This window comes from Populus alba, chromosome 16 (genome assembly GCF_005239225.2).
Source record: "Populus alba chromosome 16, ASM523922v2, whole genome shotgun sequence".
Lineage (NCBI taxonomy): Eukaryota > Viridiplantae > Streptophyta > Magnoliopsida > Malpighiales > Salicaceae > Populus > Populus alba.
This window is the reverse complement of record NC_133299.1, coordinates 12,519,281-12,649,258: the sequence shown is the minus strand read 5'-3', so window position 1 is coordinate 12,649,258 and position 129,978 is coordinate 12,519,281. Positions and strand designations below refer to the sequence as shown.

The 129,978-nt window shown below is 32.8% G+C and overlaps 6 protein-coding genes across 7 annotated transcripts; 3 read left to right on the top strand and 3 right to left on the bottom strand.

Moving 5' to 3' along the window:
• Window positions 1-19,836: 19,836 nt before the first annotated feature.
• On the bottom strand, window positions 19,837-22,324 carry LOC118037570 (protein OCTOPUS). Its single transcript, XM_035043572.2, has one exon. The coding sequence runs from the start codon at window positions 22,126-22,128 to the stop codon at window positions 20,047-20,049; it is 2,082 nt and encodes a 693-aa protein (XP_034899463.1). The 5' UTR covers window positions 22,129-22,324; the 3' UTR covers window positions 19,837-20,046.
• Window positions 22,325-55,021: 32,697 nt separating this feature from the next.
• LOC118037569 (probable anion transporter 3, chloroplastic) lies at window positions 55,022-59,213 on the top strand. The gene is made up of 7 exons (XM_035043571.2): window positions 55,022-55,543; window positions 57,327-57,553; window positions 57,639-57,987; window positions 58,077-58,121; window positions 58,265-58,549; window positions 58,645-58,678; window positions 58,781-59,213. The coding sequence occupies exons 1-7, from the start codon at window positions 55,112-55,114 to the stop codon at window positions 58,948-58,950; spliced, it is 1,542 nt and encodes a 513-aa protein (XP_034899462.1). The 5' UTR covers window positions 55,022-55,111; the 3' UTR covers window positions 58,951-59,213.
• Window positions 59,214-60,984: 1,771 nt separating this feature from the next.
• LOC118037568 (uncharacterized) lies at window positions 60,985-64,763 on the top strand. Its single transcript, XM_035043570.2, has 2 exons — window positions 60,985-61,347; window positions 63,936-64,763. Exon 2 carries the CDS (start codon window positions 64,218-64,220, stop codon window positions 64,560-64,562), a length of 345 nt encoding a protein of 114 aa, XP_034899461.1. The 5' UTR covers window positions 60,985-61,347; window positions 63,936-64,217; the 3' UTR covers window positions 64,563-64,763.
• A 3,087-nt stretch (window positions 64,764-67,850) lies between these two features.
• Window positions 67,851-75,390, bottom strand: LOC118037567 (protein DEFECTIVE IN EXINE FORMATION 1). Of its 2 annotated transcripts, none has more exons than XM_035043568.2 (13): window positions 75,000-75,390; window positions 74,781-74,891; window positions 74,621-74,703; window positions 74,430-74,547; window positions 74,158-74,318; window positions 72,311-72,891; window positions 72,120-72,190; window positions 71,688-71,944; window positions 71,130-71,311; window positions 69,098-69,381; window positions 68,891-69,008; window positions 68,623-68,805; window positions 67,851-68,532 (listed from the first exon to the last, which is right to left on the bottom strand). In XM_035043568.2, exons 1-13 carry the CDS (start codon window positions 75,131-75,133, stop codon window positions 68,215-68,217), a joined length of 2,601 nt encoding a protein of 866 aa, XP_034899459.1. In that variant the 5' UTR covers window positions 75,134-75,390; the 3' UTR covers window positions 67,851-68,214. The 2 variants fall into 2 exon arrangements, with proteins under 2 accessions (XP_034899459.1, XP_034899460.1); XM_035043569.2 differs by having other exon boundaries at window positions 72,311-72,828.
• Window positions 75,391-93,816: 18,426 nt separating this feature from the next.
• Window positions 93,817-94,371, top strand: LOC140954698 (uncharacterized). The gene has a single exon (XM_073405195.1). It carries the CDS (start codon window positions 93,817-93,819, stop codon window positions 94,369-94,371), a length of 555 nt encoding a protein of 184 aa, XP_073261296.1.
• Window positions 94,372-98,362: 3,991 nt separating this feature from the next.
• On the bottom strand, window positions 98,363-116,259 carry LOC118037563 (uncharacterized). Its single transcript, XM_073405194.1, has 19 exons — window positions 116,190-116,259; window positions 114,804-114,872; window positions 110,884-111,059; window positions 109,232-109,370; window positions 107,752-107,885; window positions 107,323-107,406; window positions 107,168-107,230; window positions 106,535-106,666; window positions 106,238-106,444; window positions 104,917-105,036; window positions 104,475-104,524; window positions 103,754-103,934; window positions 103,498-103,635; window positions 102,128-102,250; window positions 101,913-102,011; window positions 101,564-101,653; window positions 101,338-101,422; window positions 100,755-100,885; window positions 98,363-98,776 (listed from the first exon to the last, which is right to left on the bottom strand). Exons 1-19 carry the CDS (start codon window positions 116,257-116,259, stop codon window positions 98,654-98,656), a joined length of 2,214 nt encoding a protein of 737 aa, XP_073261295.1. The 3' UTR covers window positions 98,363-98,653.
• Window positions 116,260-129,978: the final 13,719 nt, after the last annotated feature.

The window sequence follows — 129,978 nt, the reverse complement described above, 5'->3', positions numbered from 1 at the left end:
GATTAATATATAAAAATATTGCTTTTATTGTTTAAATCTTGTTTAGAGCTGTTGTTGATGTTACCAAGTGTTAAGATAACATGTTTGTGACTAAGTTTGATAAAATATAGGAGTTTTGGATTCTGCCAAAAGGTGGTAGTGGATGTTTGATGCCTTTCTTATTTTTGTTAGTTTATGTTCTTAGTAAAACCCTAAGAATCACGCTCATATATATATATATAATCATTATAATGAGTATAATAATATGTAATTAAATAAAAAAGAAGGAGAGAGTCAGCAACCCACAAAAAAAAAAGGATTTGGGATCTAAAATGGAAGAAAGAAAGAGAGAAGGACCAGACTTAAAAGGTATGAATAAATGAGGGATAGACATAAAAAAAAAAAAAAAAGGTGGAGAGAGAGAGAGAAGAAAATCATCATCCCTTGAAAAAAGAGAGCTAATGGCAAAAAATAAAGAAAAAAGGAGAAAAGAAGTCACTCACTACTCTTTATTTTCTCTCAAGAACAAACAAGGAGAACCACATGCAATCCACCATATCAGAGGAAACTAAAAGGGTGAGGGAAAATTTAGACATCAAAAAACAAGGCAATAGAAGAAGAAAGCCAAGAAGAAGCTGGCGACAATAAGAGAAGAGAAGAAGAACAGTCGAAACATTTATGGGGGAAAGGGTTCCAAGGAGTAGAAAACACAACTAGGACAAACCTAAGACCTTCCAAGAGCAATTTCAAACATTCTAGGTAAGTTTCATGCAAGAAAACAGCAGCCCTAAGTTAAGTTTTTGAAAACATTTCTAGGTAAGTTAAGGTAAGGATGAGTGTGGGGGAGAGGTAAAGAAAGGCTAAGTGATATTCTTGACCCAACTAGAGGATAAAGAAACTAGGGGAAGGTCTTTAAACCTTCAGCCAAATATAACAAAGACGGAGAAGAAATTTATTGATGCTAAATAAGAATGCATATTGAGAGACAATGTTGAATTTCACAAAATTATGATATGCTGATATTTAAAAACATATGAACAACTTTGTTATGCATATTCTTGTTAAACCTAATCCCTAAATGAACTATGTCCTTATGTGTGATTGTTAACGTGAGAAAATGATGAAATTCTGTGAGTAATAGTGCATGAAAAAAGGGAAAAAATGCATGAAAAATGATGGTTTGTGTGCTAAACACCTAAACCAAGAGAAAATCCTAGTTGTTATGTTAATTAAATTGCACCCAGAAATTGACATAGATAGAAGGCATAATCTAGCATATCGCCCTTCATAGAAGTTGTAGTATGAGATGTTAGCTTTCCGACGAGTTTGGCCTCACTTAATTTGGATCCCTAAAGCCCCAAATATAGGTAAATATCTTAGGGGAGGTTAAGTTATCACCCTTACAAGCAGATTCAACCAAGTTTACAAAATGGTGAAATATAGCCATGTTAAGAATAGAATTTGTTTTCCTCCCTTTATAAAATGTGTATCATCATGTCCTAACTTTCAAAAAAGGAAGAAACCATATTTGAAATTGAATTAGTGATTTTTGTTATAACTGTTAATGAACCGAAATCCTAAAGGATAATAATGGGACGGTAAATGAAAAAATAATGGTAAAAAAGAAACAAATGTTGTCACCATTTATATTACTATGTTGCAAAAGGTGATTGAGAATGGAATAATGATGGGTACTTATGGATTCAGGAGGAATTGCATGAGGAGTAAACAACAAAAGGCGATGCAAGTCGAGCTTTTGTAGCAGATAGTTATTCTACACCTATATCTTCATTACTTAATACAATTTTAGTTATTTGTTTGGATTATAAAAATTTTGCATATGAATGAGATTGAAAAGAGAAAAGATGAAATGACATGAATGAGAATCGGAAAACCAGATTTGATTTATGAGTTCCTTTAGAGAGAATGGATGAAAATAATAAGTTTTCATGGATAATCATCCCTTGGATTTGATTAGCCAGTCCTAAATATGGGAGGCTAATGATGTTAGCCAGGTTGACTAACATTGACGTAACCAATACGAGGAAGGAGAAACATTGGACTTGATTAATTATTCGAGTTATGAATATTTAATGATATTGTCGGTATCGATAAACTCATGGAACTTGATTAGCTTTCCTGAGGTGAAAGCTAATGATGTCAATAATTCTTGACATCGCATACCCAAGGATATTCCAAAGTAATATGAAACATTGATTAACTATTTTGGTTTGAAAATAGTTAATGGCATGAATGAGTTACGTTGGTGTCGACATTCTCACAAAATTGACTAGTCGATTCCAGAATGGGTGACTAAAGATACTAATGTGAGTCATTAGTATTTGCAATGATCTTTCCGGAATAGGAAAAAATGGCACGATGATGTGCTCCTGATTAAATTTGGGATGTTTATGAAATGAAAAATAATGGGTGATCCTTAGAAGAATAAATAAGGACATAATCATAGAAGGCAAATTAATAATTTAAGAGCCATTGATCTGCATGGATTAGTATATGTGCGTGCGTGCGTGCGTGCGTGTGTGTGTATTATGTAAATTTACCTTTTATTTTATTGTATGCTTATTTTATTTATTCTGAAAATTATAAATTGAAGATCCTTCCCACTCATATCAGGAGTAGTATTTAGGTCCCCTAGTTTTCTTTTGCATGAATTAAGAATGTAAGAATTACTTATGTATTTTTGTTTTTAAGTGACCATGTAACTCGGAACGTAATAGCATCAGCCTTGAACTTTGTGTTTGGAATACTGGATTGTATTATTTTGAATTTGGAATTCAAATATTTGTATGCTTCTCTTATTTGTTAAATTATGTATGATAAATATGAAAGAAATTGAGTAGATAAAATGTCATATCTATGTTTTTGAATAAATTATTTAGTTGAACTTTGTTGTGGTTATGATATGAATGAGATGTGAATATAAAATATGTATGGGATGACAGTCGATAACTTGGGACCTATCGGTATAAGGGAGACTTTGCCGAGATTTCAGTGGAAATTTCGGTAAACCTTAAATAATGAAAAAACATTACTCACAAATTCAGTAGTATAATTGTGTTGTTTGATCCCGGAAATGGGAATGTTACAGTTCCTGAACATGGTTTGGGTTCCAAGTGTTCAAAAAGTCAGTTTTGAAAAATTAATGCTTTGATTGGTTGTCACTAGTGTTGCAGTTATGAAGTTGGAAATTAATGCGTGTCTATAATGCTTTGATGTTTTTTATTTGTTCTTTATATTCAACTATGCTTGGTATTGGTAATGTGGTTTCTGATGACATAAAAAAGTGTGTGTTTAAAGACCTCTAGGTTATGGCATTAGTTCTTCAATTTCTGAAAATTTCCCAAATTCTAAGTTCATGTTCTTCTCATGAACTTCGCCTTAGCCTTTTGTTTTAAAGTTGTTTTGGTTTAATTATTGGCACATACATGTTAGCTTGTCATCTTTAGCAAATATTCTAAGGTTGAAACACATCAATAACACGTATTCATACATTTAGATTCTAGGGTTATTTCAACTTTCCAAATACATTGATCAAATCATGGCTTTTAAGTATTAATCGAAGAAAATTTATGCTTGATTCTTGATTTACACATAATTACAAACAAAATCTTGCCCTTGATTACATGAAAACTTGTCTGGTTTGTTATTTGTGTTTTCTAGGTTTTGGTTTCCATATTCATCATGTTCTTCATGTTTGATCTATTTTTATTAGAAAATTTTATGTTTTTATATCTTTTTTAGTTTTGATCTATTTTTTGTTTAATTGTTTATTTTGCTTTAGTTTGGGTCAAACCATTATTTTTAGTTTAGTTCAGGGTTGAACCAGTAGTTTTGAGTCAACCCGATTGGTTTTACTTTAGGTCAGGTACTAAGCTTTTTTTTGTTGGTTACTTTTTTTGTTGAAGAACTTTTGGCTTAAGGTGTGGTTTGGAAAACACACCTTTAGACCTATCTTTACATTTTTTCTTTAAATAAAACATAGTTTTTTTTTTTGCCAAATAAGCCCCTAATAAAAAAAAATTTCAAAGGACTAATTTAAAATTATTTATAAGTCCTTCACATGTTTTCTCAATAATTTTATTTAATATCGAGGTTGTAGACTTATACTATAAGATGCTAACATGATATTAAAATATCCGTTTTTAGTTGGAATCTAAAACTTTTCCAAAATTTCTAAAAAACTTCTTTTAAAAAAATACAAAAAAAGTGTTTTATTTAATGTGCATACGGTCAAATCTCCCAAAAATATAAAACATATTTTGGCTTTAAAAAATACATGGTATGATTTAACATTTTTATTTTATATACATAAAAATTCAAAAAATATCTTTGCATGCTATTTTTTTTAATTTAATAACTAGTTTATTGAATCTATGAGAACTTGGTCGATATTTCAAAAACTCTAATTTTTTTTCCAGAGCATTAATGGTCAATAGTCTAATATGAATACTAGACCTACAAGTAGGCTGATATTTAAATATCAGAAATTGATTATAAAATTCTTAGAATATTTTTGGATATTCACCAATTTTAATTGAGATTATTTTTCACTATGAATTATAAAAAACCCTTTTGTCTTTTAAGATAGGTGAACCCTGTTTGGCACCTACATGAAAGTTTTTCCACAAGAATTTATTTGGGTATATGAGCCCATAATAAATTCAAAATGTTAGATTTATTAATGAGCATAAATCTTTATTTTAAGTTATAAACGGACCATCGGTTAGAAATCCATCAATACCTTTAAACTATATCTAGACCATACATTTCAGCTTATCTCAAGTAAGGTATGCTAGGGGTGTTAATACCGTTCCTAGCTACAACCAATTTCTTACCCAATAATTTCATATAAGATCAGTCCACATGTGTCTCCTAGTGACTATATAACTACCAAAAAGAGTTCAACTAAGCTCTTCACCTTTACTTAAGGGAAAGAGAAAGTGTCAAAACATATATAAAGAGATTTAATAAAGAGATGATCAAAGTAGAAGTCTTGTTTGAACATGTGGCTACAAAAGCCTTGATTAATGGAGTGTATAACTACTCCTTATGGAAAAGAATGTTTGCACTCCCAGACATAACTTTTCTCAAAGTCATGTAGGTTATATTGAATCATACAGGGGTAAAGAATATATATATATGTGTGTGTGTGTGTTGCAATATGCAATATGCAATTGAAAATAATATTTTATAATCTAATTGGACAATGTTTCATTTCAAAGCTTGAAAGTTATCTCATGGATAATCTTATTTTTAAAATCAAGAAAAATACACGCACATGAAGATTAAGATTTTATTAAAGATGGGTTGCTCATGTCCACTTATGCATGGTGTGATTAATTTTATCTTTTGAATATAATTTTCTTTTTTAATATATAAATTTTTATTTAACGATAAGAGATATATTTATTTTAATTTACATGTTAATCAAGACTAAATCCTCTTTTTAGATTAAATTTTAAAGTATATCCAAGAAGAATTTAATAAAATAAATTCTACCACAAGATATGTTTTTTTTTTTAATTTAGAAAAACTAGTTAATATTAATACTATTAAACTTAGTCTAGCCTAACAAGTTAAATTGGTTACCTATCTATTAAGAAGTTAAATCTTTTTTTCTAGAAGATACAATATATAAGGATCTTGAAGAACTTAATATACAGTTTCCAGAATTCTTGTGGACAAGAATACATTCAAGGAAGAAGTATTGTTACAACCTCCATTAGCAGTTCAAGAAAGCTGATTGTTGCTTTTAAAGATGTAACTTAAGAAACACCATGTCACCAACGTTAAATAAAGTGTCACACCTATTATGATCTGTTGTTTACTTCATTCGATTAATGGATGTTTCTATGCTGGTTTTGAGTGTTGGAAATGATAGCGAAAATAGAGAAGAAATAAGAAGGATAAATGGTAGAGCTGTAGCTCAATACCAGAGGTGATCTTATTATTCCTTTGTTCTGGTTTTTGATACTTAATACACAGAAGAGAAAATGATTACATAACAAGGGCTAAATTAATGAAGTCTAGGAACACTTAGACTTCCACAATCTAAGGAAAACCAAAAGAACAAAAGCTAAAAAAGCTAAAAAATAAAATACATTGAGAATTATAAATTACATTTAATATTGAGAAAGTGAAGTAACTCGCCCCTGGAAATAAAGCTTTAATCTACTGCTTCTACTCGTGAAAGTCCACCATGATAAATTGGAATTGTTGGTGGGAAACAACTATATAACACTTGAAAAAGAGTCATCTCGGTGGACACATGATAGGTAGTATTGTACCGTAGTTCAACTAAAAAAAGATAGACACTACACTTGTAAGGCCACTGATGCACTAGACAACAAAGGTATTGTTCCACACAGCGGTTGACCATTTTGGGTCGTCCATCAGTTTGTGGATGGTATGCAAAGCTGAGTTGCAATTTAGTGTCTAACATCTTTAAAAGCTCTTGCCAAAATTTGCTTATGAAGATGGGGCCCTTGTCACTGATGATAGACCTTGGCAATCCATATAATTTGATGATTCCTTCAAAGAATTTCTCAACCATAATTTTAGCAGTATATGGTTGAGATAAAGCTTTGAAATTGGCAAACTTACTCAACTTGTCGACAACCATCAGATTTGTGTCCTTGCTATGGGAAACTGGTAGGCCTTCAATGAAGTCTCGATTGATATCATCCCACACTTGACTATCAGCAAGAGATAACATTTTAGATTTCATTATTTGACATACCTCACATCTTTTAACATATTCCTGTGCTGCTTGATAGATTCTTGGCCAATAGAACTGTTTTTACAGCCGCTTAAATGTCCTCCAATTGATGTGTCATGAATTTTATGCAATATTTTTTCCAATAAGGTTGCTAGAGAAGGAACAACCACCCTTCCTTTATAGAATAGAAGTCCATTGCGCTATGCATATGACCTTTTTGGATGAGTCTTGGCCATGTCGCTCATTGACCAAATATATGAATTTGTTTTTGAAGCTTTTCTAATTTCATCCTATAAGGATAAATTTGGTACATATGTGTAGATGATGGAGAATAAAATTGTCAGGCTTGCGAGAGAGGGCATCTGCAACTAAATTCTCTTTCCCTGGCCAATAGATGATCTCATAATCATATCCTAAAAGCTTTGTCACCTGTTTCTATTGCTCCGAAGTAACTACACGTTGCTCCATGAAATATTTCAAGTTACGTTGATCTATTTGGATGAAGAATTTCCTTCCCAGCAAGCAAGGGCGAAGCCAGAAATTTTTTCTGCCATGGGCTACAAAGCAAATACATATAAATTGTTTTTCAAGATCAATCATTAACTCACATATAAATTTGTCAAGTTAATAATAAAGTTTCAATCCAAATACATAACACAAAATATAAAAAAAAAAAATTTAAAGTACATAAAAATCAAAAATCAAAATAAAGTACACTATCGAAGTTGCACCCTTCAATTTTTTATGGAATAGAATTCATCTATGATCGAATCTGAATCAATATTTTCAGCAAGCTCTCATTCAATGTAAATCATCAAAGAATATGGTAAGAACTCCTCTTTTATTTTACTACGAAGCACAATTTTAACATGTTTCATAACTGAAAATGTCTGCTCTATAGTGGCAGTAGAAATAGGTAAAGTCAAAACAAGACGAATCAACTTGTCAATCAAATGATAGTGTTGTGACTTATTAGTTTTAGCTAATCCTCGATATAATTTAGAAATGGTAGACATATTCTGAAAGCTCTTATGATGAATCACATCAACCTAATAATGCTCTAACTGAGATCTCAAAAAATACATCTCTTGTTCATTGAAATCTTTAGGATAAAATTTCTCAGCAAGCTTGTAAATAACATCAACTTTAAATGATTTTAAGTTATCTTTAGGTTCTAAAACAGAGCTAAGTACAAGGAGTTCCATTGTCCCATCACTGAATCTATAATTTAATTCTTCCAACTGAAAATCTATCGTTAAGTTAAATATATCATAATAATAATGTTGGTAAACTGTCAATGATCCTTGTTGCGGACATGAACAACCTATAGCCTTTTTATACAAAGCATTCATATGTGATATGTCAATCGCATATTGTGTGCAAACAGATTGCACATATGCAAAGAGAGGATCAAATATGGCATCTCTTAAAGTTCAAAGCAATGTTTTAGTAGCTGATACAAGATCCATTACATTTAAGATGTCAAGAGATTTTTATTCTAAAGCTCAACAAAGTAAATCAATAATCCCCATTATTTTATGCATCAAATATAAGATGAATATAAATTCAAAAGATCCCATCACAATCAAACAACCAACAATTTCTCTACGTGTAGAGTTAGAAGATCTTTCTTAAACCATACTTTCAAGCACAATAATAATAGCACCATACATATCTATTAAGCTACAAATATAATCAAAATAAAAGCTCCATCGAGTAGTTCCACTTCAATGTAAATTACCAATTTGATTAACCCCTCTACCAGTTTCACATTCTCCAGTAACTACCATACGTGCAATTTTTATAGCTTGAGCAAAATGTAACTCAGTATGATGTTTGAGAGAAGCACAAATGAAATTGATAATGGTTGTTGAGTTTGAGAAAAATAACCAAATAGAAATCTCATTTCCAGCTGCTCCAACTAATGCTAGTTGTAGTCAATGAGCAAAGCAATGTACATAATATGCATAAGAGAAATCTTTAAAAAAAATAGAGCTTGTAGTTCGTTCCATGCACCACGTATATTGCTAGCACCATCATACCCTTGACCTTGCATATTGAGAATATGCAAGTTATATCAATCAAGCACTCTAACTTAGGTTGACATAGACCCATTTTGATATAAGCTCTTCTAATTTCATATTGTTGATTAATAAGATGTTGCCAAAATGAAATTTGTATCCCAGGATCTCATTCAAGAGTATTAACATCAATTTCAACTCTTTGAGATTTGAAAGGGAGTTTGTCATTACGATTTAAGACATCAATATTGGATGGAGAATGCCCTTTACTGGTTGATGTTTGTTCACTTGGTTTAAAGAATGACAACATAGTTTTTCCTCTCTTGCTTCCTTAATTTTCCATTATAATTTATAACTTATTCAAATACATGGGATTAGGTAAGTCAGGTGCAAGATGAAGAAATACTAATGCCACAGTAAGATATTCATGAAATTTGTATATACATGGACTAATTCATTGGATCAAATCAAATTTGATAATTATGTTTTTATGTGGTATTAAATTTAAATGTAGCTTCCAACTTTTTGACCTTCAAATAACTTTCTAAAGTCAAAATAGCTTCTAAAATCTTGCCAGATTCTTTATTTTTCTTGGCTCTAGAAACAAGAGCCCCGAAAGCTAAACAAAAGCTCAAAGTTACCAAATGGACTTTAAGTCAATTTCCTCAATTTGATCGATAAATTAACAAACTATTCATATTGAGATTATTTTAAGAAACCTATTTTCATAACCACACCTTGTGTAAGATCTCACATCAAAAGCGAGCGTCCAGAGCTAGAGCCTTATAAGTGCATGCTCACCTTGACTAGTAAGACGCGTTTTGAGGTCATGCGTGGCTGCCAAGAACAAATCCGTGAGGGGGACCTAGGTGGAAGCCCTGGATTTGGGTGGACTGGGAGGCCCAAAACGGACAATATCTTGCTAGTGAGGTGGGGTGTTACACTTTAAAATTAAATATAGTACTTAATGAATGAGGAATATACTTGTTTGTCAACAAAAACCAACCTCTAGACATGTGGATGCCTATAAATGTATTGATAGGAATGCATTTAGGGAATTAAATTGAGACCCATTAGAGCACTGAAAAAATTAAACTTATACAAACTATTAATTGCTACATTGAAAAAAATATGAAACATTGAATTCAAAATGAAAAGTTAAAGCTTGAAAATTCTTACCTGATGATTTTGCACTCTTGTAACTCTATCATATGTTGTTGAGAAGAAGAAAGCTAAAACCCTAAGTTATGCCTTGAGTCTGATTGTCTCACAATGAATTAATTATTTGTGTTTAGGTTTTCTGTGGTTTTCAGTAAAGGACAAATAGAAAGTTTTTTAATGGGTTTTGGGTTATTGAAAAGTTTTTGTAAAGACTATAATTGTCTCATTTAATTGTCTTAGGACCAATTACTAAAAGTCAAGGTGACTTATTGGGTATTTTATAATTTATTTTTTTTCACCTGGGCTATAGCCCACCTTAGCCTCCTCAACCCCTCTACCCTTGCTAGCAAGTATGGTCTCCATATGCAAATGACCTCTACAATGGCTAGCATTTCTTTGGCATAAATTGACCAAGATTATTTTGTAACTCCCAATGTTCTACTTATGAATGCAATAGGCTTGCCTTGTTGAGATAAAACCGCCCCAATTCCATCTCCTAACGCATTCGTTTCAATAATTAAGGAGTCATTAAAATTAGGCATTGGTAATATAGGAGTTGTTGCCCTCGCTTGTTTGAGAGCCAAAAAAGTAGATTCAGGCTCATCATGCTATCCAAACTTTCCCTTTTTGAGGAGGTTGGTAAGTGATTGCACTATAATGTTATAGTTTCAAACAAACTTCCTATAATATCTTGTTAGGCCTAAAAACCATACAATTCAAAAATGTTAGTTAGAGTTGGCCATGCTACCATGGCTGCAATTTTATTGTCATCAACCTTCACTCCTTGATGAGTGATAATGTTCCTTAAATACTCCAATTTCTGTTGGCCAAACATACATTTGTTTGCTTTGGCAAAGAATTTGTGCTACCTCAACGTTTCTAGGGTCTCTTTAACATGCATTACATGATCATCCCAGGTGGGAATGCATTACATGCTCATTTTAGGCGGGACTATATACTAAGATATCATAAAAAAAAAAAAAAACAAATAAACTTTTGAAGGTAAGGCTGAAATATAGAGTTCATGGGGGCTTGGAATGTTGAAGGCGCATTCCATATGCCAAAAGGCAGGACTAAATACTTGTAATGGCCATTATGAGTATGGAAAAAAAGTTTTAGAAATATCAAGAGGGCTTACACTTACTTAATGATAACTAGCTCTTAAGCATGGTAAAGCATGAGGCTCCATACAATTTTTCCAACTTGTCATCCAATCCACCATAGGAATAAGGAAACGACCCTTGACAGTAGCTGCATTGAGTGCTCGGTAGTCCGTAAAAAATCACCAACTTCCATCCTTTTTCTTTAATAGAAGTATTGGTGAAGAGAATGGACTGGTGCTAGGATGTATGAGCCCGGAATTCATCATCTCCTGAACTTGCTTCTCAATCTCTACTTTCTAAAATGAGCGTATCTCTATGGATGTACATTGATTGGCTTAGTCCCTTCTGTCATTGTAATGCAATGATCTATCTCTCACGTAAGTGCCAAGCCTGAATGTTCTTGGAACACATCTTAATATTCTTTTAACATTACTGGCATGCTTGGTTGTAACTCCTATGACGCCTCCTCCAATGATGTAATTGTCACGGTCAGTTATGGACATACAACAAACAATGCATACCTCTAGATGTAATTGTCCCAAATAAAGTCTATGGTTAGAAGCTTCAAATTACATACCATTGATCCTAACATCTCCAGCCATTGGATGCCTAGCACAAGATCTAGTCCTGATAAGGGTAAAGAGAAAAGTTTGAGATAAAATTTGGTGCCTTGCAAGTCTACCAATACTTTATTAAAACTCCTTTGACATGTTTTCTTTCCATTAGCCACTCGTACAATGAATCTTTCTACAGACACCACTAGCATCCTGAGCATACTTGCCAAACACTCACTGGTAAAGTTATGAGTTAAACCACTATCAATTAACACTATTGCTTCAAGATGTCCTATTTTTGCTATCATTCTCATAACTTTTGGGGTGGACCAACCTGTCAGTGCTTGCAATGTGATTTCAGGTTCAATTGCAGGTTCTTGGGTCTCCACTACATCTATATCTTGGTTAACTTCTGAAGCTTGTTGAACACTAGTGTCCTTACATTCTACAACATCCTTCTGACCCTTTAAGAGTAACAATTGAGGTTTCTTGCATCTATACCCTGTTGTGAAACGATCATTGCAATGGAAACAAAGGCCTTGTGCTCTTCTCGTTTGCATTTCTTCTCTTGATATTCACTTGATTGGAGTAGCAGGTGTCAAGGTGTCATAACGAGCTATTGGAGGAAAAGCCAAAGGAGCTCGTGCAGGTATAGGTAGTTGTGTCAACTTCTGTTGTCATATGAGTCGATCATCCCTCATCCTTGCTAACCTAATAGCATCCTTCAATGTCTTTGGTTTAAACATCCGAATCCCATTAGTTATTTCAGCCTTTAAACCTCCCATGAATGTTCTTATTAAAGCTTTCTGAGTCCATCCTCGAACTCTACTACCAAGCTTCTCAAATTCTTTCTAGTAGTCACTCGAAGTCCTTGCCCGCTTGACATGTGAAAGAGCTTAATCAAAGTCTTCACAATCTGATGGTCCAAATCTAGCCCACAACTCTTCTTCAAACTATCAATAGTGTCTGGGTAGATCAAAGATAATTTGTTTATATCAATTCATTGTGTTCTCTCTTTGTTGCATAGAACTTGTATATATACATGTGTAATAAATACTTTTTAAGGATGGAAAACTAAGAATAGAAATATATCAAAATCTTTCCTAAACTTGTTCCTAATTTCTAGTTTTCCTGATTTGTAATATTTCTTAAACCAATAATTAATCCTTGTCAACACAAACTTCTCCCATGTAATAATTTACCCTTCTTCATGAAATGTTCCTGTGGATCCATTGCCACTATTGGTTTGCCTCCCCTTCTAGATGGTAAGCTGCTATGGCCACATTTTAAAACTCTGCTGTGCCTTGGTATTCGAAATATTGGTTCGCACGATTGAACCATTATGTCGGGTCATTTCCGAAGAATTGTGGAAATTCTAATTTTGTTGTTTTAGAGGATACAATCTGTCTTCAGCCCTCATTACCATCACGAGAGTAATTGTCATGGTTTTAGGAATTGTGTAGAGTTTGTTAGGTATTATTTGTGGTTTTCCTTTTTCTGTTTTTGGTTTTCAATTTTAAAAAAAAATAATAAAGGAAAAAACTTGTTTATTTTGGGTTTTTATGGAGGAAAAAAACGAAATAACCATGGCTTTTTAAAACCATATTACTTGGGTTTGAAGAATTTTGATAATCGGTTTCTAGTTTTTCAAGTCTTTCAAAATAAATAAAAATTGATACCAAACAATTTTGTTGTTTGCATAGTGAACCCTCCGGAATTCTTGTGAAACTAAACTATATAAGGTGATTCTAGTAGCTTTGCCTAAAAATTAAATACGAGGGCCTACTTTTCCCTCCCCTACATTCTCTTGAAAAACAAAACAATAACATAACTTATTTTTTTCAATTTATTTTAAATTTTATTCATATATGTTAATCTATCCATGTGTCTCAATTTCAATAGTGGTACCAAATGGCTGATACGCTTGACATACTAATGTTTTTACACTAATGTGTAATCAAGTTGCTCTATAATTACATTTTTCTCCTCAATCAACTCTATAAGATTTCAATTTTAGAATCATCTAACCATATTTAGGAATTTTAATGGAGGAGACTTAATTTATGCATTAATCACAGAAGAAAGTAGAGTTGAGACTTAATTTATGCTCCATTACTTCATCATGATTAGAGCGAATTCTTGCAATCTCACTTGCATGGCGCAAGTAGTCAGTTCTGGAGTAATCTTGCCTCCACTAAACACATAAGAAAATGTTGTTAAACGTTTTCACTTACTCTTTTATGCAGAGAAAGTGAAGATCTCAGTTGTTTTCAAGAAGTGATAAATTGGCAACTGCTTTTGGCTTGGCTTCGAAGAGATTAAGGAACAAAGCTGTTAAACAATTGGATATTGGCCACTCATACTCTCCCAGTTCCATTGATTCTTGCAGTTCCCTTAACCCAACAGAGTGTCTTAGTGTGCAAACTGTCCAAAACTCATGTAGTCCCGATCAATAGCATCGAGAAAAACATTGAAACAATGCATTTATGCTCCATTTTCAACAATATGAATGAAGCCAAAAAAACTTTGATGTATACAACAAGCAAGCAAATTTCTTCCCTGGTTAATGCGAATGAATCGATCAACGGTTCATTTTTGGATTCAAGATGGTTGGTGATATCTGAGGAAGCATCCTCGAGGAATTCTAATAATGAATTGATTCTAGGTTTCAAGTCATTGAGCACAGAGGAAACATACCGACAGGAGACCACGCTTCTGAATTGTATTAATCGATCAAGACCAATTACACCCGTTGGTCTTGGCTTTCAAGCTAAAATTCCATGAACTTTATCTTGTATGAACTAGATAGCACCTTTACATTTCTATTTCTTTTTCTTCTTCTTCTTCTTTTATATTTGTTTAATGAATATTTTTTTTAATGTTGAAATAATAAAAGCAAATTGTCGCTCGAGAAATAGTGTATTACCAATAAATTCTTATATTTATTTAGATTATCCACGAAAACTAGTATCTTAACTAGCTATTTGAGTGTTTTACCACGAGTTGGATAATTTTTATTAATAAAAAAATTAATATACAAGTTTTTTCAACATGTTTTTTGATATAAAAAAATCCAATCATAAACTAAAATGCTTATACACACATTTAATTAAATAAATTGATATTTTATTAAGAGATAACTAAAATTAAGATGTTTGATTTCGTAATACATGTCATGTATTGGGTTCCTGAATATCATACACGCAGCAGAAACAATAAAATAAAATTATTTTGGGGTCTCTAGGATCTCATTAGATAGATTTATAGTTGATTTAGGGATTTTTACATGAATATCTGATCTTCTTCGACTTTAAATAATTTTTTAAAGGTTGGATTGTAGCAAACCACAAGTCGTCCAATTGTCCAGCCTCCAATAATAATCTACACAAACCACCAACGAAAAATCTCTTAAATTTCTATTTAGGAGAGAGGGGTTACTATGCATAAAGTGCTAGCTCTTTTTTTTGTGACTTACATATGTAGTTTTTTTGTCAAACAGATAATCACGCAAAAATAAAAGGCATGACATACTATTTATTGAAAATTTTAAAAAACCTTATAAATTAGCAAAATATCAATTTGCCCCTTGAATAATACCCATATATTAATTCAGAATAATTTTGTAAATTAAATCAATCAATTCCTTACTTGGTTTTTCTATATCTAGAAATATAATCATGTATTAATAATATTCTAGTCCTTAATTTATAAAATATATTTTAATCAAGTCATGCTCAATTAAATTATCCAAGTTTAATTTTTGACTCATAGTTCTTAATGTGTATAACTCATTAGGTTCTAACATGTTGGTCCAAATTCTAATTCTAATTCTAATTAAATAAATCAAATAATTTAATTTCTTATCAATTCAACAATTTGTTAATGTATATTTAAACATCAAGTGCATCGTCTAGCAACGTATCATGATTTTAATTATAAAAAAAAACAAGAGATATTAAAGACCTAAAAAAGGAGTAAAATTGAATGATTGTAGTCATAAGGCCTGAGACGACAAAAGGCAACCCAAAAAAAATGAAGCAAAATTCTCAATAAAAAAAATGCTTAGCAATCAAACAAAAAAAATAGTAAATTAAAAAAAAAATTCAACAAAAAACAAATATAAGCCAACCTAGGATTGGGATAACCCTACATAAAGGAAAGTGAAAAAAACAAAAAGCATGAAAACCAATTAAACAAAAAAGGTTGAAAGATAAAATTAAAAAAAAATCAATTTTATTGAAATATCTAGGAAAACCAAAGTCAACTTATATTAACCTTCAAAACTCATTACCTTGGCCATGAGGCCGAGACTAACCTCATAGAAGAATAAAACAATGCATAAAAATCCTCAATAAAAAAAAAATGTCAAGTGATTAAATTGGAAAAAAGAATGAAACAAAAAAAAAAGTTCATTCAAAACAAAATAAACAACAATAAAAAGAATGGGGACCAAATTCAACATAAAAATAAATTAAAATCAAATGCTTAGGGATAAAAATGAAAAAAAATTGGTGAAAGGAAAAAAATATCAAAAGAATAAGGATCATATTTGACATAAGAATCAAATTAAACTAAATGACTAGGATAAAATTGAAGAAAAAAAATCAAAATAAGATTAAAACAAATAAAACATATAGTAATAAAAAAAAATAAAGATAAAATCGGATATAAAAAAAATAGTAGAACAAACCAATACTTTGGCAATGAGAAAAAAGAGAAAAGATGGAGGAGGAAAATAGTTCATCGGAGCTCCGCTGCACCACCGCGTAGAGGATGTTGGTGAGCTTTCAATGCAAACTTTGAATAAAGTGTTTGACCGCAGGATGCCATCGCAAGGGCCCTAGAAAGGAGCAGGCAGCATCCGCTAACATTTGCTAGCAACTCTTTTCTTTTTATTAATATTTTATATTTACTAGAAGACCAAAGTTCTCTCTAGCCCTCCAAAGAATAACAAACACAACCAAGATGAAAATATGAAAAAGTCCCTACAATGAAGCTTTGATTTTATTTTTTTTAATCCTGAAGGTAGTTAAGTAATTTTACTGTGCATTAAAAATTTTCAATAAAGCTCCTCCACCAACCTATTATTACAAAAAAAAAAAAAAAAAAAAAAAAAAAAAAAACCATTATAAAAATACTAAAACACCCCTGACCATGAGTGAACAAGACTTAACTTTTTAAAAATAATGTAGACATTTTAACTATGTATATGAAAACAGAAAAAAGAAATTGTCCCCTAGCACCATTTTTAAAAAATTTGATTCCAAGAGTAATGAAGTCATTTCACTATACATAACACACATAAAAAGACCAATCTATCTGTTAAATATAACAATGATGGGATCGTGTGAAATGATAAAAATACTCTTAAAAGCTATTTAATTAGAATCTTTTGAGATGAGCAAAATGGGAAAACACTATGAATCATCCTTAGTGTTTTTCTCACTATTTTTAGACTTACTTATAGTGGTTTCATACAAGGGACTTTGCAAGGTCATTTGTATAGGTTTTAGTTGTAGTTTTATTTTAAATGAATTATGTTTTAGGTTTGTGAGTGTGTAGTAGAATTTTTGGATAAATTGGGCAATTAGCATAGTAAATATAAAAAATTGATGGAATAACATTGTTTGAAAAAGAGTTAGCGAAATAGGACACTTTCACCTTGACGCACTTCAAAAGCATAGTATCTACTAAATATTGCTATTCCTATGCTTGACAAAATAATTTACATGCTTTAGAATAGTAATATTTAGTAAGTGTCGTGTTTTTAAAGCGTGATAAGGTGAAAATGTGATATCATTTAAATTAACCAGTCGATCAATTTGTAATGATTAGTGGAACCGGTCGACCATTTCTAAAAATAATAAGGAAAATCTAAAACTGTCAAATTCATGGGGGGTCTCGGTGAGATTTTTTATATCTAAAGATTTGATGGTTCACATAACAACACAATAGCTTCTATAGGGAAAATAGCCTTTGAAAACTCTTGTAAGAAGTTGAATGCGGTTCAACAATCAAATCAAAAGTAATGGCTTTTTTAATATGCTATTCTAATCTGGCGCGACCAGACCTTCTTTTGGGATTAGATCTACCCACTAGTTTATAAATGCATTTACTAGATCATCCATGTAATCTATTTGGGGCATATCCTCATATAGTTATGACAGACTTATACTTCACTCTTATTTTTTTATTGTTTTACTCATCCCTATTGAAAATTATTTATATTAGTAAAATTATCTCATGGTAAATTTTCTGGTGGCTAGTCTTACTCTTTCAAATTAGGTATTGGATAGAGGGCCCAATAAAATATCACATTTTATACAATTTCTAATGAAATTTTAATTTTCTGTAGAGGTCTCTTTAGGAAGCCCAAAGCTTCAAATGGCGTTGCGTTGGATTTGTGCATGAGCATAGGACACTGAAAAAGGGGTTTTGTTCCAGTTGCAAATTCCAGTGGAAGACAAACATAACAAGAAAACAAAAATAAACTGCAAGCCTGTCTTAAAATTATACAAGGCTGTCTAAAACCGTTGACCAATGAGCTACCGATTACCTTGAACAACTTATTGCTACCCTATATATGTTTTTTTAATAAAAAAAAAAAAAAATGAAGATAAGTACTGCTGCCCACTTCACAGTTCACACTGAGTCTAAAATGGTATTTGGTACTATAATAGCGGAACATTAAAGGAAAAAAATCCAAATTTTCTTTAAAACACAGTATTACAGTAAAAACAAACACAGTTTCGAGGGGTAAACAAGACAATCATTGGGTTCCGAGCCCCCTCTCTTTCCTTTTTCTCTTTTTCTTTCCCTCTTTCTTTCTTTATATCCTCTACGAAGGAGAACATGTTGGGATGTTTTCTTAGTCACCTTTTGACTTTAGAGGCAAATTTGTTGATCATATGGAGCCTTTTCAGATATGGAGAAAAAGCAGAAAGCATGATCTCAAGCTCATTTGATTGAAAGTGTTGATTAGCTAGATCCCTTTGATGTCCAAATAAGAGAACAAAAATCTAATATCATATGAAATAATCATTGCTTAGCTTGATTTCTGTTCTGGTAATGGGATTGGAGCCCTACTGATGTTCATGGAGCATTTTGAGTCGCCTCCTGCTGGTCAATCAAACATCATGGCTGGATTTGGCAACACTTCACCGAGCCTTAAAGCTGTGTGTCCTTGTATTGATTTTGCATGTTTAGGCTTTGGCTTGACAGTTTAACTCCACCAGAAAATAATGAGATGAACACTGAGCAGTATAATTTGATGAACTCCAACGCTTGTGCAATTTATACTGTCTGGAATTTATCCAGCGTGGAAGGGCAGCAAACACCACAAGCTCCGCCATGAGTAAAGCACTAAGTGATAAAAACACTGTAATGACTTCAGAATCACAACTCCATGACAGACAACAAAAGAGAAGAACAAAACTAGCTACATGCAGACTGGAGACAAGAATCTGGATATTGCATCAATCAACTCAGCTACCACTGTTTTCAATGAGGTACCAGAAGTGCATGTTATTCCTGCACGCATGGAGTGGAGATCTTGCAAGGCATTTACTTGAAGTATCCAGTTCTGCAATTGCATTGATGGAAAATTTACTCTTTTTTTTTACGAACCCCAAATGATCCTTGGCTTTGACTCAGCCAACAATATGGGATAATTTAACAAAATATATAGGATTTAAAAGATGATCATGTTAGTTGAGCTGGATATGATTTTTCGCACAAAATGAATGGACTTAAAACATGAGGAAACTTAGGAAACGAACAAGAGCTGAAATAAATGTTGACATAATCTTATATCCATTTATGCAAATGTATTACCAGCACAGAGGACCATTGAAGCTCCATGATCAAAACATTGAACTCAGAGAAACATTACTCAAATTACAAAAAGTTGCCTGATCTGTCAATATTGAATGAATTGGCAGCACATGGATATGGAACCGATGACAAAAGCAAGAGTGCATGAGCCCACATCAATGAGATTTTTGTCCCCAAGAATATGTAATATGCCAAAAATTTGAAGATGTCTGAAACAGCCTTGCAGCCTTCGCACAGTCCATCAGCAAAATCTTTGCTATGTCGGACAAGGATGAAAAAGGAAAACCCAATTAAATTCAAGGGCACGCACATCCTCACGAATAGGCAAACATATTCTCCATGTCCCAGCCAGTTTTGGTAAAAAGACAAACTAGCTTAAACAAAATGAGGGCCGAGAAAACCAGTTCAGCAATTAACAAGAGCTATGACTGGAAACACTGAGAAAAGAACACTAAAAATTTCTTGTTATTAGAAAAATTGAGAAGAAGCAATGCAACTCACAGTAAAGGCAACAAATTTAGGGGTGTTTTTATCCAACCAACTGATGAAGAATACATTAGGCATGTGTGCTTACACAACAAATGCATCAAAATTAACAACATTAAACCGAAGAAACACCTTATGGACTTGCCAATTCTGTTTCTGGACTTGCCAATTCAGTATAATCGCAACACGCTCCTTGCAATGGATTGTGCTTGACTGGACTTACTCTTCCCCCACCCATTTCGACGACTGTTCCTCAGCGGCGTCAAGTAGAACCTTAGGAGTCCATTTTCCACGTTGTTTGGTGAATACCTTGCACTCCTGTTCCTCTCCAACACAAACTCATCCCTTTTCTTTCTCCCATTACCATTAGTCTCAACACTGCTCTTCCTTGCACTGCTAAAAGATCCACCACCCCCAAAATTATGAGAATTCCTCCAACTTACACTGCTGTTGCTCCTCAAAATCTTCGGGTTAAACCCCCCTCTAACATCTCCATTACGTTCCCCTCTCAATTCTGGCCAAGACTCTGAAAAAGACCTCTCAACCCCATTTGCTCTGCTATACCTATCATCATCATCTTCTTTGTTAACACTTCTCCGGTGTATAAACCCCCAAATATTCCATGCCTTGCTCCATCTCCGCGGCTTCTTAGCCCCTTTCCTTTCACCATTCCCCCCCACCAAAGATGCATTGTCTCTAAACCCCATGTCAAAAGTCTCAGAACAATCATCTCTCAAAGAATTCGAGTTTGAATCCCTAAAATCCCTATCAGGAACAACCAACTTAGGTCCATGGATATAATCCGCAGTAGCTGGTGTCACCTTGGCATTGGAAACAGCCTTCAACTCATCAATCTCCGCTACCACAGCTGCAGCAGTCTTCCTAATAGAATTAGACCTGTCAAGACTCTTCCTCCTCCTCGAGGAAGAATCAGAATAATAATCCCTAGTTTGAGCAGACCCACCAGGGACAGCCTCATCTTCATTGATGGAATTCATAGATATTCGTGGTGGTTCCTCAACTGGGATTTGAGTATCAGACCTTAAAACAACATTAACAGGAGCATCCTCGACAACAGAAACCATTGTAGGCATTCTGGGGAATGTCCTTCCAATCAGATATCCATCCCAAGAAGCACGAGGCTCATCGAAAGAATACCTAGGATCATCAAAAGAAATCCTCCCGGCATCAAGAGAGAACCTCGGATCCGTGTCACAAGACCTTCTACCAAACCCATAATCAGCAATTTCTGACTGCGTCTCCCTATACTGCCTCCCAATTGGCTTCTCTACAGGCAATGTAGCCGAACCAGGACCATCATTTCTCTGCTTCTTAAGCTTCTGCTTTTGCCTCCATTTTTGCAATTTCTTGCTAAAAACCGAAGCAGCAGACCAGAAACTACCAGCAATCTCTTTAAAATCCCTCCCTGAAGTCTTTTTAGACTGCGAATCAAGATCTATATGGTCCTTCATGGTCTTAAGCTCCTCCAAAACTGCTTCTTGTACTGGCTCTGGCTCTATAACAATCCCGTCTTCGTCGTCTTCGAAGTCGTCGTCTTCTTCCTCTTCCTCTTCCTCTTCCTCTATAATCTCATCAATTGGGTTTGCATTCGAATTTCTCGCTGTCAAATTAGACTCTTCTAAGACCCCATTAGATAAGACATCTCCACCAATATGGGCATTGACATTGGCATTCACATTCTCATTTTCAGTGTCGGTTTCGTTCTCGATTTCTTCCTCTTCCTTAGACTCAAAAACCGGACCTCGAACACTAGAACAAGAAATTCTGGGCTCAACAGCCTCAATATCAGGTCCTCCTTTAAAGGGCTCTTTTTTAACAGATGGGTTTCTCTCGCTGTCTTGATTAAAGAGAGACCAAAGAGTATTTCTCACTCGAACGTCACAAGATTTTCTTTGAGGCTCAAAAACCCCAGAAAAACCTTCGTTTTTAGAGGCAGAAAAGGATTTAGTACGGCGGAGCTCGGGAAAAAAAGAAGACTTGCTGCTGTTATTATTATTATTGGAGCTCGACGGTTGAGGAGGCTTGAAGATGGCTTTAAGGGCGGCGGTGGCAGTGGGTTTGCGGGAAGAGGAAGAAGAAGCGGCGGAGGAGGTGTTGGGATCGAGCACGGCAAGACGCTCGCAGAGGCATGAGGGGCAAAAACCAGTGAAATGTTCTTCTGGATGACGGTCACAAGAAGTTGAAGGACGGTGGGGTTGCGGTGGTTGAGGTGGTTCAGTGGTGGGATTCATAACCGGTAGTGGTGTGTAATGCACCCTCTTCTCATATTAGAGTGAACGAAAGAAGGAAAGAGTGAGCGAAAGCAAAGGGCAAAAAAGAAGAAGAGAGACAGATTTTCTGAGAGAGAACTGTTTGGTTCCAACGGACAATGAGAGAGACAGAGAGAAAGAAAGTGAAGAGAAAGTGAGAGTAAAAATGATGGAACCAACGGGAAAATTAAAGAAAAGCTAAGAAAAAAGAAAAAGAAAAGAAAATCTCCGCGTAGAATTTAGAATGGCCCACTTAGACGGTATTTTTTTTATTTTTTTGGCTTAATTCTCTAGTCTAGGGGCACTCGCATGTGAAAGGACTATTTTGGGGCTATTAAATCCTTAATTTATTAAAGTCACTCTGCCTGGATGTCTCCGTTCTTTTTCTTCATTTCTTTTTTACAATTGAATATGATTATGTTATGCTACCCAGTTCTATCTTTGGGATTGTATTTAAATATTTTTAAAAGTATATTTAATTTGAAAAAATATAAAATAATTTTTTTTAATAATTTTTATATGTTAATACTAAAAATAAAATAAAAATTATTTTAATATCTTTTCAAATAAAAAATATTTTTAAAAACACAATGTAACATAATATTATATTCTACTTTCATTAAACAAGCTTGGAATATTCCTTCACATGTCCATGTCTAGGATTAATATAAGATTTGCATAAGCTAATCCTTTTAGTTCATTATCGTTTTGGAGCTTTAGGACAATTAATGATTCATATGAGCCTATGTTTAGACAACACAACCTTGTTAATGTCAAGATTGTTAAGTTTTATGGCTGAATTTGACTTATCAATGTCAATTGTAACATAATAGATGAAAAAATGGGATTTATGAGCATGAAAGGCTATATTTTTTTTATATATTATTAACGTGGGTGTCCGGACCAGCTTGTGCGCATCTCGATTAATCCTACAAATCCTGAAATTAACGATCATATAAGCTTTTGATAGCCTTAAAATTTATAAAACTCAAAATGATAACCTCTAAAAAACAAAATACAATATATTTCAAGTTAAACAATGATAGTACAAGCTTAATATGATTAATATACTAACAAATAATAATTTATAGATAAAAAAAAAAGAGATAAAAACATGTTTAATTGGAAAGATATAAATATAATATAAATTTATCTTTAAAATAAATTTATAAAAATTTAAATCATAAACATTAAATAATACATGTCAAGTGATCTTCATCTCTATTATTTTTATTTTATTTTATTTTTTGGTCTTAAAAACAGTGAACAAATACTATCTTAACAGTAAAATTGAATTATGAAACTTAAATTCAATAATGAAGATGTCGAGCGACAATCCCACATAAAATCTTATATTATAAACTTTTTTAAAAAAAAATCAATGAACAACACTGACAAATTTGAATTGAAAGCTGCCATTAAAAACTTTATCCTGGATCAGACCAAGGACTAATAGCCATGAATATCTCAGTACATGGTTGATCATGTGTTTAAGGTTTTCTTAAATCTCAAGCCTGCGATGAAACAAATCCATATCACCTCCTGCACATCAAAGAGAAGCTACTGAGGATTTGGAGGTGCCCAAATGCTAATTCTTTTTCTTTTTTCTTTTAATTAATTTCCCTTTGTTTTTGTTCTCGTAGGATGCCTTTCGATTTTCAAAGATTCCTGTCGAGAGAAAAAGCAAAAGCAAACCACGCCATCACTAGAGGGAGGGGGTGAAAGAGAGAGGAGTTGCTGTGTTTTTTTTTTTTTTTTTTTTTTCATCTTTTCTCTTTCTCTCATATCGCTTTCTTTCTTTTTCTCATCTTCTTTTTATCCTTTTTCCTGTTCTAAGCTCTTTTTGTTTTTCCGGCTTTCTTTTTCTCCCGAACATGCTGATCAATCTGTTTTTTTCTTGTGGTTTTTCCCACTTGGATTTATTGTGCCACCAACCTCGATGTCTCACCAATGGGTGCACATATTATGCACACTCCTTGTCAAGGCTCTTGCATGATGGAGACCCTAGACAAGATAGCCAGTCTCAAGAACGAGAATAGAGGAATCTCCCGTTGGGCCTTTCATTATCCAAATCATGTACCTAAATTGATGTTTTTTTGCTTTTTTTTCTCTCGATTTTCATGTGGGTTTTGGTTGGAGAAATGAAACCTTGAGAGCTTGGCTTTCTCTTCGGATTGGCTTGCCCTTTTACATTATATTTGGTAAAAAGGATATAGAAATGATGCATCTTTGTACAAAGGCTCAAATGCACGAATAAGTGCTAGGTCAAAGCTATGGGGAAATTTCCCTTTGAATAAACAATCCTTTCCCATCCCCGGAAGGAAAATTGCATGCCCTATTGCAATCAAATGCCTCTTCTCTAAACAACAACTTGGTATCCTATTTCATGTTATGTAGACATGATTCATCAATTAACCCGGTAATGTTTATAGTTACAAAAAAAAAAATCAAAATAATTTGAGAATTAAACTTATGTGTTGGAATAATCAGTTAATTTATTGGTTTTGAAAATGTGATCCATTATTTCTAGGCAAGATAACCAGTGTCTAGTACCTGCAAAAAGCTCTCTTTGATGAAATTGAGAACTCTATGATATTTAAGAAAGTTTTTTTTTTTTGAAAAAAAAACAATGATATTTTAGAGAAACTCTAAAAATAAATATGTAGTATAAAATAAAGACGTGAAACTCTCTCTTCTAAAGATCCAATGAGTCTTTATAATTCATCCTCATTTTTTTTTATTATTATATTCCAACAATTTTTTTATTAGAGACAAAAGTATCTCTAATTTTATCAAAAAAAAAAATTATATATACATGTGGACTCAACGCTTAGCTGAGTAAATAGATAATAGATCTAACATATTATCAAACTTATATATATACTTAAGCTTAAAGATATTAAGTTATCACCTAGTGTTTGATTTCTCAAAATAAAAATAAAAATAAAAAAAAACAAAACTCGTTGTTTATGTTATCATGTACATTAATTTGATGCAAAGGTAACATCCATGATTCTTCCTATTCTTAGGATTTGTAAAGTTCATTATAGAGAGTGACAATGGAATCAACATTTGTGGCTGATGACTTCAAAGTTATCATTTTTAGCAGGGAGAAAAGCTCGTTTTTTTTTATTAGGCGTCTTCTTTCTCACTAAAGGAAAAAAAAGGAGACAAAAGAAAAGGATGCCAAAGAAGCATAACACCTGGCACCTTACCGGTTTTGGTGCTTGGAACAATTTTTTCTCTATTTCGATCCTAAGAAAATTATTTAAATACTTATTTATTAAATGGATGGAATTTTTTGATATACATAGGATCCTAACCCCTATACCCAGTGCAGAAATAGGGGGGTAAGAAAATTATTTTTCTAGTTTCTTCTTTAATAATTTATATAATTTTAGCTAAAATAATAAAACAATTAAATTTTAGCATTTTTTTAACTTGTCTATACATACACATAGTGTGTTATGTATCACATTTGTTAAAATATCATCTATTTGGAAATTGATGTAATATTTTAAATTATTTTTATTTAAAAATAAATTAAAATAATTTATTTTTAAAATTTATTTTTGATATTAATATATATATTAAACTTATTAAATAAAATAAATTTAAAAAACAACAAAAGAACGATTAAACGGAATGGCAAACATTTCCGTTGAAAACTCAGATAGTAGCAGACTGCTCTTTGAGATGCACAAAATGGAATGGTGGTACGTAGAGAGAATAATGAGCAAATGAGTGGGTAAACTTGTCTACGTATACGGTAGGGCAGTAGTATTTTAAAAATTGCTACATTATATCGTATAGGACACGTCATTCTTGTCGCTCCAGATTGAGATAGATGATCGATCAGTCACGAGTCAGGGAGTCTTTATACAGAGCGTGGGGTGGTCACGTTTCCGTATCCAAACAGCAGAAAACATGGGCCCACATAATACACACACACACACTCAGCTACCTGATGATAGGGGCACCCTAATTGAAAGCTAAGCAGATGCATGTGATTTCGAAGCTGTATTTAGTATTCCCACGTGTGGCAAAGACCACTAGAATTGGATGAACAAAAACACCCAAAAAAAACTTATTAAACCATAAAATCTAGAAAAAAAAAATTGAAAAAATTGTATGATAAAAAAATTAATTAAAATGATTAAAATATCTTTTTTTAAAATGATTTGGTTCAGTTCGATTTCATAAGTCTAAAATTAAAAAATCAAACAAAATAAATAATAAAAAAAAACAAATCAAACCGAAATCCAAAGTCCATTATAAAATCCAAAAAATACCCAAACAAATATATAATTTTTCGTTTTTAATATAAAATAATTGAACCAAACTGCACCAAAACCAAACAAACAGAACCAAAACCAGTCGGTTAAGTTTCGATTTTTAATATAAAATAATCGAACTAAACCAAACTAAAAACTGGTTGATTTGAACCGGTTTCAATTGGGTTACAATTTTATTTTTTATATTTTATAAAATTCTGATTTGATAATTTTTATAGATAAAACTCAAACCAAAAAAAAAAAATTATCACCCCTACTATCCATTCACGTGCTTTGCTGCTGTAATTTTTTTTTTTTTAATTTCGTTAATTACTGTTTGGCCGGCTTAAATTGTGTACTTTTTGTTTGTGAATTTTGGGTTTTAGTATTTACTTTTTCGAATGATGAAGTTGGGAAACTTCAAACAAAATTGAATTTTCCACGTCTGTGTTCTATATCGATTAATTAGCTATTTCATTGATGGTTCAGAACAATGTTGATTGAAAAATAAAATAAAAAGTTATTAATAATATAAAGACAAAAATGGTAAATTGATAAAAAATATGAAAATTAAATTATTTAACACTGCATTACGAGCTTTTCATCTAATTACATTGAATGATTTTATTTATCAAAATCAGACTTTCATTTTATTAAATGATAATAGAAACATATACACATGAAATTAATTGAATAAAATAAAAAAATATATTACATTACACATATTATAAATATTATCCAAAAAATGGTTTTTTATTTATATAAAACATAAAAATAATTATAAATAAATGAAAATAATCTCTTCAAAAATTAAACATATACAAGATAACTATTATTTAAAAGAGACTATATAAATAAAATAAAAATAAGAAGAACATGTGTATTAATTTAAATATAAATAAAAGAATAATTTTGAAAAAAATATAAAAAACATTAATTCTAAAAAACAATTAGAAACAAAATAACTTTTTTAAAAAAACAAAAAGGCTAGGCGATGCTCCTGTCCCATTTTGTTCGGACTCACGAGCTTGCGCTCTTTTTTCTATTGCAACTAAAGCAAGTAATATATTGTCCACCTTATTTTTTTATATATATAAAACAAGACAATGTGTTGTCTAATTTTGCCCATATTTTGGACATTATGATGGCTAGAAAATCAGAGTTGATGATTTTTTTATTCAAAAACCTAGTTTTCAACTTATTTTGATTTGAAACATCTTAAACCTATAAATGGTTTGAAAAACCCAAAAACCCACCAAAAATCTTCCCAAGCTTATATATATTTTTAGGCACTTTAAGGTCAAAAAATAAAAATAATAATAATATGAACTCTAATAATAAAATGGAATCATTTAACACAAAGATCGATTGTTTTGGTGATTGAAATCAATATCAACGATGTTTCTCTCTCTTTATCACCAGAATCCAACTATCTCTTTTTCTCATCTCTTAAACAAAGAACAAAAAGAATAAGAAAAATAAATTTTTATATTAAAATTGAATTGAAAAAATATCAAAGAACTGAAAATGTATATTTTTTTAAAGTGTGAGGACTTAATTAAATTTGTTTTGTGAACTTTGAAATCATCATCCATTTGTGGTGCTTTTTCTAATCTAGTCCTCGAATCTTTCAATTTTTTTTTAGTCAACAAATTTGATTCAATTTCATTTGAATTTAGCCTAAAAGGATGCAATTGCTCAATAAAATAAATTTGAGTATCAACTTGAAAAAAAGTGAAAAGTAAATCCACAATAAAATGTGAGATGATGAGCAGTATATTTAGCATAGTGAAATGGACACACCTTTTAGATTTTTAGTAATGTGACTGAGTTTGACCATGAGTCTACAAGTTTTCATGCAAAATAAGTTTTGTGTTGAAACATGAGACCCTCCAATGCTTAAATGTGTGTATGGCCATGCAATATAGAGTGCTTTTCAAATAAAAATGCATCAAAATGATGATTTTTTCAGGTTATTTTAAAATTCTAGACATTAACACATAAAACCTATTGAAAAACACAAAAAAATATCAATTTAATATATTTTCAAACAAAAAATACTTTGAAAAGCAGGTAACCATAAAAAAACACTTTCTATGTCAATAAGTATAAGAGGAGTATAATGTATATGAAAAACAAAATACAAGAAAAATGTATGTATAAAGAAAAAGAGTTTATGACCTAGGCCAAGAATGATATGATTGGTTTTTATTGGCTTTTAAGAACTATAATGATTGGCTCAATTTAATGGCCTAAAATGACATGACTAGCTTTGACTGAATTTTATAATTTAAAATGACATGATTGCTTTTTATAGCCTAAAAATAAAATACTTGGTTTTTGTTGACTTGTATAGCCTAGAATATACACTCTACTCTATGAGTGTATGTTGCTAGATTTGACTTTCAATAACTAGGTGGAGCTTTAACTAAGGATCAAATTAGGATTTTGTCCGATAATTAAATATATTTGTACAGTTAATTTTTAAATTTTATTCATAGAGAGAAGGAGACTTATGATTAGTGGAGAAATGTGTATGCCACTATTGGCTAGTCATGGTGGCTTCGTTGGTTGTTGTGTTATGCAATAGTTGTCATGTCATGCATGCCCATTAACGAATATTTTGATGATGGATAGTATTATTGGTGTAAAAAATAATATTTGCTTTGCATAGAAAAACTCATGTATGCATACAAAAATTATATGCATGAAAAATTTTGTGTGTGTGGCTCATGGAAACCCAAAAAATACATAAAAAGATATGTCGAGGCAGGATAGGACAAACCAGGTTAATAGTGGATTTGGGCTGGATTTTTTAATTGGAATTCCTGCCATTTGGGCTTGGGCCGAACAACTGAAAAATATATATATTTTTTATATAAAAAACAGTTATTATAATAGAAGCTTCTTTATTACAAAATGTTTTAGAGACGGGAAACTTAAATTAGATCTGCGCATATGCTGTATTGTTGAGGAAAAAAAAAGATCTTTATTACTTGTTAAATGGTTACTCAATATAAAAATTAAATGATTATCCATTAAATTTGAAGAAAATTTTTTCTATTCTAACTCGTTAATGTTTTAACTTTAAAATTGTCCTTTCTCTCCTCTGATTGTTTACATTCTTTTTCTTTGGCTTTCATATGGAGTTAATTATGTATTTAGTGTCTGAAATGTTTATCTTTTTATCTATATTGGTGTATATATTTTTAATCATTGAGTGTTTCAATTTTTATTTTTTTAATGAATTAAATTGACAAATGATATTTTGAGTGAATATTTATAAATTTATTTTTAATTCAGTCTTTATACTTTTATTTTTGTTTATTTGAGTGTCTGTATTGCTATTTGAGTTTTTGAACTTACAAAAATCAATTAAGTTCTTTTATTATATTTTATTAGTTAATTATTTATGTTCTAATCAAGTGTCTTAGTTGATATCCTTACATGGGACATATTTGCCTGTGTAGAAAAATAAAAATAAATGAAAAACTTATAGGGTTTTTGTTCATAAGAAAATAAATCAATCTTATCTTGAATATTTGTTTTTATTTTATTTTATTTTATTTTAATGGAGGTTTTGCTAGATTTAATTCATGGCTATGATTTTACCTTAGTGTATAAGATGGTTGTCTTGACGATGGGGCATGAACAAAAACAATGGAATAATAAGTGAAGAAAATTGAATGAAGCTAAGTTTTTTTCTTATAGACAAGTTGTCTTTTATTCTAAGTTTTGTTGTTTTAGTATTTTACTCTCGGAAAGCGCACATAATGAAAAACATCATTTAATTATAAGAATGGCAATATACTTGTGATAACTCAATTTTTAACCCTCCTAAAAAATAGTCAAAAGGCAAAAGAAAAAATTCAATAAAAAAATGAAAAAATATTTCAAAAAAAAGAAGAATAAGAAAATGCAATTAGAGATGAGATTAAGAAGAAATTGAGAGAAAATAGTTGGAATTAGCTGGATAATTAAAAATTAACAAAACAAGAACTGGGTTAGAAGAGGTAGCAAAATGCAAGAACAATAAATGCAATTAGGGATGAGATTGTAAAGAAATGGCAATAAAAGGATTGAAATTAGCTAAATAACTGAAAATTAAAAAGCTAAGGACTAGATTGAAAAATGTAGAGAAATTGAGGAATTGTTTTAATATAATATGGGATGAAATTGAAAGAAATAAAGAGATAAAAGATTGAAATGAACCAAAAATAAAAAATCAAGGACCAAAATCTGAAACGCGGAGAAATTGAGGTACCTATGTTTAAATATAAAAATTATATTAAAATAAAATAGTGTATTTTAAACTAAACAAACAAAAAAAAAAAAAAAGCAAAAACTAAATAAAAACCCAAAACAATGTTGATTTGATTGTAAGTTTAAAACAGTCTTTCCTCATTGCATGATCCCACAACTCCTTTTTTTTTTTTTTTTATTGCATATTTACCATCAATATATTAAAACAATTCAAAATTATAAAAAAATAATGTAAAGCAAAATACATTCTAAAATTTCTTTAAAATATTTTATAAACACAAAAATAAATACACAATAAGTCACACCGGGAACGTCATTGTTGCATGCACTTTAATTTCTTTGCTTCCATATGCCATAAATGGTGAGCATTCCAGGCAGTTCTAACAAAAATAGGTGGGAGGGAAGGTTCTATCAAGCAGTAGGTTATTAATGCAGATGGAAGCACAACATCATGATAACATGTATTGAAAGATAAAAAGTAGATGAAATTGAAGTGAAAACACAAAGAAATCTTTTTTTTTTTTTTATTTCTAAAATATTAATTTGACCAAATTTATATTCTAAAGAGGTTTGGAAAGTCTTTTATAGATTAGAAAAACCGATTTAAACTAGGAAAAAAAAATAAAAATCCCTAAACATAAAGAATCATAAAACTTTATTTTATTTCTGAAATATTAATTTGATCAAATATGGGTTTACAAAACGTTTTATAGGCTAGAAAAAACTGATGATTTAGACTAGGAAATAAAATCAAAATTCCTAAATAAAGGAAAATAATATAAAATCCAAAAATAAACAATAAATTTAGGAAAAGTTAGGAAAGCTAGAAAATTTTGCCCAAACAGCAGATTCTCAATCTAATTTCAAGAAATTTAATGGTCTGATGAGTGATATAGTAATTCCCTACAAGAAAATAACATATAAAATTTTCTATATAAATCTAAACTTGATTTAATGGTCAGATATTATCTTCATTTTAAATTATTATTCTAATCTAACCAAGCATTCTCTTAAACTTAAGCTTGTTTTACTATTCTATAAAAATATTTTCTAAGCCATCTGCATGGTAAGTTTGAAACAAATCCCCATATAAAGACTTCTCTAGGGTTCTAATCAATTATATATATTTTAAGTCTTAACCCCACTACATCAACTATTCATTCTGATTAAAATTATATATATAAATATATATGTGATATTTTTGAAATAAAAAATAGATTTATGTTAATTTAAATAAAATAATCTAGATAAAAAAATATATTGAAAAATTATATATCATTAAAAACTGAATAAATGCAATTAAAAATGTAAAATTATATCTAAGAGTTTATCAAACATATAAATATATTTAGAACATCTCCTTTTCAAATTTAATTAGTAATAACCATTCACACTATATATATATTTTTTAATATAAAGCAAATAATAATAAATTGACTCAATTGACCCCACTCAACTCGGCAAGAAAATTATTATTTATTTAAAAAAAAAAAAATCACTTCCTAAATATCCCAATAAAAGAGGAAATGAAATGATTGAATGTGATAAGAATGCTAACCATCACAAGTCTATCCCTTAAAATAAATAAGATGTTTAATTCATTAATGATAAATAGTGTACTCATAATTAAAGAAATACTTATTTTTTTTCTGTTTTTTAAATTAATCAAACAATTCTAGTGACAGATTTTAGATCCACCACTGGTTACATAAAAAGGGCTTAAACTCTAGATTTTTTCTATTAAGAAAAGAGGTATTGAAGAGTGTTAAAGACTGATTCACCATTTTTCTTAAAAAAAAAAGGAAAAAAGTACTGAGTTTTCACCATTAATGCAGTATTAAAGGTAACATTCTTGCAAACTATAACGAACGATTACGAGGGCGAACCGCCGCTGAGTCACGGGATAAATCCGGCTACTTTATAAGAGCTAAGTAGAGCTCCAGCAAACTACTTCAGTTGGCTATGGCCAGTGGATCTGTCTCTCTGGTCCATCTCGCTATCCTGATTCTCTTTCGGTTCATCATCACGGGTTCCCATGAACAAACCCTTCGATATTACATTGCCTGTATTTTTCTTTTCTTTCTTTTCTTTAAGGTAGGTTTTTTTCTTTTTTCAAGGAAGGTCAGTTCTATCTTTGTTAAAGAATTATTTCAATTCAATAGTTTTTGAGCTTGAAATCTACACAAGTCCATATTATTTTATATTTAAATTTTATCAAATAAATAAGAATAACGAGATTCGAACTCATGACCGCTTGGTTATCAAGATTCTGATACTATATTAAAGAATTATCTCAACTCAATAGTTTAACTTGTTAAATAAAATTCCAAAATATAATTCATATTATTATTTAACAATCTTATTTTTTTCCTAACTCTAACTATAATTTTCTTTGCAATCATCTTATGTAAACTCTAAAAACACACACCATGTAGTCTCTAAGACTTATTTCCTTTACATTTGTGCTATCTTAAGTATTGGAGGGTACTGTAAGCTTAACAGGACTTGTTTTGAAGGTATTTGTGTTATTGAAATCTAGTCTTCTCCATCATCCTTGGAAAGAACTTGATTTTAGAAAGATTCATGTGAACCTCATTAGCTATCTAGAATACTTTTTTTTTTTTCTCAAATTGATCATTTTAGATTATATACAATCCTAAATGATAATCGATAATATCCAAAATAAACAAAAGTTTCTATAACCCTGGGACCATTAACTAAACTGTATATATGTTTAAGGAACATGAGGGACCATGAAGACTAAAAAGTTTATAGGCTAGCCACTTGTAGTGGCACCTGGAAGAAGAAGTCCGGTGATTAACGAGGAGATGAGTAGCAACTATATACAGCAGTAAATAAATCATGAGCCTTCCTTGGTTTTATTATGATATTTTAATTAGTAGGACTTGTGTTTTCGTCCTAATCTATTATAGCTAGGTTAATTTGTAACTTTTCTCTATATATATGTATATATAAAGAAAAAAACCCATTCAATTATGTCTTTTAATTTATTAATTTTCTTCTGGCTCGATGCTCCATGCATTATTTTTCTTAGGTTTTCTAAAAGGAAAAAAAAAGACTTACCCTTTTATTTTATTCTTAAAATTAGGTGATATATTGAAATTTGCACTAGTTTAATTGCGGAATAGTTACGCAAGATAAGTTGTTGGAACTTGCGTCCATCTTATTGTAAAAACAATATAATCCTAAGTGGAAATTTAATTGATAACAATAAATATACCTCTATTTAGCCTATCTAAAGGGTTAACGGGGAGTGATTTTGACTATGAATATGAAAGTGGGTGCATGCATGCGGGAAAGGTATATGCAATTTGTCATTGTCGCTGTCATTGGTGGGCCGATGGCGGTGCTGGTGGTGGTGGTGGTGGGGGATTGAGGTCATACGGATAAGAATGTATTAATTTATGTGTCGAATGAGTCGTAATGAAACCCTTTCTCTCTACCTTTACCCTCTTGTTTTTTCAATACAACCTAATTATTAATCCAAGGAACAACAAGGTTTAAGAGCTTGTCATCCCTTATAATTCTCTTTAGGGTTTGTCTTTTTAGGATTTTGTTTGCTGTTCATATAATTTCTGATATCCAGAGTGGACATGTGCCAACAAAGTTTAAGCGGGTTTAAAAAGATTGGGACAAAAATTCTCTCCCAAGTGCTCCGTGGCCCCATGTCTATGATCCCATCAGCCATATTTTCAAAGTTCTTTTCCATTATACACAAAACAATGAAAGTTGAAGCTATTTTTCAAATAACTTTAGCCATTTATGATGTTCATGATGTGCTCTCTAATTTGCGTAGCAAGTTCATGTTTATACTGTGGTAGTCCAACATTACATAGTCCCCACCAAAGCTATGTGTATTAGACAACTTGCCAACCAGCCTGTCTCTCTCCAATCAATCATTGTGTTATATGCTATAGTCGTCGGAAATATTGTTTGTATTATTGCACTTATTCCTTGATATTCTTGTTGTCGCTTGACATGGACCTATGCTGGTGTATTATTGCCATCGCTACAAGAAAAAAATAATTTCTTTGCTCAATTTGTACTTGCTCTACAGTTTACATTACAAATCTGGACATCCTCGACAATGGAGATCCTCAGGGGGGTGTAAGAGCATGCAGAGATCGAGCAGACTAAACCATTGGAGGGTTCACACATCTGAAAGATCAGCAGTTTCTTCTATTGTGTGATCGACCTTTTTCCTTGAGATGACACTGCTGCTGAAGCATGCAAACAAAAGATTAGGAGGATCATAACATGCGTTTTTTTATTCAGGGAGACAGTTTTTTAAGCTTGTTTTCTGTTCTTTTGTGAGAACTGAAGATTCGGTAGTCAGACTAAGTATATAGTTTTGTATCTCCCAAGCTTTATGCAGTGACAACGAGCTTTATTTCTCTTCTTTTGTCATTTTTCTAAATGAAAAAGGAACAAAGAGAAATCTAGCCCTCCTGCATTTAAAATTAAACCCCACCAAAAAAAATAGCAGTGCAGAACCTTAAAAATGATAAATAAACACACATGGCGAGGATACCATGACCATAGCTAGCTAGCATGGTGGGGGCATCGCTACCTTACTGGAGATTACTCCGAAAGTTTCTAGGATGCTGCAATAAATTATGCTATGGATCTTCCCTTACATCATTAATTCATCATCCCTCTTGCACACAGAGCCTTAATTATGATCCTAAACACAGTACTTGACAGCCAATCAGCCATAATATCACCCATGTTAGTACCGTGGGGCAAGGCTGCATTACTGGAATGCATCATCCCCTTTCATGCACAATCGCTGCTCTTTACAAGGAAAAGCTACGCATATGATTAGACTGATCAATATCTAATTTTACAGGCTCATGAATCCGTATCAAGCTTCACTCCTAGCTAGGATTATAGTAAACATAGAATATTTGACAGGTTTCCGAGCTGTGGAGTTACCTTCCTTTGCTGTAAGAAAAAGCATATATCCGAACTCGAAATTCTCAACTCAGAAAACCCTAATCTCAACTGAATCAGTGCAGTCCATTGACGAAGTTTCCTTTGAATTGGTCAGGGACACGAGGAGTTTGGCAAATAATGCAAAGGAAAACACGCGCACCTAATAGATTCCACAAATCTCGCCGAAGCCATTATATCCAATAATGTTGTCTTATTGTAAGCCTTAAACATTATGGTCCATAATTACTCAAACCGATTCTTCTCCGTCTTTAAGGAGAATGAGATTGAAAAGAAAATGAGTGTGCAAATACCACATTCAACTGCGAGTAAAAGGGAAAAAGTAATAAGCACATAATTACAAGAGAAATATGAACGCAAAAGGACACTCCATTTGAGAGTCTTACCCCCACTTAGCCCCGTAAAAGCATATTGGTAAATAGGGCAACGGCTCAAGATTCCCATTTAATAAAAAAATTCTAAGAATAAATAAAGTAATTTTATTGATTATACTTTATAAAACTAAAATTATCTCAATGTAAAATAAAAATTACTTAATCATTAATCAAAGGACTTTTATTTTCCCAATTTGAAAACAATGTATCAAATGATATTCCACTTTAAACAATGCCTCTATTTTGGACCCAGCATGCCTGTCTAACACTCTTTTCACATTTGACCCCATTACTATATAGTTTTTATCTGAATTATATATCCAGGGTAAAGTTCTAAGTGCACATTAACTGGGTAATGTTCCCTACTAGTGACATAATTTATTCCAAATTTCCATAGAAATATAGGGATGGCTCTGTCTTCAAGTCAATACAACTTGATCATCAATACAGAAATTTCTATAATTTTTTTGTTTTTGGATTCGAGGAAACTCACTTCCTGAAAAGCGTATTTTGTAGATCCAAGTGAATGAGTAAAACCCAGCTATCCCAGATTTTTACAAGAGGTACACGCCCTGACTCGAACTCAATACCTGCTATGTAGATCTCAAACTTTTTGCCATCACGCCATGCCCCTTAAAAAACCTTGAAATTCAATGTTGTACTAGCCGTCGTAGCTTTAAAAAAACCTATGGTGATTATTCATGTGGAGTGAATGAAACCCAATAAAGAATTCAGAGTTTGGCATGTTACTAAAGCAAGACAAAGTCATATATGCATACGGGAGCATGTTTTTCAGGCATACCTTCTTAGGGATTTACAGAAATCCGAACATATCTCTGGTGGTGTTATTGCTAGTGCCAAGAGAGCTGCATTATTGACTGACATGCCTTGAAATTTACATGAAAAGGGGGCCAAGGCTTATAGTTTTATATTAAAACTGCACTAAAAATCAAAAGGAGAACTAATTCTCAAAGGTGAGAGATTGGAAAAAGGTAAAGATGATCTTTGCTTTTTCCCTTTTTCTTTTTATATTTCAAAGTAGAGAGGCCCATGAACTAGCACGAAAAGGATGCACATGAAATAATGAGTTTGCTAGCAAGAAAGATCCAAAAGCTCTCACCCTTCCTTTTTATAGATGTTTCTCGGCCTGCCGATTTCATTGCAGCAAGATCATGGCTACCCTGCGGCCATGAGGCTATCAATGGGCCAGACGAGCATCAGCAGGCCCACCTGTTCAAGCTGGTATCCGGCCCGGAATTTGAACCCTCTGTCTCTTTAACATACTGAAAATGGGCTCTCTTCAAGTTCTGGAGTCTAGAACCTTTGGTTTCATGTCAACTCAGCACATTGAAGGTTGGCATGAGTTCATCCTCGCTCAACAATGACGACAACCCTTTCGGATACACTCTCAGCAATTTTTCTTAAATAATGTTAATAACCAATTTAAAAAATATTTAAAAAGAGGGGTATAAGAGAAAAACCATATTTGAAAAAAAAAAAAAAAAAATCTTGCCCGGGTTCGCCTGAGTTATGGATCGACCAGTTTTGCCAGGTTGTTGCACCGGCAGGTCTTTTAACAAACCCGAACCGATCCAACCACCAGGTCAACCCGGTCTCAAGTCGACCTACCGGACAGTCCGGGTTTAATAACCATGGTTCATCCTCACTCAACAATGATGACAACCCTTTAGGATACACCCTCAGCAAATGTTCCTAATGAAGGTTCCAGTCCCGAAACTTCAACCCTAATCTTTCATGAAACATGGCTCCTGCATTTCACTAGTTCTGCAGATGCACCGAGCTTACTCACAATTGATGGAATTAGCTTACCAGCATCACCATATAAGTCAGCTCTAGGACTGTTTGATCATATCTCTCGTGTGGAGACCGTAGTTCCTTATTCTGAAAATAAATGGACTGCATTCTCAATTGCATTCTCCAAATGGATTGATGCTTCCCAGCACGCAGTTAGTCTTTGCTGCAGATTATTTCCTTCAGCTTCAGGAATGTGTTCCTTTTAATCCGTGCCCTTTGTTAGTTTCATGTAGGGTAATCATTTTCGATTCGGTTCGGTTTTTATAAAAAAGAAAAGTAATCAAACTGATTTAAAAAAAAAACGAACCTAAACCGGTTCAAACCGACTGGTTTTGGTTCGGGTTTTTTAGGACAAAAATCTGTTTAAACAAGTTTGGCTTGATTTTTTATTTTGGCTCGGTTTTTTCCTCATTTTTTTTGTTTGGGTTCGGTTCGATTAAATTTCAGGCTTATAAAACCAAAACCGAACCGAACCAGTCTGTTTTTTCAAAATTTTAATTAGTTTAATAAATTTTTTTTCACGGTTCGGTTTTTTTATTTTTTTTTCTGATTTTTTTGATTTAATTGGTTTTTCAGTTCTTTAACTCATCCCTAATTTCTTTCATGTTTAAAGAACTTTATGCAAGAACCCATTTAGCCAATTCACCTTGTGAGAGAGCGTGAGATGAGATCTGCAAGCCCTTTGGCGAGTTCTTTAGGTTCTGCAAGAGGCATAAACATGATACGGTTTTGATTGAAAAGAATAAAGATGAAAAAGAGAATTGCATTTCATCGCATCCCCTTTTCTCTGCTTTGAACAATCAAAATGAGATTGAAAACTTTTAGAGATAAATGACACCACTCTTTGTACAATAACAGGTTAATTTCACCACTTTAGAAATCCACCTACGAGATAAAAAAAAAAGTTAATAAAAAATATATTTCAAAGAGCTAAATTTCATGAACTTAACTTATTGAAGCATGATATGAAAGTAGTAGAAATAACCTTGGAACATCCCTATAAGAATAGGAAAGGCCACAATAAAACACATCAATTAAGCCTTCACCAACTTTAATATTTGGAACAAACCTCCAAACATTAAAAAAACCCAAATAGAATTAAAAAAAAAAAAACATAATATCACTTAGAAACCTGAACATAGTCAAATATAAATTTAAACTAACTAGATTTAGCTAATTTGGCTACAAGATACAACTAGGTGCATATTCACCTTTTAGACTAAAAACTCATCCATTATGGGTTGAACACCAAAAGTTTTTTGGGCTAGATTCGAACTCGATCCATTACTATCATCTCCCATGATTGGAAAAGACTTGTTCTCGAGTCTAATGCCTCATTATTAATATAAAAAGATAAATTAAACACATTGAAATTTGTTGAAACTTCAGCCATCCGGCAACTCAATTTTGTAAGTATTGTCTCTAATTTTTTGTAAAACTTTAAAAGAGCCATCAACACATGGTTGAAGTTTAGGAAATTTCTTGTTTGGAAACCTTTCTCTTCTTAAATGGGTCCAAACTTTATGACTTAGTTTGAACATGACATACTTCTTTTATTTGTCCGTTTCTATATTTTTTAAGTTTTTTCTCAATCTAATTCTTGACTCATTCATGAAGTTCATTGAGTTGTTTGTCCTGTTCTAAGCATCTGCATTCAAATTGTTATGAATTAAACAAAGAGATAATGATATGATTCATGCAATGTCAAATTCGGATTTTGATGTAAAATGTGCAACTGTCCAGTTTTGCGGCAATAGTCATAATTTTCAATCCTATCATTGGATCGGGCTGACATTTTACGTGGAGGCTCATGACATGTTTGCCTACCTTGGGTTAAAATATCATGCCAATTGGAGTTCGGCAAGGCATCCAAACACGAGTTAACAGAGGCTGTACGAGTTTTGTTATTTACTTCCTTTTGACTTGTGAACTTTTTATTTGGCTAGGATTTTTTTCCTAAAAGGATGTGGCAGCTTATTTTGGAAATCTCCTAATTCTACAAAGATATCTAATGGGTTGCAACATAGTTTCTAAGTGTGGCAAGGATTCATAAATGTTTCAAAAACCTTTTCTTACAAGGATTCCTTATTCATCTTAGCTATAAAAAGGAAAGAAGATTTCAGAACTAATTCTACCTTCATATTTGATTCTCCTAGTTTATATGTGACTTCTAGAGGGCAACAAATCTGATCCTATGATATTTAGGATTTTAAATTCAGATTTATTTATTTTATTATTATTTTCTTCTTATTTTAGGGTTTATTTATATTATTTGGGTTTAATTGTAAGTGGGCATCATATAAGTCTACATAAGGGGTCCATTAGAGTTTATTTTAGTTTGGAGTCACTATAAATAAGGGCATGACGAGAGATGTAAGGCTAGACAATTCAGATTAATAAAACTTCTTGTTTGCTGCACTTTGTGTGTATGTGTATTGGTGAGATAATCTCCCTTTCATGGTTCTCTAAAGAAATGAAAATGACTTATCGAAGAACAACTGTCTTCGTGGCGTCATCCTTATACTTCTCGTTCGCGAATCAATATTCGTTGGGTGGGGGTCTCCGTTTCCAATAGTGCTAGTGCCTAAATACAAGTTATCTTTGTGTCACACTCCTATCAAACTTGATTTACTTGGCTTTTCGGGAATTAGTGTCTTTGCATGTGGGTTATATGACTACGTGATCACGAGTTTCGCATCAGATAAGTTTATAAGACTAATTGAATTCTTTCCATATATAACTTCAAATGAATTATAGCCTATTGTTTGACTAATAGGCTGTTATTTGAAAACTCAATGTGAGAAAGTAACGATTCCCACTCCTATATGATTTTCTTAATCAAGCTTCGCAACAAAAAACCTAGGTGCAGTTCACAACTTCTGTTTGCCTATCTGTTTGAGGATGATGTGAAGTACTAAATTTCAGCTTGGTTCCCAACTTTTCCCATAAAATTTTTAAAAAATGACTTAAAAACTTGGCATCACAATTTTGTTGATGAGTAACATCGCTAATTTTGTTGCAAAGGATGAAATGTGCCATTTTTAAAAATTTATTCACCACTACAAAAATAAAATTTCTTCCTTTATGAGTTCAAGGTAGTTCAAGAATAAAATCCATACTCAAATCTTCCCATCATATAGTTAGAATTGGTAAAGAAGAATACAATCTAGCATTATTGTCATGCTTCTTTATTTCATGGCAAGTTCCACACCTGTTCACAATTTGACTCATATCATAATCTAGTTTAGGCCAATAAAAGTGATATTGCACAAACTATTGTGGTTTCTCCCTTCTAAAATATCCAACAAGGCCACCAATATGAGCCTCATATATTATAGCTTCTCGAACATAACAATTTTTTGGCACAAAAAGTGTTTGTCCTTTCTATAAAAAGCCATCTTGCAAGAAATATTGGATTTTTGGTCCACTTGAACAAGTTTTTCAAAGAGTGTTAAAATTTGAATTATCCTCGTACAATTTTTTCATCATTTAAATGCCCATTAAGATGATTTGCACCGCATTTATAGGAGCATGTCTTCAATTTAAAGCATTTTTCACTTAGTTTAATTTTTCATATTTATGTTTCAAAAAAAATTAAAAGGATGGAAGGAGCTCTACCCATTTTTAATGTCAAGTGTTAAGCTTTTATTAGCTTCTCAAATGCTTAAGTACTTTATTATATGAATAAATCATGAATTCATTGGGTAGCAAGTAATGACCCCAATGGTGGAGTGCTCAGATGATGACATAGAACTCTTTGTCATAGGTAAGGTACTTTTTCCTTGCATCATTTAGCTTTTTGATGAAATAAGCTATCAACCTCTCTTATTGACATATAACAACCCAATTCCCACTCCAGAAGTATCATAATCAACTTTAAATATTATTCATTTTTGTTATCGTTTTTTTCATTATCAATTCATATCATTGTCATTGTCATTTTCATTTTTTTTGTTTTGTTTTATAAGTCTAAAAATCTATGGCTAATGATTAAAAGGATGTGATTTTTTATTGTTTGTGATTAGTTCTATAAAGAACTAAAAAGGAGAGCATAAGAGGTAAAAAAAGAAAAGGTAAATATATTATCGTAAAAAGTTAGAATTAAGTAAAACACAAAAACTAGTATTATATTGAGTGTAAACACGAGAGGGAGTGTGTGAGAATTTTTATTTTGCTACTAATATGAAATTTTAGATTTTGAAGATATCTTTTGAAGATGGATCATCAAAGAAGAGGGGAAACTTGTTCTTTATGTTACAGTCTATGAAACATCAATATAAGAGGATGAATGTGAGGTTCGGTGAGGTTTTTGACAAAATGAAAAGAAAAAAGACCATGGTTGCTAGTTTATAAAAGGGATCAATCCAAAAAGGTCATAATGCCAAAATGTTAAAAAGACGTCATATTCCACTTTTAGATGAATTTGTTAACAAGAATATATATATATATAAGCTGAAGATTTTGACCATGCATCAATTAGCCAAGGTAATAGATTTTAGCAGTCTAAAATCTAAAAATATAAGGGATTTAGGTAAAATAAAAACTTTATCCATAGTGATAAAAAAAGATATTTTGAGTATCGTTATGTCTTGGACTAAAACTTGAAAAGTATTATGATAAAAATCCTAATTGTTTAGAGGAGAAATGATTTTGATACATATTTATAGTTGGAGGGGAAGGTTAAGGATCTTCAATTATCACCATTAATTAGAGGAAAAAAAAGATAAAACTTATTGCTATTAAATTTATCAATTATATTATAATTTGGGGGATCAACTTGTTTTAAGTGGGAGGATTAACTATAAGCGGTCCGTTGACATTTGGGATAAGATAAATGTAATCATAAGAAATAGATATGTTATGAGGCACTTTTATCATGATTAATATCAAAGGTTGCAAAACCTAATTCAATGGTCGAAGAGTTTAAAGAATTAACATAAAAAGATGAAAGTCACTATGATTCTAGCAAATATAAAGGAGGATAAAAAAGGTGTTATGGCTAGGTTTTTGAATGGTTTGAGCTAGGACATAACGAACATAGTGGAGTTGTAGCACTGTGTGGAGTTAGAAGACATGGTGTATATAATTACGAATGTTAAATGACAAAGTAAGAAAAAGGACACTACATAAAAAGTATGAAATTTAGGTTCTTTCTCATCATAAAGGTCAAATTATAGGAAGGAGAGGGATGCCCAATCCAAACTGAATATAAGTGTGAAATCACAACCATAAAAGACCAAAAAAGAAGCCTTCACTTATTCTAAAGGTAAATCTAATACCCAAACACCTTGTAACTATGATATTAAGTGTTTTTTTTTATGTTTAAGAATAAGTCACTTCGTGTCTTAATATATATATATATGGCTAGTTTACAAGATCATAAGGAGGTGGAAACCAAGTGTGACAACAATGATGAGGAAATGCCACCATTTAAAGATGCTAGTTTTTGTGATGTGCACAACATTGTATGATAGATCTACCTCCTAGAAGTAAAGGGGTTTTGGGTTTAATCATAAAGTTATAATTTGAGAGAGTCATCACTTAGTATCATGGTCATTAGAAAAACCTATGGTCTATAATAGCCTGGGTAAGGGGATTAGTTGTGTAGGGAAAAGATGCATCACCCTCAATGCACTCTACCTAAGATAAGTTACATTGTTGATTAATTATTTTTCTAGATCATGTTTCTATCAATTGGTCTCATTTAAGGTTCAATTGAGTTAAATCCTAGTTGTTTTACAACATAAATTTTAGCATCACACTTATTTTTTCGACACAACTAATTCTTAATGTTCATTGCTATTAATTCATTTAATTTAATACCGTAAGTATGCATTATATTATTAAATTTATACCAAGAATATTAGTTAAAAAAAAATTAATCTTTGTGGTATTTTTTGAAATTATGATCAATGATATCCATTTTGTATTTTTAAAACATGATAAAATTGCATTTTTGTTTTTTAAAAATATGCTTGAAAAACTTTTAGATTTAGCAATATGCAAATAAAACATTTGGGTTAATTAATTTTTTTTATCTTTTTTTTTATTATTCATTTTAAAAAATAAAATAAAATGCAAACACCCCCCCCCCATTTTACATTAATTACTTACACACTATAAACAGCATCAACTCAAAATTTAAAAATAAAACACATATAAAATATATGTCAAATGGACATCTTGAAATTCATGAAATAATATGGGGAAGTTGCTAGAATCCAGAACAATGTTGGGAAGCCTTTATAATTACAAGAACAGTGGTAGCACATGGTTCCCACATGTCATCATTGATGAAGCAAAAAATAAGTGGATGAAGTAGATCTCCTCTTTCTCTTCACATTTGTATTGGTGGAGTCATACGCCATCACTTGCAAAACAAAGAAAAAAACATAAAAAAAATGCTTTTATTTTTGTTTCTAATTTTTAGTTCTAATTCTTTCTTCCTCTTGGTTTTAATTCTTTTTCAGGTGGCTATAACTGAGAGGAGCAATTAAGAAGGAGAAGGAAGAGGTTAATATAGGGAGGCTACTATGTTCATGTTGTTGTCGCTAGCTGAGAGTAGAGAAAGGTTGTATGGTTGTTACCATAACTTTTAATAGTGGCTAGAGAAAACAGAAGCCATGTGTTGTAAGATTTTATAAGTTTCTATATATTTTTCACTCTTCATTTTAATATATTTTTCTAAATTTATAATAAACTATTACTAAATTCATGCTTAATCCTTTCTTTCTTTTTTAAATTAAATTTAATGTTGTTTTTTAAAAATTTTCACCATTTTTCACCAAATTGATTGTTTTCCAAACTCTACACTATAAAAATAAGGATCTTGTTTAGTAATCTAATGTTTTATAGTCATTCATTTTAATATTTTCAATTTAAGCCAAATAACTTCCTTGTTTTCTATTTTATAAAATGTGTATCCAATAAACATGTTTCATTGATTCTCCATGGAAAAAAAATACCTTTAGAATGAATAAAAAAACTAAAGATGGCAAAAAAAAAAACTATTTTTAGAAGTAAACACCACTTTACCTTTCTTCTTCTTAATATTAATAAAAACTCTAATCCCATGTAAAATTTATTCACACTTACCTTTCCCACATCTCACCTATTCTGAAAAAGAAAGCAAGAAAATTACAAACTTAGAAAGTAATATTATTGTCATGCTTGAAAAAAATAGGAAAAAGAAGATGTGAAAGAATTATATGTAATGAATTTTGATAAGGGTGTAGAGATTAATTTTTTATATTGTGTGCTTGTGTTCAATTTGAATTTTTTCAGATATATAAATATTAGGTTTCAACATTAGGAATGAGGATTTAAGCTTTGGGACATTTATTTTAATATTTCAGAAACTAAGAAAACCCTTTGTGATTCAACTAGGTTAGATGAAAATTACAAGAATATGAATTTGATTTTTAATTTTGCAATTTAATGCTTTATCTCTTTTTTATATATTCATGAATCATGTTTGTTTATCATGGTTGTTTTATTTCTTTATTTTTATAGAAATAACTTTGATTTTATTGTCTTTTGTTGTTTACATTTTACAAGAATAAAAAATATTTAAAAATAATATAAAATTATTTTTGAAATCTCACCTACCTAACAGTTTAAGTTATTGAGTTAATATGATTTTTTGATATAATATCAGAATTTTATTGACCAAGTGGTCATGAGTTTAAATATCACCATTTTATTTTATTTGATAAAAATTAAATACAAAATAATATAAGCTTGTTTAAATTTTAAATTCAAAGTTTTCACTAAAAAAAATATGTTAAAGAATAATATACAATTATATATATTAGATATATTAGGAGAGTTGTAAAAAATACTTTTTGGCATTTGAATCATGAAGATGAGATGATTTGAGGGAAAAATAATTTCAATTTACATGTATAAAATACTTAATGGAAGTGCAAGTGCAAGTATAAACTAAAAAAAATGTGCATCCTATAGTCTCTGAAGTTGTGTGAAAAACCAATACTTCTTTCTTTTTCCGGTGAGAGATTTTCTCGGCCAGCTTATATGTCAACAACGTTGACTTGTCGGTATTTTGAAGTTTATAAGTAATTATTTTTTATTTTTAAATAATATTTTTATATATTTTAAAAATTATTTTTAATATTAATATATTAAAATAATCTAAATATATCAAAAAATATTAATTTGAAAAATAAAAATAAAAATAAAAATATTTTTTTTCAAAAAACATTTTTAAAATATAAAAATAAACGGTCCAAGTAATCTTAAAAGCACACCCCTCGTAGCATCCTGGAATATTCAAAAGATTTTTGTCATCAACTGTATGTATTTTGACGTGTAATTTCTTCATCCCTCTGTCTTTTTCAGTGGTCTTGTGAAAGCAAAAACCTACCTGTGAACGTTTGTTGAGCTATTTTTATATGCAGTCTGATTTCACCTACCCTTAAACGCGAGCTCCAGAGGCTTCAACAATGGAATAATGGAGAATTATCCTGGTGAGATCATCCTCTCGTCAATGGTTAATATTAATTACCAATAAACATAATCAATCATGGAGCTGCCCCCATATCCTTGGGTAGAATGTAGATGAATATTCTCCTGGTGGGAAAAATAGTTTCATATATATATAGTTTTCGTAAAGACACGACATTAGTTTTGAATAATTATGTCACCATATAATATAATAATAAAATATCTGAAATCCAATGATTTTAATATATTATCCAAAACCTAAATTCGATAGATTATGACTACTATTCATAACTGTTAATGCTTATTACCATTCCCACCTACAATGGCTTTGTCCATATGCCGTTGCTAAATATTGGAATAGAAATATGGAATATTGATTCTATCACCTACTAATATTGCCAACGTTCTCTTCAAGTCGAGCTTTTATTTAGATGGCACGCGCTATATCATGAGTCCACCTTTTATTTTTATAAAAAATTTAGATTTTATTGCTGGCAGAAACCATAGCTAGTTTGGATCCAGCATATTACAAGACCCAAGGTTATTTGAGTCCTTTATTGATAAGATCCAAGTTTATTTAATGTCCTTTATAATTGATAACTCAAGGTTATTTCAGGTTCTATAACTGCAAGATCCAATAATAATTGGGTCTTGAGAGAGCCCAAACACCATGTGTGCACTAAGATCTGCCTAACACATAGCAGGTAACCCAAACGTCATTTGTGCAATTGGTCTGCCGACACACAAGTAGGCAACTCAAACACCACGTGTTTCCATGGGTTTTTCTTCGATAATGATAATAGTTTTTTAAAATTTAATAATAATAATAATAATTTTTAACTTTACCTTTCAAATCAAATCTATGGTTGTTTTTAAACATTAATAGTTTTTTTTTCTAATTTAGTAATTATTTTATTAATAATATTCATTAATATAAAAATAATAATATTTATAACACAAAAGATAATATTTTTAATATTAATACTTTTGATTATAGTAAAATTAATAATATTCATAACATAAATAATAATGTTTTTAATTCTAATAATATTTAGAACACAAATAATAATATTTTTTATATTAAAACTTTGAATTATTATAAAAATAATAATATTATAACAAAATTAATAATATCTTTGATATGAAAACTTTGAATTATAAGAAAAATAATATATTTAAAACACAAATAATAATATTTTGATATGAATACTTTGAATTATAAGAAAAATAATAATATTTAGAACACAAATAATAATATTTTTATATGATTATTTTGTATTAGAAGAAAAATAATAATATTTACAACAAAAATTATAGTATTTTTTATGTTAATATTTAGAATTATTGATATTTTTAATAATATTACGTTGCGGGCTCCCTTTTTATTTTTATAAAAAATATCATAAAAATTTATAATATAAATAATAATATATTTTCAATTGAATAATAATATGTCTATGTCTAACATGGAGTTGGACGAGGTCGCGTCCAGGCCCAATATGGAGATGTACACGGTCGCATCCAGATCAAATAGCGCAGTCTATAATGAAAAATGAAAGCAATCATAGTATATAGTAGCCGGACAACAATGTAATTTTTTATAAAAAATATCATAAAAATTTATAATATAAATAATAATATGTTTTCAATATTAATAATAGTATTTTTATTAAATTTATTAATTATTTTATTAATAAGACAATGCTGAACATCTCTTTTTTATGTTAGAAAAAATTTCGTTAAAATTGCTGCATAGCACAGTCGCCAATCTAAGTTTGCTTAAGTTATTTTTTAGGTTTTTTTTTAAATTGAATTTTTTTTTTTTTAGACCTTCAATATATAGTTAATTAGAATTGAGCTTCCTAAGTTATTTTTATTTAAATTTTATATGGTTATCATGAGTTTATACCTCTAAATTGGAGATGTACACGGTCGCATCCAGATCAAATAGCGCAGTCTATAATGAAAAATGAAAGCAATCATAGTATATAGTAGCCGGACAACAATGTAATTTTTTATAAAAAATATCATAAAAATTTATAATATAAATAATAATATGTTTTCAATATTAATAATAGTATTTTCTTTTAAATTTATTAATTATTTTATTAATAAGACAATGCTGAACATCTCTTTTTTATGTTAGAAAAATTTCGTTAAAATTGCTGCATAGCACAGTCGCCAATCTAAGTTTGCTTAAGTTATTTTTTAGGTTTTTTTTTTAATTGAATATTTTTTTTTTAGACCTTCAATATATAGTTAATTAGAATTGAGTTTCCTAAGTTATTTTTATTTAAATTTTATATGGTTATCATGAGTTTATACCTCTAAATTACACGTTTCGCGAGTTAAACGTGATTTATTCAAATTAATTGTATATATTTTTTATTTTTTTAACATGAGAGCCGCACCAAGTTACCAACAACTCCACGATTAAGGCATGATAAAAGTGTAATTATGTTGCTGAACGAGGGCAACTGATATTCCTTGAAGTTGCCGGCTCCCCTACATTGAAGGCAGTAGGTGTTCGCAGGCAGCGCACGTGTTGACACGTAGGTGTCAAGTGGCATTCACAATTTCTCTCTTTTTTAATTCTATGGTCCATGGCCCAACGTCAACTGGATTATTTCCACATTTTCTAGATGAGGCCGGTCCCTACACGTTTTCTTTTTTACCCTTTGATATTTAATCCGTCCCTCCGTTCAAGAAAACTTCTTAGTTCAGTCCTTTCAATTAATTTCCGTTCAATTTACTATCAATTTAGGACAGCAGATCAGAAAAATGGTCAGATTACTTGCCAAGAATGAAGGTAAATTAGACTTTAAGATAATAGAGACCAACTAAATTAAGAATGATTAGAGGTCATATAAACAAATGACAGGAGCACAGGGACCAAGTTCCAAAAATTAAGGGTAAATGAGATTGCAAATGGAGAAAGGGACTGTATTAAGAAATTATCATAACTAGAATGGCCAACTAAAATAAAAGAGGAATGAAGGGGCCAAATCCAGAAAATATCAAGAGAGTGGTGACTATCTACTTAGGGCATCTCCAACCGGAGAGGCAAATGAGAAGGCAAAATTAAAAAAGTATTTTTTTAGCTTTTGTTTCTCTAATTAGGCATTTCAATGCAGCAGCCAACAAAGAAGTCAAAATGGCTATTTAGCTTGAGAAGAGCTATTTCTACATATTACTGTAGAGATAACAAAAAAAAAAGTAAGTATTTTTTTTTTTTTAAAAGCAAGGAAAGAAACTTGTTTTTGTTTTAAATTTTTTCAAAGCATGAATTTTTTAAAAAAATTGAAAATCAAAATTTAAAATATTGATGGTTTTTTTAAAGTTTGAATTTAAATTTACTTTTAAAAAATTAAATTTTTAATAGTAAAATTAAAAATTAAAAATTAAAAATATTCATATAAATAAATTTTAAGTTTAATTTTAAATTATATCTTTTAACTTTCATATTATTTCATTAAATTTTATATTATTTTTATAAATTACTCATATTAATTATATAATTAATAACATCATAATTATATTATATATAAAATATCTAAATTAGTTACATAATTATATAAAAATGAATTTAACATGAAATATATTAAAATATAAATGGCTTTTCTAAATAGCTTTTTACCATTGGAATGCATATAATCAAAAAAGCTATATTTATACTATTCAAAAAGCCATTTTATCAATTTAGCTTCTCAATTTAGCTTTTTTGCATTGGAGATGCTCTTACCCAAAGTTTAGAGTAAACAATGAGCTCGCTCTTCTCGATTTTCTAAAACTGGCAATAGTTATCTGAACCTTTAGATCCTTTGTCAAGAGTTTTTTTTTAACAAAAAAATAAATAAATAAAATTCCAAAAATAATTGGAAAACTTAGTTCATTTTTATTTATAATGTAGATAATTTTTTCAGGTATAATAAATATTTTATAGAGTGTAAAGATAAAGTTGACAAAAAAATTAGTCGTGATGTATTGTGATATCCAAAAATCTTAGCTGAAATACATATTAATACGGCAATTTCTAAGTCACACTTGATATTTCTATTTGATCTTAAAGATGATATATTTTAATTAGAGACACCTCCAATAACTAGTGTTACAAGAGAAACGCAAGAAATCATTAACATTAATGAAGCAACTTGTACTTGTGTCAAATAACGATTATATCATCAACCATGTTTACATCTAATTGCATGTTGCACTTTACAAAATATGAACTATTTATAATTTGTTAATGATTTTCTACTCCAACTTGTCGTACAAAAATACATATAGTCATCATTTTCAAACCTTGCCTCATATGTCATTATAGCTTGTATATACCAGTCTAGATATATATGGATGTCCAACTAGATTACAGATAAATAAGAATCAAAGGAAATCTACTTATTTACATAATGAGATGGATGCTTGAGGGGCACTCATTCAATACATATGGCATATGCAGTAAAAGGTTTCATAATGGAAAAACTTATGAAACTAGATAACGTATGTTATTTTTTTGTATTTGTATTAAATTATGTCAAATCCAATTATTTTTTTAATCTAACTATATCTATGTTCAATTTATATTACAAATGCTAATAATTTTTTAATGTAGGACCTTGGGATAAACATGGTTCGAATTAGAGAACGTTCGACCTCTTCTAGGAGTGCCGACAAGCAGGGCCACCTTGTTGCTAATGCAGGTCTTAATGATAGATCGGTGTTATATATGCAAGATCAACATCATTCAGATGATATTTGGAGCGGAGATGTCAGATAAATATTTTAATTCAAATTGTTAATTATTATAATTTTAATGATTTTAATTGATGATTTAACTAAGTTATTTGATTTTCAGGGTGGTGATTTGGTCATACCTAAATACCATGCGTTGATGGATTTGCAAAAGCGTGTGCATTAGTATGTTATCGAGGCTAGTTTTTATAAGGTCAGTTAGCTGAGTCATATACAAATTAACCATACATTGATTTCAACATTGATTGAGCGATAGAGGAGCGAGACACACACCTTTTATCTACGGGTTGATGAGATGACACCAATACTCTATGATATGGTAATGTTGACCTGTCTTCCGATAGATGAGACACTTATGACCAATCGTGGAGACTCAATTGATAGAGATACTTTATATGATTGTTTGTTAGAACAGGTGCCTCCAATCAATGCTTATAGGGGCGACTGCATCAAGTTGATACGGTTAGATGCTAATTTTCAGACCCCCCCAATAAATACAACAGTATACCAACTATATATATATATATATATTGGAGCATACATATTACACATGTTTAGAGGTTTAATTTTCACGAGTATTGCTAGCAATGCAATACTGTTATACTTTCTAGCACTACTTGATGATTTTTTAGCCATTTTGAATTACAATTGGGGGGAGCCATGCTTGCTTATCTATATTGGCACCTATGTAAAGTATGGCTAAAAAAGAGAAGATAAATTTTTGGATGTCTTCTATTTCTTCAAGTATATGTGTTTTAAATTATTCGATTATTAGAATTAATAGCATTTTAAATACTAACTTATAATTCTTAATGTTCATTAATATAGATACGGTCACATGAGCATATTTATATCAAACATCCAAATAGTTTGGGTAATAACATGTTTGACATTGTCACTCAAAGGTCACACTCTCTATTGGTTTTCAGTAATAATAAAATATAATTGATTATAGTCAACATGTTATTTATATAAATTGAATGTGATAGTTTCGACTATCTCAGGATATTCTTGATTATGTTGATACTAGAGATGAGTTGGACAATATTAGTTACTAAGGGAAGCATGAGGGGAAGTGGTTGGTAATTCATGCATCTTACATTGATCTTTAGAATGCTAGGAAAGATTATGTTTTTGAAGGAGCGATATCCAACGATTGATGTCGATACCTACATGAAATGATATTTTTCCATTACACGTTATTTCATTACACTAACCTGATCATGTTTCCTAAGACATCTATGAAATTCAATGCATTATGCCCATCGATATTTAAGACAGAGTTGATTTGTATGCAATATTTTTTTATATTTATTAAATATTAGATTAATTTTATTATGGATGATGACTACTAATTGGTTTTTAATGTATATATATAAATTAATTATTTGGAACATAAAGCTCATAAAGCAATAACCACTATTTGTGAAGGTGTCGATGAGATGAGATGAGATGAGATGTATTATTGCCAACACTGCACTCAATTTATGTCATGGTGAACTTTAAGAGGTTGTGAAGGTTAAGTGTCTTGAAGTAGCATTAACAAAAGATGAGATTGTTATTGTGGGAATATTGGGGATGTTTGTCGATCTACAAGTGTCTCAGGCCCGTCCACAAGTGTCACAAAGCTTATCCATGAGTTGAGATGTTATTGGTCCTCATACTTATAAGGATATTACAAACCCATCCTCGAGTTGGAAGAGTTTGAGTGATACTCCAGACCCGTACACGAGTGCTCTAGGTTTTTCTACGAGTTAGGGAGATTATTAGATATAGTTACATGTTATTATATGTTATGAGAATTATGAATATATGTATAGTTAGTTTAATATTTAATAAAATGTTATGTTGTGTTAATTGTTAGTCTAATTTTTTTTTTATTTACGATTGAATATGTTATATGCTACTTATGTGAATTGTGTTTTTATGCTGGAAAAATAGTTATTTATGATTGTGCAAATTGTTGTTGTTTTTTTTTTGCAACGGAATTGATGACACAATAATCTACCATAGGATGCCTCTATTAGAAGAGTCATAGATCCCATCCGTGACAAGCGAGTCACAATTAGCATCTGCGACACTCTCACCCTTGCTAGTTCCCTAAATATTTTTGCACATGTTATTTTATAAAATAATTTTTTTAAATGTGCTAACTTACTAAAATACACCTTTGTAAAAAAAAAAAAAATTTTCTCAAAAAATAGTGTATGTTAAGAGCCAAAAGTTTCTTTAAAAAAAAAAAAAGTTACACTAATATCGTAATAGTAACATTTTATTATTTACTTTTTACTATTTATTTTGAGAAAAAAATAGAGATAATAAAATCTATGCCCAATAAAAATAATAGAGATTATATTTGAATAAGGAAATAACTAATAAGATGAATAAAATAATTAGTTGCTTGTAAAAAAAAAAAAAATTGCAAAAAAATGTAACCGAATAAAATAATTCATTATTAGTTTTTTCACAAATTTATCATGTATGAGTAACATTTTTCATTTTTTAAATTAGCATTGACTTATTTGTGCATTTGAATATGAAAATCTTCAAATTGCTTATTTTATATTTTGAGTTGGTTTACTTATAAATAAATAAGAAAACTGCGATTACTTCAAAATTTATGCTAAAATGTTTGTAAATGTCTCTTATTTTTTCATTACATTAGTGTTGGGTAATATTAAAAAGAAAGCAAGCTAAATAACATGAAGATTTCACTGTAATGCTATTCATAAATTATTATAGATTGCTACAGTAAAAATACTTTTTTATCTTTGAGTGGCTTAAATTTAAGCCTTCAATTTAGAGGTATTTGAGTCTTTTTTTTCCGCTCAGTGGTCATTAGAAAATTGTTTTGGGGTGTATGTGTCTTTTTAAATTTTTTAACACAGTAAAAATACTCTTTTACTTCTAGAGTCTTTTTTTTTGTCATTCAATTATAATTTCTTACATGTTTTGTTTTTCATTTCAGTCCTCGTTCTTTTAATTTTTTTTAATTTTTATTCCTTTTATAGTTTCAGTCCTCCTAAATCCGTCCCTATTTTTTTTTTTTTTTGGTGTTTCAAAATCCATCCTCTTTCTTTTGATTTTTTATTTAAATATTTTTCTTTTTTGTTTGAGTTTTATTTTTTTTCAATTTAGACCTTCAATTCTAATTTGTGTATATTATGTTTTTCAATTCAGTCTTTTTACTTTTATTTTTTATTTTTTTTCTTGGGTTTTTTTTCAAAGTTCTTATAGTTTAATTTTACCCTTCTAATCAAATTTATGGTTTTTTTTAATAGTAATAATATTTATTTTTAAATTTATTAATAATTATAATTCTAATAATAGTAATTAGTATTATTATTATTATTATTATTATTATTAAAAAAATTCTCCATACTCTTAATTTTATTTTACATTGTAAAAAAATTGATATTGAATCAAATTGTTTTTTTAATAGTTTACTGTTCTGATCATAAAAATTAAAATCACCATGCATTTCAATGTTTAAGATTCAAAGAGAATTCATTAATATTGCAACGAGGATTGAAAGGACTTCAAAATGCAACTCAAACAAAGACACTTTCGAGCCACAATTCTTTGATTCCGCTGTTTCGGAATGATTTTTTTTATATTGTTTTGGTTTGTTAATGTAAAAAATAATATATTAAAAAAAAAACTTTAAAGAACAACGAATATAATAATCTCAAACAACCTGTTATATTACACTGTAAAACAACAAAACAGGAGAAATGAAAGTATTTTAAAGGAGTTATTACAATAAATTTTAATTAGTCCACTTCGAGGAGAGTTAGGTGATCTAGGTAGCGGCAGCACGCGTTGCCACGTAGGAGTATCTCGGGCAACCCTAGTCTGAACATACAAGTTAGTGACTTTTATAGAGATTAAAGAGCGAAAAAGACCACTTCTTTAGCATAATATTTCTCAACAACCCCCAAAACTCAACAACTTCCCTTTTTTTGGCCAGTAGGATATATTTATATATACGTGTAGAGCAAATGCAAGTTCCAAGCACTGCTACTATATCCGTCCATCTCTCTCTCTCTCATGGCGGCTAAATCTGCTCTCCATTCTTCCTCACCTAACACCTCTTCTTTTTTGAACTCTAAATCGGATTTGGTTCATTTCAGAAGAACCCAGTTGAGATTTGAGCCCGGAATCCCATCAAAGCCTATCAAATGGGAAAGCTGCTCAAGAACAAGAGAACAACCAAGGGAAAAGGTGAAGCAAGGGGGGCGATTATTCACGGTGAGGTGCACGGCAGAGGGCATAGAGAGGGGAATGCTGATCGGAGGTGGGAGAGGAAGAGAGGAAGCAGCGGCCAGTAAGATTCTTGATATCCCTGAGAGGTTTAAGGTGGTGGCTTTAGTGGCATGTGTCATGTGCTTGTGTAATGCTGATCGTGTTGTAATGTCTGTCACTGTCGTTCCTCTCGCTACCAAATTTGGCTGGTCCAGTTCTTTCTTGGGCATAGTACAGGTAAATCCATTTCCTGAGATTTCTGCTTCCTCCCTTTTGTTTTATTTTACCCTAATTTATGGGTTTTCGACATTAATCCGAGAGTCGAAGCTCGAACTAGTCTTATAATCCAGTAGTTTTTGGGTCCGTAGTGTAGTTAAGTTTTTACGTAATAATATTAATCTTAATCATTATATTATCATTGCCGGCCATCCGACTAAAATGGGTGAAGATTTATAAAGGCCATCCGACTAATAAGAGGCGGCCATAGCTGAAAAAACAGAAAGAAAAGTGAGGGAAAATGACAGGGTACTGTGTGGTAGTTGAGAAAGTGATAGCAGTACTCTGATGGCTTGCCGCCGCTTGAAATTATGGCTAACCAGTCCTACCTACAACATTTTTGCTCATGACCCGTTTGGAAATGTCATAAAATTGTTTTTTTTTTTATAACAATATTTAAAAAATATTTATATTTTTTCAAATTTATTTAAAACTTAATTTGGGTTCAAGTTTTTTTTATTAGAATTACATTATTTTTTAAAAACAATTTTGGTTTAATTCACGACTTGTTCTTACTCTCCTTTCTTAATTAGAAATTTGATGACAGTTCTTTTTCCTTTTTTTTTTTTTTTTGTCAATATGATAATAATTTTTTTCTTCTTCAAAGTCAAGAAGAGGCAAGCACATCTAATTAGATTATTCTTAGGCTGAAACTAAATAGTGTTAAAATAATATTTTTTATTTTTAAAATTATTATATTAAAATAATCTAAAAAATAAATATTAGAATCCCAAACACGCTTGCGTGAAGCATTAAACAGTGTGCCGTGAGCGAATGGCCCATAGAATGCCAAGCCGAACCCACATGGTCCCATAAAACAAAAGGAAATCCAGGGCTAGGCTTAACTAGTACTGGTGCAGACTGCGGACCCTACAACTTCGCACCATGGACCAGATCAGGATTTTCCCACCTTCCTTGCAGATACATTGGAGTTAGGGTTTGTTTGTTACTGTGTATTAAAAATATTTTAAAAAAAATTTAAATTTTTTTATTTTAAATTAATATATTTTTTATATTTTTATATTTTTTAATTTAGAAAAATTAAAAAAATAAATATATTTTAATATTTTATATAAAAAAATATTTATATCTCTTTTAGCTAATTACATGTCCAAATTTATAATTTACACTTAGATTACCCGGATCCCGACATAACTTGTCGGTTCAGACCGGAACAATACGAGAGAGATATCGTGGACTGTTGATGACAAGTACCAAGCGTGTAAGAGACACTGTTGATGACAAGTAACAAGAGTAAGACGTCAAAATAGGCGTGACTCGGACAAATATGACAGACCTACTGCCCATAACTTCTGACTAGAAAATTCATCGCATGATTTATTTATTGATCCATGGCTCGCAAGTGACAATTGAAGGGTTGTTGAATAAAAAAACAAAAGAAATGAAGAAAATCATGGAGGCATAGTCAGTGGTAGGTGGCATGACTCAAATCTCAAAGACATATATGAAATAAAATTAAAAAATGCTTAATTTCGACAAGTTAATACTGAGTCGAAAACATACTCTGACCATTAAAAAAGAGAGGCACAGTTTAGTTCTCACATGGAATTCAGACTGTTCATTGCGTATTTTTTTTTTATTTTTCCCTTAACAGTTTGGTTCAATGTTGAAATTAAATTTTCTGATTGTTATTAAGTTTTGATTAATTTGATATTGTTTCGCTGGTTGATTCTTGAGTGGCGCATGATTAAAGTGAACTTTTTTTGCTAATTATTTCTTGAAGTCATCCTTTCTATGGGGATACATATTCTCATCAGTCGTCGGAGGAGCCCTGGTAGACAGATATGGAGGAAAAAGGGTGATGGCGTGGGGTGTGGCCTTATGGTCTCTGGCCACTCTACTTACTCCATGGGCAGCCAACCACTCCACCGTCGCCCTTCTGGCCGTTCGTGCATTCTTTGGACTTGCCGAGGGTGTTGCTCTGCCTTCCATGAGCACCCTCTCATCAAGGTAATGCAAATTGCTTCTATGGCAGAAAACTGCTAGCTTGTGACCTCCTCGTTGCTTGACTCTGTTCTTGTACATCTTTGATTAGGTGGTTCCCAAGCCATGAACGAGCGAGTGCAGTTGGAATATCCATGGCTGGATTTCATCTTGGAAACGTCATAGGCTTATTGCTGACTCCAATTATGCTGTCAACAGTTGGGATTTCTGGCCCTTTTATCCTTTTCTCTTCCCTTGGGCTGCTATGGCTAACAAGATGGGCAAATGGGGTCACAAGCGATCCAAGAGACAGCCCTTTTGTTAGCAAATCGGAGTTGAGATTAATCCAAGCTGGTAAAACTGATTCTCCAGCAAGTGATGGCCAGTTTCCACCTCTACGTCTGCTACTGTCAAAAGCACCATCTTGGGCTATTATTTTTGCTAATATAACGAACAATTGGGTGAGCTACATTACATTAGTTTAATTCTTCACTTTGTTTAATGCTTTGAAGTTTTTCTTTAATATTCTCTTACATGCTCAAAATCACAGGGATATTTTGTTCTTCTCTCTTGGATGCCTATATATTTCAACACTGTAAGCTACTGTTTCCTCCATCTCTTTTATGTTAGTAATGTCTTTAAGGCGCCTGTCAGTTTGTGCACGAACCAGTTTCCATGGACCATATGCTATTGAATCACCAAACTTATCCCGGTTTCCACTCTTCCTTATGAACGCAGGTGTTTAATGTGAACCTGAAGCAAGCGGCATGGTTTAGCGCTGTTCCATGGGGAACAATGGCAGTCTCTGGCTATGTTGCAGGAGCATTATCTGATTCATTGATTAAGGCTGGCTACTCTTTGACAATCGTCAGAAAGATCATGCAGTCTATTGGATTCATTGGACCTGGTGTCTCATTGCTCTGCTTAAATTATGCAAAGACACCAGTGACTGCAGCTGCACTTATGACCATAGCGCTGAGCTTGAGCTCTTTCAGCCAAGCTGGCTTTCTTCTCAACATGCAAGTAAGTTTCATCTACTTTGTAACTAGTTGATTAGCTAGCTGGATCACCTCCAAGTTGCGCTCATTTTCATTTTTCTTTTTTCTTTTTTTAATCAGGATATAGCACCTCAGTACGCAGGATTCCTCCATGGTAAGTTCTGGGCATCTTGCCGTTGTCTTAAACTGGATAATCAATATTCTTTCAGATACCTATTCGCAAGACTTTTGTTCAATTGAATGATCTGCCATGCAGGAATTGCAAACTCAGCTGGGACATTAGCAGCAATAATAAGCACGATTGGGACAGGTTATTTTGTTCAGTGGCTAGGATCTTTTCAGGCATTCCTCACAGTCACAGCAGGGCTCTATTTCGTTACAGCCATCTTTTGGAACTTGTATGCTACAGGAGAGCGAGTTTTCTAGACCGAACTCAAGTGTAAATGAAGTTTCCACTGCGCTGGAAACAGCACAGGTCTAGAACTAGGAATTATTATATCAATGAAGGTAAACTGGATACAAAAAGGGTGAAGAACACGAGTTCACGTAGGTTAAAATCTTAAGTCAGATATTTTAGACATGAAATGTTTACAATGGAGGGAATTGATGGTGTATACTGTATAGTATGTTGGCTACGTGCGTGTAACATTCATCTCTATTATTCTTTTAATGGTTTTTTCACTTCGATATATATATATCCATCAGAATGAGCTTATGAAAGAAATATTGATCATCATTTTTCTAGCTTTTTATTCTTGTTCAAGTTTGTGTAACACACCAACTCTTAAGAGTCAAATCTTCAATTTTGATTACAAACTCTGCTTTGCACAGCCTCCTCCGTCTTGAGTTTTCTAGGTGTGCGTTGACGATTTTTATACGTGTTTTTTACTATTTTTAAACTTTTTTTTTTTGCTTCAAATTACTTATTTTCTTATGTTTTAAAATTATTTTAACGTAATAATTCAGAAATAAAATTTTAAAACTAGCTATTCACTAGAAAACAATTCAGCATCGGGGTAACTTCTCATCAATGAAGCTAGCTCACCCATGCTGGTGGGCCTGCGTATCTTTATAAGGCGTGTCATACAGTGATAGCTCTGGAATTGACGACCCGTCAATCAGTCTAAGCTTTGACAAAAGATGGAGGCAACACGTCAATTAGGAAACTCACACCGTCAGTACATAGAAAATTTATCGATTGGATGTTTGATCTGGGGAGTTTGATGACAATAACACTGTTGAAATTTCTTTATTTATTTTATAGGGATTTAGCTTAGTTACTATTGTATACTTCCTTATTCTCTAAATAAGAAAATCAGAAGAATATTTTTTTATTGACATCATGGAAATTCTTATACAAAGCATATACAAAAAATTAAAATAATAAAAAAACTCAATAATTAATAAACCCAACATTAATGGCTGAAATCAATAACAAAAATAAATGTAAAAAAAATTGAAAAAAAAAAAAAACAATATCCATGAGTATGTGTTTATAGTGTGTGAGTATGGAAATTGCTGGAATCCAACCAAGAGAGTTAAAGGGAATGTTAATCTTATGGGAAGCCACTTTACTATTAGTGCATAATGAGAAAATACAAGACAGGGAACATGTTGTATTTAGAAAATGAAGCCAATAACCACACATGTAGAAACAAAGACAAGTTCATGGAACTTGATGAAGCAGTTAGAGGTAATGTCACCTTTACAGATTATTCAAAGGTTGTCATAAAATAAAAAGGTATGATTCTAATTAAATTAAAAGATGAAAGTCATCAATTTATTGATAATGTCTATTATTTACCAACGATGAAAAGTAACATATTGAGCTTAGGACAATTGTTGGAGAAGGGATACAAGATTAAGATGAAAGATTGTTTTTTAACATTACTTGACACTAAAAGAGTTGAAATCTCAATAAATAAATAAAAACTCTAAAATTTTGTATGTCCATTTTGATTTTCGAGGGGAGGAGAGAGAAAAGTGAGAGGCGATGAAAAAAAAAAAGATCACCAACGTCAAGCCAATACTTTGACACTACCACACGCCACCCCACCATAAAGATCCGGACACAGAGATTTCAATGATACAAAAGGTGAGAATTTTTCATTGTTGAGAGACGCTACATACACCACCCAAAAGTTATAGGTGTCAGTCACTTATCAGTATACATATTTTATGTTCAATACTTTAATTTCACTTATTCGAAATTATTAGTGGGAAAAACAAAACATAATTATACAGTTTCTTGAAAACCAAAGTTGTAAAAAACGAAAATGAAAGATCAAAATGTTATTTTAATTTCTTGAAAAACCAAGCAATTAAAAGGGAAAACACAAGCTTGTTTTGTCAATAAATAAATAATTATACCAAACACACGAGGAGAGGAGAATTTTAGGTGAGAACCTCGCATATCAAAACTCTCTCCCACTTACCGGCTCACACACGCGCAAAAAAACATTCTCTTGAAAAAAAAAAACCCGTAACCTTCACCCCTCCATACACCCATCTTCTTCATCCTCACATTCCCAAAACGACACCGTTCCCTTTCTATTTTTTTAATTAACTCCTTCCACATCACATCACCAGCCATCATCAATCACCGTGAGTGGCACTGCAACCAGCAGCTTCCCTGTCCGCCAGCTTCAAAGACCAAGAGCAGTAGCCACGGACGACAGCTACTCCAGTAGCAGACCACCAATTTCAGTTCAGCAGTAACGTGACCAGAAATTCCTCTCAGCAGCTTCATCCTCCTTCCAGCTACAGGAGTCTCTTCTAAGCTGAGCAAGCAGCTAAGCCTTAGTGATCTCCTCTGCATCAACCGTAAGTAGCAGTAGCAGTAGCTAGTATAGGAATCCATGAAGAAGAATGATTTATAATAACTTAGTTTATTATATAATTTTTGTTTAATTAGAATGTTAAATTCTTTATTAGATTAAGATTTTTTTTGAATAGTTTAATTTATTAATTAGCTAGGATTTAAGGTCTATAAATATATTCGTAATCTTAAACATTATACATAAGTTGAGAGAGATATAAAGAAAAGGTAGAAATATATATATTTTGAAAAAACTCTTAATAAAAAAATCATTCATCTCTTTTTTTTTTTTTCTTGTTCTTTAGCTTTATTCTTATAAACTAGTTACCATGTCATATCCTTTCTTTTCAACATGTGGTATCAGAGCTTAGGTTTGATTATTTAACATGATCAATTTAAACTTGCTACTTTAATGTCTTAGGTTGACAAAGGATAATTATCCAACTTGGTGTATTCGAGTAAAAACTTGGCTAGTTTCTAAGATATATGACAGACGGTTGAAAAAGATTTTGAGAAACCTATAGATAGAGCAATGTTGACTTCAATCTAAAAAGAGGTCGTGTAAAAGGCACGAAGGAAGGATCAACTAGCACTTATAATCATTCACTAATGTCTGGATGACGCTACTTTTGAGATGACCAACGCAACCACTATCAAACAAGCATGAGAAGTTTTGCAAAAATCAAACCAAGGAGCTCATAATGTGAGAAATGTACGTTTACAAAAACTATGTGGTAACTTTTAAAAGTTACATATGCTTGAATCAGAGAATATTTCAGAATACTTTGCAAGAGTATTGGTCATATACAATCAAATGAAGAGATATGGGGGGAAGATGGAAGGGACACGTGTGGTAAAGAAGATCATATGCTCCTTGCAAAAGAAGTTCCATTGTGTGGTAGTCACGATAGAGAAATTGTAAAACATGAATTTTCTTTCAATACAAGGTCTCATGGGAAAATTACAAGCTCATAAGAAAAAAAGTCAATGAGATTCAAGAGGATGTGGATGCACAAGAATTTTTTCAAAGTAAGATGGTTTTGGATATTCTTAAGAAGAAGGAGGAAGATTAGGAAGAGGAGGTTGGGGCAGCCACAATAAATCAAACAATTGACTGAATGAAGGGAGTCGATCGACTGGCTCAATTGGTAGTAGCAATTCGAGATCTAGATTTGACAACAAGTTTGTCAAATTAAAAGTTAAATGCTATAATTGTCGAAAGATAGGTCATTATGCTAGGAATTGCTGGAATCCAACTAAGAGGGTTGAAGAGAATGTTAAACTTATGATAGATGAAGAGAAGGAAGCCACTCTACTACTAGTGCATAATGAGAAAATGCAAGATAAAGAGAACATGTTGTACCTAGAAAATGGAGCCAATAACCACATGTGTGGAGACAATGACAAGTTCATGGAGCTTGATGAAGTAGTTAGAGGTAATGTCACCTTTGCAAATCATTCAAAGGTTGTCATAAAATAAAAAGGTATGATTTTGATTAAATTAAAAGATAAAAGTCATCAATTTATTGGTGATGTCTATTATATACCAACAATGAAAAGCGACATATTGAGCTTGGGACAATTGTTTGAGAAGGGATACAAGATTAAGATGAAAGATCATTCTTTAACATTACCTGACACTAAAAGAGTTGAAATCTCAATAAATAAATAAAAAATCTGAAATTTTGTATGTCCATTTTGATTTTCGAGGGGAGGAGAGAGAAAAGTGAGAGGAGATGGAAAAAAAAAATCACCGACATCGAGCCAACACTTTAACACCACCCCACACCACCCCACCAGAAAGATTCCGACACAAAGATTTCAATGACACAACGGGTGAGAATTTTTCGTAGTTGAGAGACACCACATATGCTATCCAAAGGTTATAGGCGTCAGTCACTTTTGTTTTTTTCATTATATTTTATATTTATTCAAATATCAAATTATCTCTCAGCCAACTTGCCTATAACAAAAAAATAGTAGAAAAATACAAAAAAGACATTGGATGCTAGTTTTAAAATTTTTACTTTCAATGGTATTTTAATAGTTTTACTATACTTTTAAAATATATAAAAAATATATTTGTCTCCTATCAATCTAGTAATGATTAATAGATCTTCAAAATTTCACTACCCTAATAATCAGTTCAATGATTATTAGTGGAAAAAACAAAACATCACTATACAGTTCTAGTAAACAGTGTTTTTCCAAGGTTTATTAGGTTTTGTAATTTTTTTCTAATAAAAAAGCATAGTATAAAATATTCCATAATTTACAAGATGATTAAAATTATTTATTATTTATTTTTACTTGTTTTTTTTTTCTTGGTTGATTTTTTATTTATTTATTGGCTTTATCTTGTTTAGATATCCCAAATCACAAGTTTTCTCCGTCACATATTTGATTATCTTCAAGTGAACAGAAAACCTACTTTGTTTTCTCCACTAATAAAAAGAGACAGACATCAACTATTCACCTTGCAAACTCAAAACCACTCACCCTATGTTTATTGGTTGTTGGATCTACTCAATTACACACACAAAAATAGCGACTTTCTTGCTTTCTGCTTAATTACATCACTTTATTGCTCTAGGTGGGGAGTTGAAAACATTCTTGCTTGGATTTTCAGTCAAACTCGAGCCACAAAAATCCCTTTCTTTCTGGCTCCAATTCCTGTCTCAACTTTGAAGCTTATAACCTTCACCAAACCACGTCAAAAGGTTCACATCCTCTCCCTCTCTTGCTAGCCACACCGAGCCCTGGTGGGATTTTTGCTCTATTTCTCTGAAAGATCATCTACCAATCAAGAAGTCGAGCTAGAAGTCAAAGCAATCAAGATTCTTGAACTGGGCTCTCTTCTTTTTGCTGCTTGTTGATGATGATGAATTTAAGAAGCTTAGATGAGTTTTGGTCATTCTATGTGACTCAGCATTCAAAACCATCAACAAGACGTTGGCATTTTGTGGGCACTCTTGCAAGCATGCTGCTACTGCTGAACTCTCTTGTTTTCAATTTGTGGTTTTTGTTCTTTGTGCCATTCGCTGGGTATGGATGCGCCTGGTACAGCCATTTCTTTGTGGAAGGGAATGTTCCGGCAACTTTTGGGCATCCAGTTTGGTCTTTTTTATGTGATTTTAAGATGTTTGGATTGATGCTTACTGGTCAGATGGATAGAGAGATCAAGAGACTCGAGAAGAGGCCTGTTTTACAGGGATTTTGATCATGTTCTAAGCACTTTTCTGTTTTACCAATCAAGTAATCATGCATGGAAAATCTCATTCACTCTTGGTGACTTTTTGAGATTTTACTGTTTCTGGGAAACATTACAAAATAAACTAATCTCTTTTTTCTGTGTTTAAATCAATGAGAATTTTATGAGTAATTTTGTTTTTCGTTTTATTCATCATTTTTTTATTGTATCTTTGCATGTGTTTATATATATATATATATATATATATATATATATATATATATATATATATATATATATATTGTGAGTCAATAATTTTTATATTTGCATATTACCGAGTATTAGAAGGTTTGAGAAATAACCACTTGTTCGGGACGCTGTTGGTTGCGTGTTTCTAAAAATTTTAATTTTAATTATTTAAAATTAATATTTTTTTATGTTTTTAAATTACTTTTATATATGGATGTTGAAAATAAATTTTAAAAAATAAAAAAAATTATTTAAATTTATTTCCGAGAAAAAATAATTTGAAAAATAACTACTATTATAATAACAAACATAAAAAAAAAAACAATAGGGTCTCTCTTAAATTCACAAAAAAATACATTTTTGTTCACGTATTATCTGTTGACTTTTTTTTGATACTGTTTGTTATAGAATTTTATATTTTGACTCAAAATTTTATTTTATTTATGTTTAGATTTTGAGTTTTAAAAAAAAATAAAAAAGAGAAAGTTGATAGAAAATAAAGGAAAAAAAAGAAAGTTGTGCCTTAACCGCATTCTAACAATAAAATTTTCAACCTCACTATTAATAGGTTGAATTTGACAAAAGAAGTGTCAATGATGTTTTTTAATTATTTATCTTATCAGAAAAAATAAATTGGGTCTCAAGAATTGTTTATGTATTCAAGTTATTTTGTGTGTTTTTTTAATAAATTAAAGGTTTGTTTGAGATTAAAATTATTTTTAAGTGTTTTTAGGTGAAAAAGTAAATTAAAATATGAATTTTTTTTTTTTATCAGAAAAGTAGGAACTTGTCTTTTCGACCATTAGAAATGGCTACAATCTGTATAGTAGATGATACATCGTTTTACACCATAGATGATGCTTTATTTGCTTTGCTTTTTTTAAAATAAAAAACCATGTTGTCAACACTATTAAAAAGGGGGGGTGGGGGACAAGGCTTGGTGTGCAAGCTTGGTCTTGTAAGCCAATGAGTATTGGCCTATCGAAACCCATGCGTCTTAGTTTTTGTTAAAATAATTTTTTTATTTTTTTTAGATTTTAATTGTAATTAATTATAGTAAAATTATATTTACGATATTTATTCTATTAAGGCATTGTTTATTTGTCGAAAACTAGTTTTTGTTAATAGTGTTTTTCATAGAAATTCCTAAAACACTAATTATTTATTTTATATTTGACATGTCATTGGAAATTAATTGGGAAATATTTTTCAGTTTTTTACTATGTAATTGAAAACAAACTAGAAAATCACTGTTTTTTTTAAATATATTTAACATATATAGAACATTAAATATAATTATTTGATCACTTACAAGAAAAGAATAAGACATAAAAAGTGTAATAATTAGGAAAAAAAATAATTTATTATATCATATATTTATATATAGTTTATTTTTATAAAAATTAACTATATATTTAATAGAAATATTTTAAATATAATATATAGACATATAAATGTGTTTTGGTGTTTGAAAAACATTAAAAATAATTTTTTTAGATGGTATCCTAATTTTGTAACATAATTTATATGATTTAAAATGTATGATTATTGTATAATATAACATGTTATATATTCAAGTGTATTTTATAGTAATATCATCTAAATTAAAATATTATATGCACTAATATATCAAATCAATATACTTTTATATTGTATATTAATATATCATAATATATTATATCCTATACAAATATATTGGTAATTTATTATTTTATAATAATATTATATTTTAAAGTATATTATATATACAATAGAGTATTGTATCACTTTAGTGTTAATGTTTTCATGGATTTCTAATCTTTTAAACTGTATAAAAAACAATTTCCATCTAAAACTTAATGTTTTCGTTGATCGAAAAATAAATTTTATTCTTTAGTTTTTTACAATTTAGTAAAAAACTTTCTTTTCAACAAACAAAGAAGGTATAAATATTATTCAATTATGACCTTTTCTTTTCAAATAACATCACTATATATATTAGCAAGCACTTTTTTTTTTTTTAATGTAGCCCTTCATGATTATTAATTTTTAATTTCTTCTTAAATATTAGTCCAGTTTTATTATAAACAAATAATTAAAATTATATTTATGATATCATTCCATTAAATACCATTCAATTTGGTATTTATTTTCAAATAAAATTATAGCACTTTGTATAATATTAACAATTATTTTTGTTGATTATTATATATGAATCTATTATGCACATTTTTTTTAAGTTTGTAATCATGAATATTCTATGAAAATAAAATCTTTTTATATTATTAATTTTTTAAATGATTTTCTAATATTAATCATTCTTTATTTTCAATAACATAGAAAATAATGGGATATGATTTCCAAAGTAGTTTTTTTAATTGAAACTTACTTTTCATATCATGCTAAGTTTTTTGTTTAAAAAACAATTCTTCTAATAAAAAATATGTTTTCATTATTAAAGGAAATGCATATAATTTTTAGATTATATATATAATATATATATATATATATATATATATATATATATATATATTAACCCCTCATCTAATTAATAAAAAGACCAATATTAGTAAAACTTTTTAAAAGAAAATTTTTAATTCATAAAAATGGACTATTTAATAGAATGCAGCATAAAATACCAGTTACTTTTATTTTTAATTATTTTAAATTTATACACCATTCTTTCTCACGATGGACCATCAATTATTAGAGACCATATCTCAAATAAATGCAAAAGAGAGACCACACAATACATGTCCTTTCCTCGATTGAATAAAAAACCACCCATAAAGCACTAAATAAAAATAATAATGAACTCCATACACAAATATTTCACTTTCTTCGCAGCTCCATTTATAATGTTCATCAATACACAACGTTATAAATAACATGCAAACTTTGAGATTATAGTCCTTCTCTTAAACCCAAAAAAAATACCACTTATTTTTGTAATTATTATATATATATAATCGTTTGTTAAGCTTTAGGGGCAGCCGATCACGCCACCATAAACAGACCTCAGACAGAGTGTTAAGAAGCATGTTCTGACCCTCTCAGAATGTCAATGCAATTACCTAATAAGAAATAAAATGCCAGAAAATCGAATAATGCATGCTTCAAATGTTAATTAATCTATTGCCTCAAGGATTGTGACTAGGCTCTTCAGAACATGTATCTGATTTTGGGGAGACATTTGTGCAAGTCCTCCAGGGTTTGGTATAAGAATTCAATCCACCTAGTCAATTCAAGTACATTACAAGTTCCAACATTGTACAGCCCAAAAACTCACCTTCCCTACATAGCCAAATATCTACGAAATCAACTTCCAAGAACTTCTCATGGACCTGAAATTTTTATCTTGGCCACTGTTAGGATCCAGCCTTTGTTCGGCTGAAACTACCATTTCCCTTTGGTCAGCTAGGCACATCATGGGGCATTGGGTGGAATATGATAATCACAAGTCCGTATTCCTTGAAAATGATGGCAAGGGCATGGCCTCTTGTGGACGAAGGATGACAAGCACACCAAACATTCCAAGCATTGGGAGGACAAGGAGCCACTTCAGCAGTTTATAGTAATGCATGTGGAATGTAAGCGAGAAGTCATCTGAGAAATAGAGTCCATTCTTATCAACCATCTCCACCAAAACAGTTCCAGTAGTTCTCACTCCAACTGTTGGAAGTTTTATCCGATATTTTCCTGGACGGTCAAAGATTTGATTTTGCTTTATCCGTCGTTCACCTTGATAATTGCCAGGAACTAACAGGGTTGTCTGTATTGTTCCAAATGAAAATTAGAATTATCAGGTATTCTTTAAATTGTTGTTGAAAACAATAATTTGATCGTTCAAGGAGCAACTTACAGTGACATTATAAGGTGCTTGAGACCCAGACGGGATTCTATACTTGTCCACAATCTCAAATTCCACCCAGAAGCTCTTCCCCTCCTCATCACGGAAACTTCTTGATGAAGGTTTAATATACACCCCTTCACGGTTGTAGCGGTTTGCTACATTGTTTCTTCCTTGATTAGTAGATCTCCAAGCCTGAGAATTGCACAGTATGCTTAATACTTGAAACATACAAGAACATACAAGAAATCACAACAAATATGATTCACAACTATCCTGCCTTCAGGGGATGATGTGGAACAGGAGTTGAAAAGCAAAAGACATTTCCATTCATTGTTGAAACTATGAGATCAAGATCATCTCCACCATCAACATTGTCTGCCAAGACCATGCTATATCTGAAGCAGAAAGATCATGGTTTGGATAAATCACAAAGCGCAATAAATAAGTTGAACAGTCAAAATTTAAGGATATAAGAATATCTTACGAAGTTTCACCAATATCAACAACATCAGCACAAGAAGTTGGTCCATCTATAAGGTAAAGATAACCATCGAATGATGTTGTAACAAGTGTGAGTCCCTTGTTTTTCTCCCCACGTTTACTTAAGTCAAGAAGAAGAACTTGATTCATCACTCTCCCATGAGTTCTGTATGGGTAAGGCCTGACAATAGAACCATCCTTGCCACTAAGAACATATATGTTACCTGATAGTGTAGGGACTACAACATCAGTATGGCCATCCCCATCAACATCGCCTATAGTTGGACCCTGAGGAATGTTGCAGTCTATGTCAGATCAATCTATCATGAAACAATTAGGCACTTTTTCACTAAAATCTCATTTAAATGAAGGTCATGCACAGGTTGCATGCATTCAGGAAACAAACAGTCCTGTCAAATCACTCTATCATCAAACACTTCGACACTTTGTCACTAAAATCCCATTTAAATGAAGATTGTAACACATGTTGAGCTTCAGATTGTAGTTTTACATTCAAAGTACTATAAAAATAATGAGTATAATTGGATATGTAGACATATCTAATTATACTAACAGCTGTTACACCAAGTGGTGATCTCCCAAAGGTGTTGGCTTCAAGACCTAATTCCATCATCAAAGGATCAAGAATACATGCCCATGCCATCCATAAACAAAGCAAATACAATATTTGATTAATTCCCCCCCTGCCAAGTCTGAGGTTATAGGATGATCTCCCCCACCCACAGAAAGGCCAGACAACAAGTATATCCTCCATGCAAATGATAATAGAATCATAATTTTTGCACTGAAGTTTTAGTTAAATATTGACATAAGAACTACAAATTCCAGTACGAGCAAGATTTGCATCTACAAAACAAGGAATGAAGTTTCTATTGCCTTAAATTTGAAAGGATATGACACGATGTATTTGTACAGTTGCACCCATAACATAATAAAGATTTCTTTTTGTACAAAAGCATTTGTGTTTGTGCTTTTCTATACAAGTAATATGTGGAAACAAAGTACCTAGTGTAATCTGATTTTTCAAGAATCTAAGGCTATGTTTGTTTCTCGGAAAGTGGTTTCCAGGAAACCACTTTCCAAACTTTCTTGTGTTTGTTTGCCATTAGAAAAGTTGATCACCATAAAACACTTTCCAGTCAAAGAAAAATTTAGCTTAGGTTCCAGGAAAGTGTTTTCTTGAAAAATTTGAGCGGAAAACACATTTCAAAAATTGTGAAAAATTTAGAAATGTTATATTATTTGCTGATTATATCAAATTTGGTCCTCAAACTTTTGATTGCTATATAAATTTTGTTTTGAATATTTATTTTTCAATTTCATCTCTTAAAATTTAATTTTTATATTAACTTTAGTCCTCATTTTTATAATTGTTATTTGCTTTTACCTTATCATTTTTTTATTAAAATTTTTTGTCTATCAAATTTGGTCCTCATTCTTTTGATTGTTACTTATTTTATTTGAAATAATTTATGAAATGTTAATTATTATTATTTTTTTCTTCATCTTTTTATTATTTTTTTTTTTTTTAGATTTGATCTCTATTATTTTGATTATTATTTATTTTATTTGAGATAATTTATAAAATTATATTTTTTTTCAATTTCATTCTCATTCAACTTTTTAATTTGTAAGATTTGTTCCTCATTATTTTAATAAACTTGAGAAAAATAAAACATCAATAAGTTATTTTCTAGCTCATTTTCCATGACAAAATTAAATGCTGGAAAGTGTTTTCTAACTTATTTTCCATTACACTACCAAACATCGGAAAATAATTCACTTTCCAAAAAGAAACTACTTTCCAGCAAACAAACAAGGCCTAAATCTGGAACTTGACAAGCCCATTTTGGATCAGGCAATGAAGCACCAATTGCTCAATCTTAAAATTTAACCACCAGTAGACCAATATCAACTATGAAATGCAGTTAGCGGACACCAAATATTGAAGGAGATGATACTTATATAGATGACATCATATTAAAAAGAATGTAAGAAATTGAGATCCAACTGACCTGGGAAACAAGACTCTTAAGGTGCTTTTCCCAAATTTCTTTTCCTTGTGATGTCCATGCAACAACATTTCCATGTACATCAGTGGTCACTAGTTCAATTTTTCCATCATCATTGATATCAGCTGCAACTACAGCGCCTTGAATTTCAGCCATTTCTAGAGGGAAATTTTCCCTAATATTTCCTGAATAAAATGCTAAAGCTTAGCTTCCAACTTTGTTTGGAGTATTGGAACACCACACTTGATAAGTAGTTAACATAGAAGAAAATTGATGTGGGAAACTTTCTTCAATATTTTTGGCCTAATAATGTTTATTGCAATATTTCAATAATGGCAAAGATTGTTAGGTTTTGAGGAGTTTAAGAAGAGTCTAAGACACGGTTGGTAAATCAATCATAATGTTTAATAATCCGACCATTAAATCGAGCTGAAATTTTATGAAGTTTCATGATGATTGCCATTATTGAAAAATAATCAATGAAAGCTCATTGGTAGAAGAAAGGATTGCATTACAAAGAGGGAATGTTAAAGAAAATGCAAGGTGCAAACTCAAATTTACCATGATGATCCAGGACATAGAACAAGCCAAATGAAGTCCCAACAAGAATGTCCAAGTTCCCATCACCATCCAAATCAACCACCGAAGGCGAAGAGTATATATATGCACGAAATTTTGCAGTACTTGTACTTAAATCTAGTTCTTGAGTCCACTTAACTTGCTTTGTATCAAGGTTGAATACAACAACAGAACTGGCAACATATTTCCCAACATCGATATCACCAAGCTCTTTCAAATGCTCAGGATTGTCATAATACCTGTCAATCAGGTAACACCATTAGCATGGACTTCATCAACAGAAAATTGACTGAAAGAATATGCAATGACGTTGGAGAAATTTCATTTTAAAAACAGCACACAATTAATATCTGACTTTCAATATATAAGAACAGGGAAAATATACAAAGTTGTGACACCAAAAAGAGAACTCACTCATGATCAAAGAAATATGAAACTGCAACAATCATTTCAGTTACTCCATCATTATCAATATCAGCAATCACCTGATGGGAAAAAAAAAAAAAAAAACAATGTCATCCGTGTGTCACAACTGCATCTTACTTGCATCTGTAAAGAAAAGTCCTCTACTGCAATGCATTACTAGCAATGAGTTTTAGACTCACAGGAGTGCACAAGATATGCGAGTCAATATTCACATAATCCTCTAATCTCTCATGTTTCCTTTCTTTCCATTCTTCATCTCCCCACATGGATTCATCAACATAATCATCATAGTCATAACTGTACTCATCGGCTAATTCATCACTTTCACGGAATAGCTCAAACGATGAATCTGCATCTGCTTCTAACCCTTCATCATTTTCAACAGTTGCCGCATGACCATTTTCATGGTCATTCTCTTTAGATTCTGAGCCACCTTCATGTGAACCCTTTGAATTGTCATCTTCGAGAAGCCTTCTTCCAGTGTTTGTTCCATTCTCTGCATTATTGGTTTCCTTCTCTACTGTAATGGTTCCATTCTGAGTTTTATTGGTTCCATTCTGAGCATTATCTGTTCCATTTGACCCAGCACCTACAGAAGAATTATCGACTTGCGAGGACAGTTTGATAATTGTTTCCGTTTGATTCTCGCTCATTTCCTTTCCAGTCTCAATGGATGCATTTGATGGATGACTATTGTCTGTTGATGTAGAAATCGAAGAATTTGTTTCAGGTGTATTTTGATGTGTATTTCCAGTTGTGTCTACAAATTTGACAGCCAATGTTTACCAACAAGGTCAGTTTGTCTATGTTTCTTGATTTTTACTATCATAAAATGCCAGACCAAGCTCAAAATAGACCTGGACAGGATTCATGATATCATATAAACATTAAAATTTCCATGGAAAAGAAAAATTAATATTCATCTTGTACTCCAGGACCAAGCTCAAATAAAAATCAATACAAGGGCAAAGTATGCATAGATCAAAATGTGTATAAGGAGCCAATCAAGGGCTCAGAAAACTATTGAAGACAATGGGGATTAACACCTATTTTTGGCGCTTTCTAGTTCCTCCTACACTTGGATTCCTACAGGAATGAACAATACAATTCAAATTACCACCCACAAGTTTTTGCTTTGCATTCAGCATTACCAAGAAAATATCAGATAGAATTATGATTTCAAAATCTTCAGTACTTTAATCCCTAAGGGGGCCTGTTTGTCAACTTGGAATAAAGACTAGAAATGGGAATAGAAAAAGAAAAGAAGTTCATTCATTTCCATCCATGGTGCTAGGTAAGCAATGGCTATGAGAACTAGAGAAGAAATGAAAATAGATCCTTCCATATTTTATAGCCACTGACTGGATGCAGGTTATAAAACTAAAGCCAATAACACATCCATAAAATTACACTGCATTTATAACATTCATTCCCCCCCACCCAAACCCCAAGGTGACTATCCCTACGGCCACTACCACCATCATACAGTTAAATTTATTATGGATATTGCATTGCTCTAATCTCCTTCCTAGTTCTTCATGCCATGCACATTAAACCCATCCATTCCCATTCCAATTCCAATACAGATTCCCTATTTATCATTCTTGGTTACCAGAAGTGCCTGTAAAGAATGGAACGTCATATGTTTTAGTTTAACCGATCTTTAAGAGCAATTCTACAGTGTCTCATTTCTATAGTTATATTTCAAGAATTCAATGGGGTTTTGAGACACGCGATAGAGTGTAGCCTTCCTACATCCATAAACCCTTACACTCCAACCCTAACAAAGATTTTAACTCAGAACTGCCAAGTTCAAATCCTAAGCTCAAACCATTGGCATCCGTTAGGGACTCTGTGTCACATATAAAATAATAAAGAGGATCAAACCAGGTTCTGTCATCCTTCAAAAGAAAAGGGAAACAGAAACCACAGGCAACTTCCTCAGTTGACCAGTAAAATATTAACACTAACGCAAACAAAAGCAGTACCGAAGGCACAAACAGTTATGAATCCAACATTAACTTACGAGACTGTGATTTATTCTCAGTAGCCTCTAAGACAAGTTGGTCATCATGAACATCTGGATGAGAACGATCCACGGGATCTGGATCCAGACCCACATACCAATTCTTTTTAACTCTCCTACGAGGCACTTCCAGTTTATCAGTCATCATGTATCCTGAAACCCTAAAGTAGAAAACATATATAATCTATTAGCTTGGGCACCTAATCCAACACTACCTAAAACCAATAATATAAGACAACAACTACATAACAACAACAACAACAAAAAAATACCTGAAGAAGAGAACTTCACCATTGTAAGTAGCCAAAGCAATCTCCCTCACACCATCCTTGTCAATATCATATAGGAGAGGACTTGCATGCACCGTTGATTGGTGGAATGCAGGCCAACCTGATAAAATGTTGTAGTTGATCTTATTAAGCTGATTCATAACCCAGGATGAAAATCGAAATTGAAACTTTACCTGGGATTTTGTCTCCATCAGAACCTTCTAGAGCTTCAAGATAGTGAACAAAAGAAGGAACCACTACATCAAGTTTTCCATCACTAAAATAAATGCATGTAAATATCATTAAAATCCCAAATGATAATTAAGTAAACTAAAAGATTAGTTATTTAATTACCTATTGATATCGGCAATCAATGGAGTAGCGTAAATGCTAGAACTCACTTCGGTTTGCCATCTCAGCTCTAGATTTCTAGGGCAACGTGTATTCAACAACGCGTCCTCATCTCTATACACGTAGGAATTCAAATCAACCAGAATTAGACCTATCAAGCTAGCAGAAATCATAAAATGATTGAAATTAATTGTAAAATTAAAAAAAAAAAATCGAACTCACATGTCAGGGTAACCAAGGGCATCGTCCGTGGCTTCTCGGTCTCGAAATTTGTTCTTTTTGGACTCATCTCCATGAATGGAAGTGGTGAATAATAAGAAACAGATCAAGAAAACTCTAATCGCTGGAGGTTTCATGTGATGGCTTTTGGTTTTTCACTTCAGAGGTAGAATTAATTAATTTACGGTTTAGAAACTGTTTGGTTAGTGGATAAGTGAATACGTAATCAAATTAATGGGGATTTATGGAATTTAGATAAACCCTAATTAGGGTTCTATGGAGATCGATCGATCTCTCTCTCTATCTAAATTTTTTCGACGAAGAAGAGTTGAAAACTGAAGTGAGACGAGGACATTTCAAAATGCCCCTTGGTTTTTGTTAAATTATAATCACATGCAGGTAGAATCTAATTATGAAGGAGTTGATGGGTAAACGTATAATTTAATAGTTTTTAGTTCGGTTAGGGTCATCTTGGACACAGTTTTAAAACTCGGCCCGGTTTAAGGTCTAGGTTCCAGGTTTTGACCTGGTCAGTCGGGTTATTTTAAAAAAAAAGTCAACGGGTTTGCGGCCGGGTTTTGCCGGGTCGCCAGGTCAGCGGGGTCACACCGGGTTTTTTCTTTTTTTATTTTTTCTACAACCTGGACCCGTTCTAATCCCGGATCAGCTAAGTCCCAGATCGACCAGTCGAGCCAGACCATGTTTCAAAACTATGGTCTCAGGTCTACAGTTACCAATTTTCCATGTTTAAAAGGCATTAAGTGACTCCGTTTAGCTACTAAAAAATCCAGCTGTCAGTTAGTTGTACAAAATAAATGGAAGGATTGCATTAAATTAAATTATATAAAAAAAAAACCTAAAAGAGATCAGTGAATCACTGTAGATTGTGTCTAAAATCACTATGGATTGCACTGTTTACGTTTAAAATTTATTCTTGCGGTAAGTTTTGGCCAGTTTTATTTCACTGTTTTTTCATTTTTTTGGTTGGGCACGTGGCAGCATCTCTACCATATATCTTTAACTGGTTACAGCTTTTCATCTCTTTGTTTTTTCTGATACAAACGCCTCACAAACAAAGCAAATAACACATTCACAATTCCAGATCTATCTTAATTAAAATTAAAAAAAATACTAAAAGGGCTTAAGAAAACATTGTGGCCGCCGAGTGTAATTACTGTGGACTAGAGCAATTCTAATCGCTTGAAGGTCTGCTTTAGTGTTTTCTCACGAATCACTGTAGATTGTGTCTAAAATCACTGTGGATTGCACTGTTTACGTTTAAAATTTATTCTTGCGGTAAGTTTTGGCCAGTTTTATTTCACTGTTTTTTCATTTTTTTGGTTGGGCACGTGGCAGCATCCCTACCATATATCTTTAACAGGTTACAGCTTTTCATCTCTTTGTTTTTTCTGATACAAACGCCTCACAAACAAAGCAAATAACACATTCACAATTCCAGATCTATCTTAGTTAAAATTAAAAAAAAATACTAAAAGGGCCTGTGGCCGCCGAGTGTAATTACTGTGGACTAGAGCAATTCTAATCGCTTGAAGGTCTGCTTTAGTGTTTTCTCACGAATCACTGTAGATTGTGTCTAAAATCACTGTGGATTGCACTGTTTACGTTTAAAATTTATTCTTGCGGTAAGTTTTGGCCAGTTTTATTTCACTGTTTTTTAATTTTTTTGGTTGGGCACGTGGCAGCATCCCTACCATATATCTTTAACAGGTTACAGCTTTTCATCTCTTTGTTTTTTCTGATACAAACGCCTCACAAACAAAGCAAATAACACATTCACAATTTCAGATCTATCTTAGTTAAAATTAAAAAAAATACTAAAAGGGCTTGTGGCCGCCTATTGTAATTACTGTGGACTAGAGCAATTCTAATCGCTTGAAGGTCTGCTTTAGTGTTTTCTCACGAATCACTGTAGATTGTGTCTAAAATCACTGTGGATTGCACTGTTTACGTTTAAAATTTATTCTTGCGGTAAGTTTTGGCCAGTTTTATTTCACTGTTTTTTAATTTTTTTGGTTGGGCACGTGGCAGCATCCCTACCATATATCTTTAATAGGTTACAACTTTTCATCTCTTTGTTTTTTCTGATACAAACACCTCACAAACAAAGCAAATAACACATTCACAATTCCAGATTTATCTAAGTTAAAATTAAAAAAATACTAAAAGGGCTTAAGAAAACATTGTGGCCACCAAGGGTAATTATTGTGGACTGGAGCAATTCTAATCGCTTGAAGGTCTGCTTTAGTGTTTTCTCACGCTACAAGATCTTAGTTTGCATCATCTAGTTCTCACCAGGAGGTCTGGCCAGAGCTTGCGCTTCGTTCACTAAAAAAGAATGGAATCTGGATCCGTAAATGACTTCCATAGGCTTCGTTCACCTGCCGTCTGATTTTTTTCGTTACCTTATAGAGCTTTGTCTGATAGGGAATTTTAGCTCCTCCTTTTTCTTGCTGCTTGGGCCCTCACTGACAGATTTTATAATTGCATATAGATCCTAAAAGGAAAGACCGGGAAATGAAGAGTGAACGACGGCTTGGATTTCATGATGGCTTAGGCTGAAAGGGAAAGGGACTTTAGTCTATAGAGACGTGGCCGCCACCAGAAAATCTAGCTTGATTTTAGGAGTTCTTTCTTATGGGTTGTATGTGTTCTCAGTATGCTACATTAAATGCAACGCCCACTTAGTTAGATTTGATTGAGAGAGCAGGTGAGCTTATTTGTGATTAGTAATTTGGTCAGATTTTGTATATTATTGCAGTGATTGACTGACCAGTTTTGGTTTTTTTAAAATTAATTTAATTTTCAGTTTGCTTTTTTACAAAATATCACTTGACAGTGAAGCTTTGTTTATTAGGTGGCTTGGCATGGATTAAAAGGCTCTTTGTGGTTCTTATTTATACATGGCTGGTTTGCTTGCATTTCTTTGTGTTGGTACGTTTTCCCCCCCTAATAATTAAGATGTTGACATGCATTTGGATGTCTCAGTTGAGATAGTTGAGAGTGGGTTGGTTCAGCATGCTGATGAAAAAAGAAGAGGAGTATGGTTTTAAGCTGTTTCAGCTGACAGGCATTTAATGCACGTCAAGGTTGGCATGTTGCTACCATTGTGATGTGCAGTGTTTTTCTTAAGCGGGAAATGTGGAGACAAGGTGAGGGGGCTGATTTGTTAGTTTAATTCTGACTTGAGTAGGTGATGGGTTGTCCTGTTGGAATATTTTTAAGAACTCTATTTCATATCTGGTCATTTTTTCTTGAGCGGGAAATGTGGAGACAAGGTGAGGGGGCTGATTTGTTAGTTTAGTTCTGACTTGGGTAGGTGATGGGTTGTCCTGTTGGAATATTTTTTAAGAACTCTATTTCATATCTGGTCATAGCAATCACTTTTGTTTTGTGACATCCAGTTACTTGCTTTTTATCATGTTGGTGGGCATGTACTTTCCTTTTTTCATGCAAAGATATATAATGCTTTAAGCTTTACTTTTGGATGTGGTGGCTCCTAACTTTTTCCCCGTGTTCCACTAAGACAAAGGTTAGTTTTTTAAGATTATTCTATGCTTTTCCTCAGCTTTAGTTTCAAATCAATTTGGGTTGCAAGTTATAAACTTTGTGCAGAGAGGTTTGTTTAGACATGTCAATGCTTATTTCCAACGTTTTCCTTTCATGTGAAAGCCAGATTTGTTCATTGTTTCTTTACTGTATTTCTAAGATTTGGCTCCTTTTAGTTGTCTTTAATTTTTTTTCCTTTTGTTGAACGATTATTTATAGCATTGTTTATTGCCTTTTTTGTTATTAGTAATATACCAATCCTTATGCCCCAATAACATTTGACTATAAACATTCAGCAAATCAAAGTTAATAGCATTAGCCCCAAAGACCCTCCAAGCACAAAAATTACCTTAGCCTTCTCCTAGCCCCCAAAGAGTTTCATATAATATTTGTGTTTGGTGGGATATGAATGAGGGGGGTTAAAGAAAAAGAAACAAATATGTTCCCAAAATGGTTTGTGTATTTGAAACAGAGCCTAATCTTCTAGAACATTTAACACTATTTGGCCATGGAAGCCTATAGAGTTTGACAATTGTGTTGCACGCTTTAGGGAATTTAAAAAAAAATAGCAGCAGAATGGAAAGACCACAGAATTTTCATAGAGTTTTAGCGAAAAACCTCAGTATATCTTCACTACTTTTTTTTAAACGCCTTTCCATAACCTGGACTAGAAGTCTAGCACCTAAAAAAAAAAAAGATTTTCAATCAACAACACAGGAGATTTAGGGTAAGTGTTTTTTGTTCCATCTGGTTTTGGATTAAAAAATTATGAATTGAAATGAATGAATTTGTTATTTGAGATGAGGCATTAAACAAGTATGTTGTATCACTTTGTGTTCAATTCTCTCTATATGGGCAAGGCAGTGGTAGTAGGGAACAACTTTGTTGTTCACCAAGCTGATCAAGTCATGGCTGAAAAAGCCAAAACCTTGCAAGATCGTATTGTAATCTCTCTTAACATTGATTTTTAATTGCAATTAGGGTTTTTTGACTTGACTGGATACATTTGATTCTATCACAATTTTTTTTTAATTAATTTATTTGTTCCGTAAAATGAATGGATTGGTTGTTTAGTTTTTGATTGGTCTTGATGCTTTATTCCTTAATTTCTTCCCTCTGATTTTGTGTGCAATCAAGAGAACTAGCTTTGCTTGCAATTTCAGTTCTCACTGTCATTTTCTTAGACAATTTGTGTTACCAAAAAGCTTTGGTTGAGACAAACAACTACTCAACTACACCATCTTCACTTTTGTCTTTTCTACTTTGAACAGTTTTGTCACTCAAAGGAAGGCTGATTGAATTTTAATAACTTGAGTTTGGGGTGTTGTTTTGCTTTGCTGGAAAATATATGATTGATGATATGTGTTTTTTAAAAAGGTGTTGCTTGAACTCATGCTTAGTAATATGTGTTTTTTTTTTTTTTTTAAAAAAAAAAACTAATTGAACTCATGTTAATGGTTATTTAAAGAGATACATTCCAAAATGAAAGATGCTTAAGAATAAAAAATAATAATATGTTGAAGATTTTTCTGTTTGGGTGTTAATTGCTAGGTTAATTAATGAAATAATTTAGGTGATCATTTATTACTTCTATGCTTCAAAACGGAGAATTAAATTGTTTATTGGTTTGACATGGTAATTTAAGATGTAGTATGTTGAATTAAGAATTTTTGACATGTTGTTTTATTTTTTCTTGGCCTATGAATTAAATTATATATAGTTAGCAATTAAATTACCACTTTAAATTTCAGTGTGTATGATTTCTGCCTGAAATGGTTTACAATTTTATGCTTAAACATTATTGTTTTATTGGGTTTTATTTTCTCTCCATGAATATACATTGCTCATTTCAAGACCTTTCAATTCAATTACATATGATTGCCGACTACTTTTGTTTTCAACAAAATTTGCATAGAGAAAATTCTCTTTCTAAAATTATGCTGTTAATTGCCATGACTTTAATTAATTTTAGTTGCATGTAATTGGTGGCTGGATTATCGCTTTGAATTGAATTGCATATAATTAGTGGCTAAATTGGTTTTCAACGAGATTTTGGTTGGAAAAAAAATTGTTCATTTGGTATCAACCCTGTTTATTGTAACAAATTCCACTCACTTTCTATATTATTGCATTTGCTTCTTTCTATTGCAACAACTATCATTTTTACAGCCGAATGAACACATTTTTCATAATTATTTTCTTTTGATTTTCATAATCGCATGTCTTTTTTTATTGTTGTTATTGTCCATCTCTCAAGTTCAAATTTTCTTGTTGACTTTCTATTTTTAACCATTTGTTGCAGGCATGCTATTCCAATTAGTGTTGAGCTATCTCTAGGTTGCAGAGAGTTGTAACACCACATTTTTCCTATGTCACTCAAGTTACAGGTGCACAATTATTTTCAGACTTTACCTCTTTTTTGCTGTATTTTTCTTTTCCATTTTATGTTTGTTTTTTTACACATTAATTCATTTTTTTTTTTGAAATATTAGAAATATATTGAAGTATTAGAAATATATTGAAATACTTTGTTGATAAAGTATTAGAAATATATTGAAATAAAGGTAAAAAAAACAAGTGCATGTCATGATCATCCATTTTCAAGAATAAAAGATTGTGCTCCATAGGCTGTAAAACCACATATGCCAAATAAATTCATGTTTGTGATTTAAATATTACTTTGTCCATGCAAAATTAATGTAACCCATCATTATATAAAAACATGAACTCTATACTGGAACCCATCATTATTTAAATATTACTTTGTCCATGCAATTTTTTATTTTATTTTGGGTCTATGTTTTTTATAGTTGAGAGTTTTTTGCTCTAATCCATGTGGTCTTTTTAATTGGCAATGGCTGTCATGTGGCATTGTTTTTTTTTTTTTTTTCATTTCAGTAACTACAGTTCCCCTTATTGTTTTCATTTGCTTCTGCGGTTTTGTTTGTTTTTTTTTTCCTTTTCCTATCAGCTTATCTGTATGCCTTTGAATGGGTTCCATGTTTTTTTTTTTTTTTTTTTCCAGTTTACTAGGTAATGTGTGAGTTGTATTGTGTTCTCTCATTCCTTTGTAACATGATCAGCATAATGCATACATTATCTAATAACATTTTTTTCATGCACTATGTTCACGCAAAGCCTTAGGTAGCTTCATTGTTGTTAAACTTCACGTTGTTTTGTTCCCTTTTAACAAAATTGTTATTTGAGATGAGGCATTTGAAGTTGATTGGTGCTTCAGATATGAGAAAAACAATTTATTTGTGGTTTTTTTCCATCTAGATTTTGGGTGCTAATTTAGTTGATTAATGGATTTATGCATATGAAAATGTTTGTTTTGTAGGTTGCTTTATTTTGTGTGGATCTTCTCAGAATCTTTAATCGTGTAGGCTATTGATTTTGCTATCCACTTTCAAGGAATGTTTAACAAGGTATTTTCATGCCTCTTTTTCTTTATTAAATAGTGTTATAGTTCTTAGTTGTTTCATTCTTTCTTACAAGTTATTTTCTACTAAATTTTTTAGAATATCTTTGTTGTTGTTGAAAGAGCTTAAGTTGAGTTAATCAATGCTTATTCTTTGTTTGCATGATAGCTTGAGATTAGGGTGTTGTTTTGCTCTGCTGGAAAATATATGCTTGCTGATATGTGTGTGTCTTTTTTTAAAAAAAGGTGTTGCTTGAACTCATGCTTAGTGATATGTGTTTTAAAAAAGAGTTGGTTGAACTCATGTTAGAGTTATTTAAAGAGCAAAATTCTCTTTCTGAAATTATGTTGTTAATTGCAATGACTTTAATTAATTTTAGTTGCATGTAACTGGTGGCTGGATTATCGCTTTGAATTGAATTGCATATAATTAGTGGCTGAATTGGTTTTTAACAAGATTTTGGTTGGAAAAAAAATTGTCATTTGGTATGAGCCTTGTTTATTGTAACAAATTCCACTCACTTTCTTTATTGTTGCATTTGCTTCTTTCCATTGCAACAACTATCATTTTTGCAGCCGAATGAACACATTTTTCGTAATTATTTTCTTTCGATTTTCATAATCGCATGTCTTTTTTTTATTGTTGTTATTGTCCATCTCTCAAGTTCAAATTTGCTTGGTGACTTTCTATTTTTAACCATTTGTTGCAGGCATGCTATTCCAATTAGTGTTGAGCTATCTCTAGGTTGCAGAGAGTTGTAACACCACCTTTTTCCTGTATCACTCAAGTTACAGGTGCACCATTATTTTCAGACTTTACCTCTTTTTTGCTTGCAACTTTGTTGCTGTATTTTTCTTTTCCATTTTATGTTTGTTTTTTTACAAATTAATTCATTTTTTATTTTAGATGTTAGAAATATATTGAAATACTTTGTTGATAAAGTATTAGAAATATATTGAAATAAAGATAAAAAAGACAAGTGCATGTCATGATCATCCATTTTCAAGAACAAAAGATTGTGCTCCATCGGTTGTAAAACCATATATGCCAAATAAATACATGTTTGTGATTTAAATATTACTTTGTCCATGCAAAATTAATGTAACCCATCATTATATAAAAGCACCAACTCTATACTGAAACCCATCATTATTTAAATATTACTTTGTCAATGTTTTTTTTTTTTTTGGGTCCATGTTTTTTATAGTTGAGAGTTTTTTGCTCTAATCCATCTGGTCTTTTTAATTAGCAAGGGCTGTCATGTGGCATTGTTTTTTTTCATTTTAGTAACTACAGTTCCCCTTATTGTTTTCATTTGCTTCTACAGTTTTGTTTGTTTTTTTTTCCTCTTCCTGTCATCTTATTAAAGAAAAAATAAACTGAGTTGACAAAGTGTTTTTTTCTCAAATGAATATTCAGATTCTCTTTTTAAGTTTCAACGTGAACTACTAGGCTGTACAAGTGAAGTATTTAAACTAATTGGATACAATGATTCAGATGTAAAATAAAAGGAAAGGATCCCATGAAATCTGGTTGATGACAGTGCTGATTTATTGTGATGATAGCTTCATGGCAGAGGAGTTTGTTACAATGACAACTTTGATAATAGAGAATTTGAAAGAAGAGAATCCCTGTAAGTTTGTTGAACTACCATGCAGAGTTCCTGTTAGTTTGAACTTTTCGAATTTATAGGCTTGATTGGAATGTCATCTTGGTTTGAACATATTGCCGTTAGAGCTCCAAGATCACTCAACGTCTCTCTAGTAATTGAGGCTAGATTGTGAGTCTTCACCCTTTTTTCTCCAAGGATCTCGTGTATCCTTATTTCTCCATTGACTCTCATAATTGTTGGCAGTGCCAGCAATGTCAATCTCTGATAGATGTTTAACACCCTCCCTCAAACTTTGTCAAGGCTGGAGGCAAAGTTTGTTGCGAAAATATTGAAGAGCCGTTTTTGACATTGGTTTGGTGAAGAGGTCGGCAACTTGATTACCTGATGAGATATGTTGAGTACAAGCAATCCTTGGGCAAAATGTTCGCGCACAAAATGATAATCCAACTCGATATGTTTGCTTCGGGCATGGAATACCAGATTCACTGTCATGTGAAGTGCACTTAGATTGTCGTAGTAAAGAATGAGAGGAGATGATAGTGTGATGCGGAGATCTTTGAGAATGAAAGCCAACCATGTGAGTTCTGCCGTCGTGTTAGCCATTGCACGATATTCTGCTTCTGTGCTTGACCGATAAATTATGTGCTGTTTTTTTGCACACCATGAGATAAGATTTCCTCCAAGGAATGTACAATAGCCAGTAATGGATCCTCTTGTTGTAGGGCACCCCGCCCAATCTGCATCCGAGAAAGCAAATAGATCAAGTGTAGTGTGCGAAGAAAAATGTAATCCCATTTCAATTGTGCCTTTGACATATCATAAAATACGTCGAACCATTTTTAAATGCATCATTGTGGGAGCATGCATGAATTGAGATACATAATTAACACTAAATGATAGATCAGGACGAGTGAGTGTAAGATAGTGTAAAGCTCCTACTATTCCTTGATAGTAACTTGGGTCTTCCATGAGAATATCGTTGGAAGATATTTTTGTTTTAGCTTCAAGAGGAGTACTCATAGGCTTACAATCAACCATATTTGATCGTTCAAGTATTGTCAATGCATAATGTGACTGGGATAGATGAAGGCCACTTGTTGTTGGTGTGATTTCCATTCCAAGAAAGTGGTGTATAGGGCCTAAGTCTTTCATTGCGAATTCACTACTTAGCACCATAATAAAATTGGATACCAGTGTTGGAGTTGATCCTGTGAGCAACATATCATCTATATAGAGGAGCAAAATCAATGAGCCATAATCTGAATGGAGAACAAACAATAAAGGGTCAGATAAACTGCAAAAAAAAACCATATTTAAGAAGAAATGTACTGAAATGATCAAACCAAGCACGTGGTGCTTGTTTTAGGCCATAAAGAGCTCTTTATAGTCTGTAGACATGTGTCGGATGTTGAGAGTCTGCCATTCCTGGTGGTTGTTGCATGTAAAGATCTTCAGAAATTAAATCATGCAAGAAGGCATTTTTTACATCCAATTGCCGAATGGACCACTTCTGAACAAGGGCTATGGTAATTATCATGCGAATTGTTCCTGGTTTGATAACTGGAGAAAAAGTTTCAGTGTAGTCTACTCCATCAATTTGATGATACCCTTTTGCAACTAAACGTGCTTTGAGTCGATCTAGAGAACCATCTGGTTTGAGCTTTGATTTAAACACCATTTAGAACCAATGACATTCATCTTTGATGTTCGTGGAACCAATTTCCAAGTCTCATTTTGATGTAGTGCTGCCAGCTCTTCCTCTATTGCTGCTCTCCAACCAGGATGTGCCAGTGCAACTTTAATATTGTGAGGCTCATGGGGTATATTAGCTGAGGTGCTGGTGGTTAAGGCATATTTAGGATTTGGCTTTACTATACCCTGTTTAGACTGAGTGACCATGGAATGAGCTAGCAATGCTGCTTCTGGTGTTTCACTGATAATCAGAGGAGGAATTTCTTATGCTGACCCATGAGACTCTTGACATCCTTGTGATAGAGATGTGTCTGGTGAAATTATGCTATGAGCAAACCTATTATTGGCATTAATGTCTGGACTGGTCTGTGACTCAACAATAGGATATTGCCATTGTGACTCTGTGAGATCTGTAGATGGGGAGAAATTTTGTGGAGTACTAATGTCATTTGGCAGCAACAGACTTTGACATGGGAGTGAGGCAGAGTCCGTAATTGCTCCTGTAAAGGAAGAGTTATTAGTATGTGGTAACCAAGAATAAAAAATACTAATTACTTGTGGTTGATTGGTTGTCTTGCAACATTTGTTGATAGGCTTGTATGGAAAAATTAATTCATCAAAGACAACATGACGAGAGATGAAATTTTTTTTACTTGTTGGATGAAAACACTTATAAGCCTTATGTTTTTCACTGTAACCTACAAAAATGCATGGAAGTGTTTTTGGATCAAATTTGTGTTTTCGAATATCCCAAGTGTAAGGAAAGCATTTAGATCCAAATGCTCTGAGTAAGGAGTAATTTGGGTGTGTCCCATGAAGTGCAAAATATGGTGTTTCAAAGTTAAGAGTAGAAGAAGGTAAGCAATTCATAAGATATACTGCCATGGTGAAGGCTTCTATCCATAAGAATAAAGGTGCTCCACTGTGAAATAACATAGTCATTCCTAATTCTCTAATGGTCTTATGGCGTCTCTTAACTATACCAGTTTGCTCAGGAGTATATGGTGATGATATCTGATGAACAATGCATGTAGAAAGAAAATGAGTCAGTAGTTTTGAATTGATGAACTCACCACCTCCATCTGAATGAAATATTTTAATTTGCTTGTTAAACTGTCTAATAACATATTTTTCAAAAGCTAAGTATGCATTAAAGAAGTCAGATTTGTTGCGCAAGGGAATAATCCAAGTATACTTAGAAAAATCATCTACTAAGCAAGTATAATATTTAAACTTTGCAATTGATAAAACTGGTGCTAGTCCCCATAAATCACAATGAATTTTTTCAAAGATACCAGTACTTGAATGTTCTGATTTAGAAAAAAGTAAACAACTAAGTTTTCCTAGTTGACAACTATCACAAAGATGTTGTAATTTTATTGTCCCTACAACATCAATAAGTCCTTTATTTTTTAGCATTTGTAATGCTGAAGACTGAGCCTAGACGTTGATGCCAAACTTCTGTTGTGCCTGATTTGAAACGATGAGAGAAATACAATTCTGGTGAAGTAGGGAGGACGTAGAGATCACCCTTGCGTTTCCCCATTATCACTGCCTGTCCTGTTTCCCGTTCCTTAACACAAAAATCAACATTAGAAAACTCACAATTAACAGGAAATTGATTAGTTAGCTGGCTTACGGAAAGTAAATTTTTTGTTAAGTTTGGAACCAATAGGACATCATTGAGAGGTAAGGCAAATGTTTTTTGTTTTATACACGTATCACCAATTGCAAGAATTGGCATGGAAGACCAATCTCCGATTAGCACAGAGTCAGCACCAGGAGTATTTATGAATGTTTGTTAACATACCTGGCTTACCTGTCATATGGTTGGAAGCTCCAGTGTCCGCTGTCCATTCAGTGTCAGCAATGGTGGTGTCCAAAGTGAGTGTTGCAAGTGCTTGTGGAATCTCATCTTGTTGAGCGGGTTTCTTTGGCACCCACCAGCATATTTTAGCAACATGGCCCAGTCATCCCATAATACTAGCATTGTATCCCTCTCTGTTGGTGTCATGCGACGCTCACCAGGTGGTGGAGGTCTACGCTATGAATTTGATGAAGAGGAGTCCCTTCGCTGTTGAGCTTGGAATCCAAGACCTTTAGAATTGAATTTTTATGAGGGGCCACGATAGCCTGAAGAGTTTGATTGTGGACGTTGTTGTTGCTGTCCATAAAAAGCCAATTGATGAGTGGGAGAAGGAGCTGTGATGTCTGTGTGATTGGAGAACCAATTACGCCTTTGATCAAAGTTTTGGAGTTGAGAGACCAACTCAGAGTATGATGGCTTGGGAGGTTTCAACATGGTTGTTGTGAATGTTTCATAATGAGGACCAAGGCTAGTGAGAAGGTAGAAGACTTTTTCTTAGTCTGGTACAGGCTTTCCAATGGCTGATAAGTTGTCACAGAGACCTTTGAAGGTTTGAATGTGTTCTGTGATTGTTGTGTTGTCTTCCTTTCGAAGGTAGGTTACCTGTTGTCGCAGTGTGAACTCACGTTCTTGTGAGTCTTGTGCATGTGCATTTTTGAGAGCCTCTCAAACAACATGAGTTGTGTCGAGACCAACAACAAGTCCTAGAGTTTCCTTTGAGAGTGTTCCAATGATCCACCCTCGAAGGAGACTATCTGACTTTCACCATGCTATAAAAGCATCTGTTAATTGTGGGGTTGAGTTTTCTGTGTTTGTGTATTTTGTTGGAGCAGGATCTTCATTTGTGAGATGATTGACCATTTCTTGACTCTCAACAAGAGCCAATGCTTGTTCATGCTATAATGGGTAATTGTTTGGAGTGAGTCGGAGGGTGATAAAGTTCCCAACATGGAGTGATAAGGTAGTCATTATGGAATAAATGAGTGGAAGGTAAGAGGGAAGATGAAGAGAGGATAAGCTGTAGTATTTGCGATAGGTTGTGCCTAGTGTTCATAAAGGCTCTGATACCATAAAGAAAAAATAAACTGAGCTGACAGAGTGTTTTTTTCTCAAATGAATATTCAGTTTCTCTTCTTAAGTTTTCAACGTGAACTACTAGGCTATACAAGTGAAGTATTTAAACTAATTGGATACAATGATTTAGATGTAAAATAAAAGGAAAGGATCTCATGAAATCTGGTTGATGATACTACTGATTTATTGTGATGACAACTTCATGGCAGAGGAGTTTGTTACGATGACAGCTTTGATAATAGAGAATTTGAACGTAGAGAATACCTGTAAGTTTGCTGAACTACCATGCAGAGTTCCTGTTAGTTTGAACTTTCCGAATTTATAGGCTTGATTGGAATGTCATCTTGGTTTGAACATATTGCCGTTAGAGCTCCAAGATCACTTAACGTGTCTCCAGTAATTGAGGCTAGATTGTGAGAGTCTTCACCCTTTTTTCTCCATTGACTCTCATAATTGTTGGCAGTGCCAGCAATGTCAATCTGTGATAGATGTTTAACACTTATCTATATGCCTTTGAATTGGTTCCATGTTTTTTTTTTTTCCAGTTTACTAGGTAATGTGTGAGTTGTATTGTGTTATCTCATTCCTTTCTAGCATGATCAGCATAATGCATACATTATCTAATAACATTTTTTTCTGCACTATGTTCACGCAAAGCCTTAGGTAGCTTTATTGTTGTTAAACTTCACGTTGTTTTGTTCCCTTTTAAAAAAATTGTTATTTGAGATGAGGCATTTGAAGTTGATTGGTGCTTCAGATATGAGAAAAACAATTTGTTTGTGGTTTATTTCCATTTGGATTTTGGGTGCTAATTTGGTTGATTAGTGGATTTATGCATCTGAAAATGTTTGTTTTACAAGTTGCTTTATTTTGTGTGGACCTTCTCAGAATCTTTAATCGTGTAGGCTATTGATTTTGCTATCCACTTTCAAGGAATGTTTAACAAGGTATTTTCATGCCTTTTTTTTTTTTTTTATTAAACAGTGTTCTGGTTCTTAGTTGTTTCATTCTTTCTTACAAGCTATTTCTACTAAATTTTTTAGAATATCTTTGTTGTTGTTGAAAAAGCTTAAGTTAAATTAATCAATGCTTATTCTTTGTTTGCATGATAGCTTGAGAATAGGGTGTTGTTTTGCTCTGCTCGAAAATATATAATTGCTGATTTGTGTGTTTTTTTTTAAAAAAAAGATGTCGCTTGAACTCATGCTTAATGATATGTGTTTAAAAAAAGAGTTGGTTGAACTCATGTTAGTGGTTATTTAAAGAGATGCATTCCGAAATGAAATATGCTTAGGAATAAGAAATAACAGTATGTTGAAGATTTTTCCATTTGGATGTTAATTGCTAGGTTAGCTAATGAAATAATGCAGGGAATCAATGTTATTACTTCTATGCTTGAAAACATAAAATTAAATTGTTTATTGGTTTGACATGGTCATTTAAAGTGCTACCGTTGAATAAAGAATTTTTAGCATGTTGTTTTATTTTTCCTTGGCCTTTGAATTAAATTATATATAATTAGCCATTAAATTATCACTTTAAATTTCAGTGCATATAATTTGTGCCTAAAATGGTTTACAACTTTATGCTTAACCATTATTGTTTTATTGGATTTTATTCTCTCAACAAATATACCTTGCTCATATCAAGATTTTTCAATTTAATTACATGTGATTGTTGGCTACTTTTGTTTTCAACAACACTTGCATAAATAAAATTCTCTTTCTGAAATTATATTGTTAATTGTCATGACTTTAATTAATTTCAGTTGCATGTAATTGGTGGTTGAATTGCTGCTGCTTTGAAGTGGATGCATATAATTAGTGGTTGAATTGGTTTACAACAAGATTTTGGTGGAAAATAAAATTGTTCATTTTTTTATCACCTTTGTTTGTTGCAGCAAATTCTACTCACTTTCTTTATTGTTGCATTTGCTTCTTTTCATTGCAAAACTATTATTTTTGTAGCAGATTAAACACATTTTTCATAATTATTTCTTTTGATTTTCATAATCACACATATTTTTTTATTATTGTTATTGTGCATCTCTAAAGTTCAAATTTCCTTGCTAGCTTTCTATTTTTCACCATATGTTACATGCATGTTATTTCAATTGGTGTTGAACTCTCTCCAGGTTGCAGGAAGCTGAAACACCACCTTTTTCCTGTCTCACTCAAGCTATAGGTATACCTTTATTTTCAAACTTGATCGGTTTTTTGTCTGCAGCTTTGTCACTGTATTTTTCTTTTCCATTATGTGCTTGCTTTTTTATGTATTATTTTGGATTTTTATATATGTTCATGTTTCCTTTATTACATAATTAACTTTTTTGGTGAATTTTTTAATCTTATTCTTTTATTAAATAGTTTGCTTTTAATTGTTTTCCATTGAAATTTTCAATTTTTACCATATTATTAAAATTGCCTCGATTGGAAAATTAGAAACCATTCCCTTACGATGTAGTTTTAGTTAGATTTTGAGTTAAATTTTATATAAGTGGCAGTTGAATTATCGCTTTAGATTTGATTTCATATAATATGGTTGAAATCATTGACAACATTATGCTTAACCATTATTATTTTTTTCTATTTTCTCCACAACAATTTACATTGCTCATGTCAAGGCTTTTCGATTCAATTACATATGATGACTAGCTAATTTTATTTTGAACAATGCTTGCATGAAGAAAATTTCCTTTGTTAAAATTATGTTGTTAATTCCCATGATTTTAATTTGAATCACTTTAAATTTCAGCGCATATAATTTGTGCCTAAAATGGTTTACAACTTTATGTTTAACCATTATTGTTTTATTGGATTTTATTCTCTCAACAAATATACATTGCTCATATCAAGATTTTTCAATTCAATTACATGTGATTGCTGGCTACTTTTGTTTTCAACAACACTTGCATAAATAAAATTTTCTTTCTGAAATTATGTTGTTAATTGCCATGACTTTAATTAATTTCAGTTGCATGTAATTGGTGGTTGAATTGTCGCTGCTTTGAAGTGGATGCATATAATTAGTGGTTGAATTGGTTTACAGCAAGATTTTGGTGGAAAATAAAATTGTTCATTTGGTATCACCTTTGTTTGTTGCAACAAATTCTACTCACTTTCTTTATTGTTGCATTTGCTTCTTTTCATTACAACAACTATTATTTCTGCAGCAGATTAAACACATTTTTCATAATTATTTTCTTTCTATATTCATAATCACATATATTTTTTTTATTATTGTTATTGTCCATCTCTAAAGATCGAATTTCCTTGCTACCTTTCTATTTTTCACCATATGTTACAGGCATGTTATTTCAATTGGTGTTGAACTCTCTCCAGGTTGCAGGAAGCTAAAACACCACCTTTTTATTGTCTCACCTTTTTTGCCTGCAACTTTGTCACTGTATTTTTCTTTTCCATTATGTGCTTGCTTTTTTATGAATAAATTTGGATTTTTATATATGTTCATGTTTCCTTTATTACATAATTAACTTTTTTGGTGAATTTTTTAATCTTATTCTTTCATTAAATAGTTTGCTTTTAATTATTTTCCATTGAAATTTTTTATTTTTACCATATTATTAAAATTGCCTAGATTGGAAAATTAGAAACCATTCCCTTATGATTTAGTTTTAGTTAGATTTTGAATTAAATTTTATATAAGTGGCAGTTGAATTATCGCTTTAGATTTGATTTCATATAATATGGTTGAAATCATTGACAACATTATGCTTAACCATTATTTTTTTTGTTCTATTTTCTCCACAACAATATACATTGCTCATGTCAAGGCTTTTCGATTCAATTACATATGATGACTGACTAATTTTATTTTGAACAATGCTTGCATGAAGAAAATTTTCTTTGATAAAATTATGTTGTCAATTCCTATGATTTTAATTTGAGCATGTAATTGGTGGCTGAATTAATGCTTTTAATTGCATTGCATATAATTAGTGACTAAATTGGTTTACAACAAGAATTTGGTGAGAAAAAAGTTTGTTCATTTCGTAGCACCTCTATTTATTGCAACAATTTCCACTCATTTTCTTTATTTTGTTGCATTTCCTTCTTTCTATTGGAACAACTCTAAATTGTGCGGCATAATGAACATGTTTTGCATTTTGAATTCAATTGCATATAATTTGTGGCTTAATTGGTTTACACCGAGAATTTGTTGAGAAAAAAAATGTTCATTTCATACAACCTCTGTTTATTCCAACAAATGCCACACTTTCTTTATGATTGCATTTGCTTCTTTCCATTGCAACAACTCTGAATTTTGCAGCAGAATAAACATATTTTTCATAGTTGTTTGCTTGTATTTTTTGTAATCACATGTATTTTTGCTGTTATTGTTATTGTCCCCCTTACAAATTCAAATTTGCTTCGTGACTTTTTATTTTTTACCTTTTGTTGTAGGTCTGTTATTCCAATTGTTGTTCAACTATCTCCACGTTACAGGAAGCTGAAACACCATATTTTTCTTGTCTCACTGCAACTACATGTGCACCTTTATTTTAAAACCTGGCCTGCATTTTTCATGCTTTCTTTGTTGCTGTATTTGTCTTTTCCATTCTATGCTTAATTTTTTTTTCAAATCAATGCGATTTTTTTCATGTGTTCATGTTTCCTCTATTTAATGATTAAATTTTCTATTTGATTTCTTATTCTTTCATGGAATTTTTATTTCTTTTCCATTTATATTCTCAGATCTAACCATGTTATTAAAATTGCCTTGATTGACTATCTTTGACCATTTAAATTTATCTTTTAACTTTTAGAAGCAACGATTTTATGACTAGCGATCGACAAAGATTACAACCATTCCATGATGTTGGACCTGGTGTTTCCTCACCATACAACTCAACAATCCATATTTATAGTGAAGGAAATTTGGGTGACAAAAATTTTTCATTCACGCAAACAACACCGTAAAACTCTGATCATCTAACCAATGATCACTCGCTTTTACATACTACTGATGATGGTGCAGCATGCTCTACTTCCTTACAAGGAAATTATTCAATCTCGAATAATAGTACCTCTTCATTAATAGCATCAACAAGTCAGGCACATCTTGCATATGGATTTCTCGTCGATGAAAATGCCAATAACAATACTAGCTTTGAGACTAACACCACACATGGACCAATTGCTTATCAAAGCCTATTGGGTGGCCAATCTGAATACCAAAAAAAAATGAAAAAGTGAGTTTACCTTGAAATTTCCCCAACACTTATTCGTTTTTTTATACCTTATATCATCCATGTTCTTTTTTTTCATTATCTTTCATTTTCTTTGTAATTTCTAGGGGAAACATGCGAGTATGTTGACTTTGGTGATAAGACTTTTACATGTCGCCATTGTAATGCACTTTTTTTGGCTCCAAGAACGTCTTGCACGTTCATCTAAAAAGAATCCATCTTTCTCACTTTGTTGCCTTAATGGTCAAGTTTCCCTTCCAGCTATGCAACCAACTCCTTTAATTCTTGATTTTCTTCTTAATCCCAGTAATGGCTCTACTTTAAAAAAATTCCGGGACAATATACGAGCTTATAGCTCTATGTTTGCTTTCACATCAATGGGCACAAAGATTGATACTTCTGTTAATGATCAACCAACTCCATATGTGTTCAAGATAAACGGTCATTGTCATCATTTAATGGGCTCTCTCTTACCTGTTGATGGAGAATCACCAAAGTTTGCACAGCTCTATGTGTTTGACACTGCTCACGAAGTTGCAAATAGACTTTTACCATTTACAAGAGACTACAAATCATCATCTCTGGATGAGAATATTGTTGTGGATCTTTTAAGAATGCTTGATGAAATAAACGAACTTGCCAAATTATTTCGCAAAGCTAGAGACAAAACTCAAAATATTCAATCTGTTGATTATAAACTTCGCTTACTTGGAAAGCGAAACCATGATTCACGCCAATATGATGATCCTACATCAAATGACATTGGTGGATTAGTTGTTGGAGATATTGGAGATTTTTTCTCGGAACGGGATATAATTATTGAATGCTTTTCAGGTTCTTTAAAAAGGATCTCAAAATTACATCCAAAATTCATGGCATTACAGTATCCCCTTTTGTTTCCTTATGGTGAAGATGGCTACTCCTGTATGTAATATTATGTTTGTTGATCATGGACATGGAAAAACAAGGAAAAGGTCAAGAGTTCCGATGCGAGCTTATTATGCTTACCTTATCAATGAAAGGCATGGGTGCGATAATACCATCATTAAAAGTGGTCGTTTGTACCAACAATTCTTGGTTGATGTATTTGTTAATGTTGAAGAAGATTGTCTTGATTATATCAGAGCTAATAAAAAAGATTTACGTACAGAAGTTTATAAAGGTATCCATGAAGCTATACTTAATAGGGATGTTGAAGGCTTCTTAGCTGGGAAAATCATTGTTCCATCTTCTTTAACTGGTAGCCCACGTTATATGATCAATAATTACTAGGATGCAATGGCTATATGTAGAGCCTATGGAAATCCTAACCTATTTATTACATTCACATGTAATGTTAATTGGCCTGAGATACAAAGGGAGCTTACAAAAGGTCGAATTTACAAACATGAAGACAAGCCTGATATCATTACACGTGTTTTTATATCGAAGGTTATTGATATGTTAGCCTTCATAAAATAAAGCAAGCCTTTTGGTCAGATAATTGCAGGTGCCTTATCTTTTATCTCATTTCTTCTAAACATTACAACTTTCTATTCTTATTAGGATTGTTTGGCTTAGTTTTCTTTTTATTTTGTAGATGTTTATGCAATTGAATTTCAAAAGAGGGGTTTGCCACACACTCATATATTAATTTGGCTACACTTGAATTTTAAATGTCGTACACCTGAAGATGTTGATTCCATTGTTTCAGCTGAAATCCCTGACAAATTTACAGATCCAAAATGCTATGAAATTGTTTCAAGATTCATGATGCATGGTCCATGTGGTCTTGCAAATCCAAAATGTCAGTGTATGAACGAGGGAGTTTGCTAAAAAAGATTCCTAAAAAAATTCAAGAAACATACTATTTTTGATGATAATGGCTTTGTTTATTACAGACGTCGTGATCTTAAAGACAATTTTGTTATAAAAAATGGCATTCAGCTCAATAACAGATATGTTGTTCCATATAATAGGGAACTCTTATTATGATATAATGCCCACATAAATATTGAGATCTGTTGTTAGTCAATGTTGTTTTGTTAACAAAAAAGCTTTATTGTTGTTAAACTTCACGTTGTTTTGTTCCCTTTTAAAAAAATTGTTATTTGAGATGAGGCATTTTTATAAGTGGTAGAGTATGATGGCCTAGGAGGTTTCAACATGGTTGTTGTGAATGTTTCATAATAAGGACCAAGGCTGGTGAGAAGGTAGAAGACTTTTTCTTGGTTTGGTACAAGCTTTCCAATGGCTGATAAGTTGTCACAGAGACCTTTGAAGGTTTGAATGTGTTCTGTGATTGTTGTGTTGTCTTCCTTTCGAAGGTAGGTTACCTCTTGTCGCGGTGTGAACTCACGTTCTTGTGAGTCTTGTGCATATGCATTTTTGAGAGCCTCTCAAACAGCATGAGCTGTGTCGACACCAACAACAAGTCCTAGAGTTTCCTCTGAAAGTGTTCCAATGATCCACCCTCGAAGGAGACTATCTGACTTTCGCCATGCTATAAAAGCATCTGTTAATTGTGGGGTTGAGTTTTCTGTGTTTGTGTATTTTGTTGGAGCAGGATCTTCATTTGTGAGATGACTGACCATTTCTTGACTCTCAGCAAGAGCCAATGCTTGTTCACGCCACAATGGGTAATTGTTTGGAGTGAGTTGGAGGGTGATAAAGTTCCCAACATGGAGTGATAAGGTAGTCATTGTGGAATAAATGAGTGGAAGGTAAGAGGGAAGATGAAGAGAGGATAAGCTGTAGTATTTGCGATAGGTTGTGCCTAGTGTTCATAAAGGCTCTGATACCATAAAGAAAAAATAAACTGAGTTGACAGAGTGTTTTTTTCTCAAATGAATATTCAGTTTCTCTTCTTAAGTTTTCAACGTGAACTACTAGGCTATACAAGTGAAGTATTTAAACTAATTGGATACAATGATTCAGATGTAAAATAAAAGGAAAGGATCCCATGAAATCTGGTTGATGATAGTGTTGATTTATTGTGATGACAACTTCATGGCAAAGGAGTTTGTTATGATGGCAGCTTTGATAATAGAGAATTTGAAAGTAGAGAATCCTTGTAATTTTGCTGAACTACCATGCAGAGTTCCTGTTAGTTTGAACTTTCCGAATTTATAGGCTTGATTGGAATGTCATCTTGGTTTGAACATATTGTCGTTAGAGCTCCAAGATCACTTAACGTGTCTCTAGTAATTGAGGCTAGATTGTGAGAGTCTTCACCCTTTTTTCTCCATTGACTCTCATAATTGTTGGCAGTGCCAGCAATGTCAATCTGTGATAGATGTTTAACACTTATCTGTATGCCTTTGAATTGGTTCCATGTTTTTTTTTTTTTTCCAGTTTACTAGGTAATGTGTGAGTTGTATTGTGTTATCGCATTCCTTTCTAACATGATCAGTATAATGCATACATTATCTAATAACATTTTTTTTTCTGCACTATGTTCACACAAAGCCTTATATAGCTTTATTGTTGTTAAACTTCACGTTGTTTTGTTCCCTTTTAAAAAAATTGTTATTTGAGATGAGGCATTTGAAGTTGATTGGTAAAATAATTTTTTTATATTTTCAGATCATTTTAATATATTAATATAAAAAGTAATTATTTTAAAACATTTCCATACAAAATATTTTAAAGAATAACCAAACACCCATGTGCTGAGGTTCGAGTAAAGGCAGACAAAGAGTAATAGGAACACACCTCTCTTCCTCACTGCGAACTGTGAAAGTCAAGAGTGGCAGCTTGCTACGTCCTAAAATAGCACAACAATGTTGCACAAACAACAAAATAACAACAGACTCGACCAAAAGAAAAGTAAAATTTGACAAAAGGCAGAATAGTGATTAAGCATATGCAGATCGTGTCGCCAATTTTCCAAAACATATTCACATCAAGTGAAAAGGTGAAAACCATGTTTGAGAACTTGGTTTCGCAAAAAAAAAAAAAAAAAAAAAGGCTAACTTTAAATCACTAGATAAAAAAGAGAAATTATAGGAATATACACCATGACCTTAATCCTATTTTTCCTTATCTGAGTGACTATGATAAAGACATAGAAAGCGTTTGGCTCAGCGGTAACTGCTGCTTTTTTTTCAAACTCAATAAAGCTAGTGTTTGGTTATAAGTAGCAACTGTGGTTTGGCTCATGAGACCCACTAAAAATGGGGTTTAACTGCAGGTTCTGATGAAGCAATTTTTTCATGCTTCTTGCTGCGTTTTTGTTCAATACTGGTAATTAAAAAAAAACAGCTATATTTATGGGCCTCTGTCTTTGTTTGACAAGAAATAAAACCTGAATCTGCGTGAGGTATGGTTAACGGAAGACAAAAGATAAAGAGAGGCGTATAATATCTTGGTGAAGAAAAGGGAAGGGGGTGTTAACACAAGAGGAAAACACATGGCTTTTCTCTCCACTATTCCAGCCGAACCGAGTCTAGTTCAAAGATAAAAACATTGAGCCAGGTAAGACCTAGATAAAAAAAAATTATTTTTATTTTTTGTTAATTATGTTTTATTCAAAAAATTAAAAAAAAATATCACTTGAAAATGTAGCATTTGTAGAATTTAATCACAATCCTAATTATGTTCTTGTCAGGTCCGATCTAGTTAAAAAAAAAAAAATTTAATTTTTATTTTTATTTTTAATTGTGTTTTATTTAAAAAATTAAAAAAAAATTATTTAATAACGTAGTATTTGAAAAAATTAGATTGAACAATTAAAAATATTTGATATTAATATTATTTATATAATTACATCACTTAAATCTACAATATTTAAATTACAACCATCAATATTATTATATATGTTTTTAAATATTTTATAACCTCAATTTAAAAAAAATTCTTTTAACCAAACACTTTAAACTATTTTTTATTCAACTTTAATTTCAACCACAGTTTTAACTAAATATATATTTTTCCAAACCAACCTCAACTAAAATTATTTTTTATAAAAATAATTTTTTTCAAATCACAACCACAATATCAAACACTCAAAAATACCAAACACACTCGAAACCCACTGGGTGGCTTTCAATAGAGCTATAACTAACAACATAACATCACGGTGACCTCCAGACGATAAGCTCCAGTACATACCCAACTTCAACCAAGTAAAACCGGCAAAGACCCAGAGCATGCAAGCATCAAAGATCAGTATTGGATTCTTCTTGTTCCCCAGGCAATTTAAACATGGTGGCTATTTACCGATCTATCCATCACCTACGCCGAGATGCATTTACTCTCAATCCTGATCCTATCAGCATACATGGGCAGGCGAATGATCTCGTAAATCTCATTCGACAACACATCCTCTGTTATATTATCCTTGATGCTTCGCATCACCTGTTAAGAATCAGCGGGAAGATTCATTTAGTCTAGTAAAGAGTAATCCATCAAAAACATAAAAGAGGAAGAGGAAGAATGTCAAATAGATCCTACTAGTTACATGACCCGCGCGATGCCACGGGTTATTTTTTTTCATATAAAAAATATAAAAAAAGCTAAGATCTAAAAGTGTTAGTTTTTTTACGAAACTATACCCAAGAGTCTTGGGTGTAGCTCCAACACCTAACCCAAAAGTAATATATATAATATTAATAATAACATTTAACTTACATGATCCAAGTTTAAGTGGGTCTGGGTCTGGTATAATAATTTTGGATGTGGGTCTAACTATAAGGTCGTGTCATAAAAGTATGATAGGAAGAAAAAAAAAACTAATTAAGAAAAAGAAAAAAAATCTGAATTAATTGGGTTAGTCCTTCAAACCAGATTAACCCGTCAAACCTTGGATTCGTGTTGTTAAAGTTTGATAACTAAATAGAAAAAAAAAAATTAACGGGTTACCCAGAATTAACTATGCTAACCCGTCAAACTAGGTTACTCCATCAAACTCAGTATCTATGTCATGAAAGCTTGATAAGTAAATAGAAAAAAAATTGAACATTAACAAACTAAAAATTGACAGGTTAACCCAAAATTAATTTAAAAAAAAAAACACAAAAAGCATCAGTTTATATAAAAACAGCAAAAAAGCAAAAAGAAAAAAAAAATAAAGGCATCAGCCAATAATTAAATAAAAAAATTAATATTGATGAACAAAATTAAATAAAAAAATATTAATTAAAAAGAAAAAAAATAAAAGAAAAAAAACTTATAAGAAGAAAAAAACTAATGAAGAAAAAGAAAAAAAAAATCTAAATTAACTGAGTTAACCCGCCAAACCTGAGATCCGTGTCATGAAAGTCTGATAACTAAATAGAAAAAAAGTTAATACCAACAAACTAAAATAAATAAATAAAAATTGAAAAAAAAAACAATGACAGAAGACAAAAAAAAAAATTACTAAATGCATAAGCTTTTTTATTGTAAACAGCACTGTGCAATCCACAATAAAAAGCTTAAAAGGAAAAGAAAACGAAAACTAAAAAAATACGTCAAGGGTTCAACTAAGATTTAAGAGTGTTAGGTATTTATGCAAAGATATACCCAAATGCCTTGGGTCTAGCTGCAACGATTAACCCGAGAGTAATATTTATAATATTAATAATAATATTAAACTTACATTACTCAAGTTTAAGTGAGTATGGTTGCAACCCCGAATCCAAGAGTCTTGGATGCGGGTTTGGCTGCAAGGTCGTGTCATAAAAATGTGATAATTAAATAGATTAATTAAAAAGAAAAATAAAAAAACCAACAGGAAAAAAAAACTAATGAAGAAAAAAAAATCTGAATTAACTGGATTAACCCTTCAAACTAGGTTAACTCGTCAAATCTAGAATTCGCGTCATGAAAGTTTGATAACTAAATAGAAAAAAAAATTTAACAGGTTAACCCAAAATTAATTGGGTTAACCCGTCAAGCTGGGGATAGATGTCATGAAAGTCTAATAATTAAATAAAAAAAAATTAACATTAACAAACTAAAATAAACGAAAAAAATTAATTAAAAAAAAGCAAAAATAAAATTTTGGGTTCACTCGTCAACTCAGGTTAACCTGTCAAACCCGGGATCCGTGTTATGAAAGTCTGATAACTAAATAAAAAAAATTAACATTAACAAACTAAATTTAAAAAAATCATTAAAAGAAAAAAACACAGAAAAAAGAAAAAAAAAACCTTAAAGGCATAAAAAATGAAAAAAAAAAACTGTTCAGCGTTTTACTGTCTCACTGTGGAATGCACAGTGAAACATTAAGCAGTTTTAGTACATTTCTAATAGTAGCATATTAACTAAAGCATGGTAAATACATACAACTTACATGCATCAGAATTCACATATACGTACAGATATGTGTGCATATAAAGGTGATCGAACAGACCTTCTCGTAGGTATTGAACTCATTGGGTGTTGATTTATCAGTCCGCACCCGCATACAGACCCATACATGTTCCTCTGAATCCCAAGAACACTCAATTATCTTCCCTGAGTATGAAGAGGGATCTAAATCATCTGCAAGTTTTTAGGTCTTGCAGTAAGAACCAGAACAATAAATTGAAAGCCAAAAAACAACCAGGTAAATGAAACAAAGAAAACGAAATGAATGTATAGCAGGCTGAGAGCATGCCCAGATGAAAAAACACGAGCATGTGAAAATGGGATTCAGCTCAAGGCAAAGGGCACCCATACAATTGCTTGCATTAACAAGGAATACCGCATTTGCCAATCTGAATGGCAAAATACCCACTATTCAAAAAAAACAAGAAGAAGAAGCTCCCTACCATCACATTCACCAAGCAAATGGTTAGCAACAGCTGGAATAGATTATCAAAGGCACCTAAGGTTATCAACTGAAATCCCAGTGTTTTCCATATCAATACAAGGGTTGCGTAAAGTGTTAATTCAGGATTTTCTATACTGGAACGAAACTTGTGAAATCAAGATGCATGAAAAATCACATCAACCTTTGAATGCAACTCTGTGGCCTTCCATCAGTTTCTTTGTCCCCCGTTCATTCAGATAAAGTAACTGACGATCATCATCATCAACCTGTCAATACATGCAACTAAATATCAGGATGAAAACATCAATTGAGAATTTCAAGCCGATACATCAAAGGGATGGATGAAGATGGAAAACACAAAAACATCAGAGTTGGCAGCTAAAGTTTGGTGATGTTGACAGACACACCTCAAATCGAAAGTCAACTGAGTTCATTTCAGGATATTTCCACTTCAAAAGGCCTTCATGAGTGCGAGGAACATAAGGATCATCCCAACCCTGGCACATAAGATCATGAGTAATCTCTTGTTCAAAATGGAATAACACTATAAAAAGCATCTAACACATGACAAGTCTTTTACTGTATGATATGTGAGAGGTGCAATGTATACAGAATTTTTGGGTGTTGTGTTCAAATGATACTTATTAGATCATTCATAGGACCACAATATCGGGAAACAGATGCTAAAAGTATTTAGAACAAAACAATCTCCAATGGATGAGTTGTGCAAAAAGTTCTAAAAGCCATCCTTGTCACCTGAAAAATAAGACCATCTGCATCGTGTGAAAGCTTTGGAATACATTCCTTTAGGAGCTTGGTAACAGTAGAAAGCAGCCAGAAACCCTTTCTTCTCACCTGGTAAACAATTCAAAAAACAGAAAAAAAAAACAAAAAAAAAAACATAATTAGGTAATAAAATAAGAGGGGACAAGTATCATATATTGCAAACTCAATACAAAATCTTCTCTTACCCTGAAAGGTTCCAGGTCATATCTATAATATGGATTTCGACTCTGGGAAAAGTGACAGCGTTCTTTATTCCGGGGCTCAATCACTTGTTTTTCAAGCATCTTCCATCGTTCGTGAAAGGGCCGCTGCAGAAACATTTGATCATCGAAGCCTATAATTAGTAGATGGAATAAAGGAAAAGCATTTCGTTAGATTGGAGGTATACAGTATACTCTGGTATGTGTTCCTGAAACAAGCACAGCATATTCATCTAAATGAATGATTCTAATTACCCAAAATACTCTTCAAACTATATCCCAGAAAATCAGTTGAAATGATTAGGAAGAGATCATTGCAAATACAAACAAACAAAATAATTAAATAGAAAATGCCATATGAGCATGTTTTTCTCCTCCTTGTACTCCTGGCAAACAAAATCAATTGTAGAGCAACTGCTGATCAATGAAAAAAGGTTATCAAATGGTTGGCCAGGATACAAACAGGTTTCTCCACATTCCCAGTTATTTTTTATGAGCTGATTGGCAGCTTATATTGGTGCCAACACAGCCCTTTAACCTGCTTTCAATCACTGAAGAAATCTGAAAGAATTCTCAAACAGGTATCTTTTCTTGTTTACATTTACACCAGCATTTAAGAGATACAATCCAACTTGTCCAGTGCTTTCCATTTATTTCGTAAACTACTCCTATCACAAAGCTACAGCAGGGTGAAAACCATCTTTATCAGCCAGCTTCAGAGAAAAGCCTCGTATTGCAGTGCTTAGTGCTCATTTGTTAAAAGCACGTGAAGAGAAAAGTCACCCCCCTTTCAAATCATCCCCAACTTTCAGGCACATAAACCTGCATCTTTATGACATTGGTTGTGAATCCCCAAAATTGCAGCCAAAGATGGGGGTGATGTTCTAGAATGTACTGACAAAAGGTTTAAACGGAATGGGATAAATTGTTAAATGTTTTCACCAATGGCACATGAATGCACTTCATGATTGCAGAATTTCAATCAATTCTACACCACCAGGGACAGATCCAGAGTGGGAAAAATGGCCCACACTGCCCCAAAAAATAACACCATGCACCACGTCGTAAACTTCTAGGTTTTTTGCCCCCACCAGATAAAATCCCCCGATTACAGAATTAAATTGATGAAGTAAACATCCCCCCCTCCCCTACCCAGCTTTGCCCATAAGATTTGCCCTCATTAAATGACCAAATATTGCTCCACTAACTTCATTTAAAATAGACAAATAAATATATAGATCGCACAAAAAGTCTCCGATGGTTCTTTGCTTTAGGTGAGGAATGAAAACAAAAGAATAAGTGACTTTGATCTGTAAAAATAATTTAATGTCCATAAATTTCATTGTAAATCTAACCTCTGTGACAGACACTTGGTTGATCGCCATCATATCATAGATAAGGTATCTTCTCTCCTGCTTCTGCGAGTCCGGCAAAGTATCAATAATCATCTCCCCATCAAGTAACGTAAAGTGGTGTGTCTTATCAGCTGGACCCTTATCAAAACAAGACAAAAGCAGTCATATTGAAGATCATCTGAGCAAGATGTCAAGAACCATACAAATAAGAGTCCTAAAGAAACCATCCTAGAAGAAGAAATGAGTAGATGCATACTTCATTGGTGTATCTGCAAGGAAACCTCATATGTACCCTTCGGAATTTAAAATCCCTATCTATTAAAAAACACACATCCTCCATAATTAACATCATGTATCTTGTTCCATCAGCCTTCCATGTTGCATAGTAATAAGACGTTCTCAACAGCCCTAAGTTTTGCATGACGCAAAAATAAATCCTTTGCTTATTAAGTGACACCAAAGTGGACGCAAACTAAATTCAAGCCACTCAAAAATGGACGCAAACTAGAATATATTTATATATGATGTGTTCTAAGTTATATAAAAGCAACAGTACAAACTCAGACAATAGTTTGCTGTCTATTTCCCCTAAATATTATTCAGGTTGTAGGAAATACAAATGACAGCAATATTCAGTTATCGATCATAATGCCAGGACTTCATTTGCTCAATAAAATCTTAGCTTCCCTTCACCATTACTATAACATTTTTAATAATTACAAGATTATCATATTCGATGGTTTTGAGTTTTTAACCTAAAACATGGCAATTTTCCATCCAGAGAGCATGAATATTAGGTTTTCTTTCATAGCCTTGCATGTCTAAATCATTGCTTAAAAGATGGTGATTAGAGGCACCTCTGTTCTAAGTTACAGAGATCCTAACTCAAAAAACTGAAGCTCCTCCACCTAATATGTATATCAAAGCATAACAAAAAACACAAAATAACAATAATTAAAAAAAAAATAAGTTTGGACCTGCTGAGGGAAACAGGGTGTGACCCAGGGAATATCAGTTTTCCTCTTCCCTGAAATTTAAGAAAAAAGTCAGTACAAAATGAAGTCAGAATGAAGATATTTCAAGCTCAAGATTTCAAAAATTAAGAAGTTATGAACAACATTTTATCACCCATTATCAGGATACATTCCACAATCAAATTTCAATCATTTTTTTATGTGAAAATAAAAAACAACTAATGGAATTTGTACATGAAACCTAGGAGGTGCAGGATGTGTGAAAAACATATTACAAGGAGAAAACTGAATTCACACTTGAACGAAATGATCAAGACAATGCATATTAGCATAAGGTAACTTGGGTAGCAAAAAGACATGGGTGCTAAACCAAATCTAAGATATCTTAAAATATAACAATGATTGAGCAGCATAAAAAAGGTGTAAAGAGACAAAGAAGCATTACAGGAATTTTCAGCTCAAGCATTTGGTAGCAGAACTGCCGCAGTGCACCGAGCTGGTCATTAGGTATTTCATCCCCCAGAACATCATCATTTGTCATTACAACATCCATCTCATGATTGTCCTGAAATGGTAAATAGAATGCACAAAATCTAAACAAACAGGATGCTACAATTTCGTAGGGATATTTAAGCTAAATGAGAGGCGATACATAAGAATTCATAAAGCAAAGGAAGAGGAAAAAACAAAAGACGTGAATCCCCCATCAATTTGTTATAGCAATACATCACCATAAATTTCATTTCAAAATTTTCTACACTGCATTTTCAACATTTATGTTTGGCCAATGAAGGAAGAATAACACCAAAAGTTTAAAATAATTAACAACAAAGCTTTCCGTCTAAACTCAGCATCAGTCTCTAATGCATGCAACCACCGATCACCTTCTTGCCAAGATAAAGGTTAATGCAGAACTCGAGCATCCAGTTTAGAACTTCCTTAATGGAATAACCAAGCCATCTTCTTTTTTTTAATTTCAATTGAAAAAAAAAAAAGGTAGCTTCTAAAAAAGAAGGATATAAAAAACTGCATTTGAATCCACATGGAAAAATTATAGGAAAAATCCAGTGAAAAAAGGTTAGGGATGCTGGCCTATCATCAGGGAGCCACTATGTTATTGTCGTGTATAAGAACCCATCAAACAAGAACCTTCTAATATCACTTGCTACAGAGCACCATATTTTAAAATGTTCAATAGCCTCAGAGTTCTTCAAACAATGAGGCAGGCATAACAGCAGTCCATCCTTCACATCATTAAAGGAAAGAAAAAGATCCCCATGCAACTTGAAATCTAAAACATGTCTCTTAACTCTAAAATGTCAGTAAAACTCATGCAAAGCAAAGAAAAATATTTGACAACAAATTCAAGAATCACTAAACTTTGAATTCAATTTTACATATCATGATGCTCAGAGTCACTAGAACTAAGGCCATTCTTGTCCTAACTAGTTAACAACTCCAAATGAAAGATCAAAAACTGAGATCGAGCTGATCACACCTGAGCACCATTACCAACAATACATCTGTCACCGTCCTGCTGCCACATTTTTATTTGTTGACTTGAATAATAATTAGATTTTCTAATAGTTTCCACTAAAGCCAACATTTCCAAAATTAGTTCTCATGCAGAAACTGCCAGTTATATGCAAAAAAACCTCCACTACACCACCTGTTTATATCATGCCACCACAATAATATATATATATATATATATATATATATATATATATATGACAACTAGATGTTAGATCAAAGAATTTGCATACATGCAGGTTCTTAGCTGAACCTCCATCATCATCATCATCATCAGGCACTGCCTCGCCATTGAGATCAAATTCAGAAGACCTCTTCCATTCTGGAGTTGGTGGGCAAACAACCATTTCTGGCTTTCTTTCATGATAGGAGTACAAGGCATCAATATAATCTGGTTTATATATTCCTGGAGGACGTGCATCAGCAAATATTTTTATTGCCTGCACCATTAGCAAAGGAGGTTTCAAAACATATAGCTTGTGGAATAAAACCAATTGAGATACACATAAAAGGAAACATTGGAAACTTACTTGAGTGACAGACATTGGTTGAGAACGCATTACATAATGAACTATCATATATCCTGTGCGATTATGCCCATGTGTACAATGGACAAGAATATACTTCTTTGTATGTTTCTGAGGCAAGAGAAATTGCATGACCTGAAAAGGTTTTATAAACGCATGATTGTTTAGTATAATATTACACTCATTTAACACAGCATGTTTAGGTATAAATGATTCACGAGAGAAGGATATGCTGCCTTTATGTGGATCGATAAATACCCCAGTTAGGTAGGGCACAGTTGCTTCTGTTTCGTTGGGGGGGGGGTGACTTGGTTAAAAGGAAGAATCATGATCAACAATTTCTTGTAACAAACGCACATATGAAGGTTAAGACATCGCACACATGTTCACAATCAAACTCATGCTGACATTTGAGCTTTGTGGTTCCAATATGATGCTCTATCCTAGCATTGCAGTACACAACTTGAGATTCATAACAGTGATAGCTTAATAGCATAGAGAAAACATAACACTGTGCAGACTACCGTGAAACAAAGCTAGTGGTCTGTGCATGTGGGAAAAGACATATGCTACAAGAAGATCCAATGGAGGAAAAAGACATAGAAAACCTGAGAAGGTATTGCAAAAGAGGCATACCTCATAAACAAAGGTATCTACATCTGTATTCTCCGGTACAGCATCATGCCCCTTGCAATATATCTGGACAATGAAAGAAAATAAGCTATTTTCCGGTTAGCTGCTCTACATTAACAAACAGAGACTGAAGAAAATTGTTGTCATTGCCAACTCACCTTGACATGCTTGATACCCTCATTCTCCAAATCTGTTGTTGAATAGTAGCGGGTAGTATTTGTCAAATCAATCACCAGACCGAGCTGAAAATTCAGTGGATAGACTTAGAATTGTTCAAGATAATATTTCCTGCCCTAGAGAGAAAAATATATTCTTCATAACTCCTTAATGTAAATCTACACTGTTAGAAACATGCACATGACCAAGGCAAAAAGTTATTTGCAATTTTAAATTGAGTGGCAATGTGACCCTGCTAAATTGTGGAACTTTTTTCCTCTAATCTAGTTCTTTTAGATTGATAATATGGCTGATTCAGAAAATGTCGGGTTTAATTGAGTGCTCATGACAGTATTATTCCATCTCATAATAGACGAGATTTACTAGGAATCAAGGGAAGTAAAAATGACTTTCAAGTTCAAGATACTTACATTCCTTCCTAAAAGTTGTTTAAAAGAGTATCTTTTATCAGGAGGAATACAGTCATTGTAGGCTTCGCCAAGTGGAACCTTGGAAGGAACGATACAATTTATCTCCTGGCCAAATGCAGGACAGTCCAACCAGCCTGCAATTATGGATAGCAAATTATTTAGTGAAAGAAAGGATACTGAGATGCTACAGTCACACCGTCCTTAAACTAAGGAAAGCATAGGACAAGGTTTCACCAACAGTGAATGGCTGAAAGGAGAAAGCCAGAAGACCACAACTCAAAGAACCATTCATGGATATCTTTTTATTTTCCTTTTTCCCCCTTTTCTAAGGTCTTAAGCTAACAAAGACGATCCAAATCCTCCCCATACTCTGTCTCTGCAGTGAGGAACACTACAAGGCCAAATACCCATCAGCAGAACTGTTCATTAATGTCAGCAAAAAAATAAAAGATGACAACTGGTTTCCTAATACTTGTGGCCAAAAATAGACTTTATTGACAAAGGTCATCAACAAAGGGAATCACCATGGTAATACGAGAAAAAAATATGTTTGACTTCCAGGGAATAGCCTTTAAATTTTTGTCAGCATAATTATCTCCAGTACATTTAATTCATCAATCTCTGATGCTAAGTAGTCTGTTTCTGTAGCACTAATAAAATACAAATAAAACCCGGTCCTGTTATTAACCTGGTGAGGTAGGATGGAAAAGAAGGTAAGGGAGGAGATATGGACAGAAATGGGAGCAAAAAACAGAAGAGCAAGAAGAAAATGCAAAGATCTTCCAATAGTACAGTACTACAGTTAATTGTCAATCATCATATAAGTGACCATTATACATAGGAGGTGCTCTTATATTGATGCCTAAACTAAACCAGATAGAAATAAAAATTCTTCAAGAATAAACAAAAGCAATCAATACTAAATATGAAAAAATTAATTCCTGAAACAATATTACTGTGATAGGAAATACAACTATGCTACCAAGTAAAACAATATCTAAGAACATCTAAAATTCTTAACAATCATGTAATTGAAAAGCTATATTGGAGTTGGTGAATGCTACTCCATCTTCTTGCTAAACATTTTAGTTATCCAATTGGTGAAGAACTCATGATTAAGCTACTCCAAGACTCACAGCCATGGTACAACAGAACAAGAAAAAATAATTACACCTTCATATAGCCAATCCCAGACAATAGAGGACTAGCGTGTTGGCCCAAAGGGACTCACAAATATCCTGCTGCTTATAAGTGTCAAAAGAAACGCACAATTTGGTCTCTTAAAATATTTTTTACATTTTTTCAGTAGCAAGCCAGATCCATCAATAAGTGCAAATTTAACCAACAAACAATCAACGACGTACACCTCTAATGGATAACTCAACATATGGCAATGAAATCAGTGAACACCTTTAAAAACCATCTGTAATGCAAACCACAGAAGCCATTTCTGCATAGAGTAATTAGATAAGAAACTTACCAGCAGGAAGTTTACTTCTGTCATAAGATTTATAGTGTTTAGATAGGAAAAGATGATCATGCACTGGTTGCCGAGACAAATGCGCAGGTCTGTCTTCCAAATTTTCATTTCTCATACGTTTGCGTCTTTCTTCACGCTCCTAATCAGGATGAACATAAGATCAACAGTCAAGCATGAATACAGAGCACAAACAAATGCAACATAATGGCATATTAATCGTCCAAAAACAAAAAGGCAAAAAGAAAACCCAGATGGGGATTGAGCAAGAGAGGTAAAACAGACTGTCAACTTCACCCCAAAGAAAATTAAACTAGAAATCAGTCAATTGAACAGACAGCCAACTCTCTCCTTCAGTCTATTCAGAGTCCACAAAAGATGCTAGCAATCAAAATACTTGAACCCCAATCAAATGGAGAGTGCCTCTGCCACAGTATTAAACAACTTCTAGGTGTTCCATCCCACAGCATTGAAAATAGTAATGATAACATGTCAATTGAGTGCTTATCTAACTTAGTTATAAGGGAATGTGCTGTGCGCACTTTATTACAAGAGAAGTTAATATTTTCCCTTGGGACTTGATGATCACAAATAAGTCTTTAATTAATAAATTTACAGGTTTTACATTCTTCTCCTCCCATCAACCAGGCTCCAAGGACTCAAATTCACATTTTAGAAACACATGAGATCCATAAGGAAACAAGATTCTCCAACCTTTTGTTAAAACGTGCTTGCATAATCACATTTGTATATTAGCCCCAAAAAAATGATGAATTGATTATATAAAAAGATTGCCATCTGCAATTGTTAAGACTTCCATCTACTGAGGTTGAAAAGTGATATATTCTAAGGCACAAATCCATTTTCCACTCTTAAAGTGGCACCCAGCAGAGAAGACAACAAAAAAAAAATTGAATTCTGATCAATCAAAATACTTAGTCCAACTGCTACAATATGATAAATTGGGGACCAATGCCAAAGCTCCATGCAGCTACAGCTGCTTCAATTCCTATTTCTTGACAAACGACAATAATCACCTGGTTTGAATGACTTTTCAAATAACTGGATGGTACTTTACATGTAACAAAATTACCAAACCCGCAATCACAAAAGGAGCCCTCGTGTAAAAATGCCAAGACAAACATCACAGCAATATTTCAATCTTCCACAATAACAAAACTCTGTTACGATTCAGGATGGCAGAATAATGGTGGGAAACAGTAACAAGAAGAAGGCTGCTGTGGGAAGGCAAACGTCAGGGACACGCAACCTGCTATTAGTTGTAGAATTTTTAGATTTAGTTGGATTAATCAGTTAGTTAGTTAGTTAATATTGATCACTATAAAAGCGCAGTGTATGGATCACATTGGATATGAATAGATTGCAGTCCAATTTCGATCTCATTTCTCTCTTCTCTTGACTCTTCTCTGCTAATATCACTTCTCTCTTCTCTTGACTCTTCTCTGCTAATATCATTCTGCTTCTTAGCCTCATCTTTTTCTTGATTTGTTAAGTGATCTTAACAAATTCAAGTAAATTTTTCCTGATTATTCTCATTCACCAGAGCATTATATAATTTAGAACGAAAAAGCGTTCTTCGAACTCAAGATACTCAGAAAAAAATGCAAGAATATAGTTTAGAAATTTAGAATTACCCGGCGGGCAATTTCAGCACCAGACTCAAACCGCTCTTCGGGAGCACCGTGTTCTTCTATGTTCCCTTCAAAATTATCACCTTTATCAAGAAAACGAAGCAAAAGCCAGGTCAACAGGACCAGCCAGAGTGCACGTGAAGTGGCTGTGGCAGAGAGATTTTGACTCTCAGCCGATTAAAACCCTAGAATTATGAAGCGGGAGTTGTAAGCGAACGTTCTTGCTTTTTTTTTTTTTTTTGGGTTCGAAACCCTAGACAGGAGAGAGACAGAGGTTATTAGCTCAAATGTGCAAGGAGATAAACAAATGTAAATATAGTGAGATTATTTTATTGTTTGGTAGTTTAAAAAAAAATGGAAAAAAGAAATCAGAATTTTATGATTAATGTTTGGCGGCGTTGTCCGACGATGACGAAGGTTTTTTATCGTGATTTCTGTGTAAGGTTTGGTGTGTTAGGGAGGATTTTTGAATTTTATCGTAAAATTATGATTAATATTTAAAAGTTATTATTCAATATTATGGTTATTAAAATTTATTATATGCAAGAGTTTATATAAGGGACTGATTATATATAAAAAAGACATATTACTCGTAGTTTATTCTATCTAAGATAAATTATATTGTTATTTGATTGTTTCTTTTTAAGTTAGGTTTTTATTCGTTAATTTTTTCTAAGGTATAGATCTTTTTTCATGAAAAAGTATCTATTCTATTGGGTTAAATCCTAACCGTTCTAAAATCTAAATTTTAGCATCGTATTTATTTACACCTTGTATTTTTAATACCTGAGAATGTACTTTATCACGTAATTTTACACCTTACAACTATTAAAGTTTACATCCGGACCCTAAAAAAAGATTGGAAAAAGGGTTTTGATATTTTAACCAAACTCTAATGGATGATCATAAACTGGTTATGATATATGCTTGGAAAATTTTTAGGGTTTGGTTGTATTGCATGAAAACAAAATATTTTTTTTATTTTTAATAAGGGAAATTAATTTAAAAGTTTTTGAGATTTTTTTTAAAAAAATTTTTGATTTTTTTTGAAATACTTCGAAGAAAACCAAGTATTTATACCAAATTTATATTTTTCAATATAAATATACAACCCGATATTATGCAAAATTGGTGTAAAAAATATTTGAGAATATCACAACTTTTTTGAAATGATTTTTGAATTTTTTTTGTTTTAAATATTATAATATTATAATATATATTAATTATTATAAATAAATATATAATAAATATACATGGGCTGGGTCGAGCCTAGGAATGCTGGGTTGGGTCGATCTTAGCCCAACAGGTCCTTTTCTTTTCTTTTTGTGGTTCGGGCTAGACCTAAATGGTTCGACCCAGGCCCACATGGTTTATGGCCCGACCAAGCAACCATGCTAATTAATTATGTTGCATGCAGAACGAATTCTCGTTCTACGCGCAGCAACTTAGTTTCAACAATGGAGGGGCAACGCTACCTCATGCGCGGAGTGCCTAACTGGAGGCCTGGCTGGTCGTTATGGGGAGGGGATGACATGAGGATGATGGTTGAAGTTGTGGCAAAGATGGTGGCCGGTGCTAGTCGTTGGTGGAAGAAGAAGAATTATTTTATAGAAATGAGAGAGAGAGGGAGGAGCAGCGGCTGTTCCAAGCGTGGTGGAGGTCGGCTAGTGGTCGTACTAACGACGTGTGGTGGTGAGCAGACAAGCTAGTGATGGCTCCGGTTGGTGGCTGAGACGATGGAGAGAGAGAGAAAAGCAAAGGGAGGTGTCGGCTGGGAAGAAACATTGATGGGCAAGGCTGGTTTTTTGTCAATTTTGGATCCGATTTTCTTCATAATCAAGCCATGAAATGCACTTCTATTTACAGGAGGTGAAATAGGGATATTTTGTCTTTAACAGTGTCAAATCGTGGCCTTTGGTTCGGCTAGGAAAGATCTCAACCGTTGGTTCAAAGTGTGCATCGTGAGTTCTCAAATCTGCAGGAAAAGGTTGCCTGAGTTGGCCTCTTTAGGCTGGGGCGGTTTCATGTTAATAGGCCTGAATGAACCATATTCGGGGATAAAGGGATGTTAGGTGACCATTTTGGTGCATGTGCTGTCAAGTTTGGTGGACATACGACGCATTACATGCACCATAAAAGTAGCTCCATGAGTTGTCATTTCTGGTAAAATCGGAGAAGACAATAAGCAGTGACCCGATGATGTGTCACCTGGTCCTTTTTTAATATATGCACAAACGGTGCCATTTTTGGTTAATTAAAGGATTTTTATCCAATTTCAATTGAGTTCTTCCGCTTTCGAATTCTTTCAATTGCACCCCTAATTAACCCTAAACCTTTGATTTAATGCAATTTAGCCCCTATCAAACTTCAATTTGAACCCCAGATTTCAGCGTTTTTTTGCACTTTGGTTCTTGGTCTTGGATTTATGCAATTTAGCCCATAATTGATCATTAAACTTTCAATTTCTTCAATTTTATCCCCAGTTTTGTTGTCAATTAAGTCCCTATTATTTGGCGTCTTTTGCAGATTAGTCCTTGGCTGTGAATTTTGTCAATTTAACCCCTGATTGACCCAAAAACATTAATTTTCTTGCAATTTGGCCCTTGATTTCAATCAATTAACTTGGTTAACATTAAATTTGGTCTCTTAAAATTGCAATATTCTTAATTAAGATCAAATTAGGCCTCCAAACTTAAGTTTTCACCAATTAAGCCCCAAATAAAATTAATTTCACATATTTAAAGTATAATTAATCATTGCACTTAATTAAATCCTTCAATTGGGTCCAAATTAATTCTTAAACATAATTAAAATTCAAATTGACCCATGATTAAATCAAGTTGACCTATTAAAATTTTAATTATGTCCTTGGACTTAATTTTTATGTAAATTTGTCCAATAATCATTTAATTTGACCTTGAATTTGCTTTTTTTTTTTTTTTTTTTTCTATTTTTGGGTATAATGGGGGTGCAATTAGCCCTTGAATTTTCTTCAAAATTGCAGCTTGGTTTTTTTTTTTTTTTGAATCCTCATCTGTTTGCTTTCTTCATGGCAATGGCGCCAGCCTTTATTTTATTTTTTTATTTTTATTTTTTAAAAAATAAATTTTAGGGAACAACCCAGAATTGGGTTATGAAAATATTGACTTACAATTTGGCTTTATGATTTGTTTTCTATGACTTTATTATGGTGTTAACAAAACCATTTTGGTGTCAGACTAATTCTTGATTTTGAAAAAAAAATTAAAAGGCTAATTATATATAAAAAAAATGAATACAAGGTTTTTGTTTTAAGGTTACAATTTGAAATGAACCTTTTTAGCACTTTCAACCTAAAAAGTTGGCAAAATCAATTTTAGCCTCTTGAGTTTGATAATTTAACATTTTGGACCAATACTTCATTTTTTTCATTTTTAAGTCCCTAGGTTTTTTTATTTATTATGAAGCTTGCTATACTTATGAAAAGTTATGACTTTTTGTTTGATTAACTATTTACACTTAAAATTTTAACATTGAGTGCTTATAATTTTTCTTATTTATTATGATCTTGATTGATCTATAGAAAAAAAAAATCAAGATTGACTTTATTTTTCATATTAAGTTTTTCTTACAAAAATTGTTGTTGTCTTAATTGCATTTTTAAGCTAGTGTTGTATGCATTTACACAGTGATCATCTGGTGTCTAACCCTAAATCTCAATTTATGATGGACCTGGTCTTATGTGATTTCCTAAGAACCATTTAGGGGCAACTATAACTCATGCAAACCGAAATAAATAATATTTATAAGGGAATTGAATCCAAGAATATTTTTCATGGCATGCCTCTCCTTCTTAGATAGGGTGAGGAAAGTAAAGGGAGCTTGACTAAAAACAATGTAAGCAAAAGCATCATCAAGCCTCTATTCAACTTCTGTATGAATACCTTGAGTAGAAGGCCTAATAGTTCTAGCCTCTACAGCTGAGATTGAAGGCAAAAATGGAAGGACCACCACTGCCAAAAAAGCCTTTACAAATGTTGTAACCCAATTTTGGACTCACCAAGATTTTCTTGAATGTTATTTTATTTCTATTATTACTTATAAAAATAATAAAAAAAAATCAATTTCTTTTTCAAAAATAAAGGCTGACAATGTGGAGAAAGGAAATCGGGGAATCAAGCTGCAATTTTGGAGGAGGTTCAAGGCCTAATTGTACCTTATTGTGCCAAAAAATGAAGAACAAAGGCAAATTCAAGGTCAAATTAAATGATTATTGGATGAATTTGCACAAAAATTAAGTTCAATGACATAATTAAATTTTTAATGGGCCAATTTGATTTAATCATGGGCCGAATTAAATTTTAATTATGTTTAAGAATTAATTTGGGTCCAATTAAAGGATTTAATTAAGTGCAAGGACTTAATTATACCTTAAATGGGTCAAATTAATTTTATTTGGAGCTTAATTGGTGAAAAATTAAGTTTGGGAGTTTAATTTGGGCTTAATTGAGAAAATCTGAATTTTAAAAGACCAAATTTAATTTTTTCCAAATTAATTAGTGGCCAAATTGCATTAAATAAAAAGGTTTAGGGTCAATTAGGGCTCAATTGAAAGAGAGAGGACTGAAATGGACTTTGACCAAAAATCACTGTTCATTATCTTCTTTCTGAAAAAAGCTGGTCTGGTTGACTACTTTGCAGTTGCATTTAATGTACCTAACGTCCACCAAATTTGACAAATCTTATATGAAACGGATCCTATGCATTTTTTCTACAACCCCATGTGATCAGGTTGGGCTAAATGACAATATATTAGCACTGGTGACAGCCTAAAGAGGCCTACTCAATCAGCTTTTGTATGCAGATTTTATTTTTTTCTGAAAAAGCTGGTCTGGTTGACTACTTTACCGCTGCATTTAATGTACCTAACATCTACCAAATTTGACAAATCTTATATGAAACGGATCCTCTGTAGTTTTTCTACAACCCCATGTGATCAAGTTGGGCTAAAGGACAATATATTAGCACTGGTGACAGCCTAAAGAGGCTTACTCAATCAGCTTTTGTCTGCAGATTTTCAACTCATGATACCTACTTTGAGCCAATGGTTGGGATCCTTCCCAACTGAATCAAGGGCTGAAATTTTTCCTCAATGTAGACAAGATTTCCCTCTTCCACCGCCTATAAATAGAGGTGGATTTCATGGCCTGAGAAAAAAGGAAAAATCGGGTCCAAACTCAACCAAAAAACCAGTTTTTCTTCCGGTTTCTGCACATTTCTTCTTTCTTTCTCTCTCCACCGTGGCCTTCAGCCACCACCACCCTCATCACCGGTCTTCCCACCATCATCTACACCACAGGCAGCCAACGCAACCACCAGCCTACCACCAAGAGCCACCATCGGTTTCTCTCTCCTCGCTACAGCCCCTCCCGCGTTTTTTTTTTTTCTTCTTCTTTCTTCCTCTGCCACAGGAAACCGACGCCATCAACGTCTCTTCCTCCAGCTCCACCGTTGCAACCACCGGCAGCACACCTTCCTCAGCCAGAATAGTGACGGTAGCCACGACCCTTCAGCCAGGTAAGCCATCCTTCTTCTTCTTCTTCTTCTTCTTCTTCCCTTCCCCTTCTTCTTCCTTCCCTACTATTCCTGTGTGAACAGTAGGCGTGAATTATAATTCACGTCCTACTGTTCATGCAGGACGTGAATTATATATGTGTGTGTGTGTGTTTATTATAATATATTTTTTTTAAAATAAAAAAAAAATAAAAAAACCCCAAAATCATTTTAAAAAAAAATGTGATTTTCTCTTACGAAAGTTGTTTGTTGACACGTCAATATTTTAGACGAGTTTTCTATTTTTAGGAACTGATGTTATTTTTTTTAACGCATCTCCTATGAACGATGTTTGTCGACACGTCTCTTTTTATAGAAAAGGACCGATGTCAAATAAAAAGTTTAAATACCAAACAAATATGGATTATATCCATAAATTTTGTTCTTTTTTGTAACTCAGACGCAATTCTCCTTTTTAGGGTTGAACGTCGATATAATTTTAGACAAGTCTTCTATTTTTAGGGACTGATGTCATTTTTTTAACGCGTCTTCTATTTTTAGGGACTGACGTTAACTATTTAAAAAAAAAACAAAATTGCAAATAAGCTCGAAATATAATAGCATTTAAATCAAATAAAAAACACACAAGTAAGGGTAACCTTTCTTTTGAAAGGATGTTTTAAGGGTGGTGTCTACCTTCCCTTAATCATAACTAACCCAGTACCCGAATCTCTGGAACCAGTGTTTAATTTGGGATTTCTAGTTCCCTCAAATTACTAGATGGTGACTCCAATAAAATTTTCATTTCCCCAATAAAAATAAAAAAATCTTTTTGTTAAATAAACAAAAATGATATGGAGCCGTCGCCCGACGTCGTGTATCGACAGAATGGCGACTCCACTGGGGAACGGGTTGAACCAACTGCTTGTGTGTGCTGTTCATTTGTTTTTTATTGTTATTTATTTTCTGAGTATTTATTTTATTCACACTATTTATTTTATGCAATATCAATTGTAAATCATTTCAATTTATTTAGATTGCACATGCATGCATGTTATTTATTTGTGTATTCACACACTTCACAGTGAACCCATAAAAGCTCTGGACCCGAGCTCGTCCTTTTTAAGATTAGAAAAGAAAGATTCAAGTGGCAAGTGTGACTTATGTCCACTGATGCTCATTTGGACTTTCGCTTGGATTGTAACTCACCCTATGCGACAGGTATTGTGGAATTTTCTTCCCATACTCATGTTGTATAAGGTTAAGAGGCTGATTACCCCATGGGTAATTCGAGCAATCTAAGAACCAAAGAAAATATTTAAGATTAGAATCAACTGAGCCAAACCCTATGAGCTAGATCCTATCAATTAGGATATACCTTTAAGACACAAACAAATATTAATGCATTAACATACATGTTCATATACATTTCATATTCTCATTAAATCTCCACCGATCCTTATAGGAAGTGTGAGATGGAAAAGCCCATTACTATCAAGGAATTTTTGACCAGATCAAAATTGAACCAACATGATGAAGGGGATTGTTTGCCATCCAAGTTTGAGTCTCAATTGCTAGAGCATGTTAAATTAGATGACAAGCCACTTGGTACAGGATAGTTGCTAGATTGTTGGGAAAAGTTATCCTCTCATGATCAAATCGATTTTCAGAAACAATACGGGGATCTATCACATTTACTGAAAATTAGGGTCCAACATGCTTGTTTTCAAGCCATGATAGGGTTTTGGGATCCAGAATATCGGTGCTTCACTTTTGATACCGTGGATATGACTCCTACTATCGAGGAGTATGATGCCCTGTTAGATTGTCCCAAGTCAGAAAAGGTGTACTTTTACACACATACAGAGCAGGCACCTTCTAATTTTGCTTGGATTACTCAAATAGATTGTCAACTAGCAAAAGCACAAGCGACTAAACGAGGAAATAGCCAGGGTTGGTTTTGGAATGTACTAGAAGCCATATTTAACAGGAGATGATCGATTTTGAGGCTGTTAATGTATTTAAAAGTGTGGTGACCCTTAAAATCAACCCTGCTGCAGCAATATTGGCAGAAACCTTCTCATCCCTAAATTATTGTAGAAAAGCTGGAAGGGGTCGTTTAAGATGTTGTTTGCAGTTGTTGTTTGTCTGGACTGTAAGTCATATGATTGAGGGGAAGATTTCAGGTTTGATCGGTACCCCATGGCATCTTTATTCTAAGTTGGAGAATTTCACTGAAAAACATTTGCATGAAGTAGGAAGATCCACATGGGAATCAATGTTTCGAAGTTTAAGTAAATCTCAGTTTCATTGGAGGAGTCGATACTCTTACTTCAAATCTTATCTGGCATACTGTGGTGAGTACCTATGGGTTCCGTTGATAGGAGCCCGTTGTTGTATTAGTTATTGTCCCAACATGGTTTTGCGACAGTTTGGATTTGAGCAGTTTATTCCAAGGACTACCGAAATGGCAACATTTTATGAAGATTTCAAGACCTCGAAGAAATTATTAGAGTCAGTGAAGAAGGCATGGAAACATCCTGGTAGGGTTACTTCTGCTAAGAGAGTAGAAGGAAAAACAACTAAAGGGTATCCGATATGGCAAAAGACGAGAGGGAAAGGGTACAGAGTTCCTCCTTTTGAAGGGCCACCGAGGTCTTTGATTCAGTCTGCTGAAGACATATACGAAGAAGTTCGCGCCCAACAAGAATCTTACAACCTAAGTTTGAATGCTGAAGTGGAAGAGTTAGGGGCTAAAAGAAGAAGGTTAGAATCTAATCTAATCACTCAAGAAAAAGCTTTGGCTAACACAAGAAAAGAAAAGGATGATTTGTTAGCTCAACTACAACAACAACAACTTAAGTTCCAGCAACTACAAGAAAAATATGTACTTTTGTCAGAGGATAAGAAGAGGCAAGATGTTAGCATGAAGAGATGGATTGGAAGAGCATCAAAAGCTGAGGAAATGGTATTGAAGTTGGAAGAGACGAATGAATCACTTCAGGAACTTTGCCGAAGTCAAGATGTAATAATTGCCAATTTAGATGAGCGGGTGGAACATTTGCTTTCTATTGAGCAGACCTTATCATCAGAAAAAGAAAATGCAGAAAGAGAAGCAGAATGTTGGGCTTCTGAAGCTATGCGCTATCATGTACAAGCAGATGATGCCAAGAATTATGCTTTAGGATTAAGAGGTATAGCCCAACAAATAGCAGACGGTGAGCCAATGACTAGAAATGAATTCCATCGGTTTTTTGGGTTGATCAGAGATGGAATTAATGAGATCTCAGCATATGACGGTCCAAGGCTTTGGAAAGATTGAGTCTGTTGTAATTGTAATATTGTAAAATAATGAGAAATGCTTATTTTGATTTATGGCATCAAATTTATCCCCTAAATCGGTTCAAGTCCCTGTAGGTTTGGAGTCCTCAGTGAGAACTTTTTTAAGAGAATCTGATCTGGTTTGTTCCTCATCATAAGTTAAAAGAAAATTTGAAACCAATAACAAGCATGCATAAACTATATGGCATTTTGCATCCATTTGTGCATTTCATTTAGTTTACTTGCATTCAGCCAGGTTGAAATATAGGTCCTCCAAGAAGCCATAAAATTCATTACACTCGATTACGAAGGAAGATAATGGAGAACGAAGAAAGGGCCCACCTAGAGGCTCATTATCAAAGAGAGTTGGAGAACATGAAAAATGATATAGCACAACTTACAAGTCTACTCGAGCAGGCCCTAGTATCCAAGTCTGGGGAAGGTACCTCTACTCAGCCAGCAGTTGCAACTCCATCTATATCTATGCCATCAGCTCCCTTTGTATTCCCGCCTCAAAATTTAGGAGCAAATCCCTCTTCATTTGAACAACAGTTCACTGCCAATGTTCCACCAGCACAAGTGTCAGTTACTGTAAACCTGGCAACTGATGACCCATAAAGGATGAAATTCTCTGAAAATGTCGATTATGATAAATTGACCGCTCTAGAAGAAAGATTGAAGGCAGTCGAAAGGGCAGACTTATATGATCCTGTTTATGCCGCAGAAATGTGTTTAGTTCCAAATGTAGTTGTACCCAAAGAATTTAGGGTACCAGAATTCATCAAGTATACTGGAACTGAATGCCCAGTCACTCATCTTAAATCTTACTGCAATAAGATGGCAGAAGTAGTGAATGATGAGAAACTTCTCATCCATTTCTTTCAAGACAGTCTTTCTGGATCGGCATTAAGCTGGTATACAAGGCTGGATAACACCAAGATCAGAAAGTGGAAAGATTTGATAAAAGCCTTTGTGGAGCAGTATAAATTCAACATGGAGGTAGCCCCGGATAGGTCAAGCTTGTTAGTCATGGAAAAGGGCAGCAAAGAGACTGTAAGAGAATATGCTTTGAGATGACGTGAAAAAGCATCTCATGTGCAACCCTTTTTGTTAGAAAAAGAAATGGTCACTCTTTTTTCTAACACTTTTAAATCTCCCTACTTTGAACACCTGATGGGTAGTTCAGCTCAGCATTTCTATGATGCTGTAACTATCGCTGAGAGAATAGAACAAGCGATAAGAGCGGGGAGAATGTCAGAGCCTACTGAGAAGAGAGGCTTTACTGAGAAAAAGAAGGATTCCGAGGTAAACAACGTGGAAGGAGTGTATAAGGGTAAGAAAACAAATTACCACCATTATAACTTCCAAATGCCTACCCAACAAGTTGCAAGTGTAAACTTCACTAAACCTTTCCCTACCAACCAACAAAACCAACCACATGACCAACAAAGTAACCATATCGTTAATCCTCCAAGAAGGAATTTTCAAAGAACCCAAGAACGATTGCCACCATTGCCACTTCTTTTGGGAGAAATGTACTCAAAGTTGTTGAGTATTGGGCAAGTAGCTCCCATTCCCTTAACCCCACTGCAACCTCCATACCCAAATTGTTATAAGCCAGATCTGAAATGTGAATATCATGCTGACGTTGCTGGGCATAACATTGAAAGCTGCAATGCATTTAAAAACAAGCTTCTGCAATTGATAAAGGCTGGATGGATAACTTTTGATGATGCACCGAATGTGAAGTCCAATCCTTTACCCAATCATACTGCAAGTAGTAGAGGAGTGAATGTTGTAGGAATTGAGGGTAAGAAGGAAAGAGTTTTGAAGGTTTCCATGGAAAGATTGTATGATATGCTGGTACAGTCTGAATATTTATCTGAGTTTGAACCAGTGATGAATGAAAATAATTACTGTAAGTTTCATGGCAAGGTGGGACATCACATTGATGATTGTGAAGAATTTCACCAAGAAGTGAAAATGATGCTGACTTTCGGCATGTTAAGGATAGAGAGTGCAGAAAAGAGCAGTGAAGTTGGGATGATAGGCCGTCAGGAGACAAAAATGGAAGTTTGTAGACTCCAACAAACTGTGGGTGGTCCACCAAAACTAATCCTGACCAAGCCTGTATGCACAAACAGTGAAAGTTATGGCTCAATGCCTTACAATTATGGGTATTCTTTCAACATTAAGAACCTTACTCCCATCTTTCACCCTGAAATCGGCGGTTTAACTCGAAGTGGTCGGTGTTTTACACCAGAAGAATTAGAGAGGCAGAGGAAAGCTAAAGGAAAAGAAATAGTTGATGCTTTTAAAGGTATGGAAGTGAACAAACCTATAAGTGAAGATGAGTCTAATGAATTTCTGAAGTTGATGAAGCATAGTGAGTATAGTGTGGTGGATCAGTTGAAGAAAACTCCTGCTAGAATCTCTTTAATGTCACTTATCTTGAGTTCTGAGTTACACCGTAAGGCATTGCAAAAGGTGTTGAATGAAGCATATGTGCCGCAGGATATTACTCAAGATACGATGGAACATTTGGTGGGAAGAATTCAAGCATCCAATTACTTATACTTCACAGAAGATGAGCTAGGCCCGGAAGGGACTGGGCATAACAAGCCTTTGTACATCACCGTGAAATGTAAGGACTATTTGATCGGCAAAGTGCTTGTGGATAATGGTTCAGCGTTGAATGTGCTACCAAGGCATATATTAGATGAGATGCCAATTGATGTTACTTACATGAGACCAAGCACGATGACAACTAGAGCATATGATGGTTCCCCTAGACAGGTGATAGGGACCATTGACATTGAATTGTTTATAGGGCCTCAGATGTTTCTGATAACATTACAAGTGATGGACATCCATCCTTCGTATAGCATGTTATTGGGAAGGCCATGGATACACGCCGCTGGGGCTGTGACATCATCTCTACACCAATGTCTGAAGTATATTATCAATGGTACTCTAGTAAAAGTAAAGGCAGAAGAAACCTTGTCCATGATAAGGAATGTGTCGGTCCCTTATATTGAAGCAGAAGATTGCAAAGATGGAAATCTTCATGCCTTCGAGTTTGTGAACACTGAATGGGTACCAGAGAATACGGTGTTAAGAAGACCAATGATTTCTGATACTGCCCAAATGATAGCTAAGTGCTTTTTGAAACATGGGCTACCATTCCAGAATGATTCAATTGTTGGAAATCTCAAGAGAGTCAACATAATGAAAATTAAGACTGTTGATCAGAGGTTTGGGCTTGGCTTTAAGCCTAAGAAAGATGATTACCAGAGAGCTGCTAGGATTAAGCGAGAAAGAAGGTTGGCCAGAATGGAAGGAAGGAAGCCAGAAGAAGAAGACATTGTAATCCCACCTATCCATGTTTCTTTCCCAAAGTCAGCATATGTGATGAAACCTGAAAACATGATGGAAGTCTTGGGGCAGAAACTTGCTTTCATGGATATCAACAATGTAGAGGAAGGTGAAGGAAAAGGCTGGAATTTTGATGACGAGCCAACAACGGCAAAAGAAGATGAACTGTTACCTCAGTTAACTGTCCACTCTCTAGAGGAGGCTCCAACCAACACCTTTGTGCGAAAGCTTGTTGTTGACGAAGTATTCCATAATTGGGAGATTGAAGAAGCCCCAGTTGTTTTCAAGAAGTAATGAATAAGCATTTGCTTATATTTGCTCTTATTTACTTTGTGTGCTTTGCTTTGTAGTTTGCTTTGTGTTTTTGTACCTAGTTGAAATCTTGGTTCAAGATGTCAACATAAGGTCTTTTCATAATTATTAAGTCAACTTTTAAAATATTATTGAGATCTTGCATTTTCTTCAACAATTGTTATTTTTTTTGTTTTGTTTGGCTACAAAATACACATTTACACAAAACACCTTTCGCTTTCAGGAATTCTGAAAGCGAATCCTCTATAAATCCACAAACATATTGCATTGAAAATGAATGGCCAAACTTTGATAAGGATGTGATTGCAATGGACGAAGAGGAATGGAATGAAGATTATATGAAAGAGTTTACTAGATAGGTAGAACAGTCTGAGCATGCTTGGAAACCTGCAAAAGAAGAATTAGAGGTGATAAATGTAGGCACCGAGCAAGATAGACGAGAGCTAAAGATCGGAACTTTGATTACTACAAAAGAAAGATATTGTTTAACCTCACTACTACGAGAGTATGTGGATGTGTTTGCCTGGTCTTATGCAGACATGCCTGGTTTAGACATTGATATTGTAGTACACAGATTGCCTTTGATAGAAGGATGTAAACCTGTCAAGCAGAAATTGAGAAGAACTCGCCCGGATATTCTGCTCAAGGTCAAGGCCGAGATAAAGAAGCAGTGGGATGCTGGTTTTCTAGAAGTCATTAAATACCCTCAATGGGTATCGAACATAGTGGTAGTACCAAAGAAGGATGACAAAATCAAAGTATGTGTGGACTTCAGGGATCTAAATAAAGCTAGTCCAAAGGATAATTTCCCTTTGCCTCACATAGACGTCTTGGTAGACAATGCTGCTAGAAGCTCAACTTATTCCTTCATGGACGGATTCTCCGGGTATAACCAGATTAAAATGGCTGAAGAAGATAAAGAGAAGACCACTTTTGTCACACCATGGGGAACATTTTGCTACAAAGTGATGTCATTCGGGTTAAAGAATGTTGGAGCCACATATCAAAGGGTAATGGTGACACTTTTTCATGATATGATACACAAAGAGATTGAAGTGTATGTGGATGACATGATTGCTAAGTCTACGAATGAAGAAGATCACGTTCAGATTCTAAGAAAATTATTTGATAGACTGAGGAAGTATCAATTGAAATTGAATCCTGCAAAATGCTCATTTGGGGTGAAGTCTGGAAAGTTGCTCGGATTTGTGATAAGCAATAAAGGAATAGAGGTCGATCCTGATAAAGTGAAAGCAATTCAAGCAATGACAGCTCCTAAAACCGAAAAAGAAGTAAGAGGTTTCTTGGGACATTTGAATTACATTGCACGATTCATATCTCAGTTAACAGCAACATGTGAGCCAATTTTTCGATTGCTTCGAAAAAAGAATCCTGGTACTTGGGACAAAGATTGTCAAGAAGCTTTTGATAAAATAAAGCAATACCTACAGAATCCACCTTTGTTAGTGCCGCCTGTACCTGGAAGACCTTTGATCTTGTATTTGACAGTAACAGAAGAAGCAATGGGTTGTGTGTTAGGACAACATGATGAGTCTGGAAGAAAAGAGCAAGCTATCTATTATCTGAGCAAGAAGTTTACAGATTGTGAATCCAGATATACTATGATTGAGAGGCTGTGTTGTGCTCTTGTATGGAGCACGAAGCGTCTTCGACAATATATGTTGTATTATACCACCTGGTTGATCTAAAAAATGGATCCTTTTAAATACATCTTTGAGAAACCTTACTTATCAAGCCGAATAGCAAGGTGGCAAGTAATGTTGGCCGAGTATGACATTGTATACAAGACAAGAAAATTTGTAAAAGGAAGTGTAATTGCTGATCATTTGGCAGATAATGCTATCAAAGATTATGAGCCTTAGAAATTTGACTTCCCGGATGAGGATGTGTTGATAGTAGAAGAAGACAAAGAGAAGAATGATTGGTGGATTATGTATTTTGATGGGGCAGTGAATGTATCTGGCAATGGAGCGGGGGCTGTGATAATCTCACCTGACCAAAAGCAATATCCCATCTCAATCAAACTACAATTTGAATGTACCAACAATATTGCTGAATATGAGGCTTGTATCCTTGGGTTGGAAGCTGCTTTAGAGATGAAAATAAAGAAGCTTGATGTCTATGGGGATTCAATGTTAATAATATGTCAAGTGAAAGGCGAATGGCAGACCAAAGAAGAAAAATTGATCCCATATCAACAATATCTCTCAAAACTGACTGAGGGCTTTGATGAGATAGATTTTACCTATATAGGAAGAGATAAAAACACGTTTGCTGATGCTTTGGCAACCTTAGCTTCTATAGCCAAAATTAATTACGGAATCAGGGTACAACCAATCCACATTGAGATTAAAAATTTTCCAGCTCATTGTTGTTCAGTCGAAGGAGAAATAGATGGGAACCCATGGTTTTATGACATCAAGCGATTTATCCAATATCAAGAATATCCCTTGGGGGCATCTAAAGCAGATATGAAGACCTTGAGAAGGTTAGCCATGGAATTTTACCTAGATGGAGAAATTCTATATAAAAGATCATTCAATGGAACTTTACTAAGATGTCTAGACGAAATCGAAGCTAAGGTAGCATTGCAAGAAATTCATGAAGGAATCTGTGCAACTCATGCAAGTGGGCACATGATGGTTAGACAAATGCAACGATCTGGGTACTTCTGGATGACCATGGAGAAAGATTGCATCAATTATGTCAGAAAATGCCATAAATGTCAAGTGTACAGTGATAAGATAAATGCACCTCCAACTCCTCTGTTTAATATGACATCACCATGGCCGTTTGCAATGTGGGGAATAGATGTGATTGGTCCAATCAACCCAAAGGCCAGCAATAGGCATCAATTTATCTTAGTAGCCATTGATTACTTCACAAAGTGGGTGGAGGCCAGCTCTTATGCTCATGTAACTCAAAAAGTGGTCAAGTGCTTCATTGAGAAAGATTTGATATGTCGGTACGGTTCACCTGAGAAGATAGTGACCGACAACGCTAAAATTTTTAATGGGAAAATAATCACAGAATTATGTGTGAAGTGGAAAATTAAACATTCAAACTCATCTCCTTACAGACCAAAGATGAATGGTGTTGTTAAAGCTGCAAACAAGAATATCAAGAAGATTATCCAGAAGATGGTAGTCACTTATAAGGATTGGCATGAGATGCTTCCCTTTGCTCTGCATGCATATCGTACAGCAGTAAGGACATCCACTGGAGCTACACCTTATTCATTAGTATTTGGGATGGAAGCGGTGATGCCTTTAGAAGTGGAAATTCCCTCTTTGAGAGTACTAATAGAATCTAAATTAGAAGAAGCTGAATGGGCTAAAGTGAGATATGAACAGCTAAACATGATAAGTGAGAAGAAGTTGGCTGCAATTTGCCATCACCAGCTGTACCAAAGAAGGATGACCAAAGCATATGACCGGAAAGTTCGACCTAGAGAATTCAAAGCAGGGGATCTTGTACTACGAAAAATCTTGCCATTACCAAGTGAAGACCGAAGCAAGTGGGCACCAAACTATGAAGGCCCATATGTAGTGAAGAAAGAATTCTCTGGAGGAGCTCTGTTGTTAACTAGGATGGATGGAGATGATTTACCTAGGCCTGTGAACTCTGATTCTGTGAAAAAGTATTATGTATGATGGTTTCATCCAATCCAATCAATAAAGTTTTGGCCAGGAAATTCTCTTTGCATTATACCTCACCAAAAAGCCCATGCATGATCTCAATGGCTCAACAATTTGATCTTTCAAACTTTTTTTTTACAAGAGAGTCCATTTTTTTTAAATGAGGTTTTAAAAGAACTGATTTTGTTTGTGATTTCAATGAAATAAATCAATGATTTGTTTAGAATAATGTTTAGAGTAATTCCCTTGAAAGAGATGACCAAACAAGTCAAAACATGCAATTGGAACAACTATCACCCAAATTATATCTTGGATCCACATTTTATCAGCATGAATAATGGTTGGTAGTACATTAGTTTGTCATGGACTCACAAAACATGGTATCTTACAAGTCCAAAGCATTACGCTGGATGTGGACAAAGCTTATTGGTTTTAACTGATCTTACTTGAAATGAGGAAAGACCATCTTTGATATTCCTTTCACTTTCTTTAAAATTATCCTTTGCAGTCCCAATTTGATCCGAGTCTATTTAAAGTTTTTTCTTTCACAAGAACCTTTACTAAGATCACACCCTACACTAGGGGGCAAACAGAGAAATATGATTAAGGAAATTGTCTTGAAAGCATGTGAGCTTATAAAGAAAGTTTGACAACAAAAAAAAATTCCATAAAATTCCAAACAATTGAATTCCTAACAAAGATGGGAATAACAAAAAAAAAAAACAGAAGTTCCTCATTTGGAATATTCATCATCATTTTTGTTGTCAAGGTAGCAAAAGAAAATGCCAAGACAAGATAATAGTGATCTATAGTTTATAAGCCCTTAAACACTTTTTTGAGCTTATGGAATACTCTTTCTTTTATAGCCTTGAGCCATAAAATACATTACATGCCTTTGAAGTCCTTTCTAATCAAGTAAGTGACCTGGATCAATAAATGGCGTTCTCAAAATATAAGAGATTTTTTTTTTCATCAAGAGTCATGGCGTAGCAAATAATTACTCGTTATTATTCATGCTGTTAAAAAGAGTGTTTCTAAAACTAAAAGGCAAATTGTTTCTTTTCTCTCAAAACACCTTCAAGCAATCGCTTGAACACTTTGAAAACCAAAGCAGAAGGTCATCTCATCACTTACCTTCATCTTAGATTACTTTTACCAAGAGATTTGACATAAAGCCCCAGAATTGCCTGAACATTGTTATAAACAGACATTAAGAGTTTCGGTTTACGAGAACAAAACAGATCTTTTGAAAAATCATTTTTGGAAAAAGGTTTTCTTTGTAAGAAAAATGAGCGTATAACACATTACGAGGCACCATTAGAAAACCAGAGATTTTAATGACAATAAGAGCAAAGGAGGAAATGAAATGAGGCAGTTAATTCTCCCAGGGGGTAGAGAAGCAATTACCAGATCCTTAACGGCAAAGAAATTTGCTTTCCTAGTGGAAAATACACGTGATAAATTGTAGGCTTCTTCTAGCATGAGGACTGAAATAGTATGATTTCCAGTATCTATGAAAAGAGATTGTTGACTCTTACAGTATGATCAGTTAGACAACAAGACAACTGATACATCTTCAGTAAGAGAAATGCAGATGAAATCCCAGGACAATGTCGGGCCACGAAGAAGTTGATTCTCTCAGTGAAGTTACCAATAGAGAAACGTGCAGTGACTATTGGGAAACTCAAACAATGCTTATCTTAGAAAATGGACAACATGGGTCAGCTTGAGTAGACTTGAAGTACGCGTAAATCAAAACAGCTCACTCAAAGTCAAGATCCTCAAACAAGATGAACGGGGATCTATATTTCAAAAACAAGTAAGATGCATTGCATATCATCTCACTTCACAAGCATCGCATATTTGTTTTGCAGATATCTCTCGAAACAAAACTCCTCACGGGATCCAACGAGACACAGATGAATTGAAGTTCTTTTAAATCATATCAAATGTGGCAATTCCATAAAAGCAAAATTCATGAATAAAGACGAGAAAGATGGATTTTTATTCATGGGCATAATGGTTTACAAGTATAAACGTTAAACACTGCGAGGACGATTAGGGATATTTTCAGCTCGCTGATGATCCATCATTACTCGAAATTCCTCAAACTGGTTAATTATGCGTTCCATCTGTTCCTCGAACTCGAGGTGTCGTGTGTTAACATAGTCCCTCCAAAAAGTCAACACGTGCATTGAGTTCTTCGTTTCTCCTCTCCAAGTCGTTTTTGTAACGTCTCTCATCATGGAGCCTTTTCCTTAAATTCTCAATCTGATTGTGGAGCTCAGGAATTTGAGTATTTAACTCAAGTCTTCTGGCATGAAGACGCTCCGCCATGTTCACCAAAGACGAAGTAGCTCTGATACTAAGAGCAAGTGACTGATTCACTGCTTCAATATCGGTCCTGGCTGCCAGTATTAATTCATCACGAGGAAGGATCATGTCTCTAGCCACGGCTACAGCAATATCTTCATTATCCATTACAGTATCCTCTATTGTAACTGGACGACCATTCACTTCAAAAGTAGTACGCAAAACTACAGGCTCTGCCGCAGGAGCAAGGTTTGGAAGAAGAGGAAGACATGGTTAAAACTTCAAAAGTTGAGAACTCTGAGAGTATTGAAAATGTGAGAAGTTGATGATGTCTTTTGCCCAATACCGCGTGATTTATAGGGAATTTGCTCCTGCCATCATTTTGAATAGAAGCTCAGATCTCAGCTGTACATATAAGACTTTCTTAAGGGTCGTCTTTGAGATTCATTTGCAAATCAAATCTCAACTATACATATAAGACTTTCTTGAGCGTCGTCTTTGAGATTGATTTGCAAATCAGATCCCAGCTGTACATATAAGACTTTCGTGAGAAGCTTACATCATCTTTGAGATCGATTTACAAATC

What these genes read in the sequence shown, in the direction of transcription:
- LOC118037570 (XM_035043572.2), bottom strand. Translation starts at nt 22,128, where the DNA reads ATGAATCCCACCACTGAACCACCTCAACCACCGCAACCCCACCGTCCT.
- LOC118037569 (XM_035043571.2), top strand. Translation starts at nt 55,112, where the DNA reads ATGGCGGCTAAATCTGCTCTCCATTCTTCCTCACCTAACACCTCTTCT. An exon ending in ATGAGCACCCTCTCATCAAG is followed by an intron (nt 57,554 to 57,638) that starts GTAATGCAAATT and finishes ATCTTTGATTAG; the next exon opens with GTGGTTCCCAAGCCATGAAC. An exon ending in TGCCTATATATTTCAACACT is followed by an intron (nt 58,122 to 58,264) that starts GTAAGCTACTGT and finishes TTATGAACGCAG; the next exon opens with GTGTTTAATGTGAACCTGAA.
- LOC118037568 (XM_035043570.2), top strand. Translation starts at nt 64,218, where the DNA reads ATGATGATGAATTTAAGAAGCTTAGATGAGTTTTGGTCATTCTATGTG.
- LOC118037567 (XM_035043568.2), bottom strand. Translation starts at nt 75,133, where the DNA reads ATGAAACCTCCAGCGATTAGAGTTTTCTTGATCTGTTTCTTATTATTC. An exon ending in TTGATTGCCGATATCAATAG is followed by an intron (nt 74,704 to 74,780) that starts GTAATTAAATAA and finishes CATTTATTTTAG; the next exon opens with TGATGGAAAACTTGATGTAG. An exon ending in CTATGTCCTGGATCATCATG is followed by an intron (nt 71,312 to 71,687) that starts GTAAATTTGAGT and finishes CATTTTATTCAG; the next exon opens with GAAATATTAGGGAAAATTTC.
- LOC140954698 (XM_073405195.1), top strand. Translation starts at nt 93,817, where the DNA reads ATGGGCACAAAGATTGATACTTCTGTTAATGATCAACCAACTCCATAT.
- LOC118037563 (XM_073405194.1), bottom strand. Translation starts at nt 116,259, where the DNA reads ATGGTGGCTCTTGGTGGTAGGCTGGTGGTTGCGTTGGCTGCCTGTGGT. An exon ending in GTTCAGCTAAGAACCTGCAT is followed by an intron (nt 105,037 to 106,237) that starts GTATGCAAATTC and finishes TTACCATTTCAG; the next exon opens with GACAATCATGAGATGGATGT. An exon ending in ATGACCTGGAACCTTTCAGG is followed by an intron (nt 102,012 to 102,127) that starts GTAAGAGAAGAT and finishes ATTGTTTACCAG; the next exon opens with GTGAGAAGAAAGGGTTTCTG.